At 36.6% G+C, this 144,179-nt stretch overlaps 1 pseudogene across 1 annotated transcript; it reads right to left on the bottom strand.

Annotated features, from left to right (window-relative positions):
- Window positions 1–18,460: 18,460 nt before the first annotated feature.
- On the bottom strand, window positions 18,461–19,534 carry LOC308430454 (ETS translocation variant 5-like; annotated as a pseudogene). The gene has a single exon. The product of its transcript is annotated as an ETS translocation variant 5-like (transcript).
- Between the last annotated feature and the right edge of the window lie 124,645 nt (window positions 19,535–144,179).

Below are 144,179 nucleotides of genomic sequence, written 5' to 3'. Positions count from 1 at the left end.
AATCTTTACATTTGTGGTAAAACTTGCAGGAAATAAATTATTCATTAAAATGAAAATATTATGTTAAAATAAAGCATAAAATAGTAAAAAATCCTATACATATTAATGTATGTATGGAGATATAGATGAAGAAAAATAGAGAAAAACAGTTATTTCATCATTTCTATAGAAAAAAGTATATTTTCAATTAACAATGTGAGATATTTTTTCAGTTTCTATGCAAACCAGAAGATGAACACATAAAAACAGAACTAGGAAGATGAACACCTATTAAAGTAGAAATGCACTATTCTCCTTCAAAAGAACTATGGTGTATGACAATAAAAATTATAAATAGCAGGGTGGGAAACGGCTTGATGGTTCAGATTACATACTGCTCTCATACTGGGCCTGAGTACACTTTCCAGAACCCATGTTGAGTGGCTCCCAACTGTTTGAAATTATAACTCTAAAAGATTCTGTAGCCACAGAGGGCACCTAAACTCAGATGCACAAACTTCCCAGAAGACACAGTACACACAGATGCAATTACCAAAGTAGATCATTAAATTGATTGTACATTTAAATAGAGAATATGATAGAAAAATAGATGAGATTAAATATATTCAACACAAGTTGCAAACTCATAACAAATAATCTTAAGGGTAGTTGACTTTGGCCATGTAATTTTCTCAAATAGATAAAAATATAGCCAACTGAAAATAGCAGAATATGACTTATCATTTGAATAATAATGTAAATTGAGTATAAAACATACCAACAGATAAATAATAAATACATGAATAAATGACTAGCAGTCCAAGCTAATCATAATCAAAATGATACTAAATTTCACTCATAAAAGGAAAATATCAAGGCTATACATTTTTAATATCTCAGAATTTGAAGGGTATAAAACAGTGGGTGAGAACTAGGTATCATTAGAGCCCTACTGAGCAACACTCCTTAATGTAATTAGGCATGTGTTCTTGCTGGTTAAGTTGCATTTGGTGTAATTGTATTCTATGGAGTCACTTCATATTGCATGTAAAGGTGCTCACAAATGGGTGTATTTTAATAGTAATGTTTTAATAAAATATACAGACACGAAAAGAGTCCAATTATCATTAAGTAAGTAGATTAATTTGTCCAATATCTTGTTAAAGGTTACTGCACTGCTTTTGTGTTGTTGAAAAACAGAACCTACAAATTTTGCCCAACACGAAAATGAAAAGCAAATACATGTATGGAAAATTTTTATCCTGAAATAAAATGATATTTTTAAGGTAAAGATATTATCAGAATATGAATTGTGTGTTCCAATTTGTATACCATTGTTACATTTAAGTTTGCAATGTATGAAAATATAATCCAGTCACAAAGTTAACAAATGATATGTTGACAACATTCTACAGATTCATGAATTACTGGACACTTACAATAAATCTGAATAAAATATCACTATGGTTTCATTACATTTCCATTAAAATAAAATTGAAAAGTAAACCAACAAACTAATTAATTAACTGATTACTGTACGACAGGAATATGAATGGCCAAGGAGTCCTGGTTCAACTCTCTTATTCCGTGGCTTTCAGTATGCTTCTGACTGAAGAACTGAGCAGATTGACAATCTTCTGCCCTTCATTTCAAAATGATACAGTTGCACTACATTTTCACATGGAGGGAGCAAGAGATTTTGTATCCATCAAGGATAAGCTAGCATCTGGGAAACAAACATTTTCTGTACTAGGGTAGTGAGAGCATTTTTCTCATTTTCAGGCAGACAGAGGACTACAATGTCCAAGTTTCTGTTATTTCTGATAGGCTGTTCCCAGAAATGACTAGGCAGGATCTGAGATTGTCTAATCTTACTGCAGAGAACTAAGTTCAGGAAAGTACTAAAAGTAGTAATCACTTTAAATATCAGTTATGTTTATTTCCTCTGTAAAAGGAAGCTATTTTGACAGGCTTATCTATTTTTAAGAGTTCTTTTTAGTAGTTGGTGTATCTTTGAGGAAAACAAACATCTGTGCATTTAAAGAAAGAATTGTCTTCCTGTCTGCAGTGTAAAGGTTAGACATGCAGCACTGGTGAGGAGAAGAAATCACAGGGTAAAGAGCCACTGACATATCATGTCTGGAAGGGGAACCTAATACTAATTCACCTCATAGAAAAATTCTTGTTGTGAGGGTGTCATATGAAGCTCAAGGTTTAACAAAAGATTTGCTTTATTTTGTTTTTCTTATTGATTATAGCGCATGTGCTCATGGGAATATATTCAGAGCCAGAAGGCAATATTAGATATCTTCCTCAAACCATATGATTGAGATAGGGACTCACTGGTATCTAGAGTTAACCATGTCAGCCAGAATGGCTTGTCAGGTAGTTCCTCGTATCCATCTTTTTACCTACTTCTTGTCCTGAGATTACAGATGTGTATAGACATGCATGTCTTTTACATTCCTGTTAGAGGTCTTCATGCATGTATAGTTTCATAGTTTGTCACACACCCCACTTCCCACTGGCAGGAATAGGCGTGCAACAACAGGATTCTTCTGCAAACAACCTTTATTGTACAACACTCTGAGCAGGTGACCCACGTGGAAGAAAAATACACTGCTTATATATGCCCAGGAGACTCATGTCGCTACCTGATTGGTGCACTCTCCAGTAGCTCATTAGTATGCCCCAAGAGCAGCTTGTGACATGGGCACTATGTCTCTTGGGCTGGGCAACAGCTGTTTGCTGAGTCATCTGCGGGAAGCCAGCACCATGTTTGGGTGCAGCACAAAGGGCTCTCAACAATAGTTAGCATCAGGTGTCAACTGGACACCAGCATTTGAATATGTAAGGAACAGGGAGTCTAAGTAGAGGCATAGACTTCATTAGCATGGCCCAGGAGAGTGTCTCTACAGCATTTTTAGTTTTTAAAATTTTTATGGGACATTTTTTATTAACATTTCAAATGTTATCCCCTTCCTAGGTTTTCCCTCTGGAATCCTGCTATCCCATCCCCCTGCTCCCGCCTTTATGAGGGTGTTCCTCCACTCTCCTGCTCATTCCCTCTTACCTCCCCAATCTGGCATTCTCCTGCACTGGGGCATCAAGTTTTCTCAGGACCAAGGGCCTCTACTCTTATTTCTCAATAAGGCCATCCTTTTTTACATATGCGGCTGGAGATATGAGTCCCTCCATAAGTCAGCTCCCTCTTTTGTTGGTGGTTTACTCCCTGGGAGCTCTGTGGGACCTGGTTGGTTGATATTGTTCTTCCTATGGGTTGCAAACACCTTCAGCTCTTTCAGTCCATTGGGGACCCTGCTCTCAGTCCAATAGTTGGCTGAAAGCATCTGCCTCTGTATTTTTCAGGATCTGGCAGAGTCTCTCAGGAGAAAACTATATCAGGCTACTGTCAGCTTGCACTTCTTGGCATCTGCAATATTGTCTGAGTTTAGTGACTGTATATGGGATGGATCCCCAGGTGGGTAAGTCTCTGGATGTCCTGTCCTTCAGTCTCTGCTCCTCATTCTGTCCCCATATTTCTTCCTGTGTGTATTTTGTTTCCCCTTCTAAGAAGGACTAAAGCACTCATACTTATAGACTTCCATCTTTTTAAGCTTCAGGTGGTCTGTAAATTGTATTTTAAGGGTATTCTGAGCTTTTAGGCTAATATCTACTAATCAGTGAGAACATACCATAAGTGTTCTTTTGTGACTGGGTTACTACACTCAGGATGATAGCTTCTAGTTTCATACATCTGCCTAAGAATTCCATGGTGCTATAGCTGGGTTCTCAGGTAGTACTATGTCCAGTTTTCTGAGAAACTGCCAGACTGATGTCCAAAGTGGATTTACCATCTTGCAATCCCACCAACAACAGAGGAGTATTTCTCTTTCTCCACATCCATAACAGCATCTGTTGCCACCTGAGTTTTTGATCTTAGCCATCATGACTGGTGTGAAGTGGAATCTCAGGGTTGCTGTGAATTGGGACTAGTGTGGTAGGTTTCAACCCACTGCACACATACCATCACATGCCTAGGAAGCATTAAACTGTAGATAAACAAGCCAGCCAAACAACCTGGGAATTAGTGTTGAATTCCTGGCCTAACTTTCTTCCTTGATGGGCTGTATGTTGTAAGATAAAACACACTGACAGTTCAATTTGTTTCAGCACATCAACCAAACACAAACTAGGCCATGAGCTTCTTCCTCAGATTATTCCCAAGAGTTAAAGAAAAAATATCCTAAAAAATATTTTCAGTTTTTTCTTGAAAATAGATATTATACATCTCAAAAATATTCACATATTCAATTTAAGTTTATATAACTAAAACTCATCATTATTATTGCATAAAACAAGATTTTGCCCTTAAAAATCAAAGTATAAAAGATATATTGGCTAAGTCAGGAAGATGTACTGTATTCCAGCAGCAAAGACTACCTAAAAGTTTGTAACCAACTGAAATAGAGTCACTAATCAACTGCTGTATTCCTAATCATTCATTGTTCTTGTCATTTCTCTGCAGAAGTGATCATGACATCTGGTTTTATATGGTTAATGAGTGTAAAATGATATTGAATTTCTCTTTCCCTAGGGCTTTATATCCTTTCTCTATTCCTGTTGTAGAAATAAATGCATAAAATCAGAAACTATTTGCGATTCATACACTAATACGAAGTAGTCACAGTACAGCTTTTTAACTGTTGCCTCTAATGGTGTGTTTCTTGAGCCTGAAATAATAGTGATGAATTTACTCCAATTGTGTCTACCTAAAAGATACTGAAATAAATTCTACAACTAGAAACCAGTAAAATATCCATCTCTGTCCATTTTTTGCACTGCTATAATGCTATAGGTTATAATATTACTACGTTTTCACAAAATAATTTCTCATTTCTGATCTTACAATAAGAATAGAAACTTTTAAAAATCGAACTCTTCTTTCCCTGTTTGGAATGTATCAAAAAATTAACTGACCACCACCTTTAATACTTCTACTTCTACTACTACTACTACTACTACTACTACTACTACTACTACTACTACTAATACAACTACTACTACTAATATTACCACTACTACCAACAACAACAACAACAACAACACTATTTATTAATGTACTCACAATGAAGTAACCTCTTATTGGGCCGTGACACCACATATGCTTCAAAGGATCTTCCACCGTTGCAAGACTTAGGACCACACAATTGATTTTGTCTCTTATAGTAATTGTTTCAGTTTAGCATGTTCACGGCCATATGGACTTAGGTATCACACTGCTCAAATTTAAAATTAGATGTCCATGTCATATTCTGTTGTTCTTACAATCATTCCATCCCTTCAAAATATGATATTTACACTTGAATACAGTGAGCCAATTCTTATTTTATTGTCCTTTACTCATGCCTGGCATTTTACCAACCCTCTGACTTGTTAAGTGATACATCTGTTACCTTTTATGCCAACAAATTCAGTGGATACTGGGACACTCAACATTATTCTTGAACCAAAAGGAGGTCCTGATATTATACATCAGGTTTTCACCTTCAATTTTCATTTCTGTGTCATTCATTATTTTCAACATCAGCATTTTGAGATTCTTGTATAGTAGCTTCTTGTCCATATCCTCTGATTGCCTGGATGATGCCAATGGTTTGCAAAATCATTTTGTGTGACTCTTTTCCTCTTATTTGTTCCATACTTCCTATTTAGTTGGGTCAAAAGAGAACACTGATTTCTAATATTCTGATACCTGTACATCCATGTCACCATTAAACACAAAATGAAATTCTTCCATTTTAAGCACATTGTATTCTTAATTTTACTTCAATTAAGTGTCTCATTATCTCCATTGTAATGACTAATTTATGTTCTCTCTACCACAGATCACATCCTTTCTATCCAGATATAAATTCTTGCTATTTGATCGCAAAGTACACCTCAGAAGCCTCTCACCCATTGGTTTTTGGTATGTGGCAATAGTGCACCAAAGCTATGTCTGAGGTGACTGTTTTTGAGGCTGCTCTACCACCTCCATTGTTGTTTACCCAGGATCCCCATTATTTTTTTCTCTCAAGGTAATGGATTCTTGTGTTTATTACATGAACAATGACTCTACACAAATCTGTAGATAAGTTTCCCAACATTTCCTTTTCCTTAATTGGAAACCCTTTTCTAACAAGATGTCAAAGTGCTATTTTGGACCATAAAATCTCAAATGGCAAGACAACTTCACATCTAAGAATTTGCAACATATTCCTTTTCCCCTCATGAATACCCCAGCCTTCAATGTTTTCCCAGAAGATATATATTACTGCATAAATGTAACCACAAAGTCAGTGAGCTTAAATTGTCATTATCTTAAAATATCAGAATCTAGGCTATACTCACCTGATCAGATTTTTTTTTCCACATTAAAGGTGATAGGTATACTAGAAAGCAAATAATTAGTGTGTGGATGTGGTTCAGTCCAGAGGCCACATCTGTAGTTGGGGAAAGAGTTACCTCAGTTGGATCATGGTCCCTTTCTTCTAATGATTAGGATTTACCTCTAGAGAAATACCAGCATCAGTACAGAAGAGTTCAGCAAGATTAGACATGGAGAGCAATCTTTGAAAGTACTAGCACACTGGAAATTTCACTTCCACTAAGACCAACAGAATGTTCCTAGATTCAGGGTGTGAAAACATAAACTTTACTTCTTGGTAGGAAAAAATGTTAATGGGTTTGTGGACAGTTTTATTCAGGCACAATATCTAGGGGATTTCTTTTCTGGGTTACATTTTTTTTTTGAGAAGTATTATCTGTTCTACATTCCTAGAAGGCAATGCTAACTTCGTATGCCTGTGAATGTTGGTCTACTTATTGTTATTTGGTTTTAAAATATAATTTCTTTTGCTTGCCTTTTTTACATTATATATTTGAAATATAGTTACTAGAAAACAGCAGATAGGATGAATGAGTCTCTTTGTTTTACTAACCTAGTGCAGAACATGAATAATAATCTATCAGGCAGACCTTCTGTAGACATAGTTTGAATATGTAAATTTTGCAGGAATTAATGCAAATGAATATTTTATTAAAATGGTTTATATAATAATAGAGGATTTAGTGTATCTTTTAGAAAAAGACATATAAGAAGTAGGAATTTAGTCATCACAAGTCTGGTACAAGTCACATTGGGCATGGTGGAGCAAGTCACAAAAGGGAACAGGGTGTATTAATGGAAGGCAGATTGCACAGAGCAGGTCTGTAACTTCACACACACTGGCCTCTTCACAGAGGAGATGTTAGCTTGGCTCTGAGAGCTATATTTTGAGCAAGACAGAGAACAACATGAGACTATGACAGGGCCATCTGAAGCACTTGAGGGAACTTGGAATACTTGGTTTCTCAAATCCTGGGGGACAGATATAATTGATGTCTTCAAGTACTGAGCAGCTGTCACACTTACGATTATATCCTCTATTTTCCTAAAGAAGTCTGATTAATGACATATCAAAGACAAATTTCACAATTAAAATGACACTTAGATTACTCTAAGGAGGAAAAAGATTTAGAATCTTTCTGCTGGCATTTCCTAAGGTCCAGAATATTTCTCCTTCATCTTATGTCAGTGTGTATATTTGGAGATTTTTTTTTTTGTAATTTTTGATGCAGCAACTATGTTTACTTTTGGTAAAAATAAGGGAATCAATTAAATGCCCCTTTTTGTGTCATAGTAATCACTTATTCACTATGTTTAGCTGTACTAGACAATCCTAGATACTCTCAGTGCTCACATATACAGTAATGAGAAGAACCATGGTACACCCATTTGCATTGGCTTCTTGTTTCAGAAAGCACCCTGGAACTGAGAACATAACTCAGCAAATTCATTAACAATAAATGATGGAGCATTGTTGTTTTTACAGAGGATTCAGATTCAAATCCCAGCATCAACCTGATGGTTCCTAACCATAAGAAACCCTACAGGTATGTACAATGATCCATGTACAGGCTTGAAGGCAGAAGTTTCATACACATAAAATACAATTCAAAAATCTTTAAAAAATATGAAATCAGTGCAATACGTTACATAGTTTGCCACTCTGATCTAAAAACATTAAAAAATATGTTTAGGGAGATATTTGACACATGGCTGGTTAATATTTTCAACTTGAAAGTATTTAGAGTCACCTAGAAGAAAAGGCTGGGACGATGAAAGTCTGTAAGGGGTTTGATATGTTTATCTGAAGAGGTGGCAGTGCTTACCCCAACTGTTGCTGACACCATTGTGTGTGCAGGGGGATGAACTGAATAATAAAAGGACAATAGGCTGAGGAACAACATTCCTTTCTCTCTGCTTCATGACTTCAGATATATGACCATTAGCCTTGTTCTGGCCTCACGGCTTCTACATTGTTTGACTTGTATTTAGGTTTCAACTTTTTAAAAACCCACTTTTATTAAGTGTTCACAAATGCTTTGACTCCCTCCCCTCTTGCCCATTGTCCAAAGATAGGGAAGATAATAAACAAGACAAGGGGATGTGGACCTGTTTAGAAGTAGTTCCTAGGGTTGATTCCAGTCTTCTTTTGTCAGGATACCTTAAGTTTCTTTTGTAATGTATCTTGCATGATTAAATAATCCAAAGCTGCAGTTGTTTAATTAATTATTTGCAAAATGACATACATTTTCAAAATGCTTACATTCAAGTTTAAAATAGGCTTGCTTTTAGCTTTTAAAATATGTTCTGTCAGCATTATAGTTCATGTAATATTTCCTTATACTGAAAGAAACTTAAGAGTTTGCTAATTTGGTCACAGGGAAACTAAGCCTATGAAGTTTAGGAATCAGTTGTAATAATATATGATGAATACATGATCTTTTTCTTTTTCAGTTTTTTTTTAATAGGAACTGAGACTTTCACATTTTGGCCTTTCTTTCTTTCTTTCTTTCTTTCTTTCTTTCTTTCTTTCTTTCTTTCTTTTTTTTTTGAGCTTCATAAGCTCTTTGAGTTGTTTTTTTGGGTGTTCAGAGCTTTCTGAGGCCAGTATCCAATTATCAGTGACTGTATATCATGTGTGTTCTTTTGTGACTGGGTTACCTCACTCAGGATGATATTCTCTAGTTCCATCCATTTGTCTAGAAATTTTGAAAAGTCATTGTTTCTGATAGCTGAGTAGTACTCCATTGTGTAAATGTACCATAATTTCTGTATCCATTCCTCTACTGAAGGATATTTGGGTTCTTTCCAGGTTCTGTCTATTATAAATAAGGCTGCTATGAACATGGTGGAACATATGTCCTTATTATATGTTGAAGCATCTTTGGGGTATATGCCCAGAAGTAGAATAACCAGGTCTTCAGGTAGTACTATGTCCAGTTTTCTGAGAAACCATCAGAGTGATTTCCAGAGTGGTTGTACCAGTTTACAACTCCACCAGCAGTGCAGGAGTGTTCCTCTTTCTCTGCATCCTAGCCAGCATCTGCTGTTATCTGATTTTTTGTTCTTAACCATTTTAACTGGAGTAAGATGGAATATCAGGGTTGTTTTGATTTGCATTTCTCTGATGACAAGGGATGTTGAATATTTATTTTTCATGCTTCTCATAACAAATTTTGTGAGCTGTAATATTTTATAAAATAAATAAATTTTTAAAAAAGTTAAAAAATGAAAGTAGGTCAGAAAGCCAAGCTGGGCAGGAAGCTGGAGGTAGGAGCTGATCAGAGAGTATGGGACCCTGCTGCTTACTGACAATGTGTGACTGTTAGAAATCTGTGAGGACCATAGTCATGGGGCCTCCTGTCCTCTGCCTTTAGTCCCCTGATGTTCTTCTGCTTCAGGACCTTTGAGCATTAGTCCTGACCTGGGTCACTGGGACCTCAGACAGTTACTGTTTTAAACAGAGGCATTCACACTATGCAGAGTGGTTAGGGACTAAAGAGAGATAAAAGCATCATTGCAAGGATGATATGGGACATCTCATTATGCTCTCATGTAGGGTCCTGAGGTAAGACAGAGCATCAAGGTTAAGTTGTGCTCCTTTGTGTAAGAGAAAGAGAAAATAAATGACTATAAAAATTATGGCCAAAAATGATGGTTGATAATGAGGCCACATTATGTATTAGCTCTTCTTATTGTTATATGACTACTGCTAGGGAGCGTTTGGATGATATTGTAGTGGGTATTTTCCTAAAGCCCATGATTTCTGTAAAAGCAGTGTTACTCTCAAGAGCAGAAGTAGCTAGGTTGAAATTTATAATGTAAAATGTTTTAAGTACTAAATTCAATCATAAACAAGTGATTATACAAACAAATTAAACAAACTTTAATTATTAAAATAGCAATCAGTTGTACATGAGAAATGATCTTTGCTTCAATGTGAACCTCTTATGTTTAACATTATTTTTTTTAAAAAATTTGTCACACTGTAAGGTTATTTGTGAATATTTTAAAATGTATCCTTTGAATAATTTTTAGTCTTACACTATTAAATTGTAGCAAATGTGATGACTGTATTTGTCCTATGAAATGTGGTGTACCACAGCTTTTGACATGCAAACATAGTTAAGACATTATGTCCCAGCTCACATGACAAAGTTGAGCACATATTCACACTTAGGCATCTTTTAATAGCACTACAGTTTGCTCCTTTTAGAATTTGGTTAAGAATCATAACAACTCCTTGGAATGACTGAATACCTATAGGTAATAAAAATAATAAATGTATTTGAAAAGCACATAATAAAATATTCTGCAGAAAGTAGACATTAATAGAAAGTGGAATTCAAAATGGTTTAACACTTTGTGGTTTTTATTTACCTTTCCAACAAAAAGCTACTGACAATATAGTAATTAAAGCAGCGTTATCTCCTATGATGTAATCATGTTGTGCATTCTTTGTGAGTTCTTTGTTTTAACGTTTGACAAAGTCTACATGCTTAAAAGTCATTTTAAATAACCAAACATAGGGAAAACAACCATAGTGTCTAAGATTCCTCCAGTTTGTGAGTGTCGATTGGCTACAAACATAACTACGTTTTGCTCTTCTGTTTCATAGTGCAAAGTCCCAAAGGTTGCATTTATTTTATTCATTATTTAGTTCCTTTTTATGTATGACACAGCATCAACTTCTGCTTGCTTGGGTAAAGAAATAACTTTTCCTTAATTTAACTCTCCCAATGTTCTGTATGAGATAAATAATCTTTATTGTTTTTATTAACTATGTTGTTTATTGCTTTATTGCCCTCTTGGTTGGTTAGAACAGATCCTTTGTTCAGTGTGAGTTTAGTCTATTTGTGTTGTCTATTGTTTATTTATCCTTAGGAGACACAAGGGGTCTGGGAGGTCCATTGCACCATCTCCTTTCTCTGCTGCAAACTATTATAGGCTTAGTAATTTATGTCTTGACATTCACCAGAGATGGTACCCATGCTATTTGATTGAAGGAGGCAAATTGGCTAGATTGGACCCGGAGTCTTACTCCTCTTTGTTTACATACCCACTGCTATTACACCAAATGACATTTACCACTTACACATTATTTATTTTATAAAATGAGCACTGAAAGTCACATTTGTACATTATATGTTATGTATCAATATATTTACTAGAAAAATTTTAGGAAACTTCCTAGGAGAAATTGTTACGTAAAGGAACTTAGACCCTAGTTTCAAAGTAATTCTTGGAAACAACAGGACTAGACACAAAGTGAATATGTGCCTTATAACCACATATATTCTGTTTCTAATCTTTTAATATCCTATTTTTTTGAAAAGGGGACATTTACCTCATCATGTTCAGAAGCTACTATTCCTATCACAATAATTAAATAACATTATTGACATCAGGTGCTCTATATGTATGTGACTTTGAAGTTAATGATGACTTTTAAATGGTATTAATAATTTGGCCATTTTTCTCTTGGTAAACATTTCTTTATGACAATTCTTCATGAGATATGGATTAGCAATCTACTTAGCTTCAGAGGGTCTGCAAACATAAGAAAACTTTAATGAATGAGGGTCTTCTGTGTGCTAGAGTTCAGTTGATGTTCATGTCAGTACATTTTGCTGAGGTCTAGTATAAAATGTTGTTTTGTCTTCTCAATCACATGTATAAAGATTAGAATAAAGGGAGTAGCCTTCTTCACAACTGAGTGCTTGGCAGAGCTTCTAGAATGGTCATAACCGCCTTTGCAATGTTAATAATACAAGTGCTCCCATCACAGTAAGGTACCATGTTACACTTTGCCCATCTGGGTCAGGACCTATTTCTTTGAGAACCATTTTAGACACCAGAGCCACTGGAGGGTTAAAGAGTGTGGATGACAGCAGTTAACCAACAAAAAGCACCTGTCAGATGTCCAGCTGGCTCACACATAACTGAACATAAGGCTGACTGGCTCTCTGCCCAGAGATTCTAACGTATCATGAAGGGTGCCATATTGACAATTATGGATATGCAAAATTGTTCACACATATAAGGTGAAGAGCTGACTTATTTTGAGCACATGTCTTTATGCGATTTATTGGATGGCATATGGGGTCATGTTGAAGCCGAGTCCCTGGGGGCAAGATTGCTGTAGCAACCAACTGGTTCTAAATCATAGCTGCTGTTCAAATACATTGAAAAATATACTTCTAGGTTTCCATCATTGTTTAACCTGTTATTCTGAAAGGTTAGGAGAAATGTAAATTATCATTTTTATAATAAATAATAAAAATGTAGACCAGAGCTAGGAGAAAAAAAATTATATAATAAAACAAGCATGCATGTTTGACAGTGATACACTATAAAATAATATAATAGTTACTGAGATTGTCTTCTGGTAAATTCTACAAGACTATTCCTAACAAAGTACTTAACTCTTCTAGATTTAACATTGAAGATAAAATGTGCAATGTTCATTTTAATTCTTTTATTTAAAATCAGGATTTTATTATGTGTATCTGTGATAGACACTTGTCTTATTAATATAAATACCACATAATATATTTAAATATTTTTACTTTACTATACTTTCTGAAATTCCGTATTCTCCCCACATTATTCCTTGATTCAGAAACTTTCCTTACTTAGATCACTTTCTCAGATTATATTTTTGATGTCTGTAAATTATTTCTAAAATAAATAGCATATATTTCTAGGTATACTTTTTATATAGTTAAAGAACGTTGTTTATTCTAGATCTAGACAAACACATGCATTCAGTCATTGTCCAAATAAGTCATTTGTTAATGTATGGTTGAAATTATGCACAGAATTTGCTTATTTAAATTTGTAAAAATAAAAAACTAAACAAACCAACAACAAATGATTGCCAAACTTTTATGTATAGGAAATTCCATGCTGTGTACACATTCTTTTTATTTTTGTTTTATTTTTTACACTCCAGATTTTCTTCTCCTCCCAGTCCATCCTCAGACTGTTTTCCATCCCATACCTCCTCCCTGCCCACCTGTCTCCAGGAGGATGTCCCCATGCCTCCACCCACTAACCCAACAGTCCTCTAAACTCCCTGGGGCCTCCAGACTACTGAGGGTTAGGTGCATCTTCTCTGACTGAACCTCAACCCAGAAGACCTGTATTGTATATGTGTTGGGGGTCTAATATCAGCTGGTGTATGCTGCCTGATTGGTGCTCCAGTGTCTGAGAGATCTTGGGGGTCCAGTTTAATTGAGAATGCTGGTTCTCTTACAGGTTCTCCCTCAGCTTCTCCTCAGCTTCTTCTAGCTTTTGCCTACTTCAACCAAGGGGGTCAGCAGTTTCTGTCTATTGGTTGGGTGCGAATATCTGCATCTGACTCTTTCAGCTGTGTGTTAAGTCTTTCAGAGGGAAGTCACGTGAGGTCAGCGCTCCATAGCCTCAGTAATAATGTCAGGCCTTGGGCCCTTCCCTTGAGCTGGATTCCACTTTGGGTCTGTCCTTTCCTCCAGCTTATCTCCATTTCCATTTCTACAGTTCTTACAAGACAGGAACAATTATGGGTCAGAGTTTTGACTGTGGGATGGCAACCCCATCTCTCACTTGATGCTTGGTCTTTCTGCTGAAGTTGGGCTCTAAAAAATTCTTCTCCCTGATGTAGGGCACTTCATCTAAGATCTCTCCCCACAGGTCTCTGGTACATTCTGGAGGGTCCCCCCACACTCCTAACTCTCCAGGTTGCCTGTTTCCTTTCTTTCTGCTGGCCCTCAGGGCTTCAGTCCTTTTCCCTCATCCAATACGAGATCTTGTTCCACTCTTCCCCTTTACCAATCCTCTTTCCCAGGCTAGATTCCCCCCTCCCTCCCGCTTGTGACTGATATTTTTCCCTCCCAAGTGGGACTGAGGCATCCTCACTTGGACACTTCAGCTTGTTCATCTTTCCGACTTCTGTGTATCTTGGGTCTTCCGTGCCTTTTTTTAAAAAATAATATCCACTTATTAAGGAGCACATATCATGAATATAATTTTGGATCTAAGTTACCTCACTCAGGTTGATACTTTCTAGTTCCATTCATTTGCCTGCAAAACTCGGGATGCCCTCTTTCCTCATAGCTGAGTAGCATTCCATTGTGTAATTGAACCACATTTTTCTGTATCCATTCCTTTATCTTGAGATATCTGGTGTGTTTCCAGCTTCTGGCTATCAAAAACAAGGCTGCTATGAACACAATGGAACATGTGATCCTGTGGCATGGTGGGGCGTCTTTTGGGTATACTTCCAAGAGTGGTATTGCAGGGTCGTTAGGTAGATGTATTTCCAATTTTCTGAGGAACCTCCAGACTGATATGCAGAGTGGTTGTACCAGTTTGCAATCCCACCAGCAATGGAAGATTCTTTATTCTCCACTTCCTTGCCATCATGGGATGTCACCTGAAGTTTTGATCTTAGCTACTCTAATTGGTGTTAGGTGGAAACTCAGGGTCCTTTTAATTTACATTTCTCTGATCACTAAGGACTTTAAACATTACTTTAGGTGCCTTCCAGGCATTCGAGGTTCCTCTGTTGAGAATTCTCCATTTAGCTCTATACCTCATTTTTGATTGGGTGGTTTGGATTTTGGTTGGTTAGATTCTTGAGTTTCTTATATATATTTTGATATTAGCCCTCCACTGGATGTGGGGTTAGTGAAGATTCTTTTTGTCCCAATCTGTAGGTTGCCGATTTGTCTTATTGAATATGTTCTTTGTCTTACAGAAGCTTTACAGTTTCATGAAGTTCCATTTATCAATTCTTGATTGTAGAGCCTGAGCCATGTGAACACTTTCAGAAAACTTGTGATGATATAAGAGATTTATTTGTCCTGTGAATTAACATGTATAGAATCATTAACTTTCTATTCTTCATTTGCCTCTGCAAACACACTTATCTAAAACTCCTTTTATTCTTGTTGCCCCGTACAAGACTTAAGTCCAAGTGCATAAAGGACCTCCACATAAAACCAGATACACTCAAACTAATTAAAGAGAAAGGTTGGAAGAACCTTGAACATATCGGCACCAGGGAAATTTTTCTGAACAGAACTCCAATAGTTTATGCTCTGAGACCAAGAATTAACAAAGGAGACCTCATAAAATTGAAAAGCTTTTGTAAGGCAAAGAAAACTACCATTAGGACAAAACTGTAACCACCAAAAATGGGAAAAGATCTTTGCCAATCCTACATCTGATAAAGGGCTGATATCTAATATATACAAAGACTCAAGAAGTTAGATTCTATAGAACCAAATAATGCTTTTAAAAATGAATACAGAGCTAAATAAAGAATTCTCAACTGAGAAATACAGAATGGCTGAGAAACACCTAATGAAATGTTCAAGATCCTTAGTCATTAGGGAAATGCAAATCAAAACAACCCTAAGATTCCATCTCACACCAATCAGAATGGCTAAGATCAAAAACTTAGGTGACAGCAGATGCTGGCGAGGATGTGGAGAAAGAGGAACACACTTTCATTGTTGGTAGGATTGCAAGTTAATGCAACAGCTCTGGAAATCAGTCTGATGGTTCCTCCAAAAATTGGACATACTAGTCCCTGAGGACCTAGCTATACCACTCCTGGGCATACACCCAAAATATTTTCCAACATATAACAAGGGTACATGTTCCACTATATTTATTGCAACTTTATTTATAATAGCCAGAAGCTGGAAAGAACCCAGATGTCCTTCAACAGAGGAATGGATACAGAAAATGTGGTATATTTACACAATGGAGTACTACTCAGCTATTGAAAACAATGACTTCATGGAATTCTTCAACAAATAGATTGAATTAGAAAATATCATCCTGAGTGAGATAACCCAATCACAAAAAAAAAAAAATCCATGATATGAACTCACTGACAAATGTATATTAGCCTAAAATATCAGAATATGTAGGCTATAATTTACATACTACATGAATCTCAAGAAGAATAATTATCAAGGTATGAATGCTTCAGTCCTTCTTAGAAAGAGGAACAAAATTATTCTCAGCAAAAATATGAAGACAAAGTTTGGAGCACAGACTGAAGGAAAGACTAACCAGAGACTGCCCCACTGGGGGTGCAGCCCATATACAGCCACCAAACCCAGACAATATTGCTGATGTCAGGAAGTACATGCTGATAGGAGACTGACATAGCTGTCTCCTGAGAGGCTCTGCCAGAGTGTTACAAATACAGAAGCATATGCTCGCAGCCTAGAACTGAGAATGAGGTTCTTAATGGAGAAGTTAGAAAAAGGATAGAAGAAATTGAAGGGTTTTATAACCTGATAAGAAAAACAATAGCACCTAACCAGAGCTCCCAGGGACTAAACTGCTATCCAAAGAGTCCATGGGAAAGACCCATGGATCCAGCTGCACATGTAGGAGAGGATGGCCTTGTTAGGCATCAATGGGAGTAGAAGCCCTTGTCCTGCTAAGGCTTGATGCCTCAGTGTAGGAAACTGTCAGGGCCCAGGAGGTGGGATGGGATGGTGGGTGGATAGGCGAACACCCTCATAGAACCAGGGAGAGGGGGATGGGATAGGGGATAAGGAGGGTCATCCAGGAAAGGTGGTAACATTTGAAATGTAAATAAAATATATCTAGTAAAATCAGTAAGAAAAATAAAATACAATTCATTTTTTTCTAGGCTGGACATATGGCTTACATTCAGGTGCTTTAATTTAATATTTGCAGGTTAATTTATTACTTATTATATACATTCAACATTTTTCTTTTATCTATCTTTTTTCTGTGTCCCTCTAGTATTATTTTGTTTACATTTTAGTACTTGAAAACATTTATAAACTCTTAGATTACTTTATAGATTATAGTTCTTTAAATGCTGTCTTATCTTGAGCACAGATTTTCTTAATTCATTCAGAATTTATTAAAAATGCATTGCTTACCTTTAGTAAAATAACCTGCTAATGAGTTCACCCAAGCAAATTGGCTTTGAATTCCCAATCTTATCAGGCTCACCAACTCACAATAATTTACTCCTCCTTCTAAAGCCTATCTAATTAGTTATGATACCTGGGGGGAGACAGGATTCCTCAGTAGTGCATCTGTCTTCATGGTATACAGTGGTCACCAGTGACCTGTCCTGTGAGAAACCAAAATACCATTTCCCTGACAAAAGAGCTTTTATTTGTTTGCTTTTATTTTGTGTGTTTACTTTGTCTGTTTTACCTCTTTCTTTATGTTTTGGAATGTTGAACATGTTTCTTTTGTATTCATTGACCACTTCTTGGAAAGAGGATAACACCTGAACTGTAAATACAGAGAATATCCAATAAAAGATACTTAAGAAGAAGATCATACTGAATCTTCTAAAGATAAAATATGTAAACTTTCTTTCCTCTTGTTTTTATTCTTTATTATTATTATTGAACATGTCTGCCTTAGTTCTGAAATGCTACTGCCATAGTTTTATCCATAATACAATTAAATCATTGTCTAAATATTCTACTAAGCTATCGTGAGTGCAGCATGCATTGCATTACCCTCTCTACCTTGCAGCCAAATAGCACCTGTTACTTCTAGCATGCACACATTTACACAACTTGCATGAGTATAGATTTATTTTGTGTATGTGAGGTCCGATACATATTATTTCTTTCTTTTTGTAAAGGAAAGCAAACTCCTTTATGGTACACAGTACAGAATATAACACAGTTCAGCAGGATGCACACAGCCCTGGGCAGGGAGAGTCGTTCAAATCAACTGGCAGGCTACAGCCTTTCTGCACTGTAGCCGTCCACACTCTGGAAAAGAGGCAAATGCATGAATGAAGCCCCTCACCTTGGTGGGGGCAGCTCTCCGGGAGGTACAATGAGTCCAGTGGGAATGCATCATGGCGCTACTGTCCGGCGTCCCTTGTTGGCATGTGCAGTCACAACACGGAGGGGCAGCAGAGGCTAGGGAAGACTCTTCTCAAACCCCCGAAAACAGCATCAATTTATTAAAGAACACTAAAACCCCAAACCTGTATAAGTAAAGAGAGAAAAATCAAAAGAACCCTAAACATCTATACAGCGTTTACAACAAATAAATCTCTGGCCAGATAGGGTACAATACAAATCTATGTATAGACTCTGTGTAGATTATAAAGTTATAAATATGATTATGAAAAAGTCCTTTCATTAGAGAACAATGCTCATTAAGGCCCAAGCTTCGGGTTTGACACCTCTGTGTGCTGACTAGCTTTCCAGAGGAACACCTCTCCCGAGCCAAGGTATTTGTGTTGACGGTGTCCTCCTCACTGAGGGGCATTCTGACTCTGCCTTCAGGAGCGGGCGCTGATTGTCCGGGAAGGCCATGGAGAAAAGTGTATCCGGGTCACAGGCAAATTTGTAGCCATACCGGTCCCCAACGGCTCAGCTTGTCATAGTTCATGGCAGGCCGGTTCTTCTGAATACCTCAACGCCGAGCAACCTCTTCTGGTTCTATGAGCTTAAACTTTATGCCTCGGCCAGTCCAGGAAATTAGTGGGCATGAGCTGGGTCATCTAGAAGGGTGACGAGGAACTGCCACAGCTGCAGAGAGCCCCGCCTCGGGTAAGGGAGCACCCCTCGATACATGGTGGGCTCCTGCTTGACTTTGCCCTCCACTCTCTCTGGTACCACGCACGTGTCATCAAAATATAATCTGGGGTCCTTTTCATATGTGAATCCTTCATGGTGGCTGGAGAAATACCAGCCTCCCATATAGGGTGACTTCAGTTAGGCACTTCTGAGTCAGCACAGTAATCTCGGGGCTCCTGCTTGATTCCCATGGGTGACTGGAACCCATGTGCTGGGGGACCAGGCATCCCAGGGATTCTATGTTCATAGAGCGGGTCGTGGTATTCCTGCTTGAATCCCTGAAGGGGTGGAGGAACTGCAGGGACAATGGGGGCTCTGACATCTGCCGGTGGTAGCTGGGGTGATTGTCTCCAGGAACTCCTGACTGAGGAGGAAAGGGGCAGCAGGGCTCGGTCAGCTGTCGTTGAAATCTCTGTTCTGATGGGTCTGGTTTTTGGGCATCATGTTGGCATTGCAGGGGCTGATGTGGTGGCCGGAAGACCGCAAATGTTTATTGCTGTGATCCAGGTTCAGGAAGCGAGTGAGCCATATTATTTCTTGATCTACTACTTAAGAACATTAATGTTTTATTTGCGAGTCTATATTGTGCCTTTCTTAAATAAACACACACACACATACAATCACACATACATACACGTACATGCACAAAGAGTTCACAATTTCTTTTCAACTCAAATATATAATCACATTTCTTTTTAAATTTATTATTATTATTATTATTATTATTATTATTATTATTTAATATTTTTTATAATCTAGCCATCCCTCTCTGGATCTGTTCTACCACTGTTCCTTATCCCATTCCTCCACAATTTCTTTTCAACTAAAATATATAATCACATTTCTTTTAAAATTTATTATTATTATTATTATTATTATTATTATTAAATTTTTTTTAATAATATAGTCATCCGTCTCTGGATCTGTTCTACCACTGTTCCTTATCCCATTCCTCCTCCCAACCGTTCCTCTCTAAGAGAATACCCCCACCCCTCTACCCTACCAGACCTCTCTACTCCCTGGGGCCTGAAATGTCTCAGTGGTTAGACGCAACTTCTCGCACCGAGACCAGACTTCATTTTCTATATTTATTGATTTATTTTTGTAAATATATACATGAATGTATGATGACAAATATGACATGGTCCATTTTAAATGTCAGAGGAGAATTTTCAAAATCAGTTTTCTTTTACTGCTATGTAGATTCTAGTGTCAGTCAGACCCTGTTCACTTGGTGGATAGCACTTCCAACTGATTGAACTTTAGTCAGAGTCCCTCTCTCTCTCTCTCTCTCTCTCTCTCTCTCTCTCTCTCTCTCTCTCTCTCCCTCCCTCCCTCCCTCCCTCCCTCCCTCTCTCTTCCCCTCCCATTCTGTCCAAAGAAGCATGGCCTTGCTATGTTCTTGAACTTTGTCTCATTGTGATCTTTCTGCTCTTTCCCTTTAGTGCCATGATATAAGCATGATAGAAGCACACTCAGTTCACATCATTTCTTTTGTCAGTTTTTACCAACGGGCTGGAAAAGCTCTAGAACTGAGAAAGTAGAATCCTTGAGAATTTCATAAAATTTAAGGGGAAAGAAAACCCTCTTAAATTCTCCATGATTTAGACATTAGATAAAATGTAGGATTTTGATCCTCACACTATTAGCCACTTCTTACTATAAACGATCCTCCATAAATATTTACTGATTAAATAATTAAATATTTGGCATTCTCCCATTCATTTATTTATTTAATCATATTTGTTCCCATTTCTTGTCTCAGACTGCACAATTCTTTACTAAAATGTATTCATCATGTCATCCAAATAAAACAAAGAGATTAATAAATCCTGTCAATATTTTTTGTTAAATAATAAAAATAGTCAACATATATGATTAATGAGCAGACAGAAAATCATAAGACCAGCTCATAATGATGATTCATTTAGATGGTAGAGGAACAAAAACACATTTCTGAAGAATGCGGGATAATAAAAGAGAAAGTTAATAAATAGCATTTCTTTAAACTTTCTATTTGAGTCCTGGTAGAAAATGTGACAGGTGGGTGACAAGTGTGCTCAACTTTAACCTACAAAGCAGATGTTTGAAGGTTTATTATTTTACAAATGAGAAACTACAAAGGGGTTCTGAATAGCAAATATCAGAATTAAGACCTCTCATCTTAGCCAGTGTGACTCCTTGAGAAGAAGCAACAGAAAATGGATACTCAGCAGCTATGTGTCTACTGTCAGAAAGAGCAGAAACGACACATACATGCACATGTGCATGCATGCATATACACAGACACACACATGCACACACACATGTGGTCTCTCTCTCTCACATGCACACACACACACACACACACACACACACACACACACACACACTATCTACCATTAGTTAAGCACTTCTGTATTTACCAATTAAACAAATTATTTTCCCTAACATGGGAAAAGTGAGAAAAGATACAGAAAGATTTTGGGACTTTATGAAATTAAGATACTGTCATTCATATAATCATACATTATATGTAGAAGAATCTGGTCCTAACAAATAGTATACATTTAATTAATATTTGTGATAAATGTAAAAAAGAATTGTAAACTGTTCATTTTGGATTTGAAAACAATGACCACTGAAAAACTTGGTACTGAAAGAAGAATTTTTTCACAAATTTTCATAAACTAATCAGGAACACATCCATAAATGAGAGAATTTTAGAGGAAAAGAACTATGCTGATATCCCTAAACTTTCTTGCACATTACTGTCAAATCATCATAGTTGTGGAAAGACAGGGAAACTGCCTTCACTGCTGCTACCAAGCAATTTCAGACAATTTGACTGATTTTCAAGAAAGTCAGTTCTGAAAACAGAAGCAATTGAAAGCTATCTGACCTGAATTGATTCCACAAAATTTTATTTCCATCTGAATGTGTGTCTGTGACTCATTCGGTGTCAATGTTGTATCTACACTAATGCACCATTATGCACCCCGGACACTTCACGGGGTAACAATCCTTCTTTCTGAAGCCAGGACTTCATGATTACATCAGACACTGCCTGGCAAAATCTACTTAGTATGTTGGCAAAGTTATTCATCATAACATTCTGATGAATCTGGAATAATTGCTAAAATATTTACCCTCCTCTTTAAAATTGGGTGGAACAAAGAGACTATGTATGCAGAAGGTGTACCAGAGGGACAGAAGATAACAAATTATGGAGCCAGCACAGCCTAATGTGGCTTTACTGGAGTAGAAACCATGGTAATAAATCACCTGCCAATGTTGATAATAAAATACTGTATTGGCCTCCATCAGCCACAAGAGAAAGGTTAAGTGTTATTTCTCACAATAACCATGTGGTCTTCATAGATGACACCTCCAATATCAAACGCCATCACTATTTTCTGTAGAAAACATTTGATCTTTACTCCTAATGGAATACTTTTATAAAGAACTACTTTGTATGTAGCTAATATCCTTGAAATAACTTCATATACTTTTATGCTTATTTTACCCTTAAACCGTTTTACTGCTTTCTGTGAAATTATTTTTATACAATGAGACACTTTAGGAAAGTAAAATTCTTGTCATCTTTAAATGCCCCTTAAATCATTAGATTACTTAAAAACAAGTTACACTGGGTCACATAATAATTTTAATATTATGCCCAGTGACATAATTTATTGATTAAATAAAATATTTATTTGCAAATACCGAAGGCTCATCTTTTGAGCCATGAATACAAACAAACTAAGTGTGTGCTCTCCCAGCTGTGGCTATAGTTGGAGTCAGATTATTTAGGTTCTCCCTTAACCTGTCTGCGTGCTCCCTCACACTATCCACTCTCTTACTTCTAACGTTAAGAATTTAATTTAAAAATTATAATATAATATAATCATTCCAAATATTTACACTCACTTTCCAGTTACCCTTCCACACATCCCCTCATCCCACAAGCTCCTTCTCCTCCCTGCCCTCTGTCTTTATGAGGATGCTTCCCCCACCAACCCACCCTCTACTACCCACCCCTCCTGTATCCCCTATTCTGGGGCATCAAATCTCCACAGGCATAAGGGCTTCCGCTCCCATTGTATTAGACAAGGAGATTCTCAGCTACCTAGATATCTGGAACCATGGATTTCCCCCTTGTACACTTGTTGAAGTATACAGTCCCTGTTTAGTCCGTGGGATCACTAGGTGATCCTGCCTGCCGATGTTCTTCCTGTGGGGTTGCAATCCTCCTCAGCTCCTCCAGTCCTCCTGCCAGCTCCCCCACGAGGGTCTCTGAGCTCAGTCCTTGGATGGCTCCCAGCAATCACATCTGCATTGGTCAGTTGCTGGCTGAACCTCCCAAAGAGCCGCCACACCAGGTTCCTATCATCAAGCACTTCATGATCACTTAGCAAAGGCAACAGCTTCCGGTTAGATGTCTGCAGACAGGATAAATTCCCAGTGGGATAGTCCCTAGATGGTCCTTCCTCCAGTCTCTGCTCCATTTTTTGTTTCTGTTCTTTCTTCAGACAGGAACATTTCTGTGTTAAAAACTTGGAAGATTGGTTATAGTCAGGTATTAATGTTGCAACGATGTTGGCCATATGAAATCTTTCTGTTGACTGGAAGAGAATTCTCATTATATAGCACACTCGCTGTAAAACATGAAGATGTAAAATCACAGTCCTAAAACCCACCGAGAAGAAATTTAACATCGGTATTACAGGATCCCTGATGTTGCTGGGAGGAAAAAGATTAAAGATACCTTGGGGCTTGCTGCTCAGGCTCTTGGGCCAAATCAGGGAGCCTCAGCTGCAACAAGAGATACTTGCTCAGAATGTAAAGGAGGACATCCAATGTTGGGATCCTCACACACATTCATAGAGCGGGGGAGCAGAGAAGGGAGACAAAGAAAAGATTCTTTTATCTAATATTATTATAAATGTTTTCTCTAGTTTATCATTTGTTTCAAAATTTGTAATTCATCACCACCAGCAAACTTCGAAGCCATGATGGTTTTCTTAGGCAATGTGCGATAAAGTGTCTTCCTCAGTATTGAAGAGATCTGTGGGCTGGGTTCCAGGAGCGCTATGATGTGTGACACACAGCACAAACTCCATCGACACCAGTTGTCATTTCCTAGGTAGCGACCCACAGTTTTATATGACAAGTTTGCTGTCCAGCAATCCCACTCAATCTCATGCTTTCTGAACCCAGGACTACAAGTTTCTAAAAGAATTCTAACTTGAGAATGCAGCCACCCCTCCCCCCCCCCTTTAAAGTACAGAAAAAAGAATTACCCAAGAGCAAAGGCAGCTTGCTCTATTCCCATGGCTTTAACTCCACAATTCTAGTCTAGAGTAAGATGTGTCCTCAGGGCTCTTTGTGGCAACAGCCTTTGCTTTTGTTTTCTTTTTTCCTCTAGGCTAAAATGCACAGAGATAAAAGTTCATGTCAGTCTCTTATGCATCCTATGCCCTCTCCTAGAACTGAGTGCTTTTAAAGAATACATGAATAAATAAAGGACCATTTGGTTATTTTCTCCAAAATGGATGAATCTATATAAAGATAACTCAATATTCTATCTACACCATATAAATTCACAAACAATGGATACATTAGAGATCTTGGCATTTCCAATGTCCCCCATCACCAACCGGCCTTATGTTTTTAAGGTGAATGTATATCTTTATACTATCACTCATGGAAGGAGAATACCTTGTAACCCAGAACACATTTTTAGAACCTTGGTAAAGAGATAATTTTGTTGCTATAACCCTGAGAACAAATATATGGATAGATTAAATATTAAGTTTTTATATTTATATTTTGTTACATTTCAGGTGTCTTACAGTTAGAAGTTATTATTAGTTAAAACTCAAAAATATTTATATCCCCTAAAATACTGGTTTTTACATGTTTCTATAGAAAGTATATAATCATGCTCATGTATTTAATTGAGCATGTAAAGTAGTGTATGCATTTTGGTCTAAAATTGTAAATGCTGATCATTTGCGTTTAGATCCAAATCACAAAAAATAAAGTATTTTCAAGATTTTCTTAAGGGTATTCAGATCCTGATGCTCTAAGAAACTTTTTAAAAATTAAGATGTTTCTCATATGTAAAAGACAATATTTCCCCTTGAAAGATTCTTAAACTAGTATTTATTCAAATACATCACGCTAACTCATAACGTAAGCATATTTAATAGGCTGCGATACTGTGGTACATGTGTGCAGTTTGCAATGATCTCATCAACACAATAATGACACAAAATTTTTACTAATTAGAGATGTTTGCATTGACTATAATTAAAATACTCTCTTTTAGTTTAAAATATAGGTTCAATATTTATCAGTAGCCAAGACACTATACTGTAGAAGAGAGTTAGTTGCAGAGCCAGGAATCACTTAATAAAATGATCCCTGGCTCTCCCATTTCCTTCCTCCAGGACATTGTATCCATTCTTTCTCTTCCATTTACATCTCTCTCTCTCTCTCTCTCTCTCTCTCTCTGTTTCTATCTCTATCTCTATCTGTATCTCTATCTCTATATCTATATCTATGTCTATCTATATTTATATATGGCACTCAGAAATTCAGGATAACAGACAAAAAACAAAGTTTCAAACTTTGACTTTCTAATTTAGAAACAATGTTTTTCTTTAAAAATAAGTATCCTAGATTTCAAATCTGTCTATTATCAGAATATTGTTAACCCAGACAAACATTAGTTAAAACCATATGTCACTATAGTTTCTAATTAGTACTTGCAATTTTTCTTACATAAATTTTCTGTAAAATTTTATTATGCCATCTACATTACAGCAATGCCCTATATTACCAAAGATTTGGATTCTACATTATGAGTGTTTTCTTTCATAAAATTATGACATTATTCTATATTCTGTCCATTTCTCAAAATTCCTGGTGTACTGTACTGTGGCATTTTAGGACCTACAAGCAAATGACAGTCATACAGAATGAGAATTTTGGACTGAGACTAAAATAGATGAACAAACAGAGAAAACATTATCAGAAATTTAAAAATTTTCATGAGATGTCTATAGATACAAACTTCCAGATTGAAAGTCATCCACTACATATGCAACTGCCTGAAAAATCACTGACTACAATTTAACTTTTATCCACATGCAATTATATTAAGCATTATCAACATGTGTCAAAAGTTATTATGAAAAGTAACTGCTGAGGTTAAAGCAGTGTTTAACTAAACTAGCAAAAAAAGGTGGTATCAATAAACTAATAGTAAACAGTAGAAAAGAACATTAAGGCAAAAATTCTTATTCTGCAGAAATATTAATTTAAGCTCATTTACAATTTGGTGATAAAGCCATATGGGAAAAATAAAGACATTTTCACATGTCTAAGAGTTTCTCTCCCAACTATTTTATCTTTATAGTAATAATAGAAAGCAATGTGTTTATTACATGGGTTAACAATGTTAAATACATATTTAATTTATTACTGTTCATTCATTTTGCTTTTTATTTTGAATCTGGAGATCAAACTTAGATATGTGCATGTATAAGACAAAGTTTATATGACCTACCTACAAACCAAACCATATTACCCAATAGTTTTAATGCTCTCACTACAAAGAAATATTTTAAGTGGTAGAACATCAGTGCCTTTGTTTGAACTGATCATAATATTGTATACAAATGCACTAAGTCACATGTCCTTTTATCTGAGTGAACAACGATGAAAAGTAAGGGTTCCCTTGAGATAAGTACAGAATTCTGGGATTTCTTGTTTGTTTATAAAAGAGTAACTACCTGATCATAAATTCACTAATTTCCTATCTCAGTTTCCTGAGGGTTGGATCTCCCTATACTATGCTTGACAGTACAAACTGACAGTAAATTACTATATATATATATATATATATATATATATATAATTACTATATATATGTAATTACTATATATATCAACATATCAAAAATCTGGGTTTTTATTTTTTTTTTGTTTTGCTCTGATGACATTTCTTATGACAACAGAATTGTAATCCAAGTAGATAAAGTACTTCACTAGTTTATACATTCTAGGCAACAACCAACTATAGGAAAAGAGAGTTATTTAATAGATGTTTATACAGTGATGGCACTCATATGAAGGAAGCACATTCCTATGTTTCTTACAGTAGTGTTCCATTTACAAAGTCATTCACATGGATTTTTTCTGCAAAACAGGTACAATTATGAAATGTATTATAAATAAATATTGAAATATTCTATTAATTTTAGATTGTCATTATAACTGAATTAATTGGCATAACATTTGCCTATTATCTGTTCAATGAGATATTTATCTTTTGGTCTGCAATTATGTAATAAACATGTATATATAATCATATGCAATTAAGATTTAATAAAAGATTCAAAATGTTTTTGGCATGGTTTTCTATAGAGAATCAAATTGCACAAAGTTCAGAAGAGCAAAATTAGAATTTAATCAGGTAAAAAAGGAATGCTTTGTAGATTTTGAAATTCTGTAAAATTTATTTTCTTTTCTGTATCTCTGGGAACAACTGTTTCATGCTTCAGAAAGAAATGTAGAGGATGCCTTAGTCCTTCTTAAAAGGGAGAACTAAACAATCACAGGAGGAAGCACAAGGTCAAATAGAAGAACAGGGATCAAGGAAAAGATCATTCAGAAGCCACATCACATGGGGATCCACCACATATGCAGTCACCAAATCTAAGCACTATAGCTGATACCAAAAAGTACTTACTGGCAGGAACCAGATAGTGATGCCTCCTCAGGGACTATGTCAGAGTCATATAGATGCAGCTGTGCATGCTTACAGCAAACAATGGGACAGAACACAAGGACCCCAATGAAGGTGCCAAAGAAAGGACTGAAGGAGCTGAAACGTGTTGCAACCTCATGGGAAGAACAAGATTATCAACCAACCAATCCTTTCAAAACTCTCATGGACTAAAACACGAACCTTTGAGCACACACTGAGAGACCTACTGATCCAGGTGCATATGTAGCTGAAGATACCAATGTCTGGCATCAATGTGAGAAGAGGCTTTTGGTCCAGGGAGGGCATGTTTTCCCAATGTAGAATAATGCCAAGGCAATGGGATGGAGAGGGTGATTAAGAGGGAGTCCATCTTTGTGTAGGTAAATAGTGGGGGAGGGTGATGGGAACAGGGTAGGGGAAGGGCATAACAGCTCAAGTGTAAATACAGAGTATCTAATAAAAATGAGAGAAAAGAAAGAAAACAAACAAACAAAATATACAAAAGCCAGCAGGTGATAATTTCCCAGCTAACTTAGCAGAGAAACTGAAACTTTTCTTCAAAGAATGTTGAAATCACAGCTGTGTTCCTGTACTTTTAGCTGTAAAAAGCCGTTGGCGCCAATAGATGGCGCCAGCTTCCCACCCATTGTTCAGCCTACAAAAACCTTTCCCCTCATGTTGCTTGGCAACCACATAAGTCACAGCCCACTCTCGGGGCACGTGATTGAGCTACAGGAGGATGCACCAATCAGGTAGCAACACAAGTCTCTTAGGCATATATAGCAGTGCATTTCTCCCCCACGTGGAGAAGGAGATAGTGAAGGGATGGCAGAGAGATACCATGTGGAGAGAGACCCAATAGGAGAGATTGCGGGAGATCCCACGTGGAGAGAGACTCGGTAAAAGAGATTGCAGGAGATCCCACATGGAGAGAGACTGGGCAGAGAGATCGCACGTGGAAGACTGCACATGAGAGGTTGCCTATACAGCAGACCCCGGTAGGGAGTCCCCGGCTCAGAGAGAAGTTTCCTGCTCAAGAAGTCCCCTGCTCAGAGTGCTGTACAATAAAGGTTGTCCGCAGAAGAATCTGTTTGCTTGTTGCACGTTGTTACTATCGGCGGGAAGCATGCCCGCGCGACAAGTGGTGCCGAAAATCCCGGGAGTGCCAAGGGGAACCTTCAGGCCGCTGAACTAGATTCAGAACTGCGGAAGAATTAAAAGGTAAGTTCTGAGAGACATGTCACTCTTTAGCTTTTACGGGGTGCCAAAAGAACATGCCAAAAACTTAGGCATGTCTCTTCTTGGATTTTCTCTGACAGTAGAAGGAGTATTGCTTGTGTTTGTGGTAACTGTTATAACATTACTGTTGTGAAAGTTATCTAGACGGAAAGTTAGCAGGCAGCACCTAGAGAGTGGGTCAGAAACAGAACGTGATAAAGAAAGAGACAAGGGAGGTAGTGTCTGAGAGACATGTTCAAAACAAGTCAGAAACGGAGAAATGGCAAAAAAATTTTAAAAAGGCAGTCCGAGAGACATGTTCAAAACAAGTCAGAATCGGAGAGGTGGCGGCAGAAGAACGCCCAGGAAAAGAGAGGACTGCGCCAGAGTCCAATTCTTTGTATCCGCTAAAGGAACAAATGGCGGAAAAAACGCCAGGAAAAGAGAGGATCTCGTCCGGTGAAACAGAGTACAAGTTTCCCGGAGAGAATGCTTTGTATCCGCTAAAGGAACAAAAGGCATTAGAGCTGGCAGAAGAAAAATTAGAGGATGAATTATTTGAATCTGTGGAGGAAAATTTAGAGGAGGAGGCAGCAGAATGTGAGGTGGAGCGGTTTCAGCCCGGACAGAGGACTCCTGTAACACAACCGGAAGCTCTTAAAGCAGCTGCCGTCTCTGCTCTTCTGCTTTACCCAGAGAGGAAGTGCGAGTTCTTTTGTACTCCGGAGACATGCCATACCACCAGGCAAATGTTTCCCTTGTTTGAGGATGATCACTGCCTCGAGCATAAGCAAGTTAAAGAGTTTGCAGAGTCAGTCCAAACTTATAGAGTCACTGCTAATTTTACAAAAAACCTGGATAGGCTAATGCCACCTGGATTGCAGGTTGCTGGCCTATTTCCTAACCAAAGGGTAATTTGTTTATTCCAGCCCAACCTAAGTGGTCACCTTTCTGTACAGGAAGAGATTCAGCCCTGTATCCTTGGATTGGCTGTCAATCTCGGGGTGTACATTGGGCAGTTAAGGGCCCTAAAATATATGGGGCAACCAGCTCCCCAGTAGTCTGGGGGCAAAAAAACCCCCGCGGAGAGCCACTCCATGTTCCGCGGGATTGGACCACCATGCCACCACCAGAATTGTCCTGACCCCACAAATGGGAGTTCAGCCTATCCCTTGTGACTTTCATGGGCCATTACCAGCTAATACAATAGGGCTGCTTTTGGGACGGTCATCAGCCACCCTTAAAGGTTTGGTAGTACACCCTGGGGTGATTGATCAAAATTATAAAGGCCAACTAAAGATCTTGTGCTCCTCCCCTAGGGGTTTGTTTCCCATCTCAATTGCTCATCTTCCCCAATTGTCCTGCCCAATTTGCATCAAACTGGGGAGAAGGGAGAACAAAGGGAGAAGAGGGAACAAGGCTTCAGTTCTTCAGGAACTGACTTAGCATATCTATTAGTAGATTTAAATACTCAGCCAACCTTAATTTGGAGATTAAAAGAAAACTTTTTAAAGGACTTTTGGACTCTGGGGCAAACAAAAGCATCATATCTACTAGGTGGTGGCGTGCTAAGTGGCCAGTTAATCAATCTTCCCATTCTTTACAAGGCCTTGGCTATGAAGCCAGTCCCGCTATTAGCTCTAAGTCATTGAAATGGAAAGCCCCTGAGGGACAACAAGGAACTTTTACACTGTATGTCCTTCCAATACCGTTTAATCTATGGGGAAGAGACATTCTAACAAAACTAGGCCTTAAACTTATGAATAATTATTCCCTGCCTGCACAAGAGATGATGACTAATAAGGGGTATATCCCCGGAAGGGGCATTGGCAAATATCATCAAGGTCCTACAGACCCCATACAGCCCACCATAAAATCTGATCGAAGTGGTTTGGGTTTTTCTTAGGGGCCGTTGAGGAGACTATGCCCATACAATGGCTTTCAGAGGAGGCAGTGTGGGTTCCTCAATGGCCTCTTTCCTCTGAAAAATTAGAGGCGGCCCATCAATTGGTAAGAGAGTAATTACAGTTAGGACATTTGGAGCCTTCTAGCTCTTCTTGGAATACTCCAATTTTTGTTATAAAAAAGAAATCAGGCAAATGGAGACTCTTACATGACCTCAGAGCTATTAATGCACAAATGCAACTGTTTGGGTCTGTTCAACGTAGTCTCCCACTTCTATCAGCTTTACCCAAGCTGTGGGAGATAATTATTATAGACATTAAAGACTGTTTTTTCTCTATACCGTTACATCCCAGAGATAAAGAGAGGTTTGCCTTTACTCTGCCTGCCATAAACCATGTAGAACCTGATAATAGATACCAGTGGAAAGTTCTCCCACAAGGAATGGCAAACAGTCCTATTATGTGCTAGCTGTATGTACAGCAAGCTTTAACCCCTATTAGAAGGCAATACTCGTCATTATCTATTTTTCACTTTATGGATGATGTTATATTATGTGGCCCTAATGTTCAAGACTTAGAAATAGCCTTTGATGATTTAGTTAAGTCCTTACAACACTTTGGGTTAACGATAGCTTCAGAAAAGGTTCAGCGATCACAAGTGGGAACGTTTTAGGAGCTGTCATTCACCCAGAATTTGTTGTACCTCAAAAAATAGAAATCAGGAGAGATCATTTACAGACATTAAATGATTTCCAAAAGCTCCTAGGAGACATTAATTGGCTAAGGCCTTTCCTAAAGATTTCTACTGCTGAACTAAAACCTTTGTTTGATATTCTTGAAGGAGATCCAGAGTTAACATCCCACGGTCTCTGACCCCAGAGGCTGTGGCAGCCTTACAAGAGGTAGAAAAAGCCTTGACTAAAGCTCAGCTAGTCAGAATACAACCTGGTGAACCTTTTGAGCTATGTCTCTTACAGACTGAGAAGCTGCCTACTGCAGTATTATGGCAGAAAGGTCCTTTGCTGTGGATTCATCCACAGGCTTCCCCAGCCAAAACTATTGAATGGTATCCCTCAGCTGTAGCCAAACTTGCCTTGCGAGGATTAAAGGCTGCTGTTACTCATTTTGGTACCTATCCATAAAAAATAGTTATTCCATATACTGCAGAACAGTTACAGACTTTGGCTGCTGTTAATGATGATTGGGCCATACTTGTATGTGCCTTTTCTGGGACATTTGACAACCATTACCCTAAAAACCCAATTTTGACCTTTGCATGCTGTCAGCCTCTTGTGTTTCCCCGTGTGACAAGCGCAGTTCCTCTTACAAAAGGTGACATAGTATATACTGACGGCTCTAAAACAGCACTAGGTGCATATGTGCATGAGGGCAAAGTAGTAACCAAACAGTTTGCCCAAAATTCCCCTCAGCTGGTTGAATGTCAAATTGTTCTAGAAGTTTTACGTGCTTTCCCTGGTCCTGTTAATATAGTTTCAGACTCCTCTTATGTAGTTAATGCAGTTAATTCCCTAGAGGTATGTGGTCTAATCAAATCTGGGAGCCCAGTTGCTTCCATATTTATGCAAATTCAGCAAGAGCTGTTATCCAGACGTTCACCTTGCTACATCACGCACATTAATGCCCACTCAGGCCTACCTGGCCCGATGTCACAAGGTAATAATTTAGCAGATCTTGCCACCCGAGCTACTGCATTTGCAGTCCTGACCCCTGTGGAGGCCGCCACCCGGTTCCATTCTCTGTTTCATGTGACAGCTGAAACCTTATGCAGGCATTTCTCCATCACCAGGAAAGACGCCAGAGACATAGTTCTCCGCTGTGGAAGCTGCAGCGTCTTTGTCACCACTCCACATATAGGGGTAAACCCATGAGGCATTCAGCCTCTCCAAATATGGCAAATGGATGTCACCCATGTTCCCTCCTTCGGGAAATTAAAATATGTACATGTGTCCATTGACACTTGCTCAGGAATTATTTTTGCTTCTCCTTTATCAGGAGAAAAGGCTTCTCATGTTATTACTCATTGTCTTGAAGCGTAGAGTGCATGGGGCATTCCTAAAGTGTTAAAAACGGACAATGCTCCTGCATATACCTCAGCAAAATTCAAGCAATTTTGCCATCACATGGAAGTTTCACTCCTGACAGGATTGCCTTATAATCCTCAGGGTCAAGGCATCATTGAACGTGCCCATCGAACCCTAAAGGTTTATTTAAACAAACAAAAAAGGGGAATTGAGGAAATGCCCCCTATGCCTAAAATGGCCATTTCTACTATAGTTCTTACCTTAAATTTTTTAAATTTGGACGCTCATGGCCATTCAGCTGCTGAGCGCCATGGACAATGGCCTGTGCCACCTAAAGAGCTAGTGAAATGGAAAGATGTCCTCACTGGTAATTGGAAAGACCTGGATCCTATTTTAATACGATCCAGGGGAGCTATTTGTGTTTTTCCACAGAGAGAAGAAAGTCCAATTTGGATCCCAGAACGTCTGACACGTTGAGTGCTACCAGAACAAGAAGCTGTTCCACCCGCTTCTGATGAGCCTGTCCTGCATGACGATTCAAGTAGAACTGAGTTGGAAGATTCTGTCGGTGTTCCCAAAACCGATGCCCATGTGCCTTAATGCAAAACTATTTTCTTGTTTGTTTGTCACCATTGTAACCTTTAATGTACTCTACTTGCCCTTAGGCACAGAGATAGCAGGGTTATGAGGATTCAAACTCTTGCCTTATCAATAATTTTGGCATCCTTTTGTGCAGAGAGACTGTGTTTCTGCTCTAGATGGTGTGCAAACTCCATACTCAACAATAACGTGACAAAGTGGTCATAGCACAAGCTCTTGCTGCACTCGAAATGGGCACCTCTCCCTCTGTTTGGCTTAGTATGCTTTAAGAAAAATGTTGGGTCTGTGTATGGATAGCCCCTGCACCCTGAGCTTTTCGAGGCATTGCACCAGGATCGGGTGTCCTACACTAAGGCAGCCTTTGCACCCTGCAGGGCTTGTTCCCATTGCACACAGGAAGGTGCCTTACCCTAAAATTATTACTGATCATGGTCTTGAACCCTAAAGGTCCAACAAGAGCCTGATGGTTGATCGGCCATGTTTTATGTTTTTTTTTATTTAAGAGAAAAGGGAGAAATGTAGGAAGCCGTTGGCGCCAATAGATGGCGCCAGCTTCCCGCCCATTGTTCAGCCTACAAAAACCTTTCCCCTCGTGTTGCTTGGCAACCACATAAGTCACAGCCCACTCTCAGGGCACATGATTGAGCTACAGGAGGATGCACCAATCAGGTAGCAACACAAGTCTCTTAGGCATATATAGCAGTGCATTTCTCCCCCACATGGAGAGGGAGATAGTGGAGAGATGGCAGAGAGATACCACATGGAGAGAGACAAGATAGGAGAGATTGCGGGAGATCCCACGTGCAGAGAGACTCGGTAAAAGAGATTGCAGGAGATCCCACGTGGAGAGAGACTGGGCAGAGAGATCGCACGTGGGAGACTGCACGTGAGAGGTTGCCTATACAGCAGACCCCGGTAGGGAGTCCCTGGCTCAGAGAGAAGTTTCCTGCTCAAGAAGTCCCCTGCTCAGAGTGCTGTACAATAAAGGTTGTCCGCAGAAGAATCTGTTTGTTTGTTGCATGCCTGTTCCTATCGGCGGGAAGCATGGGCACGTGACATTTAGCTGCATTTCTCATTATTGTAAAGACACAGAATTACTGAATATAAGAATATAGTTATCAATGTTTTAGTTCATGAAAATAAAACTACACACACACACTCACACAAACACACACACACACACACACACACAGAACTAAATGATATTTGTTATATACTGGAAAACACTGTCTTAAGTGGTAAAGTCAGATACGTCAACAAATACTATGTGGTTTAAATCAGTCTTGGTGATGTGAAGTGTAGAAAGCCTGTTACCAGATGTTAGGCTGTTGGAGCTATGGATAGTGTATTGAGTTTATAAAATACCAGATATATAGGAGGGATTAAGGGAGAAACTCTGATAATATGCTCTAGATTTCTAACTGCTAAAATATGCCTAAAATAATTTTTCTCTCTCTCTCAAAAAAAAGACTAGCAAGATGATGAATAAATTAAAAATTTAAAGTAATCTTGCCACAGTAAGTATTATATGAAAACATCATACTGCACCCATAAAATATATACTTGTATTAATTATGACACAAATTTAGGTAGGAGAGAAAATTAAGTTAAAGCAAATCACGGTAACATTTTTTCTTTTTTAATTAACTAGCTAACTAACTAACTCACTAACTAGCTAATACACATCACAACCCCTTCCCCATCTATCAGTTCCCACTTCACATAATGCATTCTACCATTGTCCCTCCACTTCTCTGAGAGAATGGGGGAATCTGACAGAGCCTTCTGTGGATAACCCCACCCTGCACATCAAGTCTATCCGGAGTTAAGCACAACCTTCCCCCAACCGCCAAAGTGGTCTTGTTGGTGGAACATATTTCACAGTCAGGCTACAGCTTTATGGTCAGTCCCTACTCCAATTGTTGGGGGATCAAAATGGAAACTGTTTTTGCATTTTTGTTAACTATGTCTTTGGGGTGTCTCTGTCCAGCAACTGTCTGTTCTTTGTTTGGTGGCTCAGTCTCTCTCTCTCTCTCTCTCTCTCTCTCTCTCTCTCTCTCTCTCTTCCTTCCTCTCTCCTTTCCTCTCCCCTCCCTCCATCTTTTCCTCTGCCCCGCTTTTCCCTCTCTTGGATATTTTATGTATTTACATTTCAAATGTTATTCTCTTTCCCAGTTTCCCATCTGAAACCCCAGTATCCCATTCCCCTTCTTCCTGCTTCTATGAGGATGCTCCCCAGTAACCCACTCTTACCTCACCTCCCTAGCATTCCCCTACAATGGAGCATACAGCCTTCACAGGACCAAGGCCCTCTACTCTTGTTTATTCCCTGTAAGACCATCTTCTGCTACATATGTGGTTGGAGCCATGAGTTCCTCCATGTGTACGTTTTGGTTGGTGGTTTAGTTCCTGGGAGCTCTGGGGCATCTGGTTGATTGATATTGTTCTTCCTATGGGGTTGCAAACCCCTTCAGCTCCTTCAGTCCTTTCTCTAACTCCTTCATGGGGGTTCCTGTGATCAGTCCCATGGTTTGCAGTGAGCATCCACCTCTGTATTGGTCAGGCTCAGGCAGAGCCTCTCAAGAGACAGTTATAACAGGCTCCTGTCAGCAAATACTTCTTGGCAGCCAAGAAGTAGTGTCTGGACTTGGTGTCTATCTATGGAACAGATCAACAGGTGAGACCTTTTCTTCAATCTGTGCTTCACACTTTGTTCCCAAATTTCGTTTAGACAAGAGCCATTGTGAGTTAAAATTTTGAAGATGAGTAGGTGGCCTCATCCTCCAACCAGGGACCTTGCCTAACCTCTGAATATGATCTCTACAGGTTACCCCCTTCAGCTTACCCCATGTTGGGCCTTTCAGAAAATCTCTTTCCTGTTGGGTCCTTGGAACCTCTTGTTTTCCTGGTATCTGGGACTTGCTTGTGGCTACCCTCAGTTCTCCATTCCCCATTGCTACAGACCTTTGTTTAAATCCTGACCCTCTGTATATTATCTCTGTCTCCTCCCTTCAGCTCATTCAATTCTTTCTCTAACTCCTCCATTGGGTACCCCATTCTCTGATTTTCTGTTCAGTGGTTGGCTGTGATGATCCAACTCTGTATTTGTTATGAACTGGCAGAACCTTGCTTAGAAGAAAGACTGAATGGCCCACATTTTGGTATTTTTTTTCTTTTTGATCTTTATATGGTCTCTGAATTGTGTCTTGGGTATTTTGAGCAGTTGGGTTAATATTTCCATATCAGTGAGTACATACTATATGTGTTCTTTTTTGACTGAGTCATCTCACTCATGATAATATTTTCTAGAATTTCATGTTTTTAATAGCTGTGTAGGACTCTATTGTATAAATTTGCCACATTTTCTGTATCTATTCCTCTGTTGAAAAACATCTGACTTCTTTCCAGCTTCTTGATATTATAAATAAGGCTGCTATGAACCTAGTTGATTCTGGTTCCTTACATATGTTGAACAATTTTGGGGGGTATATGCCCAGGAGTTTTACAGCTGGGTCCTCAGGGAGTACTATGTCCAGTTTATTTAAGTTTTTCTCAGCTATTTGAGATTCCTCTGAAGATTCTCTCTTTAGATCTACAACTAACCCATCATCAGACATAGAGTTAGTGACGATCGTTTCCAAATCTGTAGGCTGTCATTTTTTTCAACTGACTGTATCCTTTGCCTTACAAAAGATTTTCAGTTTCATTAGGTCTCATTTATCAATAGTTAATCCTAGAGCTTTAACTATTAGTGTTCTGTTCAGGAAATTATCTCATATTCCAATGTGTTGAAGGATATTATTCTCTTTCTCTTCTATTGTATTTAATGTATCTGGTTTTATGTTGAAGTTCTTGACCAATTCAGTTTTGTGCAAAATGATAAATATGCATTTGCATTCATCTACATGCAGTCATACAGTGAGACCAGCACCATTTATTGAAGATGCTTTCTTTTTCCCCCATTGTATGATTTTGGCTTCATTGTCAAAAGTCAACTGTGTATACCTGTGTGGATTTATTTCTGGGTTTTCGATTCTATTCTATTCATATCCATTTCTGCACCTATACCAGCAGCATGTAGTTTTTACAACTATTTTTCCTGCAGTATAGTATAGATTGAAAAAGATAATTCCTCTGGAGTTTCTTTTATTGATTATTATTGGTTTGGATATCCTGTTTTTGTTTTGTTTATTTGTTTATTTTGTTTTGTTTTTGTTTTTCTATGTGTGATGAGGATGACTCTGTCAAGTTCTGTAAACCATTGTGTTGAGATTTGGACAGGGATTTTCATTGAATCTGTAGATTGCTTTTGGGAAGATAGCCATTTTACTATGTTAATGCTACTGATATATGAGCCTGGGAGATATTTTCATTTAATGACATCTTCTACAATTTTCTTTCTTCTTGTCAAACAGATCTTCCACTTATTTGGTTAAAGTTAAACCAATACGCTAAGACCAGGACTGGCAGCCTGCCCACAGAGAACTGAGTGCCCAGGGAGGACAAATGATGGGTGAGTCAAATGTCCCTACCTACAGTATATCTAGAGATAGGCCTCCCTTCCCCAGTACTCACAAGGCTCAGATGGAGGTGCTGCCTGAGAGCGCACACTTCCAGCCCAAGGCCAGACCCAACTCAGTTTCATCAGGACTGGTGGCCTGCCCACAATTTGCTAGGTACATGGAAGAGTCACAGAAGGGCTCTTACTCCTGAGCACTGGGGCTAATTCACATTTCTGCCTCACTGCTTATTCAGAGAGAGACCCCCCAGAATTCTCAGGGTGTAGGGGATTACGCTGCCTGAAAACAGACATTTCCAGCAAGGGAAGAACCAGCCCAGTTGTTTCAGGACTGGGCACTGACTTTAGAACTCACAAACTACACAGAGAGCCAAACACCCAAGAAAAATCTCCCTCTGGAGAGACACAGGAGAGACAAGCTCCAGAAAGAGAGAATAGGATCACCTAGCATAACCAATTACAAGATGAAAAGAGGCAAGCACAAAAATCTAAGAAACAGAAACAAAGACAATCTGGCATCATCAGAATATAGTTCTCCAGAAATAGTGGATATCCCAACTCACCAGAAAAACAAGAGGAGTAGGTGGCAGGAAATAAACTCAGAGTTAAAATTAACCAAATAGAAACAAAAATAACTATACAATGACTCAACAGATCAAGAGCTGTTTCTTTGAGAAAATCAACAAGATTGAATAACCCTTAGCTGGAATAATGAGAAGGCACAGAGAGTATATCCAAATTAACAAAATAAGAAATGAAAGGGGAGACATAACATCAAAAACTGAGGAAATTCATGAAATCATCAGATACTACTACAAAAGCTTATACACAACAACTGAAAAATCTAGAGGAAATAGCATGTTTTCCAGACAGATACCAGGTACCAAAATTAAATCAGGATCAGATAGACCATCTAACTCCTAAAGAAATAGAAGCAGTCATCAAAAGCCTCCAACCTCCCCCTAAAAAAATCAGACCTTCATAGAAGATCTGATACCAATACTCTCTAAACTATTCCACAAAATAGAAACAAAGAGAATACTACCCAACTCATTCTTCGAAGCCAAAAATCACACACATTCCTAAAAAGTAACAAAGACCCTAAAAAGAAAGTGAATTTTAAACCATTTCCCCTCATGAATATCGATGCAAAAATACTCAATAAAATTCTTGCATACTGAATTCAAGATCACATCAAAACAATCATTCAACATGATCAAGTAGGCTTCACTCCAGAGATGTAAGGATGGTTCAATATATGGAAATTTATCAATGTTGTCCACTACATAAAAAATAAAATAAAACTCAAAAAAAAAATATCACATGATTATCTCTCTAGATGCTGAGAAAATATTTGACAAAATTCAACACCCATTCATATTAAAATTCTTGGAGAGGTCAAGAATTCAAGGCTCATACTTAAACATAGTAAAAGCAATAAACAGCAAACCAGTAGCCAACATCAAACTAAATGTTGAGAAGCTTGAGGCAATCCCACTAAAATCAGATACTAGACAGGGCTGCTCACTCTCTCTTTACCTATGTAATATAGTACTGGAATTACTAGCCAAAGCCATCAAATAGCAAAAAGATGCCAAAGGATACAAATTGAAAAGGAAGAAGTCAAAATGTCACTATTTGAAGGTGATATGATACTATACTTAAGAGACAACCAAATTTTCATCAATTATCTTTACAGCTGATAAACAACTTCAACAAAGGGAATGGATATAAAATTAACTCAAACAAATCAGTAGCCTTCCTCTATTTGAAGGACAAACAGGCTGAGAAAGAAATTAAAGAAACAACACCCTTCACATTAGTTGCAAAGAATAGAAAATAACTTGGTTTGACACCAACTAAGGAAGTGAAGGATCTGCAGGCCAAGATTTCAAAACTCTGAAGAAGGAAACTGAAGAAGACCTCAGAACATAGAAAGATATCCTATGATCATTGATTGGAAGGAACAACATAGTAAAAATGGCCATCTTCCCTAAGACAATCTATATATTCAATGCATTCCCCACCAAAATTGAAAGTCAATTCTTCAGAGAGTTATAAAGAGAAATTAGCAAATTAATTTGAAATAATAAAAAACCCAGGAGAGCAAAAACCATTCTCAACAATATAAAAACTTCTGGGGGAAATCACCATCTCTGATCTTAAGCTGTATTACAGATTAATTATGATGTAAGCTGTCTGGTGTTGGTGCAGAGACAGGCAGGTAGATTAATGGAATAAAATCGAAGACCCAGAAATGAACCCACACACATACATGGTCACTTGATCTTTGACAAAAAGGTAAAGACATTCAATGGAAAAAGGACAGCCTCTTGAACAAGTGGTGCTGGTTCAACTGGCAGTCAGCATGCAGAAGAATGCAAATAGATCCTTTCTAATCTCCTTGTACAGAGCTCAAGTCCAAGTGAATCAAAGACCTTCACATAAAACCAGGTACACTGAAACTAATAGAATAGAAAGTGGGGTAGATCTTAGAACACATCGGCACAGAGGAAAATTTCCTGTACAAACACTAGTGGCTTATGCTCTAAAATCAAAAACTGACAAATGGGACCTAATGAAATTGCAAGGCTTCTGTAAGGCAAAGGACACTGTCAAAAGGACAAAACAGCAATCAACAGATTGAGAAAAGATCTTTACCAATCCTACATCAGATAGAGGGCTAGTATCCAATATATACAAAGAATTCAAAATGTCAGAATCTAGAGAAACAAATAATCCTATTAAAAGGTGGGATACAGAGCTGAACAAAGAATTCTCCACTAAGGAACATCAAATGACTGACAAACACATAAAGAAATGATCAACATCCGTAGTTATCAGGAAAATGCAAATCAAAACAACCCTGAGATTCCATCTCACACCAGTCAGAATGGTTAAGTTCAAAATCTCAGGTGACCTCACATTCTGGTGTGAATATAGAAAAAGAGGAACACTCCTCTACTGCTGGTTGGACTGTAAACTGGTATAACCACTCTGGAAATCAGTTTGGTGGTTCCTCAGAAAATTGGAAATAGTACTCCCTGAGGACCCAGCTATATGACTCCTGGGCATATACCCCAGAAAGCTCCAACATCTAACAAGGATACATGCACAATTTATAATAGCCTTATTTATAATAGCCAGAAGCTGGAAAGAACCCACATGTCCTTTAACAGAGGAATGGATACAGAAATTGTGGTACATATACAACTCGGCTATCAAAAACAATGACTTCATCAAATTCCTAGGCAAATGGATGGAATAAAACTACCATCTTGAGTGAATTAACCCAGTTACAAAAAAAAAAAAAAAAAAAAAAAAAACACTCATAGTACAAACATATAAGTAGATATTAGCCCACAAGCTTGGAATACCCAAGGAACCATTCACAGAATTTATGAAGCTCAAATAGAAGAAAAGCCAGAAAGTGGGTGCTTCAGTCTTTTTTAGAAGGAAGAACAAAACGTTCATGGAATGAAATAAAGGGACAAATACAGGAGCAGGGATTGGAGAAGAGATACTCCAGAGGCTGCTTCACCTGGAGATACACCCCATATGTGCCCAATAAACCAAAGCACAATTGTTGCTCCTAAGTAGTGCTTACTGGCAAGAACATGATATGGATGCCTCCTCAGAAACTCTGCTAGAGCTATACCGATGCAGAGGAGGATGCTTGCATCTAATTGTCAGACTGAGCAGAAGGACCCCAATGAAGAAGCTAGAGAAAGGACTGAAGGAGATGAAAGAGTCTGCAACCCCATGGGAAGAACCAAATTATCAACCATCCCAATCTACCACATATTTCAGGGACTAAAACACCAACTAATGAGTTCACATGGAAACACCCCTGGCCAGAGGTATATATTCAGCAGAGGATAGTATTTTCTGACATCAATGGGAAGAGAGGTTTTTGGTCCAGTAAAGGCTTGTTTTCCCAGTATAGGGGAACTTCAAGGTGTTGATGTGGCAGAGGTCGGTTAGGAGAGGGAGCACCTTCATGGAGGCAATGGGAAGGGGAGGGGAATGGAATTGTGGAAAAGGGATAACATGAGAAATGTAAATGAAAAAAATCCAATTTCCAAAAATGGGGGTAAAAAAGAGAAGGAAGGCCAAAGGGGGGAAAATCGTTACACCAAGATATTTTATATTATTTGCGGTTATTGTGAGGAGTGTTGTTTCATTGATTTCTTTCTCAGCCCATTTACTGTTTGTATAAAGGAGGTCTATTGATTTCTTTCCGTTAGTTTTATATCCAGCAACTCTGATAAAGTTCCTTATCAGCTATAGCAGTTCTATGGTAGAACTTTTGGGTTTGCTTATGCAAGTTATCATATCATCCACTAGTGAGACCTGAGCATTTTCCTTCCCAACTTGCTCTCCTTCATCACTGTTGTCTTATTGCTCTAGCTAGAACTTCAAGTGCTATATTGAATAGACGGGAAGAGAGTGGACAGCCTTGTCTTTCCTCTGATCTTAATGGGTTGTCCAATGTTTAATTTGAAGTTGGCTATTGGTTTGCCATATATTGCTTTTATTATGTTTAGGTGTGTGTGTAGGCATATGTTATTTGTGAATTATAACACAAATTTTAAAACAGCAAAAACAATAATTTGAAGCAAAGCAGCAAAGCACAGTAACATCAAGAAATCGATATTTTTAAAAGTCAAAGCAATTTCAGTCCTCCCTGTGCCCCTGTGTCCTGGTTACTATGCAGTTTACGTTTCAAGTAAATCTCTGGCTTTGATGCCCTCCTCTCTGCAATGTGACACAAATGAAAATTCTAGGAAAAAGATCTTTGTCCTTTTAAATCGTGTTTGTAGTCGTCTTAGGACAGATTGCTTATGTTGATTCCTGAAAATAATTTATTGTCTCCAAAATTGCACTCCGGCCCTTAATTCACATAAGTGAGTAGCCCAAGTGAAACTTACTATTGATTTCCTTTGGTATTATTTCTACATATCACATATTTCTTCATTAAAACAGTACTATTCCTTATAAAACATCTGGGAAAGAAAGCTCAGCATTGTAATATAATTTCATTTGTCTCTAGTTATGACTGAATTTTACTTAACTTGAATGTATAAATGATATATATTATATACAAAAGAAATACTTTCCCCCTCATTTGTACTTTCTAGAATTGAAAACACATTTTAAAAGTTCCAAGTCACTGAAATTAAAAAAAATAATTTTAACAATTATATACATTTAATTTCTTTAGAATAATAAGACTGTACTGTTCCTGTAACACATTTTCTTTTTTTGTATATATGTGTTTTAATACATGTGTGTGTGTGTACAAATTTAGGTGTTTCTTTATGGACAACAATATAGATAATATTCATTTTTCCTCCCTCCATTATTATAAGAAGTTTAATTCTGTGTCTCATTTTGACAGGATCTCAAGGTGTTTTATGTGTTTCTGTAAGCATATATTCCTGACCTCAAAGTCCTAAGGAAGCCTCAGTGCTTCTTGGATTTGGCCCACAGAATAGTTAGTATTCCTCCATACAATTGTGATTATGACCATGTGGCTCTCCTGCTTGCTCCCTCACTCTACAAAGACAGACTCATGTTTTATTCCTATGGCAGGGAGAAATATCATAGGCCTATGACTTCGCTTAGTATCATATGGAGTCTCTACGTATAACACCGAAAATACTTTATGAAGCCATACCGAGAAAGCTATATCACAGCGAGTTCCCGAAGGTGCTTCTGGAGGATACACTGAGGAATAGTTACCATGTGGAACTTACATAATGTCTATTCAATGGCATGGAACAGGTCCATGGAACAGGTTTCAATATCAAGTCAGTGGCTCCAAAGAATAATAAGATTAGAAGTCACATTCTGATGGGAAAAGGAATAAAGGAGAAAAAAAAAAAGGACAAGAGGAGACAAAATGGTGGGGGAATTAAGACAGTAGCTTACCTGAAATGACCTTTTCTCAATATTAATAAACATAATTATCCAAAAGTATGTGTTCACACATTTTTCTAACATGGAAAATGAGCTTGTATTTTCTCAGTTAGGCCCTTTTGGGACTCATTCTGTTTTCTATTTTTAAACAGAGTTATTGTTTTCTTTTCATCTCTGAAGTATTGACATTATAAAGCTCTTAAAAACTTCAAATGATTTATTTAAATCCCCAAGTAGGCACTTTATTTTAAACAGCCATTTGTTTGTGCTTGTAGGTGTGTGTGTGTGTGTGTGTGTGTGTGTGTGTGTGTGTGTGTGTGAGCGCACGTGCACGTGTGTAGGAATCCAAGATGGGTATGAAACGCATTTCATGGAGAAATGATACAATCCCCTCCACAGTATTTATGAAGGAATACTAAAATTAAAAAAAAATATATTTCTAAAGTCTTGACTGTGACATATGCAAATTACCTCTACTATAATTATTAATAAGTATAGTGTGTCATCAGAATGCTTTCTTACTTCACTGGAACTAACAATCAGAGTAGAAGAAACCAAGAGGAAGTTCTAAGCCAAGGAGACCTGATGATCTTAATCTAATGTCAAGAAAATACAACAAAAGAGAAAATGAATCCCCCAAATTTTTCTTTGACCTACATAGATAGGCTCATTCATATGTTTCACATTCAGAAGCACACTACTACTAATAAATATACTAAATTAAATTATTTACCATATTTAGGAAGTTTCCAAAATACAGTCATTCCCAACAAATGGTTTTAGTAATTGAAACTTTACACATTAAATTCATTAGAAACCCTATTTCCTAATATAATTGTATTTTCAAACTAATACCTACATCGTCATTGTATTGGTGTTTAGTTTTGATGAATGAATATATCATGATTGTGTGTGAGTGTATGTTACCGCCTAAAACATTTTTAAGTTAGAGAGAAAGTAAGAAATTGCGGTGCTTTTTCTTCAAATGATCAAACTTACGTTCATTTGCGTGAAGTTATTTCATGGTTTCCATCATTGTTTACCCACCTCATGAATTCAGAATGTGTTCTTATTTTAAAACGTCTTTATCTGCTTGCTTGCATGTAGATGCTTAGGACTGCTTACTACTTACTGTTCGTGGTGCTATCGAGGCAGGTATAGGATGTAACAGGATCAATAATAGATAATTTCAGCTTTTAAGATTGGAAACATAAGTAGGTACACTTTAAAAGATTTTTATGAGCCAAAATAATAACTAATATTTATGTATTGTTTAACTTTTCCTTTCGTATTCAACTGTTTTTTAATGTATTTGCATTTTAGTGTTAGATATTTATGAGATATAATAAATTAGAGAAATCTTTCAATTATATAATTTCCTTTAATTATTTGTCACTAACAAAACTTACATATGTATTTGCAATGCTATAATTTTTGGCTTAATGGATTGCATGAACTTTTAGAATCTGATAATCTCATAGATGTTGGAAAGGAAAACACTCTTCTATAGTTCCTCATTTAGTTCAGAGTATTTTGTACATTTAAGGGGACATTATACATTAGATAGCTACATTACCAACTAAATGCTGTGTTCTATTGACACCTCTGTCTCTCTGTCTCTCTCTGTGCCTGTGTGTCTCTGTCTCTCGCTGTCGCTCTGTCTTTGTCGCTCTCTCTAAATATATGTAAATATTTCAATAGAAGCTGTATTCTTCCTAAGTATATAAAGAGAGACCTGGATTGTCAAGGTCGTTCAGCAGTAACATGTTTGGCATACAAGCCTGGCGACACGAGTTACTGTTGGTTCTGGTATTCCAGAAACTCATAAAAGTAGGAGAAAATAATTCCTTTATAGTTGTCCTTTCGCCTGTAGTGGGGCACTGAGACATAGGTTAGGCATGTGCCCCTCCCCACACATCACATACTACTTACATATGTACACATACATATCACATACACACCATACACACTCATATCACATCCATTTGCTGAGAGACAGAGTAGGCTCAGGAAGGAAATTGCTTCTGGATGTTTGTCTCTTTGCGGTCAGGTAGTGAGTTCTGATTGCAGTGACTCCGTTCTGTTTCCGTGGGCTCAGGTAAGAGGGATCTTCCAAGACTTTTCTGGGGGCTCAGCTGTGTGCAGGCAGGTCCTGAGTCTTGATAGCAGTTGCGTGGTCCTCTCGCGGGCCAGGCCAGAAAGGACCCAATCCCAGAGTGCACCACTATAGCTGTCTGCCTGGAGCTCCAGGCTATCCCTCCCTGGACAGCCTGAAGGGTGGGTGTGTGGCAAGCTCCCTGTGGGCTCAGGCAGAAGAACACTGACAAGGATGTTCCAGGGTCTCAGCCATCTGCGGGCGGGTCCCAAGTCTTGATGGCAGTCAACCGGCTCTCTTGCGTGGGCGCAGGTGGGAGAGCGCTAGCAAGGCTCATCTGTGGGCTAAGCTGTGTGCAGGCAGGTCCTGAGTCTTGATGGTGGTCACTTTGCCCTCTCCTTTTTTCTTTTCCCCTTTTTAAAGGAAACAAAATCACTTGATCTTTCTAATTTTTCTAAGCTTTCTTTCATACATAAAAGAGTTTTCAGTATTACACCTGCAATGTGTCTGGATATTATCTAAGAAGTTCAGACATTGTATATGGGGTCATAATTGCTTGCTTGTTTATAACTACAGGTCACAGACACATAAAGCCTAATCTGGGCTTTAATATGCCACACCTCTCTACAAAATGATACTTATAATTCCATTTTATCCTGGGTCCTGCTACCGATTGTTGAACATAGATGTTAAAGACCCACAATTGCTTAGTTGAAAAGACAAGTTTTGAATGAGCTAGAACACACAGAATGTCTTCAAGTTCTCTTTTCATGAAGTATAGAACATAAGTTGGCCATATTTGATTTTTCATTTCATAGATACTAAAGAGTGAATTATTATATCACTTAGAGTGAGTCCACAGCAGGGGATAGGAAAGCTGATAGTAATTCTCCTTAAGTGGAGCACATAGACATATAAACATAGAATGGATTTTGTCTAGAATTTAAATCCCATCTTATACCATCTTCCTCAGTCTCTTCTTCCTGTGATCTATCTACTCTCTCACCGTTAGAGGTCCGAAATGGTTAACAGTAATGGCATTCTATTATTCTGGATCTTACATTACACAAAGGAAAACAAAAGATTGTATGTCCGTATATGCTCAGCTGCATTATTTAAACAGGCTTGGGTCATAGAAACTGCAGCATCAGAGGAAACAGCAGGCATATTAAGTCACTGTGTTTAACTCTGTCTAGGTCCAGTGTTTCTCATGTGACCCAATGTTTTAATCTCATGGAAAGGGAGTAAGAAAAACTTTGTTTATTTTGCCTTATTCCTGCTTTAGTCTGAATTTTGTGATCCCTTGAGAAAATGACACATGCTGGCAAGGCAGAAACGATAAGATATGCATATGAGAAGGAGCAGAAAAATTTGTGAGAATTATTTTCCTTTTCGGTGTCAAGACTTGCAGCATATTTTCTTAGGGAAATGACAGTCCCAGTGGCATATGTGAGGCAGACATGCCTTGCACACTGCTGTACAGGAAGGCATGGCAGGAGGCTCTGATCAGAGTGTTCCTGAAGCTGTGCTCCCTGTGTGTTTGCTGACAGGGATTCAGAGACTCTTGCTTGCCAGATGGGAAGACAAATGTCTTCCCAATAGATAGTGTCTTTGTAGGCATGCTTATGCCATGAGTGTTAGTGGGTTGTTTAAAGAAATTAAAAAGGAGTAGCCCCTACACACAAGAAATCAAGTAGGTATTTAAAACAGGAACTCTCAATGCTGAATCTATAGGGAGGAAATTAGAGGCTTGGCATGCAATAAGTCCCCTTTTTGGATTATCCCTATCTAATATTTTAATGCAAAACCAGGTAGCTGCAAATTCAGGGACATTTGTAACTATCAGCATGGGATGGGAAGTGGTGAATGGAATGTGACCTGTTACTGCATATTCTAATCCTACCCACCTCAGCCACTTGCAGTGAGTGCCTCTGGGAATCATCTAGGATGTTCTTCAACAATTCACTCCTATATATAATGAGCTACTTTACTCTCTGGGCTAGCACAATAAAATGCAGCATGTTATATAATCAGAAATATGTACTCGGGATGGAATATGGCTATTTAATGGATATAACTGACCATTATCTTATTGCATTTAAAATGCCCAAAGCACATGAAACTTTGCAAAATTAATGTTTCAATTTTATATTTTATTTTCTCCTTAACTTAATGAAGTCAAGTAGTCCTTCATTATTTATTAATAGAAAGATGTCTACCTTTGTGCTATTGATACATTAATTGTACTTAGGTATCGATTCTGACAATGCCTGTGCTGCCTGATATTAATATTTAATGCTGGTAGGGCAACCACAGATTAATATTCAATTTTGTCAGTTTCAAAAGTTGTGTAATTATTTTAAAGTAGCTGAATATCTACCTTCTTTACGTATATATACAATTTCTCATGGTAATTTGTTATGTCTTATTCTTTCTAAAGAGGACAGTGCTGTGGTCCACAAGAAAGAAAAGACAAATATTATCCAAAAAGATCTACCAAAGCACAGAGAAACAGTCAGGATTGTACTTTCTACATCTCTACTTATTCTCCACAAGGAATACTGTCTATTTTTGTTGTTGTTGTTTTGTTTTTTCTCAGCCAACTGGCTTTTTATAGTCTAGCTTGGTTCCTTTAATGAGGCACAATATAAGACATTTCAGAATACAAAGTTATTTTTTTAATAATTGAAGTAAAATATTTTTACAAATAGAGGTGGCCTGTAGCAGAGCTTTAAATATGGATATGTTATGAAAAGCCTCTGTTTATAATGCAAAACCAAAATAGGAATTTAGAAGCTTGATGACACAGGACAGGATGTAGATCTATGTCAACTGACAGAACGCATGTGGGCGAATATGCATGGGAGATAACTATGTCTAAGCAGGTGTCAAAATTTACAAATTCAAATTTGAAGAGCTATCGATTCTCTCATGCTCTTGATGAAAATGCAGTGCAACCTCAGTCCATGTCTAACTTGTAAGACTGGCAAATGCACTACACCATTATAATGGTGTTTACCTTTCTCTAGCCTGAAGCACAAATGGGAAACATGATGAACCAGACAACCCATATGGTGTTTAAGGGTGACTTTTATAAACTACCAAAGGCAATGCTTCAAATTAGTCATTCTAAGAAAGCAATGCTATGCTATTAGAAAACACCACTCAAACTCGAGTTACTGGAAAATAGTGCACTTGCTACTTAGAGGTGGTAGACAATATTTTACCACATAAGTGATTATATTATAACCATAAGTAAGTTAGCTACTTCAATACAGAGCCTTTCACAAACACCAATAATGTTATTTAATTTATAAATACTGTGGGAGTTTCATAATAAGCAAAATTATATTTTTTGAATAAACACAGTAATCTATTTGTTCTCTATTTGGGTTATTAATATATGTGAAACATTAATATTTAGTAAGTTAACTTGTGCACATAAAATACTTTATAATTTTCATTTAGTTTTGCATTCTTATAATGATTATGCAGTGTATGTTAGCTGTATATAGCTTCCATTTAATTTGGAAAAATATAATAAATAGATTAATATTAGTGTAAAGTCAAAATATTATTCTTGTCATTAATAATAGCATACTTAATGCCACAAACATCTTATGTTGTATTAATTCTATTACCTTGATTTGAAGACAGAAATATGGTGCCTTAGTCAACTTTGACCTCAACTTCTTCTTTCCTCAGCATTTCAAATTCTGGAACAACATGTGTGTACCACTATATACAAGTGGTATTATTTATAAATATAAGTCTAAAAATTATTCTAGAATATCTTTTGTTAATAGGTCTCTAAAAGAAAATATATTGTGTAGACTCAATTTATCACCCCTTTATCTTCTTTCTCTGGTGTGCCTTTTGGTATTAGACATCCTTGCTACCATTTGATATAAGAAATAGTCACTAACAAAAGGGAGCATTTATGTTTAAAATTTCCTATATATAAAACATTACTGATATATGAAGTCATAGAGAAAAAAACAATTGTTAAAAATTGAACAATTGGTTAACTATCTAGAATTTCTTATATGCTCAAGATATATAGACAAACTTATTAAATCTTGAGAGAATCATGTCATGAAAATACACAAAATATCAAAATAATAAAAACTTAAGGCTTACTGGCCTGTTATAAAATAGTTTAAGACACTATGTCAGAATAAAAGGTTGGGGAAAAAAACTTAACAGCAAACGGCCCAAAGAAACAAGCTGGAGTTGCCATTCTAATATTGAATAAAGTAGATTTTCAACCAAAAGTTATCAAAAAAGAAAAAAAAAATAAGGAAGGAAACTTTTTACTAATCACAGGGGAAATTTGTCAGGAGGAATTCTCAAACCTTAACATATATGCTCCAAATTAAAGAGCACCCATATTCATAAAAGAAGCCCTGCTAAAGCTCAAAAATACATTGTACCCCACAGAATAGTAGTGGGAGACCTCAAAAACCCACTCTCACCAATGGACAGACCATGGAAACAGAAAATAAACAAGGACACAGTAAAACTAGCAGAGGTTATGAACCAAATGGAATTAATAAATGTCTATGGAATATATCACCCTTAAACAAAAGAATACATCTTCTTAGCACCTCACTGCTCCTTTTCAAAAATTGTCCACATAATTGGTCAAAAACAAGCCTCAATAGATATAAGAAGATTGAAATACTCCCATGAATCCGTTCAGATCACTATGGTCTAAGGCTAGTCTTTAATAGCAACAAAGAAAACAAAAAGCCCATTTACACATGGAAACTAAAAAAATGTTCTATTAAACGATAGCATGGTCAAAGAAGAAATAAAGAAAGAAATTAAGAATTTTCTAGAATTCAATGAAAATTAAAACACAACATACCCAAACCTGTGGGATGCAATGAAAGCAGTACTGAAAGGAAAACTCATAACTCTGAGTGCTTCCAAAAAGAAAGTGGAGAGAGCATACACTAGAAACTTGACAGCACAGTTGAAAGCTCTAGAACAAAAGGAAGCAGATACACCCAAAAAGGAGTAGATGGCAAAAAATAATTAAACTTAGATCAGAAATAGACCAAATTAAAACAAAATGAACAATTCAAAGAATCAACAATACCAAGAACTGGTTCTTTGAGAAAATTAACAAAATTGATAAAGCCTTAGCCAGACTAACTAGAGGGCAAAGAGAGAGTATCCAAATTAACAAAATCAAAAATGAAAGTGGAGACATAATAACTTAAACTGAGGAAATTCAAGAAATCATCAGATCCTACTATAAAAGTTTATATTCAACAAAGCTGGAAAATCTGGAGGAAATGGATGAATTCCTAGACAGATACCAGACCAGGTAAACCAGCTAAATAATCCCACAGCACCTAAAGAAATAGAAGCAGTCATTAAAAGCCTCCCAACATAAAAAAGCCCAGGTCCAGATGGGTTCAGTGCAGAATTTTATCAGACATTTATTGAGGACCTAATACCAATACTCTCCAAACTATTCCACTAAATATAATCAGATGGAATACTAGATAACTCATTTTTTTGAGGCTACAACAACCCTTGTTCCTAAAACACAAAGACCCTACAAGGAAAGAAAACTTCAGACCAATCTCACTTATGAACATTGATGCAAAAATACTCAACAAAATCCTTGCAAACTGAATCCAAGAACACATCAAAATGATCATTCACCATTATCAAGTAGGCTTCATCCCTGGGAAGCAGGGATGGTTTAATTAACGGAAATCCATCAATGTAACCCAACATATAAACAAACTGAAAGAAAAAAACTCATGGTCATCTCACTAGATGCATTTGACAAAATTCACACTCCTTCATGTTAAAAGTCTTGGAAAGAACAGGAACCCAAGTCCCATACCTAAACTTAATAAAAGCAATAAACAGCAAACCAACAGCCAACATCAAACTTAAAGGTAAGAAACTTGATGTAATCCCAATAAAATCAGGGACTCGACAAGGTTGCCAGCTTTCCCTCTACCTATTCAGTATACTACTGGAAGTCTTGGCTGGAGGAATTAGACAGCAAAAGGAAATCAAAGGGATACAAATTGGAAAGAAAGAAGTAAAAACATCACTCTTTGCATTTGACATGATAGTGTACACAAGTGACCCCAAAAATTCCACCAGAGAACTCCCCAGCTGATAAACAAGTTCAGCAAAGTGACTGGATATAAACTTAACTCAAACAAATCAGTAGCCTTCCTATACTCAAAGGACAAACACATGGAGAAAGAAATTAGGGAAAAGATATCCTTCACAATATTCACAAAAATATGATATACATTGGTGTGACTCTAACTAAGGAACTGAGGGAGTTGTATGAAAAGAACTTCAAACCTCTAAAAATGCAATACAGGAAGATCTCATAAAATGGAAAGATCTCCCATGCTCATGGATTGGAAGGATCAACATTGTAAAAATGGCCATCCTACCAAAAGCAATCTACAGATTCAATGTAATGCTTATCAAAATATCAACCCAGTTATTCACAGAATTGGAAAGAGCAATGTGCAATTTGATCTGGTATAAAAAAAGACCTAGAATAGCGAAATCCATTCTCAACAACAAGAAAACATCTGTGGGAATCACTATCCCTGATCTCAAGTTATATTACAAGGCAATTGTGCTAAAAACTACATGGTACTGGTACAGTGATAGCCATGTGGATCAATGTAATAGTATAAAAGATCTAGAAATGAGCCTTCATGTATATGATCACCTGATTATTGACAAAGGAGATATAAACATTCAATGGAAAAAGGAGAGCCTCTTCAACAAATGGTGTTGGTCTAACTGGTATTCAGCATGCAGAAGAATGAAAATAGACCCTTTCTTATGTCTTTGTACAAAGCTCAAGAGCAAGTGGATCAATGATCTCCACATTAAACCAGGTACACTGAAACTATTAGATGAGAAATTAGGGAAAACCTTAGAACACATTGGCACAGGAGAAAATTTCCTGAATAGAACACCAATGGCTCGAGCTTTAAGGTCAAAGATTGACAAATGGGATTTAATGAGATTGCAAAGTTTCTGTAAGGCTAAGGACACTGTCAATAAAACAAAACGGCAACCAACAGAGTAGGAAAAGATCTTTTCCAACCCCACATCAGTTAGAGGCCTAATATCCAAGGTATAGAAAGAACTCAAAAAGCTATTCACCAAAGAAACAAACAACCCTGTTAAAAAATGGGGTACAGAGCTAAACAAATGTTCTCAAATGAGTAATATCGAATGGCTGAGAAACATCTAAGGAAGTGCTCGACATCATTAGCAGTCAGGAACATACAAATCAAAACAACATTGAGATTCTACCTCACACCAGTCAGATTGGTCAAGATCAAAAATTCAGATGACAGCAAATGCTGGAGAAGATGTGGAGAAATAGGAACACTTCTCCACTGTTGGTGGGGTTCTAAACTGGTATAACCACTGTGAATATCTGTCTAGTGATTCCTCTGAAAATTGGACATAATACTAATTGAAGACCCAGTTGTTCCACTTCTGGGCATATACCCCAGAGAAGCTTCAACATACAACAAAGATACATGCACTACAATGTTCATAGAAGGTCTATTTATAATAGCCAGAAGCTGGAAAGTATCCAGATGTCCTTCAGTAGATGAGTGGATAAAAAAAATTGTGGTACATTTATACAATGGAGTACTACTCAGCTATCAAAAACAATGACTTAAGGAAATTCTAAAGAAAATGGATGCATCTAGAGAATATCATCCTGAGTGAGGTAACCTAGTCACAAAAACAGACATAATATACAGTCACTGATAATTGGATTCTATCCCCAGAAACCTCCGAACACCCAGAAACAACTCACAGACCATATGAAGCTCAAGAAAAGAAAAAAAAAAATAGCAAAGAATACACCATTATGTTTAATCCTTACACACCAAGAAAACTTTGACTAATTACAGGTTACATCCTGTTTTACATGTACTTTATGCTCATTGTAACTAGTAATATCATAATGCACACTATCAAACCTTTAAAAAAAATACAAGTACTGACAAAAACGTATTTGTATACTTTCATGCAAAAATGCTTAAAATTTGTACATTTATCTTTGTTTTTTAAAACAAAGTTCAAAAAAATAAGAAATCAATACTGATATTACAGACTCTGGCTTTTTTGAAATCTCATTCTTTTAAAAACAAAGTAGCAGTGTCCTTTGTAGAAAACATTGCAGAGGTGGCCAATTTCTCTTGAATAATCTGATTTTTGATATACAGCACAAGAATCCTTTTATACATTTGAGCCAAATTATAAGTTAGACATAATTTAAAATGTATTGTGTTTGTATATGTGAAGCAAAAATAAAATGGTATTTTTTCAAATTTTACTTCTGTGATAGTCTTTTAAGAAATATGCATATATATGTATTTATATATGTATATATATAGTCATGCTTTAATTTTTGTATGTTTAATTTTATTCAAATATATAAGATTGCTATTAATGCCCACTATGTAAAGTACCACTGAAAACTGAAAGTCGAATCTGGTTCGAAGTAAATTCTTCTAAACAGATTACATTATACAATATTATGTCCATATATTATGACATATTAAGAATATATTGTTTAAGTTAATACATATTTTAAGTAAGCTTGGCATTTGCTTGGGCATTTCAAACTGTCTGTATTCGTAACCAAAATCTTTCCTCATGTGTGGAGGGCCGAAGGCTGCGCCCTTACCAGATGGTGCTGGTTTCAGGTGTCATGAATCAGCTAAAGTGTGGTAAATAACCACTGGGCACATGTGCAAAGAGTGGTGCGAGCCAAGTCACCGCCCATCCCGGGGCGTCACGATCAGACCACTGGCGGGCAGCCAATCGCACAGCGACACGCCACCCTAGGGAATATAAATTGGAGTGCTTTCTCCTGTTCGAGGTCTTCCTCTTCAAGATGCAATAAAGGTTTTGCTGCAGACGGATCCTGGTGTCCCAGTGCGTTCTTGCTGGTGAGATGGTAGCGAGGGACACTCATGCAAATGTTAGAATAAATTACATCTAATTAATTCTGATCATGGTATAAATTTCAATAAGTAAAAGACAAAAAGTGGAAATCTATGGTATGTTATTAATATACAGTTTTAGTACTGAAGACATGACTTAGTTTTTTTTTTCCAGTATATTTTATTTACATCTCAAATGTTATCCAATTTTCTGGTTTCTCCTTGTGACACCCCCATCCCATGCACCCTCCCCCATGCTTCTATGACAATGCTCCCCCAACCACCCACCCACTACTCCGACCTCCTTGCTCTGACATTCCCCTACACAGTGGCATTGAACCTTGGCATTACTAAGGTCTACGTTTCCCACTGATGCCCAACAAGTTCATCCTCTGCTATATATGCAGCTGGAGCCTTGGGAAAAATCCATGAGTATTCTTTGGATAGTGGTTTAGAAAGTGGAAGCTCTAGTTGGTTGATATTGTTGTTCTTATGGGCTTGTCAAACGCTTCAGCTCCTTCAGTCCTTCAACCAACTCTTCCATTGGGGACCCTGTTCACAGTTATTGGTAGTTGGCTGTGAGCATTCCCTTCAGCTATAGTAGGAGCCTGTAAGCATGCACTTCTTGGAATCTGCAATAACGTCTGGGTTTGGTGACTGTATATCGGATGGATTCTGGGATGCAACAGTCTCTGGATGACCTTTGCTTCAGTTTCTGCTCCACACTTCCTCTCTGTGTTTCCTCCTATCTTTATTTTTCCCCCTTATAAAAAGGACAAAAGTATCCTCTTTGGTCTTCCAAATTCTTCAGCTTCATGTAGTCAGTAGATTGTACCTTGGGTATTCTTAGGGCTACTATCTACTTAACAGTGAATACATACCATGTATATTCCTTTGTGGTTGAGTAACTTCAGACAGGATGATACTTTCTCTTTCCATCCATTTGTCAAATAGTTTCATGAAGTCATTGTTTTTAATAGAGGATTAGAACTCCATTGTATATTTGCATCATACTTTGTGTATCTGTATCCATTCCTCTGTTGAAGGACTTCTGGGTTCTTTCCAGCTCTGGCTATTATAAATAAGGCTGCTATGAGTATAGTAGAAAATGTGTCCTTGTTAGATGTTGGAGCATTGTTTTGTTATATACCCAGGAGTTGTCTACCGGAGGCCTCAGGTAGTACTTACTATGTCCAATTATCTGAAGAACTGACAGACAGATCAAGAGTGATTGTACCAGTCTGCAATCCCACCAACAATGGAGGAGTGTTCCACTTTTTCGATATCTTCAAGAGCATCTGCTGTCATCTTAATTCTTGATCTTAGCCATTCTGACTGGTGTGAAGTGGTAACTCAGGGTTGTTTGATTTGCATTTCCCTCATGACTAAGGTTGTTGAACATTCTTAAGGTGCTTCATGGCCATTAGATATTCCTCAGTTAATAATTATTTGTTTAGCTCTGTGCCCCATTTTAAACTATAGTTATTTGGTTCTCTGGAGTCTTTGTATACATCGGATAATTGCCGTCCAAGACATATAATATTGGCACAGATCTTTTCCAATTGTTTTGGTTGCCATTTTGTCCTAATGACAGCATCTTTTCTATTTATTTACAGGTTATGGGGCTCTTTAGACAGTTTAGTTGATCCTGATTTAACTTTGAAACCTAGGATCTGTCTAGAAAATAATCCATTTCTTTCAGATTTTTCATTTTGTTGACTTTTTATTTGCTTTTTATTGTAGAGTCTGATTATTTTTTGAATTTTCTCACTTTCTGTTGTTATGTCTTCCTTTTCATTTCTGATTTTGTGAGTTTAGATACTGTCTCTGTGCAATCTGGTTAGTCTGTGTAAGGATCTATTTATCTTGCTGAATTTTCTCAAAGAACCAGCTCCCCATGTTGTTGATTCTTTGTATAGTAATCTTTGTTTACACTTGCTTGATTTTAGTAACTGAATTTGATTACTTCCTGCAGTCTACTCCTTTTGCATGTATTTGTTTCTTTTTGTTCTCGAACTTTTACGTGTGCTGTCAAGCTCCTACTATATGCTTTCTCCAGATTCTTTTTGGAGGCACTCAGATCAATGTGTATTCCTCTTAGCACTGCTTTCATTGTGTTCCCTAAGTTTGGGTATGTTTTGCCTTCACTTTCATTAAATTTTATACAGTCTTTTATTTCTTTATTTTTTTCTAGTCCAAGTTTTCGTTGAGTAGAGTGTTGTTCAACTTTCTAGTCTATATGAACTTTTTGTCATTTTTGTTGTTTTTAAAGACCAGCCTTTGTTCATGGTTATTTGATAGAATGAATAGGATTTCTTCAATCTTCTTGTATCTGTTGAGGCCTATTTTGTGACCGATTATATGGTCAGTTTTGGAGAAGGTACCATGAGGCACTAAGAATAAGGATTTTTTTTTTTGTTTTAGTATGAAATGTTCTATAGATATCTGTTAAACCCACTTGTTTCATAATTTCTGTTATTTTCACTGCTTGGTCTATAATTCCATGCTCTGTCTATTGATGAAAGTGGGCCATTGAAGTATCCCACTAGCATTATGTAAGGTGTAATGTGTGACTTGAGCTTTAGTAAGGTTTCTTTAATGAATGTAGTTACCTTTGCACTTGGAAAATAGATATTCAGAATTGAGAGTTCATCTTGGTAGATTTTTCCTTTGATGAGTATGAAGTGTCCTTCCTCATCACGTTTTGAAAATTTTTCTTAAAAATTGATTATATTTGATATTAGAATGGCTACTTCACCTTGTTTCTTGGGACTATTTTTGCTTTGCTTGAAATTTTTTTTCAGTCTTTTATTGGAGTGTCTTTCACTCAGGTGTATTGACTGGAAGTAGCAAAATGCCAGGCTATCTTTATTCATCCAGTATGATATTATTTTTTTATTTGGTAATTGAGTCCATTAATGTTGATAAATATTAAGGAATAGGAATAGTGATTGTTGTTTCCTGTTTGTTTGTTTTTTTTGTTAGAGGTGGACTTATATTTGTGTGGCTATCTTGCTGTGGATTAGTTGAAATAATATTACTTTATTATGTTTTTCCATTGTGTAGTTTTCCTTCTTGAGTTGTAGTTTTCCATCTATTATTCATTGTAGGGCTGGATTTATGAAAAATATATTATGTAAATTTTGTTCTGTCATGTAATATCTTGGTTTCTCCATATGTATGAATAGAGAGTTTTGCTGGGTATAGTAGCCTGGGCTGGCATTTGTGTTCTCTTAGAGTCTGCATGACATCTGCCCAGGATCTTCTGGCTTTCATAGTGTCTTTTGAAAAGTCTTGTGTGATTCTGATAGGTCTGCCTTTATATAATACTTGATTTTTCCCTTACTGCTTTTAACATTCTTCCTTTGTTTTGTGTATTTGGTATTTTGGCTATTATGATATGGGAGGGATTACTTTTCTGTTCCAGTCTATTTGGAGCTTTGAAGTCTTCTTATATACTACTGGTTATCACTTTCTTTGGGTTAGGGAAGTTTTTTCTATAATTTTGTTGAAGATATTTACTCAAATTTTCAATTGGGAATTTTTGCTCTCTTCTTTACCATTATCCTTAGTTTTGATATTCTCTTTGTGTCCTGGATTTTCTGGATATTTTAAGTTAAGAGCATTTTTTTACTTTTTACATTTTCTTTGACAATTGAGCCAATGATTTTTTTTATGGTATCTTCTGATTCTGAGATTCTCTCTTCTATCTTGTTTATTCTGTTGGTGATGCCTGCATCTCTGACTCCTGATCTCTTTCCTAGATATTCTGTTTTGTGGGTCGGCTCCATTTGTGATTTCTTTCTTTATTGTTTTTATTTATGTTTTTGGATTCTGAATGGTTTTATTCAATTTCTTCACCGTGTGTGTGTGTATGTGTGTGTGTGTGTGTGTGTGTCTATGTTTCTTTACTTCTTTGAGGGATTTAATGTTTCCTTTTTAAGGTCGTGTACTTTTTCCCCTGTATTCTGTATTTTTAAGGGAGTTATTTATGTCCTAGTTACAGTCCTCTAACATCATCATGAGATGCGATTTTAGATCAGAATCTTGTTTTTTCAGTGTATGAGGGTATTTAGAGCTTGCTGTGGTAGGAGTACTGGGTACTGATGATGCCAAGTCACCTTAGTTTCTATTGCTTAGGTTCTTGCACTTGCCTTTTTGCAAAAAAAAAAAAAAAAAAAAAAAAAAAAACTGAGGCAACAGAGCACTAGTCTATGCTGACATTATGATAATATGACTAGATTGATACTATGGTCAGACTTCTTTAGAAGTCTACAGCAAAAGACACTGAAACCTAAAATTTTTAATAGAATTCTACTGACGCCTTTGCACACCTTCATCAGACCTGATGATTTTGGACCATATAGGCAAGCTCACCTTCACTTAAATTTTTTCCCTGCTCAGTGATTTCTCTGGGACGGTCTAAGCTACCCTAAACAACCTGCTATCCCCTCAAACCCCAACCTATCAGCCCACATTCACCAGACCAGAAGAATCTAAATGATATGTGTTAGCTTCACATTTTTTTCTATCTTCCCTTCCAACTGAGTTCTCCCAGGTACAACAAACTTCTCTAAACATCCTGCTGTACCCTCAGTACATTTATTCTTCTTCAACCTGTCTGCATACCATCATAAGTCTTAAGGATATTGACCCATAAATTCCTGAGTATTCTGAACTATACAGATTTTCTGATCCACAATTGCACAACATTAGGATAGCAATGAGAGGACAGTCTCACTAGGACCATTGAAGTTGACCCCTATCCTAATACCTACTACAACAGGAACATAGAAGTACAAAGACTATTCATGTAGCTAAAAGATATCAAATGAAAACAATCAACAAAACCAGGGCAATATGACACCTCCAATGCAGTTACCCCACTAGAGCAAGAACATCATAAAACAACTAAAACACACGTGCATGTGTGCAGGCGTGTGCCTGTGCTCGCGTGCACACACACATACACACACACACACAGAGAGAGAGACAGAGAGAGAGAGAGAGAGAGAGAGAGAGAGAGAGAGAGAGAGAGAACTTAAATACAATTTTATAAAGATGACAGAGGTCTTTAAAGAGCACATGAATATATCCATTAAAGTAATAGTGGAAAGATAGCTGGCTAATCAGAGAGAGAGAGAGACAGAGACAGACAGGCAGAGAGAGAGAGAGAGAGAGAGAGAGAGAGAGAGAAAGACAGAGAGACAGAGAGGCAGAGAGACAGAGAAACAGAGAGAGAGCTGAGATACAACCATCAGAACTCAGTGCCTGACCACAGATGGCTGAGCACGCAGAAGAGCCTCAGAAGCTCTCTCCTACCTAAGCCCACAGGAAAGCCCCCCCCCCAATCCAGCCCCACTGAGTATTCAGGTAGAGGCCACCAGGAACTCTTAGGGCTCAGGAAGCACGGTGCTCTCTGGGAACTGGTCTGTTCAGCACAGAGAAAGAGAACCAGGTCAACACCATCAGGAATCAGGGCGTGCCCACATAATGCTGAGCACCTAAAAGAGCCTCACAAACACTCTCGCACCAGAGCCCATAGAGACAGAACTCACTGACTGTCTGCAAAGATCTGAACACCCAGCACCAATCTCCTTCATGAGCACATGGGCCCTCAGGCCCAGAGAAGAGAAAAGCTCCAGTCAGAGACAAGAGAATCACCTAATATCGCAGATAATAAGATGGCAATAAGCAAGCACAAGAACGTAAGGAATGGAAACCAAGAAAACCTGGCAACATCAGAACCGAGTTCTGCCACCAAAGCAAGTAGTGGATTTCCCAACATACCAGAAAAAAAGATATGGACTAAAAAATCATATTTCATAATGGTGATGGAGGTCCTCAAGAAGCACATGACTAGCCCCCTTAAAAATCACAGGAGAACACATGTAAAGAAGTAGAAACCCTTAAAGAGGAAAAACGAAAATCACTTAAAGAGCTACAGGAAAACACAAATAAAACAGGTAAAGAAATTGAAAATCGAAATAGAAACAATAAAGAAATCACAAAAGGAGACAACAATGGAGATAGAAAACCTAGGAAATAAACAAAGAATCCTCTATGAAAGCATCTTCAATCGACTACAAGAGATGGAAAAGAGTAAATCATGGACAGAATAACAACAGTAAAAAAATGCAAACATCCAAAAGCTCCTAACCCAAAACATCCAGGAAATCCAGCACACAACGAGAAGACACAGCCTAAGGATGATAGATGTAGACGAGAACAGAGACTCTCTACTAATAGGCTCAGTAAATCCTTTCAAAAAATTATAGAAGAAAACTTCCCTGTCCTTTAAAACAAGATGAGCACAAACATACAAGAAGCCTACAAAACTCAAATTAGAGTGGACCAGAAAAGAAACTCCTCCTGACACATAACAGTCAAAACACCAAAAGTTCAAAACAAAGAAAGAAAACTAAAAGCAGTAAGGGAAAAAGGACAAGTAACATATAAAGGCAGACTGCTCAGATTTACACCCGATTTCTCAACAGAGACTATGAAAGCTAGAAGATCCTGGACTGACATCATACAGATCATAAAAGAACACAAATGCCAGCCCAGGTTATTATATTCAGTAAAACAATTAGTTACTACAGACGGGATTTCCAAGATATTCTGGGAAAAGACTAAATTTACACAATACATGTCTATAATTGCAGCCCTACAAAGATTAATAAATGTAAAATATAAAAAAGAGGGAAACTATACCCTAGGAAAAGCAGGAAAATATTTTTCTTGCAAAAAAAAAAAAAAAAAGAAGAAGAAAACCACACAAACATAATTCTGCCTGTATCAACAAAAATAACAGAAAACAGCAATCACTATTCCTTAATATCTTATCCTCAATGGAATCCACTCCCCCAATAAAAAGACAGAATATCAGACTAGATACATAAACAGAATCCAACATTTTGTTGCATATAGCAAACTCATCTCAGAAACAAGGACAGACACTATCTCAGAGTAAAATGCTGAGAAAAAACTTTCCAAGGAAATTGTTGCTGAACCTAAGCTGGAGTAGCCATCCCATTATCAAATAAGTTATATTTTCAACCAGAAATTTTCAAAAAAGATAAGGAAGGTCACTTTTTACTCATCCAAAGTAAAACCTATCAAGATGAACTCTCAATCCAGAACATCTATGCTCCAAATACAAGGGCATACACCTTCCTAAAAGAAGCTTTACTAAAGGTCAAAGCATATATTACACCACAATAATAGTGGGAGACTTCAATAGTTGAGGATGCTTGCAGCTAATCATGGGAGTGAGCATGCAGATGCCAATGAGGTAGCTAGAGAAGGAACAGAAAAAAACAGACAGTGTCTGCAATCTCCTGGGAAGAACAACATTATCATACAATGAAACCCTCCAGAACTCTTGGGACTAAAACATTAACAAATGAGAACACATAGAGAGATCCATGGCTCCAGCTGCATTTGTCGCAGAGGGTACCATTGCCTAGCATGAATGGAAGAAGAGTCATTTGGTCCAGTGAAGGCATGTTCTCCCAGTATAAGGCAACACCAGGTAACTGAGGTTGTGACTGTGGTTAGAAGGAACATCTTTATAGAAAGAAGTAGAAGTAGAGGGAGGACTATAATGGGGGTAAAGGGAATAACATTTGAAATGTAAATATAGAGAATATCCAAAAAAATAAATATAGAAAAAGTAAAATAAAAAAGAGAAAATGAAAAAGAAAGAATGAAAATAGATCCATACTTATCACTCAGCATCAAACTCAAGTCCAATTATTTTAAGGACCTCAACATTAAAGAATATACACTAATTTTTATAGAAGAAGAAATGAGAAGTTCCATTTAAAACATTTGTACAGGAGAAATGTTCCTGAACACCAATGGCTTAGGATCTAAGACCAACACTTGATTAATTTGTCTGCATAAAACTGCAAACTTTCCTCAAGGCAAAGTACACTGTCAATAGGACAAATAGCCTACAAATATGGGAAATATCTATACATCTGACAGAGGGCTAATATCCAAAAAGAAATACCCCAAGTAACCCAACTTAAAAACGGGATATAGGAAAAAAAAAGAAATATTTGTTAACAGAGAACTCTCCAGTGGCCGAGAAACACTGAAAGAAATGTACAAAGTCCTTAGACACCAGGGAAAATCAAATCAAAACAATTTACATTCATCAGCAAGGATAAGAAAAAAACTCAAAAAATAAAATATGCAGATGAGAATTTGGAACAAGGGAAATACTTCTTGAATGTTCAGAGTGTAAACTTGTAAAACCCCTTTGCAAATCAACTAACTTGTGCATTTTCTCAGAAACCTGGGGATAGTTCTATCCCAAGACCGAGCTATACCACTCCTGGTCTTGGAAACAAAAGTTTCTACAACATTCCAGAATGATGCTTGCTTAACAACTTTCAGAACAGCTTTATTTGTAATAGCCTGAAACTAAAACGAAAAATCTATATGTCCCTCAACAAGAGGAGGACGGGACATGACATTGGGGAGAAAGAAGATAACACTTGAAATGTAAATACAAACAATATTTAATAATTTTTCTAAAGTATGGTTAAAACAAACAAACAAAATATGGTACATCAACACAAAGAACAATATTAACTATTAAATACAACGATATCATGAAGTATGCAGACAGATGGTTCAAACTTGAGAATATGATCTCAAGTGAGGTAACAAAGTTCCAAAAGGACATGCATGGTGTGGACTTACTTATAAGTAGATAGATTAACTATACCATGTTATACTTCACAAACCCAAGGATGATAAAGAAAAAGAAAAGCCCAAGCTTTGATCTTTTTTAGAAGAGGGAGTAAGATCGTCAGAAGAAGCAGATGGAGGGAGGGAACAGATCCGGAGGGTGATGGGGTTGAGAATGTGGGGTTTAGGGACAGGGAATGGAAAGTCAGAAGACATTGCCAAATGGCCATAACATGAATAGGTATTTGCATCTGGTGGGATGAGAAGAAGGCAGGATTCTACAGGACAGGACAGATACCTGGGTCAAGGAAGGCACCAAAGAATCAAAGAGCATGACATTAGCTGTGACTCACTACATTCGGGATATGCAGTGTGAAGAGGCTGCCTCCTGTAGCCAGACTGGTACCTCAGTGTAACTATCGACACCAACCCACCTGCAAAACTTTCATCCCCAAATTTATCCTATCTACAAGAAATGCAGGCATGTGAGATGGAGCAGAAACTAAACGAATGGACAATCAATAACCAACCCATCATGAGACCATAGGCTCTAAACCCTAACACTATTAATGATACTGTTTTTTTTTTTTTTTGTTTTTTTTTTTTGTTTTTGTTTTTGCTTCCAGACAGGAGCCGGTTGTCCTGTAAGACATTCTGTTAAGCATCTGAATCAGACAGATATAGACACCTACAGCCAAAGAGTGTATGGAGTTGGGTATTCTTATGGAAGAATAGGAAGAAGGATTGCAGGCCCAAAATAGGATAAGAACTCCATAGGAAGATCAACAGAATCAACTAACCTGGACCCTTGGGGCTCTCAGAGCCCTATCCCACTGGACTATGAAACAAAGAACATAAACTCGCAGGACGTATGCCTTCCTGCACACAGAATTATATGGGTAGCTTGGTCTTCATGTGAGTCCCAAACAACTGGAATAGGGGTATATTAAAGCTGTTACCAGTATGTTGGATGTGGTCTAGCTGGGCAGATTTTCTGGCTTCAATGAGAGATGAAGTTCCCAGCCTCACACAGTCTTGGAGTGCCAGGATCTCTGTAGGGGGAACAAGGGGTGGAGAAAAGAGAGAAAGACAAAAGAAAGAGTCAAGGAATAAATAGTTCAATAAGAACAATCCATACATGGCAAAATTATTTGTTTCCAGAGAGAAACATTAATAACATTCGCACCTATCCACTATACCTGTGTGGTATACAAAAACACATTCCATGAACAATTCTGTGATTAAAGAAACTGAGGCTACAGGAGTTGCACCTTGTTTTCTTGGGGCTTTCCCACAAGCATTGAGAATTCTCACACAACTCCATTATTGAACTGTTTTCAGACAAATGTGCATGAATATTTCTGTTTCCAGAGTTTGCATGACTTAACAAAGAGTAAATATCTTCACTTTACTTCCTGATTCTGAAAGCATTGCAAAGTGAATTACATTCAAATGTATAATTCGTGATAGAGAAATAAAGTTTAAAGAATAAACATTTTCTTGATCTTTTAGTGTTTGTAGTAAGGGAGTTAGAAAAATGTTATTTAAATACAGAGAAAATATCTGTATACTCAGAATAACTATTAACAGACTAGAATCCCAAAATCCACCATGAACACAAATTTTTAAATAAATTGAACAGACTTGAATTTAAAATTTAAACTCTAGTTTTCAGCAAATTATTATTTTGTATATATGTTTGATAAATGTTTTCAATAGCTTAATGATCATTCAGAAAGAAAAAAATCACTTACGAAACATGATTATTTACTTTTAATTTTGAATATTATGAAACTGTGTTGGTATTGTTTTTAACACATCTTTACGTTACTGTTTTGAAGGATGCTATGACAACCATTGTCTGCTGTCTCCCCTAACTTTTCAATTCTAATGGGTTTTAAATTCTTCCTATGTAAAAGCTAGTGTCTGTCTACATACACGTTGAAAGCTTCATCATATGTTTTGGGCAGAGTGATATTCACTTAATATATGTGTCAGTACTGAACTGTATGAGCAGGGTAAAGGAACCACAGAGTAGCTGCTAATCTGTCTATTGATCCATCGTCCATCTAACTCAATATTCTATCAACTACATAATATAAGTTTCACACACACATGTATGTGGTTATGAAAATGTTATTCCTTACAAGATTTACAGTTTAACAATTATTACAAAAAAATTTTTGAAAGTCACTATGTATAAGGAGAGGCAATGCATGTATCACTGTGTCACATGGCATGAACCTCAGACCTGTGACATCACAATAGACCTGTTTCCTGACCACCACTGAGGCCTCAGACTTCAGTGGTTTGACTGACAACTGCAGTCACCAGTTATGTAGTCTCTGGATGATCTTTTCTCCAATTCCCTACTCCTCTATTTGTTCTATTATTTTCTCCCATGAGTGTTTTTTCTCCCTTCTAAGAAGGACTGAGGCATTCACACTTTGCCCTTGTTCTGATAGAGCTTCATAAATTCTGACAATTGTTTCATGGGTATCCCCAGCATTTTGAGCTAGTATCCTGCTTATCACTGAGTATGCGTTGTGAATTACCATGAGAATGCATTGTGACTGTTACCTCACTCAGAATGAAAGCTTCAAATTTTATTCTATTTGACTAGAAATTTCATAAAGTCGTTGTTTTTAATAGCTTAATAGTACTCCATTGTGTAAATGTACCACAAATTCTGTATCCATTCCTCTTTTGAAGGACATCTTGGTTTTTTTCCAGTTTCTGGTTATTGTAAATAAGGCTGCTATAAATATGGTGGGGCATGTCTTCTTATTATATGTTGGGTATATGCCCAGGATTGGTATAGCTGGGTCCTCAGTATTATGTTCAATTTTATGAAGAAGCCACAGTCTAATTTCCAGCGTGACTGTACCAGCTTACAACTCTACCAACAGTGGAGGAGTGTTCCTCTTTCGGCACATCTTTGTCAGCATATGCTGTCACCTGAGCTTTTGATCTTAGCCACTCTGATTCGTTTGATGTGGATTATTAGGATTGTTTTGATATGCAATTTTCTGATGACTAAGTATGTTGAGCATTTCTTTAGGTACTTCTCAGCCACAAAGAATTTCTCAGTTGAGAATTCTTTGTTTGGCTCTCTACCCCATTTCTTTTAGGATTATTTGATTCTCTAGAGTTTAACTCTTTGAGTTCTTTGTATATATTGGATACTAGCCCTCTGTCAGATGTATTATTGGTAATAATCTTTTCCCAATATCCTGGTTGTCTTTTTGTCCTTTTGACAGTGGTCCCATTTCATGAGGTCCCATTTCTTGATTCTTAGAGCATAAGCCATTGTTGCTCTGTTCAGGAAGTTTTCTCATGTGTCTATGTGTTTCTCATGATCGATAAATGGTATCAGAAAGTGTTTTGTCTAATTGTTCAAGATCATAGTGGTTCCTTGAAAAGGCAATCATTGTAAGCATATTTACAACAAATATTCTCTGCAAATAATACTATTATGTGAGGAGAGATATGCATTAAGCCTACAGGATAATATTATCTATAATCCTTAAACATATCTGTCCTGTTCATGAGTGAAGAATAATTTATGTGCAACCCATTTATTTTTACCAACATGGATCTTGGTGGAAACTTTAAAGTGCACAAGTATTCTTACTTCCAAGAAACAATGTTGATATCCTTATAGGAGTCACAGGCACTAGGGAATGAAAATGACACTTTTTCTGGACAAGTCCAACCTCACAAATATTTTCTAAAGCAGGAGTTTTGGGTTTTTTTGTTTGTTTTTCTGATTTGACTGATCTAGTTTATTGTAACACTTTTGGCAGCTCTGCTTAACATCAGAATCATGAGAACAGAAGGCTTTGGCTTGAGTTGTTTAGATTAATCACATCTTCAGAAGACAATATACACCAGCAGCTCAGTCCTCAGTTTTCACAAAATAAGACAGTTTAAGGAAGGGTCAATTACGTTAAAAAATTTCTGAATGAAACAGTCATATAGGGAAATAAACGTAATAGCAAGGTGTTCACATGTATAAAAAGCAGTCTAAACTTTTTAAGTATGATTATTTTTTACATACTATTGTTCCCATTAGCACACCATTTATGTTTAGAGTTACAATTATCTTTTAATATCACATTTTGGGTTTGAATTTCACACATATATATATATTATGTATTAACTCTTAGCATTATGAATGTTCCTATAATATTCCTTTGATCTTCTCTTTCAAATTTATTTACTGTTTTTTAATATCATGAACCATTTAAAATTTAGTATGAACACTTCTGCTCTTACAACTCATCCAATGAATATTTGTTCTGTTAGGTGGAGGCCTTTACCAGGAGTAGCCTTATTTTGTCTATATGGAAACACTTGAGAAGGAAGGAATGGGAGAGAATCATTGAACCTTGCTGGGCCAAGGCCCCATGGAACTCACGAGTGGCATTAAAAAAAAGACATCTATCTTTATTTAATCATGTGTTGGTTGTCTCTAATAATTGGTGAGTATGCACAATATGCATTCCTTACTATGAGAGCCGCCACTTTAATTAGGTCTTTGTGTATATAATTAAAATATGTTCTTAATTATTCCTTTCAAAGATTATGCTTGCTTCATTACTTCATTATCATAACTTCTTTTACCTCTGCCATGGTTGCGGTTTGGTGGACCCTCCCTTATACATTTCTCAATTTGTTTTGACAAAAGTTTTAAACACACAGAGGCCCGCACTGCCCCAGAAACAACTCACAGACTTTATGAAGTACAAGAAATAAAGAAAACAAAACAAAACAATAAAAAATAGTCATGCTCAATCCTTACCCACCAAGAACACATTGACAAATTCCGGGTTGTACCCTGTATTACATGTACTGTCTGCTCATTGTAAAAAAAAAAAAAAATCTTTACACACTGAGAAAACTTTGACTATTTCCAGGTTGCATCTTGTTTTACATGTACTTTATGCTCATTGTTACTGGTGGGATCTTTATCACACTATCAAACCTTAAAAAAAAAAGTACTGACAAAAACGTATGGTATAATTTTATGCAAAAAATGCCTAAAATCTGTACATTTATCTTTGTTTTATAAAATAAAGTTGTTAAAAAAAAGAATATGAACTGGATTTAGAACTCACCCAATCTAAGTAAAAGACATAATAAAAAAATAAATAAAAATAAAAGAATTATTAAGGTGCTATCCTACTATTGAATCTGGGAAGAGTAACAACAAACTTGAAAAGGAGGCAGATGTGCAAGCACATGCCAGGAATACTAGCATTGTTAACACTGACATGAGTATTGATATTTTGTGGGATATGTAGTCTATACAGTGAGACATGTTCTCAAAATAAAATATTCAAAATATGAATAGCAGGATTCCTCCTGCTTTTTGTTTCCAGATAATCTCTAGAAGCAATAGGGGGAATCCCTAATTATGATCATTACACACAAGGTACAACACATGTAAGACTTTTCAACTCACGTTTTCAAAATTGGTATGAAGAGACAAGAAGCAGCTACTTTCCCACTAATAGTAGCTCCTACTAAGGGGAATCTGCAGGTGCTGAGTAGTTAGTTTCAGGTTTGTTACTTTTCCCATAATAGAGAAAAAAGCTGTGATTAAATGAAGTCATATTCATGGTTGCATTAATTTTTATAACTACGAAGGTGCTTTCTGGGACCACATCACATACAATCTCCCCTGGCCATTTTCATAGCCTTCATATTATTCTAGGAGGTCTGAAGTTGGTACTGACAAATAAATAATGTTAGGTATGATCTAATAAGTTTGTAAATGGTTTAGAGGACTGATGTCAATACTATAGTTTATTCCATTTAGGAAATATTTTTTCTGATCACCCTTAAATATTCCCAAAGTTCTACTTCAAAAATTGTGAGAAGATGAAATGTTTAGAAGAGAATTCTATACATTATAGATACAACCAATGAGATAAATTTGGCTTTCAACCCTGATCAGTAAGTAACTCTAAGCTCCCAGTATTGAAAATGGTACTGTCTGAAAGATGGAGGCTCAAAATAAATATCTGGTTCCTGCCAGTAAACACTCCGAGGCATCAGAAATAGTGCTTGGGTTTGGTGGTTGCATATGCAGTAATTCTTCAGGTAAGGCACTCTCTGTAGATCTTTTCTTCAATCCCTGTTCCTCTATTCTTTACTCAGAAAAAATAAAAAGTTTAAGATCAAATGTAGCATCCCACTGAATTACCTGTGGGCCGTGGATGATGTGGACATGATCAGGACAAACACAGTCTCTACTTGAAAGACGCTTTTTCTGTTGTGGCCCACTGGGAACTTTATGGCCACCTTTCAGTAAGTGCTACAGTTTGACCTGTATCAACAAGACAGTAGCTATAGAAATTGTAGGGCAACTTAACACTTTGTAGTTTACAGGACAAACCAATTAACCTGAATGTTTGCAATATGAGAATCTATTTTAGTCTGATTGCACACAGGTTGCCAACTCAAACTTTCCCCTTTTCATGATGACCCTGGTTTGTCCATACTTTCCACAACATACATTTCAGGTTAGTATGTTCCTTAGTTTTTGCTCTGTGATGTTCATCAGGACTCCACAGGAATCTTGGTGAAGACAGGAGGTACATTGCCTTCTCAGGAGGATGTGGACAAAACAAGGACTTATAACATCCTCACATTCTTTTCCCATAATGTCTGATAATATCTAAGTTTTGAAAGTTCACAAATTGATGTCTTTCCAATAATGTTGCATATTACAATTAAATTTGACCAATACCTATGATACTCCCCAGATAATTTCCATAAAAATTAGTACTTAATTGGGTAGATAAAATAGTTACTCATAGAATGCTCAACTATCTTAATGTCTGTGTAGCAGAAGCTAACTGGTGCCTCATGTCAATTGGTATGGGCAAAGGCCAAGGGATAAGGTTCCATCTGATTCAGGGGTGACAGGCAAACACACACACAAACATGCACAAACACACACACACACACACACACACACACACACACACACACACACACACACACATTAGCTGCCAAATGATAAGGTTCCATTTGATCCACAGGTTATAGACACAGGGCACACACACACACACACAGAGACACACACACACAAAATTAGCTTCTTTTGTTGTGCTGTAGCTAGATGGCCAGGATCTTCTAAGCCTTCCTCAGCTTTCTTGCCCTTCTTTTTACTCCCATCTCAACACCTCTGGATCTGCCCTCAATTTTGTTTGCTCAGTCACCTTATTCCTAGATCATCAACCTAAATCTACCCTCAGCTTTATTGTGTTTCTAATCTCCCACCTGCTACCCCAGGCCAGTTAGGGAAGCAGCCAATGGCCAATCTGCCTTAGATATCACATGGCTGCCGACTTTCACTTGGCAGCATGGTGAAATTTTTTTTCTCCTCTCCTGCATCTGTCAGCCTTCTTGTGTTAAAACTCTAAGTCCTGCCTATTCAACCTAGGTTATTGGACATTAATATTTTCATTGATCAATCAAGAAGCAATTGAAGAAGAGGGCATTGAATGTTCATATTTATATTTGTGATCAAATCAAAACACCCCCTACATATCTATATCTCCAAGAACCTATGAGGATCCTGATATGTCCCTATTTATTTTAGTGATATTAGATGTGATGTATATCTATATATAATGAGTAGGGTGAAGGCACAGGCATAATTGACCCTTCTGATAACAATGCTTGTATGCAGAGTATACTGTGAGGGAATAGTTAATGTTAGAAACATGAATGTGCCAGTCTTTGGACAAGAATCATTTCACAGTTCCATGGGAACTCACATAGAATATCAGTATGAATATTTAGCTTGATTAATGGATGCTAGAACAGTGTCAAAGGGGAGAAGAATATTCTGTTAATGAAAGATGTTTGCATGGATAATTATTTTCAGATAAGAGCAAACAATGTACATATTAGATTACAGAGGGAAAAACAATACCTGACATAGGGTTGAGAGCATGTAGAAGAGGAATCATGCATTGGTTATGGTTTGCTCTTTGCATAAAAAAGAGATTGATCAACAAGATGATGATTACTATGACATCGTGAGTGTGTGAAATAATAAGTGACGTCTAATTCATTCAAAATATAATTTAGAGAATGTCAGCATTGTGAATTTATCTTTAATTCATCTTAGAGTATTACATTTTACAGTAGAATTGTGGTGGCCTTATTATTAATTTGTACCAGGAGAAGTAATGTGATGACTCACAGAGATGAAGCATTAGTTTAGAACTTCCTGTTTTCTATACCAACTCTGCAATTCACACTAGAAAATAAACACTGTTTTTTCCCTAAAATTTGTTATCCCAGGCTTAAATGTGTTCACACAAAAGTCATATATCTTATCTGTGGTTTAGTGATCTCACACTAGGAGGACACTGTCTTAACCATTCTTTTACATATAATCTTAAGGTAGGGGTGATTGTTGGCCCAGTCATGGTCACACAGCTCTTGGAACATTGTCCAGTTTTGACATTCCCAACCAGCTTCCACACTATGTTCAAATTCCTGTCATACAAGTGTGCCAGTGAAACATGTCATGCAGAAGGGCACTCATGTGGAGAAAATTATATATACGTGCACCCTTATGATGGCATATGTTTATAATAATTTTATGAGAAATAATCTTAAAAGTTTAAAAACTGTCAGGACTCTAATTTTGTTTTTCACTTCACATCACAATTCCTAAGAACAGAAAGAGAAATGGTGCTATTTTATCAAAAGTTATTTTTCTTTTGGTTATACTTTAATTCTGTACTGTTATGGGAATTGCAGTTTGGGCTTCATTTCCATTTTAATAATACACTTAGTAGACTTTCTCCAAATATGCTGTTGGTTAGATGGTCACTGCATAATGCTTTCGATTCTCTTCTCTATGAAATATTTCATTTTTATTTTGATGAAATTCTGCATTCATTGCCTCTTCTTTATATTGCAGTAAACAGTACTCTTCATTCTTAATATAAATTCCACTCCATAGGTGTTACTCTATCATGTATTTTCAACCCAACTGCTACCTCCTACTTTGAGGTCAAGCAGACTATTTGTATTTGCCACAAAACCTTCTTTAGAGCCACAGAACTTATGGACTGTGTCCATATATTTAAGGAATCTACTATAATGTCCTATGGTCTGTATTCTATCTAACCCAACAATGAGCAGCTGTGTTTGGGAAGTAAAAAAATCTAAGCGGTGTTGAGTGCATGAAGCTAGGATCTTTTCCCTGCCCTTCTGTATAAAATGGAATCGTGAAAAAGTATATATTAACAAATATTCTGGAAAGTAAGTGAGATCAGAAAAAGAAGAGTGAGTCTTCCTTCTTCCAATGTAAGCCTATAGCAGGTGTGGTTCAAATTAAATGTGTGTAGTTGTCTACCTAGATCAGGACCTTTTTTTTTTTTTTTTTTTTTTTTTTTTTGTCCCAGGATGACCTTATACTCAGAGATCTACCTACCTCAGTCTCTAGGAATTAATGGTGGATGTATTGTACCTTGCCTGGGCCTAAGGTTTTCATGACCCCTGTGTCTCAAGATTTCCTAGTCAAGGTCCAAGTCAGAATCCTTTGTCTCCAGAGTCAGAATCTGGATCACTGGTTTTGCCTCTATTTCTGGACAGAAGTTCATTCTAGACATAGTCCAGTTGATATCAAACATGCAAAGAAAATGTTCTGATGACTAGCTGTGTTTCCTCAGTCAATGTGCTATTACCCGACCATGTCTTTATCCTTAAATATTTTAAATATTCTCTAATCCAATAATGCATATTGCTAACTAATTACCTTGTATTTAACACTAAGTTGGCATTTATAAACTGTTAACTCTTATTAACTTAAAATAAGCTACTAGCAAATTAATTTTACTATATTGTATGTTTTTATTACATTTTAACAGCTGTATTAATGAAGCCAAGAAGAGTATCAAGAATAATTTTTCACTGCAGATATTCACTGAGGACATCCCAAGCTGTGACAGTGTATGTGAATACAATACAAAACTGATATTTCAAGTTCATGACTAGCAGAGAGACAGGCAGATTGTAGAGTGATGGAGAATGGAAACATAAGAGGGTGGGGACAGAGATGGGAAGCATTTACCTACATGTAAAAGCTTTATGATTATAACATGCAATCATGTCTTTTTGCGTGTGATATATAAAAAGCAATATGAAACAAGACTGATCTACATGCTAAAGCAACCAAAAGGAAGAAATATTTTTTTTTCTTAAATGATTAAAAATTAAGTCAGGTAGTTGCAATAGCATCCATTTCCAGGCCGAGTATTATTATTAGAATTAAACTACTTTCCACCTGGGATCTTATTGATTATATATAAACTTATATGTCTTTCAACTATTATTTATTTCAGAATATTTGTGTATAATCAAAATAATTTGTTTTTTTGCTTTTCTTTATTTTTATTTATTAATTTTTTTAAACTCAAGATTTAATTCTCCTCCTGGTCCACCTGCTTACTGTTCCACATCCCATACTTCCTCCCTGCCTCCTCTTCTCCACAAGGATATTCTGACCCCAACAATCCTCTAAACTCCCAAGGGTCTCCAGTATTATGAGGTCCAGGTGCATCATCTCTGACTGAACCCAGAGTTCTGCTCTGTATGTATTGGGGACTCATATCAGCTGGTGTATGCTGCCTGGCTGGTGTTCTACTGTCTGAGAGACCTCAGGGGTGCAGGTTAATTGACATTGCTTGTCCTATTACAGCAACACCCTTCTCCTCAGCTTTTTCCAGCTTTCTCCTAACTCAACACAGGGGTCAGCAGCTTCTGTTGATTGGTTGGAGTCAATTATCTGTGTCTGAGTTTTTCATCTGCTTGAATTTGTTATATGTGATAATCACAAACAAATCTTAAGCAAAGTGAAAGTTTATCAAGAATTACTTTGCTCTTTACATCTACATGTGTTGTAACCTTTTATTTTTTTATATCTGTCCTTTGCTGTTTCAGTGTGTCTTTGTGCATCTACACACCTGCTTTGGAAGGCCAGATACATAATCATGACTCCTTATCCTTGCATTTATTTGAATATTTTAGGCATAGAAATATCTTTTATATTACTTCTATTTAGAAATTATTTTTATTAACTTACCATTGGTGTGTGTGTGTGAGTGTGTATGTGTGTGTGGTTTTATCATATCTCTCACATACTACATAGAAAGTTTATTATTGATAAACACACATAATTATTATATAATCCTTACATTATTGTTCCATTTCCACTATTGGGTTTAGTGCAGATCAGAAATTTAGCTCTTTGGTAGCGTGCAGCACATTGAAGACCATTCCTACTGTAATACTGATTAGAATGTAACTCAGAGGATCACCATCTCCTTGACTTATAAATGCTAATGTGTTAAAAATGTACCTATAGTAACCATTCTATCATGTCACTTTGGCAATTGCTCTCAACTTGCCAAGATATGTATAATGATCACCACAAAATTTGAGCTGCATACTTTCTAGGTTATACAAAACAGTAATTAAATAGGAAACTGTAGTATAAAAGTAATTTTAACCTTTTACATACACTAGGCAAACTTCTCCTGTCCTCCTAGGTCTCAGAAGCAGATTATAAATGTGAGAGGCAGTAGAGAACCAATAATATGTTGCTTGTTCTTGGGAGTATTAAACAATGGGGTATTTTTAAAAATTCATTTGGATTCCTACTTCTGTCACCTATACAGATTTCAGTACTGTAGACCTGCATATCATATAACTGTACACAGCATGATAAAGACAGTTCTCACTCATCTTTTGTTTGTTGGGTCTTTTGATTTTGTTTTTAATTTAAGGTGATATTTGTAATGATTTTTCTATAACTGTGCAAATTCTGGGCATGAAAATAAGGCTGCAAAATAATAGAAGTCTACATGGGGAGGAAGCAAAGGGATGTGCCCTATTTAAACATGCCCCCTACCTGCCTGTATGCTACTATTATGAAAGGAAAATGAGAACACTGAGCCTCCCACCCAAGGCTACTCAGTTGTCTTTTATCATACTCAACCTGATACAATTATGTTTGAATACCAAATACTCACTTAGGTAATTTGTGACAAATACGTTACACTAACAGTCTTCCAGAGTTATCTCAAGGGATGAAAAGAAGATGTTTATCCTCTATCAGAGTTGACATTACAGACTGTTATTTAAAAGTAATGAGTAGATAATAATTAACTTTGTAATCTTGAGCATCAAAGTTATAAACAATACTCCCAGGTACTTTTTCTAGCCTTTGTGTGTAACACCCACAATCTTTGAAACTGTGAATGTCATAACTGAGAAGTTGCTACCAAAGCTAAGAATGACTGTAGGTTATTTTCAACTTACTTTGAGTTAAAATTGAACTTTGCTTTTGAAATTCACATATGTACAAATGTGTATGCATATAAATAATACAGATGAAACCTGTATGTGGTACACTTACAAATAATATTTTATAATCTGCTTTTGGAACTAAAGGCATCTAAGATGTAATAATAGTATTAAAAAGGATTATTTCTTGAAATTTTTTAACTGTTTCATAGAAATGGAACTCATGAAATGCTCAGGCCATCTGCCATCGAGAACAGCAGACATCCAGGGACACAGGCATGGAACACGGGAGAGACGGGAACCAATCACAGACAACAAGACCATGTATAATCACAGACAACAATATGGAAAGTGGAAAGCAAAAGACCTTACCCAATGGAAACCAAGACAACCTGGCAACACCAGAACCCAACTCTCCCATCACAGCAAACAGAGGTTTGGAGAGCAGGTGTAGTGGCAGTCCCAAGATAATTCTTGGGACTCCGGCCTGGTCTTGTGACTAGCACCTGACTTCCTCCTGCCCCCACCCCTAGATTAGCCACCACCACCAGGCAAGCTGCACAGGTGCACCCATGACTCAAGATCAGGACAATGGGACTGAGCTTGGGGGCAGGAAATAGGAAATAGAGTAACTGAAAGGGAAACAAAGCAGAGACACAGGAAGAGAAACTAGAGATTCAGAAAGAGACAGACAGGGGGCAGAAAGATTTTAATGAGCATGCTGTAAGGTTCCTGAATAAACCACTTTGAGAAGAACGCTGTGTTGTTGCTCCCTTTCTGTGAGTCAGAGACTGCAGAGACACAGAGAAATGCCAAACACTCCAGAAAAGAAGACTCAGACTCAAAATCATACCTCGATATGATGATAGAGATCCATGAACAAGAATGAAAGGAAAAGCATAAAGAAATAGAAGATTTTAAAGAGGAAACAAGAAAAACACTCAAAGAAATCAAAGAACTAGAGAACAACAAAAGCAACAAGATGAAAGTATTGAAGAAGGAATTTAAAATGAAAATGGAAACAATAAAGAAAACACTAAAAGAGACATCCCTGGAGGTAGAAAAACCTAAAAAAGAAATCAGTAGTCCTACATGAGTACATCTCCAACAGACTACCAGAGATGGAAGAGAGAATCTAAGGGGCTGAAGACAACATGGAAAACATAGACAAAACAGTCAAAGAAGATGCAAAAGCCGAAAAGCTCCTAACCCAAAATATCCAGGAGATCCAGGACACATTGAGAAGACCAAACCTAAGGATAATAGGAATAGAAGAGGGCAAAGAATATCAACTAAGAGGCACAGTAAATATCTTCAACAAAATCATACAAAAAAACTTCCCTAACATTAAGAATGAGATGAACATGAGCAAAAAAGAAGCCAACAGAACTCCAAATAGAATGGGCCAGAAAAGAAATTCCTCCCGACACATAATAGTCAAAATGCCAAGAGCCCAAAGCAAAAAAAGGATACTAAAAGCAGTAAGGGAAAACGGTTATGTAACATATAAAGGCAGACCAATCAGAATCACAACCGACTTCTTAACAGAGACTATGAAAGCTAGAAGATCCTGGATAGACAACATGCAGACCCTAAGAGAAGTCAAGAGTCAACTATAGCTGCTATATGCAGCAAAACTCTCAAACATCATAGATGGAGTGACCAAGATATTCCAGGACAAAATTAAATCTGTCCACAGACCCAGCACTACAATGAATTATAGGTGGAAAACCCAATACAAGGAGGGAAACTACATCCTAGTAAAAAACAAGAAAATACCTAAGCAAGAGAACAAAAAGAAGAAAGACACATAGGTACAATTATACCTCTAAAAGCAAAAATTGTAGGAAACAGCAACCACTACTACTTAATATCTGTTAACATAAATGGACTCAGTTCCCCAATAAAAAGACATAGGCTATCAGACTGGAGACATAAACAGAATCCAGCATTTTGCTGTATACAGGAAACTCATCTCAGAGAAAAAGACAGACACTATCTCAGTGTAAAAGGTTGGGAAAAATCTTTCCAAACAAACGGGCACAAGAAACAAGCTAGAGTGGCCATTCTAATATCAAATAAAGTAGATTTTCAACCAAAAGTTATCAAAAAAGATAAGGAAGGACATTTTTTACTCATTACAGGGGAAGTTTGTCAGGAGGAACTCTCAATCCTTAACATATATGCTCAAAACACAAGAGCACCCATATTCATAAAAGAAATCCTACTAAACCTCAAAAAATGCATTACATCCCACACAATAATAGTGGGAGACCTCAACACCTTACTCTCATCAATGGACAGATCATGGAAACAGAAACTTAACAAGGACACAGTAAAAGTAGCAGATGTTATGAGCCAATTGGAATTAATAGACATCTATACAACATATCATCCTAAAATAAACGAATGCACCTTCTTCTCAGCTCCTCACAGCACCTTCTCCAAAATTGACCATATAATTTGTCCCAAAACAAGCTGTAATAGATATAAGTAGATGGAAATACTCCCAGGAATCCTATCAGATCACTATGGTCTAAAACTGGTCTTTAATAACAACAAAAACAACAAAAATCTTATATATACATGGATACTAAATAATGTTCTATGAGATGATAACAAGGTAAAAGAAGAAATAAAGAAATTAAGGATTTTCTAGAATTTAATGAAAATGGAAACACAACATACCCAAATGTACGTGATGCAATGAAAGCAGCACTGAGAGGAAAACTCATATCTCTGAGTACTTCCACAAAGAAACTGGACTTGAGAGCACAGTTGAAAGCTTTAGAACAAAAGGAAGTAGATACATGCAAGAGGAGTAGACAGCAAGAAATAATCAAACTCAGAGCAGAAATTGACTAAATAGAAACAAAATGAACCATTCAAAGAATCAAGAAAACCAAGAGAAAATTACCAAGATTGATAAACACTTAGGCAGACTAACTAGAGGGCAAAGAAAGAGTATCCAAATTAATTACATCAGAAAGGGAAGTAGAGACATAACAACTGATACTGAGGAAATTCAAGAAATCATCAGATCCTACTACAAAAGCCTATACTCAACAAAGATGGAAAATGTGGAGGAAATCAATGAATTCCTACAAAGATACCATATACTAAATTTAAACCAGGACCAGTTAAACCATCTAAATAATCTCATAACACCTAAAGAAATAGAAGCACTCAATAAAAGCCTCCCAAACAAGAAAACCCAGGGCCAGTTGGGTTCAGTGCAGAATTTTATCAGACATTTATTGAAGACCTAATACCAATGCTCTCCAAACTTTTCCAAAAAATAGAGTCAGATGGAACACTACCTAATTCATTTTTGAGGCTACAAAAACCCTCATTCCTAAGCCACCCAAAGACCCTACAAGGAAAGAACTTCAGACTAATCTCACTTATGAACATTGATACAAAAATACTCAACACAATCCTTGCCAACCGAATCCAAGAACACATCAAAATGATAATTCAACATGATCAAGTAGGCTTCATCCCTGGGATGCTGGGATGGTATAATATATGTAAATCCATCAATGTAATCCACCATATCAACAAACTCAAAGAAAAAACCACATCGTCATGTTACTAGATGCTGAGAAAGCATTTTGCAAAAATCAACACTCCTTCATGTTAAAAGTCTTGGAAAGAATGGGAATCCAATGCCATTACCTAAACATAATAAAATCAATATACAGCAAACCAATAATCAACATCAAACTTAATGGTGAGAAAGTTGAAGCAATCCCACTTAAATAAGGGACTTGACAAGGCTGCCAATTCCTGTCCTACCTATTCAATATAGTACTGGAAATCCTGGCCAGAGCAATTAGTCAGAAAGAAGAAATCAAAGGGATACAAATGAGAAAGGAAGAAGTAAAAACATCACTATTTGCATGTGACATGATAGTGTATGTAAGTAACGCCACAAATTCCACCAGAGAACTCCTACAGCTGATAAACAAGTCCAGCAAAGTGGCCAGATATAAAATTAACTCAAAAAAAATCAGTAGCCTTCCTATATTCAAAGGACAAACATGTGGAGAAAGAAATTAGAAAAACGTTACCCTTCACAATAGTCACAAAAACTATGAAATACCTTGGTGTGACTCTAACTAAGCAAGTGAAGGACCTGTATGACAAGAACTTCAAATATCTAAAGAAGGCAATAGAGGAAGATCTCAGAAAATCGAAAGATCTCCCATTGTCATGGATTGGAAGGATCAACATTGTAAAAATGGCCATCTTACCAAAAACAATGTATAGATTCAATGCAATCACCATCAAAATTCAAACTCAATTATTCCTAGAGTCGGAAAGGCCAATGTACAATTTAATCTGGAATAACAAAAGACCAACAATAGCGAAATCCATTCTCAACAACAAGAAAACATCTGCATGAATCACCATTCCTGATCTCAAGGCAAATATGTTAAAAACTGCATGGTACTGGTACAGAGATAGGCACTCGGATCAATGGAATAGAATAGAAGATCCAGAAATGAGCCCTCACATATATGGTCACTTGATTTTTGAGAAAGGAGCTGTATATATTTAATGGAAAAAGGACAGCCTCTTCAACAAATGGTGTTGGTCCAACTGGCACTCAGCATGCAGAAGAATGAAAATAGACCCTTTCTTATCTCCATATACAAATATCGAGTGCAAGTGGATCAAAGATCTCCACATTAAACTAGATACACTGAAACTATTAAAAGAGAAAGTAGGAATAACCTTAGAACACATAGGCACAGGAGAAAATTTCCAGAACAGAACAACAATGGTTCCTGCTCTATGGTCAAATATTGACAAATGAAACTTAATGAGATTGCAAAATTTTTGTAAGGCTAGGTACACTGTCAAGAAAACAAAATGGCAGCCAACGGAGTGGGAGAAGATCTTTACCAACCCCACATCTGATAGAGGCCTAATATCCAAGGTATACAAAAAACTCAACTAGTTAGACACCAGAGAATCAAAAAACCCTCTTAAAAAATGGGGTACAGATTTTACAAATATTGCTCAATTCAGTTATATTGAATTGCTAAGAAGCATTTAAAGAAGTGCTGGACATCTTTAGCCATCAGGAAAATGCAAAGAAAAATAACCCTGAGATTCCACCTCACACCAGTCAGAATGGCTAAGGTCAAAAATATATCTGACAGCAGATGCTTGTGAGGATGAGCAGAAAGGGGAACACTTCTCCACTGTTGATGGGGTTGTAAACTGGTACTACCACTCTTAAAGTTAGTCTGGAGGTTCCTCAGAATATTGGTCGTAGTACTACCTGAAGACTGAGTAATTCCACTTCCGGGCATATACCCCAGAGATGCTTCAACATACAACAAAGACACATGTACCACAAAGTTCATTGCAGCCCTATTTATAATATCCAGAAGCTGGATGTCCTTCAATATATGAATGGATACAAAAATTGTGGTATGTTTACACAATGGAGTACTACTCAGCTATCAGAAACAATGACCTTATGCAATTCTTAAGAAAATGAATGCATCTAGAGAATATTATCCTGAGTGAGATAACCCAGTCACAAAGAACAGACATAGTATACAGTCACTGATAATTGGATACTATCCCCAGAAAGCTCTGAACACCCCAGAAACAACTTACTGACTATAATAAGTTCAAGAAAAACAAAGGCCAAAAAAAGAAAGAAAAATCATTATTTTTTTTTTACACACCTTGAAAACTTTGACTATTTCCAGGTTACATGTTGTTTTACATATACTTTATGATCGTTGTAACTAGTAATATTTTAAGGCATACTATTAAACCTTTAAAAAAACAAGTACTGTCAAAAATGTATTCATATAATTTTACAACAATTTTTTAAAAATCTGTTTATTTATATTTGTTTTTAAAATAATATTGTTAAATTAAAAAAAAAGAAAATACATTCAATCTCATCTTTCTTCCTTTCAGTTGTAGTTCAGCATCCAAATGTTCTTTGACTCTGGTTCACAATAAAAGACATGTTTGTCCTTTGGATGTTTGGATGTATAAAAATAGATGCTTGTCTTTATCCCACACCGGAGATGTTATCAATTATTTCAGAAAGGGGAAAATACCATAATCAAATCTTTAGGACAATACCAAAAAAAAAAATTACATCAGATGCTGATGGACAAGATTTAGGCTGGCCAACAAATAAATTTGAATGAAGTATCTGTGGTCAAGATATTGTCTGTATTAAAAGTAAGGAAGGTTTTCTTCATGGACAACACTCAACATCCCTTCAACATAGAGATGCATATGTACTTTCTGCCACTGAGATTACCTAATTGTGACAGCTTCCTTGATCTATAGTCACATGACCTCCTGATAAAATGCATAGAACTAAAATTCTGACAAGCTCAAAGCTTCTTCACAAAGACACAGGTGAACACCTTCTGTTGAAAGTTAACTTCCTCATATATCAGATCGGTCTGGTTTGGCCTTACAAATGTTCATACTGATATCTCCTCTGACCATAACATGTGAATTAATAGAACAAGTAAAAATAGTGGGAAAAGTGTGTTTTACAAAATATGTATCTTAAATCATACTTACCAAAAATATTCCTCATAAATAACAACAGTACAAAGGAGCTAGTCCAACACTGACTAGTAATAGGTTATGTGGTAATTGGATGTTGCCCTCTGTCCAGTAGATATGTGAAACAGTTTTCTTTCTCTACCAAAAATAAACCAACATTTTCACTTTTTCCAGATATTGCCATCCTAACCCCATGGCAAATAATGAAGAATTAGCCTAACCTCCTTCTAAATAGTCCACCACACTCACCTTACCAGTGGGCAGCAGTGACTCTGGAGAAATTATCATTGTTTTATTTTTATTTGTACCATAATCTGAGTTTGCCTCTCAGTAGACTGTGGAGCTATGGCCTCAGACTTGAAGAGACAGGTTAATTCTCTGACAGTAGGCATGCTTAATAACATTAGGCAAAGGGACTGAATGATCCCTCCTTGGCCCTCCAGCTTGTAAACTGTGTCTGGCTCTCATTGCCAGAAACCTGGAACCACATCATGAAGAGGAAAGTAAAGTTCAATAACTGAAGGTGTCCATGTGTATTCATAGAAATTTAAAGGTACAGAAACACATGAGAATCTTCCATTTTACTGATTTGCTATCCTTGGTATTTCATGGACATAAATACTTTCTATCCTTCAAACAAACTTCTGCTTACATTAAGTTTAAATAGTTGTTTACACATCTAAAGGAATGGATGTGAAACTCTGAGATTTCACTGTAAAACATGGTGCTCAAGTAAAAAAGTTGACCACTATTACAAGTGAGTCAAATTATGAAAGCAGAGTGAGGTATTTACTTGCCCTGCCATTTTTTGATGGTTGTTTATTTTCAGAAAGCATAATTTGGTTTCTTTTCTTGTTTTTTATAGTTACCATTATATTTTTCTCTTTTACAGTTTATTATTATCCATTTAGTTATTCATTATTACCTATATATATATATATATATATATATATATATATATATATATATATAAAATTTTTTAAAACCTTAAGGCTGGCCCCTACCTCTTCACTGTTCACAGAGTCTCATCCCTTTTCCTCTGAGCCTGTTAGGGCCCTCTGGTTATCCTAGCATCCTGGCTTATCAACTCTCTTCAGGTTTAGTGCATCTTCTTCTACTGAGGCCAGTTGGTGAAGGGTTTCCCCAGATAGTCTACAGCTCTATGGATAGGCCTTGCACCACACTCTGAGACCAACACAGAGACTGAGCTCCACATTTGCTACATATGTGCTGTAGGTCATGGTGTACTTTCTGTACACTTTTTGATTGGTAGTCATTCCTTGATGACTCCCAATGGTCCAGGTTAGCTGACTCTGTTGGTTGTCGTCTAAAGTCCTTATCTCCTTCAGAGCCCTGAATCCTATCTCCAGCTCTTCCATAAGAGTCTCTGAGTTCCATCCAATGCTTGGCTCTCTTTATCTGTTTTCGTCAGCTGCAGGGAGAAGCCTCTCAGCAGTTATGACAGCTTCCTCTCTGGATGTCCCCCACAACAGCTGGCTTTCTTTGAGGCAGACAGAGCTTTAGGCTGTGGCTTGCAGATCTCTGTTGAAGGTAGTATTGTGAACTTGAAGTCAGGAAAGGAAATTTGAAAAGACAGTAGCTTAATTTTATTGATACTACAGACAGAACTCTACTTGTTTGATTCAATTCTAAGGTAACAACACATAAGCTCCTGCTGTAGATTCTACTTTTGACCCAAATTTGGGTAGGTGACAGGTTGGAAATTTCTTAAGGAAATAGGGTCTCACCCAGAAGTTCTCACCCTTTCTAATCTTGTGACATTAATATAATTCATCATGCTGTGTTAATCTCTAACCGTGATATTGTTTTGCTGTTATTTATAACTGAGATTTTACTACTATTATGAATTATATTGTGTAACATATAAAATATCTGATATGCATGATATGTGGCATATGACCCTCAAAAGGATTCTGACACTCAAGTTGAGAATCACTGGTCTAAGCTGCAAATTTTAATGAAATATGTTTCTGAAATACATTCTACAATGTACATTGACCATTACTTTTCTTGGTTTTTGTCTATTAAAAAAGTATCTATTTAGATATATAAACGGAAGCCTCCTCTCTTCAGATTTATATGATGATTGGCTTAGTGTTCTTGATGAATCATGTCTAGCTGGAAAATTTCAACCATACAAAGGTAATGATACATTAAGTACTTGGGGAACTGCCCAAAGATAGAACCAATGCATGTTGAAGGTACATGGGCTTGTATTTCCAGGGTTATAAACTGGAATGATGTCCTATGACAAGAGGTATCCTTTGTTTAGATATGAATAGACACATTATAAACAGGAAAATTTCTCAAGTAAGAGTGAGTGCTGTGCCATGTCTGTAATTCCCCCACCTGATTGTTCTACATTATAACTGTCATGGTTTAGACAACAGCTTATGCTACACAGTTGTGTGTGTGTCAGCCTAGAGTACTGGTTTGAGTTCCATGTGCAAAAATGCTAGTTTCCTTTTGAAAGATAATCTTGCCAAGTGCTTAGCATTTGTTATAAGCATTAAGTTGCACAGGATCCGCAATCACACATATGTGAAGAATAGTGAAGAAGCTAAGACATACCTGATCTAACAGGTAACACCATTCAAAACAGATACATTGTTAACTCAAGAAATTCTTAGTGTAGAATTCAGAAAATATACTGAAAACCTAATCTTATTTGAAGTGGGATGAATCTGTCATTTGAGAATGTTTGTGTAACAATGACATTTTATATTTTATTTAACAGGGGACAATGAAACAACTTCAATATTTGTTTCCACAAGAGAAACTTCTTCTTGACTAAAGAAGTTTCCAGCCATCCTATTTCAATATTTCCATAATCTCCCACATAATCATAAGAAAAAATTACTACAAGAAAAAACAATGATAGTATATTTAACCATATTATTTGTTATAAATTATTTCATTATCTCTATTTTGTGTTGTGTAGTACATATTATTATCTATTATAATAAATGATATTAAATTGTTTTTGCTCTGCCTCTAATGTCCTTGATTCATAATGTTCTGTACTTTTATAATATGGCATATTTAATATTCTTCTCTATCTCTGTCACTTAGGGCCCTCTATTCATCTAAAAGATCCACTAGAATCACTTTACTAATTTTTACTTTCCAACTATAATCAAAGTGACATTCTGAGTACAGCTCAATAAATGAATGTTGTTATTTACCTGAAAAAATTCTTTCATATTCTCACCATTCAATAGTTTCCATGGCTAAGAAACCACTATTAAGAAGTACAATATAATCTGACTCACTCCTGTGCATTGTAACATCAATTTTTTAAAAAAAACTTATATTCTAATTTCCATAAAAAGGTACTCTAGAAAATTATTTGCATTTGGAATAATGTAAATAGAGGTCTCATGGTCTCAAATGGCACTTATGATGTCAGGTTGGAGGTCGTTACGATGTTCAAGTAGCTAAGAAGTAGAGGACGATGAATGTTCATATTCAGTGAGCTTCTTCTACTTACACATTTCATGATCTATGCCTAAGGAATAGCACAGCCCTATTACAGTGTTAGTTTAACCACATCAGTTATGTAAGCATAGACAGAAACTAATGACATTAAATATTCCCTCAGATTTTACCCAGAATCCTTTGACATAGATAGTTCTATATGAAATTCCATTAACAATCAATATTAATCATCACACATGATGAAATCAGAGGTGGATGAACATATGAGCATTCAGATATGAACCTGGTCCTAAGCAAAGCTTGGGCACTGGTTCTCCTTTAATTCCCAAAACCCCCACAGGAAGCCTGACACCCAGGTCCTCTAATGTTCCCAGGATCCCTCATGAGGAGTCCACAAGATCTTCCCCAACATTCAGAAGAACTAGGCTGCTCAGGATTCAGGGATACAGAATCCCTGGTCCAGCCAGTGGCATGCATTCCTTCCAATCAGAAATTTTTCCCGGGAAAAGATCTTGGACACTTGTTCCAATCTATTCCCACAACACCCAGAGGAAGCCCGACTTCCCCATGCTCTAACACACCAAAAATTACAGGACTAACATAAAGACAGGGTCACAGAGGAAGCTCATCTTTCAGGAGAACAGACACACCCAAGAGCACTGGGACTCTGACACACTAAAGATCACAGCTGAGGACTCAACATCATTCCCAAAATGCAGCTCAACTAAGATCACCACAGGAGCCAGGAAAACACTAACCCATGCACAGACAGAAGCATTGCTTTTTTAGAGCTCATACCTGTACCCAGAACAATCAAAGGGCTCTGACTCTCTACCCATTCCTGCAAAACATAGAGAAAGCTTGAATCCCAGGAGCTCTGAAATAACAGTATCTCAGGAGTTTGGTCCCACAAGGTTTTCAGGATCCCAGAAGCAGCTTGACTCCCAGGAATTCTGACACACCCAGGATTTCAGGATCACAGAATCACAGAATCACAGAAACAGCTGGATTCTGAGGAATTTTGATACAACCAGAATCACAAGAGTGACAGCAGAGACAGTTAGGGCAGCACTAGAGATCACCAGGTGGTGAATCTGGTAAGCACAGGAATATAAGGAACAAAATCAAGATTCAGATTTAAAATCAGACCTCTTAATGATTATAAAGCACTTTAAGAAGTACATGAATAACTCCCATAAAAATTACAGAAGAACTAAAACAAGCAGGTGAGGGAACTGAACAAAACAATTCAGAATTTAAAAGTGAAAATAGAAGAAAAATAGAGCAATTGCAAAGGGGAATGACCTGAAAATAGAAAACCTATGAGAGAGATCAGGAGTCACAGATTCAAGAATCACTAACAGAATACATGAGATAAAAGAGATAATCTCGGGTGCAGAAAATAAAATAGAACACACTGAAACACAATCAAAGAACATCCAAATGCAAAAAATTCCTAACCCCCGCCCCCCGAATCCAGGACCAATAAAAATAAACCTAAGAATCATAGGCAAAGATTTCCAGTTTAAAGGGCCACTAAATATGGAGAACAAAACCAGACACTAAATCATAATAAAAGGCTGCAAAAAGAATTTCTAAGCAAATGATCCCAAGAGACAAGCTGGAGGAGCCATTCTAATATTGAATAAAATCAACTTTCAAAGAAAAGTTATCAAAAAATTAGGACACTTCAAAGGAAAATCTATAAGATGAACTCTCAATTCTAAACACCTATGTTTCAAATGCAAGGGCACCTACATTCATAAAATAGATTATGCTGAAGCTCAAAGCACACATTGCACCATTAAGAATAACAGTGAGAGACTTCAACTTTACATTTTCATCAATCTTGAAAAAAGAAACAAACAGAAACAAAGAGAAGCTAACAGAGATATGAAACAAATGGACTTAACAGATATCTATAGAAAATTCCATCCTAAAACAAAAGAATATACCTTCATCTCAGCACCTTATGGAAAATTCTCTAAAACTGATTATATGATCAGGCTCAAAACAGGCCTCAGATTGAATAATCCCATGCATCCTAACAGATCACCATGGACTAAGGCTGGTTATATGTTGATGTCAAAGCCATACATGACTGGACAGTAGGAGACAAAAGTTTTTGGTAAGATGGAAGAGAAGAAGAATATGGGTAATTCAAGATGGAAGCATCAGGCGAGGATGTTTCAGATCAAGGTGAACCAGATTAGTGTTTACCTTGTCTATGTGGGCAGTTCATATCTTTATTAATTGGCAATGAGTTTGTTGTTTGGATGTATTATGGATTGAGAATTTAACAGGTAGATCTATTAAGTTATTGATTGTTGAATGACTATTTTACCACATTGTAGTGGACCATGTGTGACCAGGTTCCCGGCTCCAGACTAGAGCAATTCCCACTGCGTTATACTCTGGGACCAGTAGCAACAATGAATTTTGATATTCATTGCAACAAGTGGTGAACCCAATGTGTTAGGCAAGATTTCTTGAATGTTTAGGAGTATTATATATATTATAATATATATATATATATATATTAAATTCACCTAACAGTTTTAATTTCAAAGTAAGAGGGAGCCAGAGCCATGTTGAATTACATGATGTCTCAAGCTTCAGAACCTTAAACAAAAGAAACACAGAGGCAGCCTCTGCTTTCTGTTGGTACCCTGCAGGGAAAAGGCAGGCTTCCCTGAACACAGAGAGTGAGACATTAGAAGATGCTTGATTCTTTGACAGAATTTTTTGGAAAATGTATTAAAAATCTGGTACATATGTTTTGAAGATGGTATAAAGATTTAATGCTCAAGTCACGTTTTTATAGTTACAAGAAGAGAGTACAGTATTCACCTGAATCCCATGAGGATTTTCACCCATTGTTCTAAACTATGTTAGGGAAAGTTAGTCAGTGATTCCAAGTAAAGATTAGTGATATTTGCCAGTTAATAAGGTTATTAAAAATAGAAGTCTGAGTATCAGGTGCAGTGCATACACATATTTATTATAGAAGTTCTTAATCAGTGAAGGTCTGAAGTTACAGATTGATAACTGGACAGAATGATGATGTATTTTGGGCTAAATCTTAGTGTTACAAGATGCTGGAGTATTGATACAGAAGTTGATAGGCATTTTTTTTTGTTTTGTTTTGTTTTTATAAATTACCCTGCTAAGGCTATGTGGTTCATCAGATGATGGCTACTAAGTGTTTGTGGTTATTTTCATATGACCACAACAGGATGCTCATGTTCTCTATCATGGGGTATATTAGAATTTGAGTTGATTTCCTGACTTGAGAAATTACTAGAGGCTTAATAAAAGAATTATACAATCTTATAGTTTATTCATTTGTTTTATATTTTTAAATTTAAAAATGGGTGTGATGTTGAGTTTTGTACTTATATTATGTCTCTGGGTGAGAATATAAGAAAAAAAAGATATTCTGGATGCCCACAAAAGAATATGGTATTTTGGGAGAAAGGCTTTGTCTTTGTGTTTTTAAAAAGTTAATTTAAGTTTTGGATGCCTTCCTGAATTCTATGGATCAGATTTGATAGAGGGAGAATGCCTGAAAAACCAAATTCAAGAGAATCAAACAGAAAGATGTCTTGATACTAAATGCTTCTTTTGAGACTTATATATTGAAGTATGTGAAGTTTTGGGGAAGCTCATTTTCATAATGCTAAACTGGCCTGTTCTCAGGAACTTGATCCAGATCCAGCCAGGACAGACATCAGAGACAACAGCAATCAACAGTGTGGCCTTCCTTCTTGAGACCTGGCCAGCTCACTAATCCCATACCCCTTCTGGATATCTCAGTGCCTATATGCAGCTTGAAAAAGCCTATAAAGAATCATCACCCAAATTTCCTCACTTTTGGGGAGGGAGGTCAAAGGTGGTTATCCTAAGGTTGTTTACATAAAGAGTTGAAGGCTAATTTAATTTTATACCCTCCTCAAGCTAATTAACTTTGCAAAAACATAGTCATTTCAATGATTTTCAAGTAATAATAGTAGTACATAGCTTAGAGTTGAGAGAAAACTTTCCTTTTTAAAAAGAAAGGGTGATATATAGGTTGACATCAAGGTGATACCTGATTGGACAGTAGAGAGTCAGGCTGGGACAAAAATTTTTGGTGATGGAGAAGAGGAGAAAGCTGAAGATTCAAGATGAAGGCAGGAGAGGACTATGGTTCAGATCAAGGTGAATTACATTGGTTTAATCTTGTTTAGGTGGGTGGTTTATATCTTTATGAATTGGCAGTGAATTTATTGTTTGAGTGTACTGTGGATTGAGAATTTAAAATATAAATTTGTTTGACAAGTTACTTACTGTTGAGTCATGATTTTAGCAGGCTGTAGAGGACCATGTGGGACTGGGGGCCTGGCTCCACAGTGGAGCAGCTCCTGCAGAATGAGACTATGTTTTTACCATACTGAAATACCTGGTCTTCAATATCAACCAAAATGACAGATAATTTGGTAAAGAAAGAAATAGTGTGAGAAATTACTGATTCTTTAGAATTTAATGAGAATGAGGGCACAACAAAATAAAACTTATGGGATGCAATGAAATCAGTGCTAAGACAAAAACTCATAGTTCTAAGTGCTTCCAAACTGACAGCATATCTGAAAGCTCCAGAACAAAAAGAGGGAAATATACTCAAAAGGAGAAGAACACAGGAAATAATAAAACTAAGGGCTATATCAACCAAATAGAAACAACAACAACAATAGAACTGTACAAAAAAAAATAAAACTAACTAGGTACTTGTTTTCTTTTCTTTTTGATAAAATCAACAAGAAAGATAAAAACTTAGCCAGAATAAACACAGTACACAGAGATGGTATACAAATTAACAAAATCAGTAGTAAACAAATAAGAAGATAAAAAAATTAAAAAATTTATAAAACCCTCCCAAAAATTATAGTCAACAAAACTGGAAAATCTTGATGAAATGAACAGTTTTCTGGACAGATACTTGGTACCAAAGTTAAATAATGATTACAAAAAAGATACAAACTGTGCATTCATTCCTAAACAAATAGAAATAGTCATTAGAATTTACTCCCCCACAAAAAGCCTAGGATCAGATGTGTATAGTATAGAATTCTATTAGAACTTCAGAGAAGAATACATACCAGAACTCTCAAAACTATTCCATAAAATAAAAACTGTAGAAACACTACCCGATTTGTTTCATGAAGCCACAGTTCTGGTCATACCTAAACCACACGAAGAACCAAATAAGAACTTCATAACAATTTCATTTACAAATATGTATACAAAAATACTCAATAAAATTCTCACAGAGTGAATCCAATAATACAACAAAACAATCATCTTCAACAATCAAATAGGCTTTATACTAGGGATGCAAAGATGGTCCCATATAGAGAAATCCATCAAAAGAATCCATTTTATAAACAAACTCAAAGTAAAGGAACCCACCTCTTATTAGATGCCGAGAAAGCATTTGAAAATATTATACATCCATTCATGCTAAAGTTCTTAAAAAGATAAAAAAAAAATTCAATGCCCATACCTGAACAGTAAAAGCAATATACAACAAACCAGTAGCCAACAAAAAACTAAATGGACCAAAACTTGAAACAATCCCTCTAAAATCAGGGATTAGACAATGCTGCACCTGCTCTTTCTACCTCTTCAATCTAGAAATCTAAGTCCTAGACAGAGATATTAGATAAGAAAAGTATGTAAAAGAGATGCAAATTGGAAAGGAAGTAGTCAAATTATCACTATTGGAAGATGACAGAATAGCAAACTTAAATGACCCCAAAAGTTCAACCAGAGAAGTTCTTCAGCTTATAAACAACTTGAGCAAAGTAGATGGATAGAAAATTAACTCAAAGAAATCAGCAGCCTTCTTCTACTCAAAAGATAAACAGGTTGATAGAGAAATGAGAAAAATGACACCTTTCATGATAGTCATAAATAATATAAAATTCCTTGGTGTGACTCTTACCAAACAAACAAACAAACAAAAAAAAAAGATCTATATGACACAAAGTTCAAGTCCCTTAAGAAAGAACTTAAGAAAGATTCTCCATGCTTATGGATTGGCAGAATTAATATCTAAATTAAAAATGGCCATCTTGCCAAAAGTGATCTACAGATTCAATGCCATCCCCATCAAAATTCCAACTTAATTGTTCATGGAGTTAGAAAGAGAAATTTGCAAATTTTTTTGGAATAAGAAGAAACCTAGGCTACCAAAAACTATTCTCAACTATGAAAGAATTTCAGGGGGAATCATCTTTTGTGACCTTCAGCTGTATTCCAGATTAATAATGATAAAATCTACATGGCAGGCAGATTAATGGGAAAAGATCTTTACAAATACTTTACCTGATAGAAGGCTAATATATGATATATCCATAGAAATAAAATATGCAGCCTTTATGGAAACAAATTACCCTATGAAAAAATGGCGCACAGATCTAAACAGATAACTTTTAATGGAGTAATGCTGAATGGCTGAAACACACTTAAAGAAATGTTCAACATCCATAGTCATCAGGGAAATGCAAATCAAAACAACACCAATATTTTCCCACACACCAGCCAGAATGGCTAAGAGCAGAAACTCAGGTGATGTCACATGCTGGCGAGGATATGCAGAAACACTAACTCTCCTCCATTGTTGGTGAAATTGAAGGGTGGTAAAATTACTCTGGAAATCAGTCTGGCGGTTCTTCAGAAAAACTGGACATAGTACTACCTGAAGAATCAGCTATACCACTCCAGGGCATATACCACAAAGATGCTCCAACATAAAACAAGAGCACATGATATGCTATGTTTATAGCAGCCTTATTTATAATAGCCAGATGCTGAAAAGAACCCAGATATCCTTCAAGGAGGAATGGATTTCAAAAATGTGGTGCATTTATATAATGAATTACTAATCTTTAAAAACATGACTTTATGAAATTTCTAGGCAAATGGATGGAACTAGAAAGTATCATCCTGAGTGAGGTAACACAGGCTCGAAAGAATACATACAGTATGCACTCATTGATAAATGGATATTAGCTCAAAATCTTAGAATACCCAAGATACAATTCACAGAACATATAACTCTCTGACAGAAGGGAGATCATAATGGGAATGATTCAGTCCTTCTTATGAGGGGGAACAAAATACCAAGGGATAAAAAATGGAGACTAAATGTGAAGCCGACATTGAAGAAAAGGCCATTTCAGGACTTCCCAACCTGGGGACCCATCCCATGTAAAATACCAATCCCAGACACTATTAGAGATAACAAGAAGTGCTTGCTGACAGGAGCCTGATATAGGTGTCTTCTGAGAGGCTCTGACAGAGCCTTTCTGATATAAATGGGGATCCTTGCAGCTAACCATTTGACTGAGCAAGAAGACTCCAATGCAAAAGTAAGATAGAGAACTGAATGATCTGAAGGTGTTTGCATTCTATAGGAAGAACAATATCAACCAGACATATTCCCCAGAGTTCTTTATGGCTAAACTACCAACCAAAGAGCACACATAACAGGTTCCATTGTTCTGGCCACATATGTGGCAGTGGATGTCCTTTTCAGACATCATTGGAAGGACAGCCCTTGGTTCTTGGAAGGCTAAATGCCCCAGTGTAGGGAAATGCCAGGGAAGGGATGTAGGAGTGGGTGTTTGTTGGGGCAACACACTCAAATAATTATAGTGTAGGAGGATGGTTTATGTGGTTTCAGGAGAGGAAAGAAGGCAAGGGGATAACACTTGAAATGTAAATAATTGAAATATCAAAGAAAGAAAAGAAAAAAGAACAGTGTCATCCAACACAAGAGGGTTATACTGAAAGGAATGAATGGAGAAGTTAATAGGAGTTATTATCATCCTGGTGGACAGTCAAAATACCATAAATACAACCTAAGTAAGAGGTGACATTTTAGAGTTCATTTATTTTCATTGTATAGATATGTGTATTGTTTATATGCACAACAGTCTATCATTTTCTGGAAATACTCAAGGAGGCCAGGAAAAGATGTTAAATCCTTTGGAACTGAGGTTACAGACAATTGGGAGAAAAGATACTTGATACTGGACTGTAAATAGCTCTGTTATCTACAAGAGCAACAATTTCTGTTAAATGTTGAGCCATCATTCCACACTTTGCGTCTCTCTCTCTCTCTCTCTCTCTCTCTCTCTCTCTCTCTCTCTCCGTTCCTCCCTCCATCCATCCCTCCCTCTCTTCTTCTCTCCCTCCCTTCCTTTCTCCCTCTGTCTCTCTCTGTCTTTCATTGTCTCTGTCTCTCTGTCTCTTTATCTCTTCCCCCTGTCCGCCCCCATCTCAATTTTCTAATTTGCATTTTAAATGTTATCTCCTTTCCCAGTTTTCCCTCTGGAATCCTCCTATTTTGTCTCCCCTCACCCTGCATCTATGAGGCTGTTCCTCAACCTCCCACTCCCTGCCACCTCCCTTTGCTGATATTCCCCTACACTGGAGCATTGAGCTTCCAAAGTCAATGGGCTCCTCCTCTCCTTGATGCTGGGTGAGACCATCCTCTGCAACATATTCGGGTGGAGTCATGGGTACCTTCATGTGTACTCTTTTGGTGGTGGTTTAGTCTCTAAGAGCTCTGGGATGGCATTGTTGGTTGATATTGTTGTTCTTCCCATGGGGCACCCTGAACTGAGTCCAATATTTGGTTGAGAGCAACAGACTCTATTTCTTGGCCTCAGGCAGAGCCTCTCAGGAGACAGCTATATCAGGCTCCCGTCAGCATGCACTTCTTGGCATCTGCAATAATGTCTGGGTTTGGTGATAGAACATGTAATGGATCCCAGCCTGGGGCAGTTTCTGGATGACCTTGCCTTTAGTCTCTGCTCCAGATTTTGTTTCTATATTTTCTCACGTGAGTATTTTGTTCCCCCGTCAAAGAAGGACTGAAGCATCCATGCTTTGGTCTTCCCACATCTTGACCTTCGTGTGGTCTATAGATTGAATCTTGGGTAATCTGAGATTTTGTGCTAATATCCACCATCAGTGAGTGCATTCTCTATGTGTTCTCTTGTTGCTGTGTTACCGCACTCAGGATGATTGTTTCTAGTTCCATTCATTTGCCTAAGAAGTTCATAAAGTCATTACTTTTAATAGATGAGTAGTACTCCATTGTGTAAATGTACCAAATTTTCTGTATCCATTCGTCTGTTGAAGGTCATCTGGGTTTTTTTCCAGCTTCCAGTTAATTCAAATAAGGCTGTTATGAAAATATTGGAGCATGTGTTTTTGTTAAATGTTGGAGCATCTTACTCTTTATCATTTGTTTCTCTGTAGTGTACAAATACAAATGTTGCAAAATCAACTATATGGTAAGTAAATTTAATTTTGAGATTTATGCAAATATACTGTAGTAACTGTGCTGTGGGCAACATTGAAGTGGAGACTATATTTAATCTTAAATACATGTTAAAAAAAAAAAACACAGGAAATTAGTTTTTTAAAGGTAGCTAAAATAACTAACATGTCCTCAAGCAGGTTTTCCTAGACTGGTTTAAAAGGTTCTTTGGAAAGTACTTAAGGGTAATATTACAAGTGCATAGCACATTATTACATGCAATGGTTCAGTGAAACTGTTACTAATGCTTCTGCTCACTTTATTTGTTTTACCATTGCATTGAAATATCAGATATTGAAATTAATATATACAGTTATGATAATTTAACATGAGTGAGCAAATTAAAATAGCAGGAATCATTCAATCCATACACTTATCATATTGGTTTGGATGATAATCAGCATGGAAGAATAGAAATATCCATAAAGATTTCTGTTTATTATCTAATTGTAATTAGAAAAACATTTTGTTTATTAAGGTGTAATGAGAAGCCAAAGGATATGGTGCTGCAGTGAGTTTTAGGGCAGGTTGGACTTTACACTGAATTTTGGAATATCCACTCCATATAAGAAAAAAAGAAAGAAAGGGGCAAAAGAGAAAAGGAAAGGAAAAGAAGCTTTGTTTTAAAATTAGTGCTGAAAACTGATAGTTAAAAAACATTATCCACACAAAGTAGCATAGTAATAGGTCTAGTAAGACAGTCTGCTTCATCAGGGTCAAATAACATATAATATGATATATATATATATATATATATATATATATATATATATATATATATATACATATATATATATATATATAATATCATATATATGCTAGAAAAAAAACTAGATTTGTATAAATACAACACAAACCTGAATCATTATACATTAATTAGCAATTATAAGCTAAAGAAAATAAGACATGGTAGAAAGCATTAAAAGTGAAAGAAAGGGAGGAAGAAAAAAAACTTGAAGGAACCTGGTAATCTAGAAGGTAGAGTATTATAAGTTTAGTTATGTACAGATTTTTCAAACCATGTACAATGATTGTCATTCAGAGATGCTGATCTATGGCTTTACATACATGCTGAAATTTACATGGAATCCCCAAGTCAACATGAATGTTATACTCCCTCCCAAGCATGCAGAAAATCAGAAGAAACTACATGTGCTCAACTTGTATATTTGTAGCTGAGGACAGAAAGCTGATGCGGGACATTTTTATTTAAGGCATCAAAATGTAAAACTCTTTTTATTTACTTATTCATTTATTCATTTATTCATTCATTCATTCATTCATTTATTTATTTATTTGTTTATTTGTTTATTTATTTATTTATATGAGTACACTGTAGTTGTCTCCAGACACACCAGAAGAGAAATTGGATCCCATTACAGATGGTTATGAGCCACCATGTGGTTGCTGGGAATTGAACTCAGGACCTCTGGGAGAGCAGTCAGTGCTCTTAACCCCTGAGCCATCTCTCCAGCCCCAAGGCATCAAAATGTAAAAAAAAAAAAAAAAAAAAAAAAAAAAAATTCCTTGTGCACTATAGGTTTCAGGTTTTTACACATTTTATTCCTGAGCTTTTGTTGAAAACGTTGCCACATGGTTCTGCTGTATTCATTAGAGAAACGCTGCTCCATGGAGAGAGGTGCCATTGCCTAATTCACAAAGTACTGTTGTTTGAAAACAGCTCATCCATTGACCCATATTACTACCATTAAGTGTTCAGGTTTTTATTCCTGGACACACTGTCCATTAATGTGAGACTGTATGTTGCACATTAATTGTATTTATTGGAGAGTTTATATATTTACATTTCAAATGTTATCCCCTTTCCTGGCTCAACCCTCTCCCACATGCCACCTCCTTCTTCTATGGGGATGTTCCCCCTCCCACACCACCTTTCTCACATGAACACACTGACATTCCCCTATACTGGAGAAACAAGCCTTCATAGAAAAAGAGCTTCTCCTATAATTGATGACAGATAATGCTATCCTCTCCTACACATACAGCTGGGGCCATGAGTCCCTTCATGTGTACTCTTTCATAGATGGTTTAGTCCCTGGGAGCTCTAGGGGATCTGTTGGTTGATATTTCTTTCTTTCTATGACATTACAAACTCCTTCAACTCCTTCAGTCCTTGCACTTTTTAGCATAAGCAATAGTGACTGGGTTTGATGGCTGCATATGTAATGGATCTCCAGGAGAGGCAGTCTCTGTAATATTCTTTCTTTCAGTCTCTGTTCCGTTGTTGGTTTTTTTTTTTTTTTTTTTTTTTTTTTTTTTTTTTTTTTTTTTTCTGTCCCTGTATTTCCTCACTTGAGTTTTTGTCTCCCCTGACTAAGAAAGACTGAAGCCTCCACAGTTTGGTCTTCCTTCTTGAGCTTCACGTGGTCTATTATAAGTATCTTATGTATTTCCAGCTTTTGTGCTAATATCTGCTTATCAGTGTGTGCATCCAGTGTGTTCTTTTGCTATCTCAGGATGATAGCTGATAGTTCCATTCATTTGTCTAAGACTTTCATGAAGTCATTGTTTTTAATAGATGAGAAGTAATCAATTGTGTAAATGTACCACACTTTCTGTATCCATTATTCCATGAAGGACATTGGGGTTCCATGTCCAATTTTCTGAGGAACTGCCAGGCTGATTTCCATAGTGGTTGTACCAACTTGCAATCCCACTAACAATGGAGGAGTGTTTTCCTTTCTTAGCATTCTTGTCAGCATCTGCTCTCAGATAATTTTTTTTTTGCTTAGTTCTGACTGGTATAAGGTGAAATCTCAGTTTTTATTATTTTTTTATTTAAATTTCCTTGATGACTTAAGAAGTTGAACATTTCTTTAGGTGCTTCTAGACCATTTAATATTCCTCAGTTGAGATTTATTTGTTTTTTCTTTGTACCAAATTTCTTATAGAGTTCTTTCATTCTCTGTAGTCTAACTTCTAGAGTTCTTGTATATACTAAATACTAGCCCTCTATCAAATGTAGGGTTGGTAAAGGTCTTTTTCAATCTGTTGGTTGTTGTTTTTGTCCTATGGACAGTGTACTTTGTCTGACAAAGCTTTGCAATTTTATGAGGTCTCATTTGTAGATTGTTGATCTTAGAGGATAAGCCATTGGTGTTCTGTTTAGGAAATTTCTTTCTGGGTCTATGTGTTCAAGACCCTACTTTCTCTTCGATTAGTTTGAGTGTATCTGGTGTTATGTGAAAGACCTTGATTTACTTGCACTTGAGATTTGTACAAGGAAATAAGAATGGATCCATTTTCATTCTTCTACATGATGACTGGAAGTTGCACAAGCACCATTGGTTGAAATTGCTGTCTTTTTTCATTCTGTTGTTTTAACTGTGTTGTCAAAGATCAGGTACCATAGTTGTGTTGGTTTGTTTCTGAGTCTTCAATTCTGTTTCATTCATCTACCTGCTGGTCTCTGTATAAATACAATGCAATATTTATGTCTACTGCTTAGCAACAAAGCAGGAGGCCAGCGATGGTGATACCCCTCAAAATTTTTTTATGGTTGAGAATAAATTTTATTATCCTTGTTTTTTTTAATTTTAATCCTCAGAGAAAATTCAAAAACCAAAAAGCTCCCAAAATGTTCAGGAGATTCAGGACATGATGAAAAGCCCAAACCTAAAGATAATAGGTGTAGAAGAGGGTGAAAAATATCAACTAAAAGGCACAGCATCATAGGAGAAGAAAACTTTCCTACCCTTAAAAACTATATGACCATGAACATACAGGAAGCCTACAGAACTTTAAATAAATTAGACCAGAAAAAAACTCTTCCTGACACATAATAGTCAAAACACTGAATATTTGAAACAAAGAAAGAATCCTAAAAGTTGTAAGAGAAAAAAGATATGTAACATATAAAGGCAGACCAATCAATATTACACCACACTTCTCAACAGAGATTATGAAAGCTAGAAGATCTTTGAAAAACATCTTACAGACCATAAGAGAATGCAAATGCCAGCCCAGGTTACTATATCCAGCACAACTCTTAATCATTATAGATGGAGAAAACAAGATATTTCAGGACAAAACTAAGTTCACACAATATATGACCACAAATCTTGCCCTACAAAGGATGATAGAGGAAAGAATCCAACACAAGGAAGGAAACTACACCCTAGGACAAGCAAATGACTAATCACACAAAAAATCCAAAAGAAGAAAAGCACACAAATATGAGTTTACCTCTAACAACAAAAATAACAAGAAACAAAAATCAACATTCCATAATTTCTCTTTACATCAATGGACTCAAATCCCCAATAAAGAGGCAAAAACTGTCAGACTGGATATGTAAACAGGATCCAGCATTTTGCTACACACAGGAAACTCATCTCAGTGACAAAGACAGACACTACCTCAGAGTAAAAAGGCTGGGGAAAATATTCAAAACAAATGGGTGCAAGAAACAAGCTGGAGTAGCTATTCTAATACCAAATAAAACAAATTTTCAAGCAAAAGTTTTTTTAAAAGATAAGGAAGTACACTTATTCATCACAGGAAAATGTGACCAGAAATCAGTAAAATAGAGACAAAAAGAACCATACAAATAAACAATAAAACAAAGAGATGTTTTTGTTTGTTTGTTTGTTTGTTTGTTTGTTTTAAAGAAAATTAACAAGACTAACTAGAGGGCAAAGAGAAAGTATCCAAATGAACAAAATCAGAAATGAAAGGGGATATGTAACAACAGAAACTGAGGAAATTCAAGAAATCATCAGATCCTACTACCAAAGACTATACTCAACAAAACTGGAAAATCTGGAGTAAATGGATAAATTTCTAGACAGGTACCAGATACCAAGGTTAAATCAGGAACAGATAAACCATCTAAACAGTCCCATAACAACTAAAGAAATAGAAGCATTTATCAAAAGCCTTCCAACCAATAAAGCCCAAGACCATATCGGTTTAGTGGAGAAAACTATCAGACTTTCATAGAAGATCTAATACCTATACTCTTCAAACTATTCCACAAAATAGAAACAGAAGGAACACTACTCAACTCATTCTTAAAAGCCACAATTATGCTCATACCTAAGCAGCATAAAGACACTACAAAGAAAGTGAAGTTCAGAACAATTTCTCTCATGAACATCAATGCAAGAATATTCAATAAAATTCTTGCAAATCAAATCCAAGAACACATCAAAACAATCATCTACCATGACCAATTAGGCTTTATCCCATGGATGTAGGGATGAATCAACACATGTATATCCATCAATGTAATCCACCATAAAAACAAACTCAGACATAGGCCTGGTGAGACTGCTCTGTGAGAGGCAGGGCAAAGAAAGGTCTAGGCCAAGCTCCAGAAAGCACCCACCCAGATTGGTTTAGGGGAGCAGGAACCCTACTATAGGGACTCAGTTTCCAACCTGAAAGAAAGTTTCTAACACTAACCCTGAAGGCCCGTGCATGCAGAATAGGCACTCAGGCCATGTGCCACCAGGAAAGGCAGAGATCCTTGGACAAAGACCACATACACGGGAGATATGGGAACCAATCACTGACAACAAGACCAGGTATAATCACAGACAACAAGATGGAATGAGGAAAGCAAAAAAAAAACTTACCTAATGGAAACGAAGACAACCTGGCAACACCAGGAGCCAGCTCCCCCATCACAGCAAACAGATGAATGCCAAACACTCCAGACAAAGAAGACTCAGACCCAAAATCATACCTCAAGATGATGATAGAGATCCTTAAACAAGAGTAGGAAGAAAAGCATAAAGTAATGGAAGCTTTAAAAGAGGAAAGAAGAAAAACACTCAAAGAAATCAAAGAACTGGAGGAAAACAGAACCAAAGAGAAGAAGGAATTGAAGAAGAAATTTAAAATGGAAATAGAAACAATAAAGAAAACCCTAAAAGAGACAACCCTGGAGGTAGAAAACCTAAAAAAGAAATCAGAAGTCACAGATGCAAGCATCTCAAACAGACTACAGGAGATGGAAGAGAGAAGGGGCCAAAGACAATATTGTAAACATAGACAAAACAGTCAGAGACGATGCAAAAGCAAAAAAGCTCCTAACTGAAAATGTCCAGGAGATCAAGGACACAATTAGAAGATCAAACCTAAGCATAATAGGAATAGAAGAGGGCAAAGAAGATCAACTAAGAGGGACAGTAAATATCTTCAACAAAATCTTAGACGCAAACTTCCCTTTTTGTAAAAATGAGATGATCATGAGCATAAAATAAGCCTACAGAACTCCAAATAGAGTGGACCAGAAAAGATATTCCTCCTGACACATAATAGTCAAAATGCCAAGTACCCAAAGCAAAGAAAGACTACTAAAAGCAGTAAAGGAAAAAGATCATGTAACATATCAAGGCCGATGAACCAGAATCATACCCAATTTCTCAACAGAGACTATGAAAGCTAAAAGATTCTGGACAGACATGATGCAGAACCTAAGAGAACACAAGTGTCAGCCCAAGCTTCTATATCCAGCAAAACTCTCAATCACCATAGATGGAGAGACCAAAATATTCAAAGACAAAACAAAATTTACACAATATCTGACCACAAATCCAGCACTATTATCAATTATAGGTGGAAAACCCAATACAAAGAAGGAAACGACATCATAGTAAAAATAAGAAAATACCCAAGCAAGAAAACCAAAGAAGAAAGACACAGGCACAATTCTACCTCCAAATGCAAAAATAGCAGGTAACCACAACCACTATTCCTTAATATCTGTTAACATAAATGGACTTAATTCCCCCAATAAAAAGACATAGGAGGGAAAATACAGCCTAGTAAAAACAAGAAAACTCCTAAACAAGAAAACTAAAAGAAGAAAAAAACACAGACACAACTCAACCCAAAAAAGCAAAAATGGTAGGAAACAGAAACAATTATTCCTTGATATCTATTAACATAAATGGTCTCAACTCCCCAATAAAGAGACATAGACTATCAGACTGGATACATAAACAAAATCCAGCCTTTTGCTGCATACAGGAAACTCATCTCAGAGACAGAGACAGACACTATCTCAGAGTAAAAGGGTGGGAAAAAAACTTCCAAGCAAACAGCTCCAAGAAGCAAGCTGGAGTGGCTATTCTAATATCGAATAAAGTAAATTTCCAACCAAAAGTTATCAAAAAAGATAAGGAAGGACACTTTTTACTCATTACCTTGGAAATCTGTCAGGAGGAACTCTCAATCCATAACTTATATGCTCCAAATAAAAAATCACCCACATTCATAAAAGAAACCCTATTAAAGCTCAAAAAATACATTTCACCCCACACAATAATAGTGGGAGACTTTAATACCCCACTCTCACCAATGGACAGATCAAGGAAACAGAAACTGAACAAGGACACTGCAAAACTAGCAGAGACTTTGAACCAACTAGAATTAATAGATATATACAGAACATACTATCCCAAAATAAAAGAATACACCTTCTTCTCACCACCCCATGGCACCTTCTCGAAAATTGACCACATAATTTGACACAGAACGAGCCTCCATCGATATAAGAAGATTGAAATACTCCCATGCATCCTCTCAGATCACCATGGGCTACGGCTGGTCTTTAACAACAACAAAGACAACAAAAAGCCCACATACACATGGAAACTAAACAATGCTCTGTTAAAGGATAGCAGGGTCAAAGAAGAAATAAAGAAAGAAATTAAGGATTTTCTAGAATTCAACGAAAACGAAAACCCAACATACCCAAACCTATGGGATGCAATGAAAGCAGTATTGAGAGGAAAACTCATAGCCCTAAGTGCTTCCAAAAAGAAACTGGAGAGAGCTCACATCAGCAACCTCACAGCACAGCTAAAACCCTAGAACAAAAGGAAGCAGATATACCCAAAAAGAGTAGACGGCAAGAAATAATCACAATTAGGGCAGAAATAGACCAAATAGAAACAAAAAGAACCATTGAAAAAATCAACAAAACCAAGAGTTGGTTCTTTGAGAAAATCAACAAGATTGATAAACCCCTAGCCAGACTAACTAGAGGGCAAAGAGAGAGTATACAAATTAACAAAATCAGAAAGGAAAGTGGGGACATAACAACTGAAACTAAGGAAATTCAAGAAATCATCAGATCCTACTACAAAAACTTATACTCCACAAAATTGGAAAATCTGGAGGAAATGGATGAATTCCTAGACAGATATAAGGTCCCAAAGTTAAACCAAGACCAAGTAAACCATCTAAATAACCCTATAACACCAAAAGAAATAGAAGAAATCATCAAAAGCCTCACAACCAAAAAAAGCCCAGGTCCAGACAGGTTCAGTGCAGAATTTTATCAGACTTTTATTGAGGATATAACACCAACACTCGCAAAAATATTCCAAAAGATAGAAACAGATGGAATATTACCCAACTCATTTTTTGAGGCTACAATAACCCTAGTACCTAAACCACAAAAAGACCCTACAAGAAAAGAGAACTACAGACCAATCTCAGTTATGAACATTGATGCAAAAATACTCAACAAAATCCTTGCAAACCGAATCTAAGAACACATCAAAACGATCATTCATCATGACCAAGTAGGCTTCATCCCTGGGATGCAGGGATGGTTTAACATAAAAAAATCCATCAACGTAATCCACCACATAAACAAACTCAAAGACCAAAATCACATGGTCATCTCACTAGACGCTGAGAAAGCATTTGACAAAATCCAACACCCCTTCATGTTAAAAGTCTTGGAAAGAACAGGAATCCATGGCCCATACTTAAACATAATAAAAGCTATATAGAGCAAACCAACAGCCAACATCAAACTTAATGGCGAGAAACTTGAAGCAATCCCTCTAAAATCAGGGACTCGACAAGACTGCCCACTCTCTTCCTACCTATTCAACATAGCACTGGAAGTCCTGGCTGGAGCAATTAGACAGCAAAAGGAGATCAAGGGGATACAAATCAAAAAGAGAGAGATAAAAACATCACTCTTTGCCGATGACATGATAGTGTACTTGAGTGACCCCAAAAATTCCACCAGAGAACTCCTACAGCTGATAAACAAGTTCAGCAAAGTGGCTGGATACAAAAATTAACTCAAACAAATCAGTAGCCTTCCTGTACTTAAAGGACAAACATGTGGAGAAAGAAATTAGGGAAAATGTACCCATCACAATTGTTACAAAAACTATGAAAAACCTTGGTGTGACCCTAACTAAGCAAGTGAAGTACCTGTATGACAAGAACTTCAAACCTCTAAAGAAAGAAATTGAGGAGGATCTCAGAAAATGGAAAGATCTCCCATGCTCATGGATTGGAAAAATCAACATCTTAAAAATGGCCATCATACAAAAGCAATCTACAGATTCAATGCAATCCCCATCAAAATTCCAACCCAGTTCTTCATGGAATTGGAAAGATCAATGTGCAATTTCATATGGAATAACAAAAGACCTAGAATAGTGAAATCCATCCTCAACAACAAAAAAACATTTGTGGGAATCACTATCCCTGACCTCAAGCTATATTACAAGGCAATTGTGCTGAAAACTGCAGGGTACTGGAACAGAAATAGGCATGTGGATCAATGGAATAGAATAGAAGATCCAGAAATGAGCCCTCATGTATATGGTCACCTGATTTTTGACAAAAGAGCAGTAACATTCAATGGAAAAAGGACAGCCTATTCAACAAATGGTGCTGGTCACACAGGCACTCAGCATGCAAAAGAATGAAAATAGACCCGTTCTTATCTCCTTGTACAAAGCTCAAGTGTAAGTGGATCAAAGATCTCCACATTAAACCAGATACACTGAAACTATTAGATGAGGAAGTAGGGAAAACCTTAGAACACATAGGTACAGGAGAAAATTTCCTGAACAAAACACCAATGGCTCAAGCTCTAAGATCAAAGATTAGCAAATGGGATTTAATGAGATTGCAAAGTTTCTATAAGGCTAAAGACATTGTCAAGAAAACAAAACGGCAACCAACAGAATGGGAAAAGATCTTTACCAACACCACATCAGATAGAGGCCTAATATCCAAGGTATACAAGGAACTCAAAAAGCTAGACACCAGAGAATCAAATAACCCTATTAAAAAATGGGGTACAGAGCTAAACAAAACGTTTTCAGTTGAGGAACACCGAATGGGCAAGAAACACCTGAGGAAGTGCTCGACATCCTTAGCCATCAGGGAAATGCAGATCAAAACAACCCTGAGATACCACCTCACACCAGTCTTATTGGCCAAGATCCAAAACTCAGATGACAGCAGATGCTGGCGAGGCTGCGGAGAAAGAGGAACACTTCTCCACTGTTGGTGGGGTTGCAAGCTAATACAACCACTCTGGAAGTCTGTCTGGCGATACCTCAGAAAATTGGATATAGTACTACCTGAAGACCCAGCTATTCCACTTTTTGGCATATACCCCAGAGACACTTCAATACACAACAAAGATATATGCACCACAATGTTCAAAGCGGCTCTATTTATAATAGCCAGAAGCTGGAAGGAACCCAGATGTCCTTCAGAAGATGAATGGATACAAAAATTGTGGTACATATACACAATGGAATACTACTCAGCCACCAGAAACAATGACTTAACCAAATTCTTAAGAAAATGGCTGCATCTAGAGAATATCATCCTGAGTGAGATAACCCAGTCACAAAAGAACAGACATAATATGCAGTCACTGATAGTGGGATGCTAACCCCAGAGGCTTGTACTCCCCCAGAAACAATTCACAGACTGTATGAAGTCCATGAAATAAAGAAAACAAAAAAATATACATATATTTACAAAACAAGAAGACTTTGACTATTTCCATGTTCCGTTTTGTTTTGCATGTACTTTATGCTTAATGTAACTATTAGGTTTTCAATGCATACTGTCAAGCCCTTGAAAAAAATCAAGTTCTGACGAAAAAAATATATTCACATGGTTTTATGTAAAAATTATTTCAATGTCTGAAAAAACATTACTGACAAAAATGTATAATTTTAAGCAAAAAATTTTTAAAATCTGTACATTTATCTTTGTTTTGTAAAATAAAGTCGTTAAAAATAAAAAAAAAGGATCTGTATGACAATAACTTCAAGACTCTGAAGAAAAATATTAAAGAAGATCTCAGAAGATGGAAAACTCCCATGCTCATTGATTGGCAAGATCAAAATTGTAAAAATGGCCATCTTGCCAAAAATAATCTACAGATTCAAAGCAGTCTCAATCAAAATACCAACTCAATTCCTCATAGAGTTGGAAAAGTTATTTGCAAATTCATGTGGAAAAAAAAAACTAGAATAACAAAATCTATTCTTAAGAATAAAAACAGTTCTTAGGGGGGTGGGAGTCACCATTCCTGATCTCAAGCTATATTACAAAGCAATTGTGATAAACACTGCATGGTACTGGTACAGAAATAGGCAAGTAGATCAATGGAACAGAATTGAGAACCCAGAAATGAACCCATACACCTATGGTCACTTGATCTATGACAAAAGACCCTAAAACATTCAGTGGAAAAAGGACAGACTCTCCAACAAATTGTCTTTGCTGGCAGTCAGCATTCAGAATAATGCAAATCAATCCTTTCCTATCCCCTTGTACAAAGCTCAAGTCCAAGCGGATCAAAGATATCCACATAAAACCAGGTACACGGAAACTACTAGAAGAGAAAGTGGGGAAGACTGTAGAACACATAGGCACAGGGGAAAAAATTCCTAAACAGAACTCCAATGGCTTATGCTCTAAGATCAAGAATCGACAAATGGGACCTCATGAAATTGCAAAGCTTTTGTAAGGCTATGGACCATGTTAAGAAGACAAGACAGCATCCTACAGTTTGGGAAAGGATCTTTATCAATTCTACATCTGATAGACGGCTAATATCCAATATATAAAAAGAACTCTGAAAGCTAGACTGTGGAGAATTAAATAATTCTATTAAAAATGTGGTACAATGTTAAACAAAGAATTCTCAGCTGAGAAGCTCTTAAAGAAATGCTCAAAGTCCCTAATAATCAGGGAAATATAAATGAAAACAACCCTGATATCTGCCTCACAGGGGTTGGAATGACTAAGATTAAAAACAAAACAAAACAAAACCAAAAAACTCTGATAACAGCAAATGAGCAAATGCTGGTAAGATGTGAAGAAAAAGGAACACTCCTCTACTCTTGGTGTTTTTGTAAGCTGATACAAATACTCTGGAAATCAGTCTGGCTGTTCCTCAGAAAATTGAACATAGTATTACCTGAAAAAACAGCTATTCCACTTCTGGGTGTATACCCCAAATGTGCTCTAACACATAACAAGGACACATGCTCCACCATGTTTATCTCAGCCTTATTTATCACAGAAGATGAAAAGGACCCAGATGTCCATCAAGGAGGAATGAGTACAGAAAGTGTGGTACACAATGGAGTACTACTCAGCTATTACAAACAATGACATCATGAAATTCGTAGGCAAATGGATACAGTTAGAGACTATCATCTTGAGTGAGGTAACCCAGTCACATAAAAACACACAAGGTATGCACTTACTGGTAAGCAGATTCTAGCCTCAGAAAGCTCTCAATACCTAAGGAACAATTCACAGGCATTATGAAGCTCAAAATGAAGGAAGGCCAAAATGGGGATGCCTCAGTCATTCTTAGTAAAGAGAACAAAACTCTCATGGGAGGAAATGCAAGGTCGAATAGAAGAGCAGGGATTGAAGAAAAGATCACTCAGAAGCTGTCTTATCTGGGGATCTACCACACATGCAGTCACGAAATACAAGCACTATAGCTGATCCCAAAAAGTACTGCAGGGACCAGATAGAGATGCCCCTTCAGGGACTATGCTACAGTCATATAGATACAGCTGATCATGCTTGCAGCAAACCAGGGTCTGAACTCGGGGATCTCAATGAGTTTACTAAAGAAAGGAACTAAGGAACTGAAAGGGTTTTCAACTTCATGGGAAGATAACAACATTATCAACCAACCAAACTCTCCAAAACTCCCATGGAGTAAAACACCAACATTTGCACGCACTTTGAGAGACCTATTGATCCAGTTGCACATGCATCTGAAGATAGCAGTGTCTGCCATCAATGTGAGAAGAGGCTTTTGTTCCAGAAAGGGAACATTTTCCCAATGTAGGGGAATGCCAAGGCTATGGGGTAGAGAAGGTGATCAGAAGGGAGTGCACCTTTGTGAAGGCAAATGGAGGGTGTAGAAGAGGGTCCCTGGGTGGTGTTAAGGGATAAAATCTCAAATGTCAATACAAAATATCTAAGGAAAAAAATAAAAACAACCTTAATAAAACCAATACATGTTGTATTCATGTATCATAATCTAATAGAAGGTCTCACTTAAGAAAAAGGTAAGTGATACAAAGGAATCTATTTGTCCTTATTTAGCAGAATATATAAACTGTTTAAACACTGTATAAAGATAATAAGCAAACACTTAGAGTTTTAGAGAAGGTGTTGTGAGTCAAAATTTAGAAAGATATAAATCACAGTGGTAGAATATGGTTTATCTTCACCCTACTTAGTTTGAATCCTGAAAATATGGCAACTTGTAACCAATCATTGAAGAGAATAATTGTGGCTTTAAGAGAAACCCATTATTTCCTCTTTGGATCTCTCTTTCACTGGTTACCCTGTGTGATGGTTTATATCTACTGCCCACTTGACTGAGTTAGAATCAGACAAAGATAAGCCTCTGCAGATGTATGAGGGATAAGCTCAATTGTTGTTGGAAGAACTGTAGCAAAAACTTAGCACTTAGTCAATGTCAGCTCCATTACAGTGGTTGAGGTCCTGAATTTATTAAAACTAGAAAACAAGCTGACGATGCTTTTTATATAACCTGTCCATGTTGCGATGGAGACCACAATAGGTCCTCCCTAAAGTAAGTTGCCCTTGCCAGTTATTTTTGACACTGGTGAAATAAGTAGCCAATACGGTTTCCAAGAGAGTTGTTATAAAGCTATCCTAGCAAACACACCTTCAATTTCTTCTGTGTGTCTACTTTTCCTTTCCCCTTCTCTGCCATCCTGTCAAGACCCCGTGGTATTTTGTAATTCCTTGTTCGCAAGCTGTATGGAACTCTAAGACAGTCATAACATTGCATGAACCAACAGTCGATTGTTCAAAGTTAACATAAAGGAATATAACAAGCTGAAGAAAGAAACTCTAATTATACTAAAATGTTTTGCTTATATTTAGTATGTAAGGTGGTGGTAAAAGATTCTCTAGAATGTACAAAAGCATGACTTTGTTCTAGACAACCGGATACATGAACTTTGAGATGTAAAAGACAACTATTTATTAAATGAGATATTTTTTCTAAGTTTCATGACCGGGAAAACTTATTTTATATTCATTTATTCTTAAGTTTCATTGGCATAATATTATAAATGTATATTCATTGTTGAATTATCACAATAGGAGAAAATACCTACTGTGAAGCAGTAGAAACTTAGTTTAAAACATTTTAATAAACACAGTAAAATTGATATTGGCAAGAAATTTAACGAGTATTCTTAATGGTTGTTTAAGTGAAGATTATAATTCAGATACTGGAATATGTATCATGTATCTGTTTTATAAAATTAGTTCAGCTGAATTGTACAAAAATTATACACACATAAATTTACACATTTGATTTTAATTTTACATATCTTTCTCCTCTTTGATTGGCTTTTTGGTGGCCTTAAATAAGATGTCCGTGTGTTCCCAGCAGAACCAGTTTCCTGACTTTTACATGGTTTTGGTAAGGGGTTAAATGATTAAACACAGACACAAGTGTCCCATGCAGTCTTTTGTGCGTACTTGCAACAACAAGCCATGATTATTTTCACTGAGCATTGTTTGTTAAAGCAAAATTATTTGAAGCTTATTATCCATGAGAGAGCTAATGGGGCTCTATGTGGGGTATTTTATTCATTAAAAAATAACATGGGAGGGCCCAGCCCAATGTGGGCAATGCTACCCCTGGGCAGGTACCCAAAATCAACCACAGTAAAAATTTCCACACAGAATTCCATGGATTTTTATTTACAAAAGTTGTCATTGCATTTTGAAAACCAGCATCACAAAATAAGTGCATTAAAGAGTCCCACAAGCTTAGTAAAATATTGGTATGGAGTCTGTTTGTTGTACCAAGTTCTGAGTTAGATGTGCCATTATCAAATCAATAAAATTGAAACAGTACCTAAGCTAGAGCAGAAACATACACAGATGGGTGAATAAAATTTTGTCAACAAGTAAACAATCAGTAAGCATTTGGAAACATGATCTAAGAAGTTGTGCTTTTTCACTGTTTCCATGAAATGCTGTTTCATCTATAGATAATGTAAACACACACACATTGTGGTGTGTGTGTGTATGTGTGTGTGTGTGTATGTGTGTGTGTGTGTGTGTGTGTGTGTGTGTATACCATGAAGTACTATTTCATCTATAGATAATGTAAAGATATATATCTCTGTATGTGTTATATTTTGTCATCACCCAGGGGATACTTTTGTAAGCTGATGTATGTCACTTGGATAACACTATGTAACAGAGCTTTCATTTACTAATACATAATACTAAATATTTTCCTTAAATATATTTATGAGAAAGTATAGACTAGATCAGGTCTGAAATGAAATTGATATGGTATCTGGAGGCACAGTTGCAAAGCAAATGAAGGTTTTAACCTTTGTGAAATCATAGACTTATTAAGTCTGACTTGATAATTACACTCAGAATTTCTTGTCTCTCTTTTGCCCTAACTATACTATATAAGTTCAATATTTTAAATATTTAAATGTCCTTTTATAGGTCATTAGAAGAAATTAAAGAGGAGTAGGTAAAAATAAATGTTATTAACTTGACCTACAATTCAGAAGCACCAAGAGACTGAAATATTAGGCACCAGTGTTAGGACTTACAGACATAAACGAGGGTCAGTGTTCTTTCTCTTTCTTTCTACCCTACATACATAAAAATACAAATGTACAATCTTTCTCTCTCTTTTTCTCCCTCTCTCTCAGTTAAACACTGATTCACACACCTTACAACACATACACCACACACCACAGCACATACACACAATAACAGACTTTGTACACGACTTAAGTTTTGTTCTTAGTATTCATATTGAGAAGCCACAGAAATTTACATCACAATCTCTAGGGAATCTGACACCTTCTTCACAATAAAATAGGCACACATGTATACATGATGAACACACATGAAAGAACAAATATATACGTGTATACATACATACAGATACATGCACACATACATAAAACATATAAATAATCAAATAAATACATAATACATATATGCAAATACATTAAGGAACACATAGATAAATAAATAGTAAGTAAAAATGTAAGAAATATTTAGATATTTTTACTTTTTTTTGAAGTCTTAATTCTTTTTTTCTTACAACTTTATTTAAAAAAAAGAGATACATGTACAGATTTATAAAAGCATTTTGTCATAAAACTATATAAGCATATTTTTGTCAGTACTTGATTTTAAAGGTTTGATAGTATGCATTAAAATCTTACTGGTTTCCATAAACATAAAGTACATGTAAAACAAAACGCAATATGGAAATAGTCAATGTTTTCTTGGTGTGTGAAGATTAAACATAATGATTTTTAAATTCCAAGAATTACCACAAGGCTACATTCTTAGCTCTTGAGTTATTAATGACTTAAGGTCTAGACGTGCCCCAGAAATGGGATTTAATGAGATTGCAACTTTTACGTAAGGATATTTTTATTTCTAAGCAAATGTTAGATGAAACACAGAATCTTTTCACTTAGCTTGAAAACAGACATAACAACATGGAAAATGTACCTTGGATATGGTTCTGGAGACGCCACATGTTTGGTAAAGACAATGTTTGCTCAAGAGAAATTAGCAGCAGCATTCTAAGGACTCTGAAGTTGGGCATCCTAACTGAAGAACCACTCTTAATCTTTGACGTTCAAACCAAATATGTATAAACAAGTTACTTTAGATCTTAACACTAAGTTTGGGAAATTTCCACATTTGCCAGTGCCTTTTGTTTCAATGAAATATCCATCCATGAAGTCATCTTTTCTTTCCTCCTTTTTGTTTAATTGAATATTCTCTGTATTTACATTTCAGGTGTTATCCCAAAGCCCATTTAAAAGCATTCAACCTACAATATCCAATAATTTGATTATTCAGTGATTTTATTGGAGAATTTATTAAATACTGTGAAAATAAGCACGTTTATGAGAACATTAGTTCAAAAGTTAGTATCTCTTATTTATATAGGATGAGTACAAAAGAAAAGGCAGCCTACTAACACTTAGTAGTTTTCAATACAACCAATTCTAGTCCAACCTGTTTATTCTACACCTCCAATGTTCAATTATTACATATCTGCCTAGATGAAGAAAGCCACCACAATTATTTTATTTCATTTCTTTACACTGAAAGCATATGCACATTTTCAAAACCATTTGCAGCATCTTTTCTTTGACATTATTATGGTTTTGGTATGAGGGGCTTTGCTAAAGTCTGATGTGAGAAAGGTTAGAGTTTTGGTTGTTGATACTGTAAACTGGGTATTTGTCTCTAGACACTTTGGATATTTGTGGAGGCTACAAAATAAACAAAATTTCTCTCTTGTGCTTCTGCTCTGGTATTTCTGACTTGCCTTGGGTCTAAAGGTAATGGAGACAGATTAGCATATTCAAGAATATATAGACCATTCTGTTTCCTAAAGCAGTTTTCTTCTAGTATTTTGCCATAAAGGGAAAGTGGCTAACACAGGTAAGGATGCATCAAACTATCTGTGTTACTGACCTTACTTTCTTACCTCCATACCTACCTATCTGCCATAAATAACCATTCAGAATAACCTTTCACCTAATGTGAATCCATTGTTATCACACATCTTGAAACCTCAGTGACCTGACAACAGAGCTTAACTCTTCCCTTATTCTTTAATGATAAGGACATTTTAATTTAAAAGTGAACACAAATGAGTAACCTCATGTTGGTTTTGTATGTTTACTTAATTTATGTAAATTTATTATATGGAACCTAGGTATCTTTGATAAAGATAATTCCCACGTTTTGTCATTAAAATAAATATTTTTGTGCATTTTGATTCATCATGGCTTTTTAAATGAGTTGTGCTTTAACTTAATAATTCAAAATTTAATTGTACTTTTCCAGGAAACATTATTTTATCTAACTTTATAGTAAAAAACAAAATGAATGTTTAAGTGAGTCTTCTACCTTTTGAGTTGAGGTAATTTACATTATAGTTTCTAAGATAAGAACCATTTCATTAAGTGAAAGTGATTTTGAAGCATTGTGTCATAAAATAGAAACAAAGAACTCTAAGGTAGAGTTTGATTTGATAGGTTTATGTCTTGAAACACTCTTTCTTATGCTTAACCTTCCTCATGTGTACTATTATAGAACAGAGTTTGGTATTTGACACAAATGTGATTATTTAACATTTTTGCATATTAAAAACTTTAACTCCCTCTAAAGATACCAATGAGATATGAGAAAAACATATAGGTGACTTCCGAAAACTACCAGGAGACAGTAAATTGTTCATTTTCTGCAGAAAAGAGAAATGTGTAATTCCTTTGGAGATTTGTAGAAGTACTCCAAATAAACTGTATTGATTTCTGATTTAATACAACAAGAAGTGCATTTCAAAAATAATATGCAAATGAGAGTTTCATGTATTTGTGTAATTTATTTGCAACTTATATCTGCACCTACAATGTTTTATATGTAGCAAATATTTTGGTTTTCTAAAAGTGCACATTATTTCTAACATTTGATGAAAAGATTTTATATAATTTGGTTAAAATCTTTCAAACCTGCTATTAATTAGCAGCCAGAGATAAGCAATTGTGGTAATACCTTTGTGTTTGTGTGTTTTAAATGTCTTTGTATTCATGCTGCCAATTGCTGGAAAGATGTAAATATGAATCAAATCAGAAAGGAAAAGAGGATATAAAACACTTAGTGAATCACTGAGAAGAGGAGCAATATAATAAAGGAATTAAAGAAAATGTAAAATACAGGGTTTTTTCATATAAGAAATATTTTAACATAGGCATGAGTGTAGTCAATAAATAGTCTAATGAAGAGGTTCATGATGGGAACAGAAAATAGAATAATTATATATGTACATAATAGAAATTAGAGTTATTGTATTTGTTTACTTATTTCAAAATAGTTATGACAACTGCTAGCTGTCTGCGGAAGAGTAGAGAAACCCAGTAACTGAACAATCAGGATTCTACATGCCATAACAATCAAAATTTGGGACTGAAAGTCAGAATGTTTTCCTAGCAACCACTGTTGTGGAGTCCACACAATCACTAGAAGACAAAAGAAGCTGTAGTCTGGTGTCAGTATCTGAAAGGCAGTGTCAGAGAAAGTCACACTGGCTAAGAGACAGCAAGAAAAGGTAGGCAGGCTGACCTGTTTCTTAGATAATTTTATATCTGGGTCTCTAGCCAAAAAGTTCTACCCTCTTTAAAAATGGGTCTTCCCTTTATAATTAATTCTCTTTGGAAACTTGTTCAGAGACACATCCAAAAGTGTATTTCTTAAGTGAGTCTTAATCTTATGAAGTTTACTAAGAAGTATAACCTCTACACATTGTGTTGGTAGGTAGGTAGTCAACTAGGTAGATAATTCTATCTTGCTGAATTGTTAAAGGATAAAATTTATCTCTTAAAACACAATAACTAGTTCTTCGGATGTCAACTATATTTGGAGAAACAAGACTTATTCTGAAGTTATTAATACAAAAGTAAATATTTAGGTCAGGCTCTAAATCAATCTCACAGATATTTGTAAATTCCCATATGATATTTATTTCAATGACTGTGCACCTTGAATTTTGAGGCAGATTCTCTCATCAAGCTCACATTCAATTATAATAGACTGTTAGTGAACCTCAAGAAACTACCTGGCTCTGTTTCCCAGCAGTGGAGTAACTGGTCCTTTGAATGTGCCAATCTTTTACCATGGTGCAGCATGTTAGATCTCAGGCAACTATTCAATGAGATATCAGGTCATCCCCTGGTGGCTTTAAAATTAAAAATCTGTGTAAATTTCTATATCAATATACCATGAACCCAACAAAGAAATACAACATCAGGAATCTTATCCACAATTTCCAGAAACCCCTATGTTCAACATGAAATAGTCCATCTTTCATTTGCTCCCTCAGAGATAAGGAGAAAAAACATTTCTATTGTTGGGATAAAGTCCCTCTAGGGCAGGAATGATGGAGAAAGTTGGTGTAAGGCAAAGGTACAATGGGAGCCATGACTAATTCACAGAAAATTTGTAATGGCAGCAGCAGCTGGAGAAAGCATCAATAATATTACATGACATGATTCCAAAGCTCCACACCATTGCAAATAAATACATGTGCTCAAAGTACTTCTCCAGCAATGGCTTGTTACATTTTCTTCTCAGCACTGGTGCAAATTTAGAAAGAAAGAGGAAAGGAAGAATTTCAACTATATAAGAATCTAGAAATGATTGCATAGAATATTAAAAGAAGAGGTAGTGAGGGATATTTCAATTACAACATTCTGCTTTGCCTGAACTAATCAGGCTCATACATGCCAGTGGAGAGTTCTATTTTCTATATAACACAAGAAACTGTTTTTGTCCATAAACTGCTGTGGTTCATCTATGACCAAAACATTTTACCACAAGTACTTGTTTCCATTTTGTTTAGTTCATCAAAGCTATTTTATGTTTATTTATGCAGGTATTTGAATGTGGACACAAGTGCATCTGTGCCAAGAGAAGAGAGAAGAAGGCATTGAGTCACCTGGAATTGGAGGTCCATGATATTCTCTGTCACCTGGTGTTGGTGCTGGGAACTCACTCTTATCCTTTGAAAGAGCAGCGGGTGCTCATAATTGTTATCCCATCTCTCCAGTCTCTAATACAAACTTTTGATTATGGAATTTTTGAAATATGTGACCTGGTACAATTTCTGCGTCAGTGATATTTGAGCGAATATTGAAAGAGACTGGATACTTAAAAATTAATTAAGTCCTGTAAGTATGGATACAATGACTAAAAAGTAACCAGTTACCTGCTGATATGTATGCACATTGTAGACCATGTCAGCTACAAGTGTTTCAGAAAAATGAAGTGCCAATGTCTCTGCTTGGGATGCACAAAAAGAGGCAGTTATAAGTAAACAGTCAGAAGCAAAGCTGTGAAGAAACAGAAGGAAATGAAAAGTGGAGAGAAGAGGATTACAGTGAAGAGTAATTACATGCTTTTAACATGATTGCAATAAATATACTCATAAGTTAAATATCATTTTAAGCATTTTCTTCTAAAACTTATTTTACATGTTTATTTGGAAAATATCCATCACAATAGTAGGGTAAAATCACATCTTTCTCTTTTTTATGAAGATTGATTTGAATGCAGTTATATTGATTTTCTGCTACTGCCTCCTTTAATATAATATAGTGGCATATGGGAGCAGTTTCTTCAGAGAACCATGTCACACAAAGCCTGACTTATATACTACTTGGTCCTTTCAAGAAAAATGTTGTGAGCCTCTGGGCTGATTTTGTCGGTAACATTTTTATATTTTTATGAGTTATGCTTACATTCTTTCTACACATTTTCAATACACATAGAGGCTTACATAACAGAGAATTTGCTCTCTTGGCTTTGAACTTGCATGTGAAGATGTTTTCTCTGGGCCTCCTGCAGTCACAGCCTATTGTCTTGCCTTCAGCAGTACGGATTCTTCCTACATACCTTGTGTTCAGAAATGAGCTTTCTTCTGTGGGTTGCTTTTCAGTATAGTATTTTACCACAGAGGAAAAATAGAAATGAACACTGTTACTTTGTATTTCTAGCTCAGAATTATTGATGTTCTAATTCTGGTGTTACATCTGTACAGGCATCGAGCCATTTACCAGGTGTGGCAATGAACCCTACGTAAAAGTGATATTCCCACTTCTAGAAAAGATTAAGTTATACACAGAAAGTTTCACAGTGGAGAACGGGTGAGAATGGCTTCAGACTAGCCAGGGGGCAGAAAGATAGCAGAAAGTGCACACCTGCCCGGCTTGATCCAGGGACCCAGGAACCTGGCATTGGGCCCTCTTTTCCCAGCTGGCAGCTTTTGGGGTACACGGCAGGCGCTCGGACCATCTGCCACCAGGAACAAAGGAGATCCAGGGACATAGGCCAGTTACATGGAAAAGACAAGAACCAATCACTGACAACAAGATGGCAAGAGGAAAGCTAAAGAACAAACCCCAGGGAAACCAAGACAAACTGGCAACACTAGGACCCAGCTCGTCCATCACAACAAACAGTGGAATGCCAAACACTCCAAACAAAGAAGACTCAGAACCGAAATTCTACCTAAAGATGAAGATAGAGATCCTGAAACAAGAACAGGAGGAAAAGCATAAAGAATTAGAAGCTTTTAAAGAAGAAACAAGCAAAACACTCAAAGAACTCAAAGAACTAGAAGAAAACAGAACCAAAGAGATGAAGGAATGGAAGAAGTTATTTAAAACGGAAATGGACACAATGAAGAAAACACTAAAAGAGACAACTCTAGAGGTAGAAATCCTAAAAAAGAAATCTGGAGTCACAGATGCAAGCATTTCCAACAGACTACAAGAGATGGAAAAGAGAATCTCAGGGGTCCAAAGACAACATTGAAAACAAAGACAAAACAGTAAAAGAAGATGGAAAAACCACAAAGTTCCTAATCCAAAATGTGCAGGAGATCCAGGACACAATAAAAAGACCAAACCTAAGGATAATAGGAATAGAAGAGGGCGAAGAATATCAACTAAGAGGTACAGTAAATATATCTTCAACAAAATCCTAGAAGAAAACTTCCCTAACCTTAAGATTGAGATGACCATGAGCATTAAAGAAGCACACAGAACTCCAAATAGGTTGGACTGGAAAAAAAATTTTTCCTGACACATAATAGTCAAAACACCAAGTGCCAAAGCAAAAAAGGAATACTAAAAGCAGTAAGGGAAAACGGTCATGTAACATATAAAGGCAGACCAATTAGAATCACTTTTGATTTCTCAACAGAGACTATGAAAGCTAGAAAATCCTGGATAGACATCATGCAGACCCTAAGAGAGCACAAGTGCCAGCCCAAGCTGCTATACTGAGAAAAATTATCAATCACCATAGATGGCGAAATGAAGATATTCCAAGACAAACTAAATCTACAAAATATATGAACACAAACCCTGCACTACATTGAATCATAGGTGGAAAACACAATACAATGAGGGGAACCACATCATAGTAAATACAAGAAAACTTCTAAGCAAGAAAACCAAAAGAAAAAATACACACGGGCAAAATTCAACCTACCAAAGCAATAATAGCAGGAAACAGCAGCCATTATTCTTTGATATCTATTAACATAAATGGACTCAACACCCCAATAAAAAGATATAGGCTATCAAAGTAGATACATAAACAAAACTCAGCTATTTGCTGCATATAGGAAACTCATCTCAGAGATAAAGACAGACACTATTTCAGAGTAAAAGGTTGGGAGAAAACTTCCAAGCAAATGGCCCGAGGAAGCAAGCTGGAGTGGCCAGTCTAATAACAAATAAAGTAGATATTTAACAAAAAGTTATCAAAAAAGATAAGGAAGGATACTTTTTACTCATTAGAGGAGAAATCAGTCAGGAGGAACTCTCAATCCTTAACATATATGCTCCAAATACAAAAGCACCCATATTCATAAAAGAAACTCTACTAAAGCTCAAAAAATATATTTTGCCCCACACAATAATAGTGGGAGACTTTAATACTCCACTCCCACCAATGGACAGATCATAGAAACAGAAACTGAACAAGGACACCGTAAAACTAGCAGAGGCTATGAACCAACTAGAATTAATAGATATCTACAGAACATATCATCATAAAACAAAAAAATACACCTTATTCTTAGCACCTCATGGCACCTTCTCCAAAACTTACACATAATTGGACACAGAACAAGCCTCAATCGATATAAGAAGATTGAAATACTCCCATACATCATTTCAGATCACCATGTACTAAGTCTGGTCTTTAATAACAACAAAGACAACAAAAATCCCATATACACATGGAAACTAAACAATGCTCTATTAAATGATAGCAGGGTCAAAGAAGAAATAAAGAAAGAAATTAAAGATTTTCTAGAATTCAATGAAAATGAAAACATGAAATACTCAAACCTATGGGATGCAATGAAAGCAGTACTGAGAGGAAAACTCATAGCCCTGAGTGCTTCCAAAAAGAAACTAGAGAGAGCATGCATCAGCAACTTGACAGCACAGCTGAAAGCTCTAGAACAAAAGGAAGCAGATACACCCAAGAGGAGTAGACAGCAAGAAATAATCAAACTTAGGGCAGAAATAGACCAAATAGAAACAAAAAGAACCATTCAAAGAATCAACAAAATCAAAAGCTGGTTCTTTGAGAAAATTAACAAGATTGATAAACACTTAGCCAGACTAACTATAGGGCAAAGAGAGAGTATCCAAATTAAAAAAAAAAAAAAAAAAAAAAACAGAAAGGAAAGTGGAGAAATAACGACTGAAACTGGGGAAATTCAAGAAATCATCATATCATACTACAAAAGCCTATACTCAACAAAGCTGAAAAATCTGGAGGAAATGGATGAATTCCTAGACAGAAACAAGATCCTAAACTTAAACCAGGACCAGCTAAACCATTTATATAATCCTATAAAACCTATAGAAATAGAAGCAGTCATTAAAAGCCTCCTAACCAAAAAAAAGCCCGGGTCCAGTTGGTTTCAATGCAGAGTTTTATCAGACATTTATTGACAATATAATATCAGTACTCTCCAAATTATTCCACAAGTTAAAATCTGATGGAACACTAATTAACTCATTTTTTGAGGCTACAAACACCCTTGGTCCTAAACCACACAAACACCGTACAAGGAAAGAGAACTTCAGACCAATCTCACTTATGAACATTGATGCAAAATACTCAACAAAATCCTTACAAACCGAATCGAAGAACACATCAAAATGATCATTCATCATGATCAAGTAGGCTTCATCCCTGGGATGCAGGGATCGTTTAATATAAGGAAATCCATCAATGTAATCCACTATATAAACAAACTCAAAGGAAAAAACCACATGGTCATCTCACTAGTTTCTGAGAAAGCAATTAACAAAATTCAACATCCCTTCAAGTTAAAAGTCTTGGAAAGAACAGAAATCCAAGGCCCATAACTAAATATAATAAAAGCAATATAGAGCAAACCAACAGCCAACATCAAACTCAATGGTGGGAAACTAGAAGCAATCCCATTAAAATGAGGGACTTGACAAGGCTGCCCACTCTCTCCCTACCTATTCAACATAATACTGAATGTCCTGGCCAGAGTAGTTAGACAACAAAAGGAAATCAAAGGGATACATATTTTAATGGAAGAAGTAAAAACATCACTATTTGCAGATGACAAGATAGTGTACTTAAGCGACCCCACAAATTCCACCAGAGAACTCCTACAGCTGAAAACGAGTTCAGCAATGTGGCTGGATATAAAATTAACTCAATCAAATCAGTAGCCTTCCTATATTCAAAGGACAAACATGTGAAGACAAAAATTAGGCAAAAGACACCCTTCACAATAGTCAAAAGAACTATGAAATACCTTGGTGTGACTCTAACTAAGCAAGTGAAGGTAATGTATGACAAGAACTTCAAAACTGTAAAGAAGGAAATTGAGAAAGATCTCATAAAATGGAAAGATCTCCCATGCTCATGGATTGGGAGGATCAACATTTGAAAAATGGCCATCTTATCAAAAGCAATTTACAGATTCAATGCAATCCCCATCAAAACTCCAACCCATTTCTTCATTGAGTAGGAAAGAGCAATGTGCAATTTTATCAGGAATAACAAAAGACCTAGAATAGCTTAATCCTTCCTCAACAAAAAGAAAACATCTTCGGGAATCACTATCCCTGACCTCAAGTTATATCACAAGGCAATTGTGCTGAAAACTGCATGGTACTGGTACAGAAATAGGCATGTGGATCAATGGAATAGAATAGAAGATCCAGAAATGAGCCTTCACGTATATGATCACCTGATTTTTGACAAAGGAGTTGTAAACATTCAATGGAAAAAGGACAGCCTATTTAACAAATGGTGTTGGTCCAACTGGCACTCAGCATGCAGAAGAATGAAAATAGGCTATTTCTATCTCCTTGTACAAAGCTCAAGTGTAAGTTGATCAAAGATCTCCACATTATACCAGGTACACTGAAATTATTTGATAAGAAAGTAGGGAAAGCCTTAGACCTTATAGGCACAGGAGAAAATTCCTGAACAGAACACCAATGAATCGAGTTCTAAGGTCAAAGATTGACTAATGGGACTTAATGAGATTGCAAAGTTTCTGTAAGTCTAAAGACTCTGTCAAGAAAACAAAACAGCAGCCAACAGAGTGGGAAAAGATCTTTACCAACTCCATATCAGATAGAGGCCTAATATCCAAGGTATACAAAGAACTCAAAAAGCTATACACCAGAAAATCAAACAACCCTATTAAAAAATTGGGTACAAACTTAAACTGAAAGTTCTCAATCGAGGAATATCAAATGGCTGAGAAACATCTAAGTAAGTGCTCAACATCCTTAGCTATCAGGGAAATGCAAATCAAAACAACCCTGAGATTCCACCTCACACCAGTCAGACTTGCCAAGATCCAAAACTCAGATGACAATAGATGCTGGGGAGGATGTGGAGAAAGAGGAACAATTCTCTATTTTTGGTGGGGTTGTAAACTGATACAACCACTCTGGAAATCTGTCTGGATTTTTCTCAGAAAAATGAACATAGGACTACCTGAAGACCCAGTTATTCCATTTCTGGGCATTCACTCCAGAAATGCTTCAAACTAGAACAAAGATATATGCACCACAATGTTCATTTTCAGCTCTATTTATAATAGCCAGAAGCTGGAAAGAACCCAGATGTCCTTCAGTAGATGAATGGATACAAAATTTGGGTACATTTACACAATGGAGTATTACTCAGCTATCAGAAACAATGACTTAACAAAATTCTTAGGAATATAGATGCATCTAGAGAATATCATCCTGAGTGAGATAACCCAGTCACAAAAGAACAGACATAATATGCAATCACTGATAATGGGATACTAACCCCAGAAAGCTCTGAACACCCCAGAACAACTCACACACTGTGTGAATTTCAAGAAAAAATAGAATATATTTTAATTAAAATAGAACTGTATCACATCCCCTTTTCTCTCTACAACTCCTCCCAGTTTCTTTCTTATCCCCTCAAATTAATAGCCTCTTTTCCTATATTATTGTTACATATATACATATGTGTATGTATATGTACCCACAAATACTTAATTACAACCTTAAAAATAGTTCTGTAAAAAAAAATAATAATAAAATAAAATCTACAATGAAAAAGAGAAAGAAAAAGAAAGTTTCACGGCTAGTTTTCATCTGGTACATTTCATTTTTGACTCCTCAATGTTATGAATGTAGCCCCAACAAAATCAGAACTGAAATGATCTTACTCTCACTGTGTTGTGTGAGAAATTTGATGAGATTTACATATATTTACCCCAAAGATGAGGCCCACAACAGACCCAAGTACTGATACCACCAAAGATCATGTTCAAGAGTTTAGGGGTGACTTACATACAGGGTTACTCACAGGAAATGACTCAAAGAAAGCTGAATCCCCAAATCACATCTCAGCCAGAATAAAAACTCAGAAAATATGGGAACCTGGGGCACACTACAGAGCCTGCAGGCAGCTCAGAAGATTGAAGGTTGCCTTTTCCAAGTGACTCATTTAATCTAAACTTCTTTTAGATAATTCAGATAGTCTTTGATTCTTCTTGGCAGCTTTGCGGGACCCCAGAATCTTTGAAGCTCTAACTCTGAAAGTTTCTTTGTAGTTTGCCTTCTCTAAGAGCAACCCTCATTATTCATCATTTACTCAGGGAGGGAGTGGTAATCTGGACAGCTTTGAGAACATTCTAATGCTGGTTTTAGTTTGTTTATCTGTTTTGTTTTAGCGTGTGTGTCTGTCTGTCTGTCTGTCTATCTGTCTCTCTCTCTCTCTCTCTCTCTCTCTTTCTCTCTCTCTCTCTCTCTCTCTCTCTCTCTCTCTCTCTCTTTCTCTCTCTCTCTCTCTCTCTCTCTCTCTCTCTCGTGTGTGTGTGTGTGTGTGTGTGTGTGTGTGTGTGTATGTGAGTGTGTGTGTGTGTTTGTGTGTGTGTGTGAGTGTGTTTTACTTTCTGCAATATAGAATGGTCCAATCAAAAGGAAAATGTTACAAACACACACTTCAGCAGTGATGATGGAGAAGGTACAGAAAATAAATACAGTAGCTTCCCATGAAATCACTGAGAAGATTGGGTCAGAGGGTGGGCCATCTATAAGGACCCAGAGAGCTAAGACACACAGTAGACTACAGGTGGGATCCCCATGCTTGAGGACAACAAAACTTAAATGGCAATCTGATTACACTGCTAAAAGTTAGAAACAGAGATTTTGCTTGGAACTATTTTTTTTCATTTTAAGTTTCTGAAGCAACAGAGGATTTATACATTCTCAGAGTTCAGATAACACAAAAATCTCTAGGTCAGTAACTTGTAGGAAAATATAAAGCCAACATGGTTTGAAACAAGAAAAGTAATGTATGAGAAACTGAAAATGTCACAGTGAATTTTAAACACAGCCCAGCTTTTCTATTTTTTTTTTTTACTTGATAACAGAACATCTCCCTTTACAATCACTGGGCAGGTCGAGTGTTAGCTAGTTGAGAATGAGCACCTTAGTTTTTATCAGTAAGCAACCAATTAAACATCAAATGGCACAGTCAATTTGTGTAATATGTGTGCTGAGGCCAAAGACACACTGATTGCAGGAGCTCCCTATTCAGTTAGTCTATCCACTCTGTAAAGCAGGTTCTGTGAGAGACCTTAATGGAAGAAATAAGGTGGAAAAAATTGAGGACAAGGTCCTAATACCGACTTCTGACCACCATGGGACCATGTACTTACATCACTTTCAACACAATGGCAAATGTATATATGTTTATATAATATCAATTAAATATTGATATATTAGATAAAAACTACAATGCAGATGTTGAAAAAAAATCATCTAACACAAATGGGGTGAAAAACGACTGAGATTACTATGTCTTTTAGAAAGTATATTTTAGTGTAGAAATATATCATATATTAATATGAATATTACATTATAAAATGTTTGATTTTCTCAAAAGAAAGGTCAATTAATACATGCTTCTCACAAAGGTATGACAAAAACTTATCAAACTGAACAATAATAGTTTAATACAAGACAATAACTGTGGCAGTTGATGTCAGTATCAGTAACTGATGAACCAAGTTGGTGAAAGGTTTCTGAGACATAAGATGATCTGAAACTTCAATCACTTTTTCTAGAAGTGATTTTTAAAATACAGTATCTTACAACCAAAAAGACAAAGATATATGGTAAATCTAAATAACCATTTACCAAAACAAATCATATTTGGTTCATAAAATATATATCTTCATTTTAAAAGTATAGAAACCTGTAAAGTTGAGAAATTCAAATGTTAGAATTAAACTAGAATCCCAAAAGATAAAGTAACACATAAATCCCGAAGTATCTAAAACTTGAACACAAACCTCAATACCACATAATATTCAGAGTCTGCACAGCAGTGATTTGTGATCTTTCAAATGCTACAGCCCTTCTTAATACAGTTTGTTATGATTTGTTGACCTCAAACCATACAATTACTTCACTGCTACTGCATAACTCTAAATCATGATAAGCAGGATATATGATATGCAGCCCCCAAAAAGGTCAAAATCCACAGGTTGAGGACTGCTGCTGTAGAGAAATTATAAATATGTATATGTGGGTCTGTGTTCTGAGGCCTCACTCAGAGATCTCTGGTCTGGCTAGGTATATGAGTTTAGGTGTGGGGAGAGAGCTTGGGTAGGGAAGGAAAATGGTTTCTGCAGCCTCAGCTGCTGGTGCTGCCCCGCCTCCATCTTTGCTGATGCTTACATTTCTCTGTTTCTACTGAGCCAGTAGAAGACTCTGGAGAATGGGGATATAGAGGAGCTTCTGGCTGAAATTTTGGAAGAGCAAATTTCTTCCCAAGCAGTGGTATTATAGCTATTAAGACAGAAGCTCTCAGATGATGTAATAATTGCTGCACACCATTAATTCTTCTAGATAGGCTTCTTTTTTATTCTTCAATTTTTATTAGATACTCTGTATTTACATTTGAGATGTTATCCTTTTATCCTGCCCCTGCTTCCATTCTCCCTCCCCCTCCATTTGCCTTCACAGATGTACAGTTCCTCCTAATCACCCTCCACCCCATTGCCTTGGCATTCCCCTATATTGGGAAAACATGCCCTTCCTGGACCAAAGTCCCCTTTACACATTGATGCCAGACACTGCTATCTTCAACTACATAAGCAACTGGATAAATAGATCTCTCAGTGTGTGCTCAAAGGTTGGTGTTTTGGTTCATGCAAGTTTTGGAGTGTCTGCTTGGTTGATAATGTTGTTCTTCCCATGAGGTTGCAAACCCTTGGATCTCCTTCAGTTCTTTCTTAAGCACCTTCTTTTGGAATCCCCTTGTTTATTCCGATGGTTAGCTGAAAGAAGGCTCAGCTGTAACTATATGACTCTAACATAGTCGCTGAGGAGGCATCTTTATCTGGTTCCTGCCAGTAAGTACTTTTTGGCATCAGCTATAGTGCTTGGATTGGTGACTGCATATGTGGTAGATCCCAGATGAAGCGGCTTCTGAGTGATCTTTTCTTCAGACCCTGATCCTCTACTTGACCTTGTATTTCCTCCCATGAGAGTTTTGTTCCCTTTTCTAAGAAGTACTGAGGCATCCCCAATTTGGTCTTCCTTATTTTGATCTTCATAATGTCTGTGAATTGATTCTTGGGTATTGGATATTCAGAGCTTTCTGGGGCTAGTATCTCCTTATCAGTGATTGCATTACATGTGTGTTTTTATGTGACTAGGTTACCTCACTCAGGATAATAGTCTCTAGTTCCATCCATTTGCCTCTGAATTTCATGAAGTCATTGTTTCTAATAGCTGAGTAGTACTACATCATGTAAATGTACCACACTTTCTGTATGCATTTATCTGTTGATGGACATCTGGGTTTGTTCCAGCTTCTGTCTATTATAAATAAGGCTGCTATAAACATGGTGGAGCATGTGTCTTTGTTATGTGTTTGAGCATCTTTGGTGTAGAGTAACAGGGTTTTCAGGTAGTACTATGTTCAATTCTCTGAGGAACTGGCAGACTGATTTTCAGAGTGTTTGTATCAGCTTACAATTCAACCAAGAGTGAAGGAGTGTTCCACTTTCTCCACATCCTTGCCAGCATCTGCTGTCACCTGAGTTTTTGATCTTTTCCACTCTAATTGGTGTAAAGTGAAATCTTCATTGCTTGATTTGCATTTCTGTAATGATTCGGGATGTTGAACATTTCTTTAGGTGTTGCTCAGCCATTCGATATTCCATAATTGAGAATTCTTTGTTTAGTTCTTTACCCCATTTTTAATAGGATTATTTGGTTGTCAAGAGTCTAGGTTCTTGATTTCTTTGTATTTATTAAATACTAGCCCTCTATCTGATGTAGGATTGGTAAAGATATTTTCCCAATCTCTTGGGTGCTGTTTTGTCTTCTCGAGAGTAATAGCGAAATATATCCTCCACAATTAAAAACTTCTGGGGAAATCATCATCCCTGATCTCAAGCTATATTACAAAGCATTTATGATAAAAACTGCATGGTATTGGTATAGAGATAGGCAGCCAGATCAATAGAACAGAATTGAAGACCCAAAAATGAACCTACACACCTATGGTCACTTGTTCTTTGACAAAGAAATGAAAAAATTCAATGAAAGGACAGCCTCTTCAACAAACCATGTTGGTTCAACTGGCAGTCAGCATGCAGAAGAATGCAAATCGATCTTTTCTTATGTCCTTGTACAAAGCTCAAGTTCAAGTGGATCATAGACCTCCACATAAAACTAAGTATATTGAAACTATTAAAAGAGAAATTGGGGAAGAGCTTAGAATACATAGGCACAGGGGAAAATTTCCTGACCAGCACACCAGTGGCTTATGCTTTAAGACCAAGAATTAACAAATGAGACCTCATGAAATTGCACAGCTTCTATAAGGGTAGATTGGCTTCTTATATGTAGTTTTGGGATGTCTCAAGGTCTAGTAGTGAGTATTTACTATTGGTTTTGTTTGAGAGCTTGTGAATATGTCATCTTTTTATTTGGGTGTTTGGTCCTGTTTCTACTTCTACACCTGTGGTCACATTCTCACCTGTAGAGGAGGGACTTGGGCCATAAAATATGGGACTCAAGTGTCTCTACAGGGGGATATGGGGAGCTGTAGCAATGTGAGAGGGTCCTGATCTCTCAGGAGACTCAGAAACAGCATGTCATCCTTTAGGTTTCCCGGGGTCTTAAATTACCTTGACCTGGAATCATTGTATCTTTTACAACCCACTGCCCCACGTGTGTGTGTGTGTGTGTGTGTGTGTGTGTGTGTGTGTGTTTCTGTGTGTGTTTATATAACTTTTCAAAAATTAGATATAAGTAACTACTAATATTTTAGTACACTAAAATTATTTTCTAAATAAAAGTATAAAATCAACAATTTAATTCTTCAATCTAAGAGCTTGAAAATTTAAAGAATACCAAAAAAAAGGAATTTCAAAGATTACGACAATTCAATTAAATAAGCTAATAAAGGGAACAAAGACTGTTATTTGTAGGCTCAATAAAATTTGCAAGCCTTTAGCCAGGTGAACAATAAAAGACACTCTACACAAATTAGGAATGCCAGAAATGAAAGTGAAACAGTCACTAGAAAGAAGATAAAAGGAAAATATTATGACCACTCTTTGGAATTAAATAGACAAATTTCCTGAAAAACACAGTCCACCAAAACTCATTCAAAGTGGAATAAATAACCTAAATGTGACTCTAGGTACAGAAGAAACAGAATCAATATTTAATTACCTTATAGGAAAAAGAAAAAAAAGAACAAAGAAAACACTAGGTTCTATGTATTTATTGGAGAATTTTACCTCATTGAAGTTAGAACTGTTAAAAGGTCTCATGATCTGCCAGAAAAGTAAAATCAGAGATAACATTTTCTAAGTGACCTACAAGACCACAAAACACCATCATAAACACAACAGAAACTCATTACAAAAAGAACTATAGAACACTATCTCTCATGAAAATAGAAAAAAATCTCTTCATAAACACTCAGTAATAAAACTAAACAATTTCTTTTTTTATTATTTCTTACTGCTTATTTTTAAAAAAGAAGGATACATTTACAGATTTAAAGGCATTTTGGCATAACATCATCTGAATAATTTTTTAGTACTTAATTCTTTTAGAGGTTTGATAGTATGCATAGAAATCCCACTAGTTTACCATAAGCATAAAGTACATGTAGGACAGAATGTAACATGGAAACAGATTTCTTGTTGGGTATATATTAAGCATAATGATCTGTGAATACCAAATTTGCCACAAGGCTATTATCCTAGATCTTGGATTATTAATGATTTGAGGTCCAGGTGTACCACACTCTGAGAGGGTGCTATACATTTTTTTTTCCCTAAGAAGTACTGAGGCTTTCATTTTCTTTCTGGCCGTTGTTTTTCTTGAGCTTCATATGGTCAGTGAGTTGTTTCTGGGGTGTTCAGCGCTTTCTGGGGTTAGTATCCAATTATCAGCGACTGCATATTATGTCTGTTCTTTCGTGACTGGGTTACCTCACTCAGGAAGATATTCTCTAGATGCATCCATTTTCTTAGGAAGTTCATAAAGTCATTGTTTCTGATAGCTGAGTAGCACTCCATTGTGTAGATATACCACAATTTCTGTATCCATTCATCTACTGAAGGACATCTTGGTTCTTTCCAACTTCTGACTATTATAAATAGGGCTGCTATAATCGTTGTGGTGCATGTGTCCTTATCTAAACAATTTCTATCGAATTATATACAAATATTAACTGAGTTTTTTAAGTATATATTGTCAGCAAATTTATGATTTATGCAGCCCATAAACATCGAATTCCTGGAACCACCGGGATCTGAAACAGGAAAAGAAATAAATTCCTAGATATTTGGAAATGTGGGTCCCTTTTGCCATTCTCAGATCTTATTTTTCTAGCATTCTATCCATATTAAACCAAGAATTTATAGCAGCCATATAACAATAATATTAACTCCATAACATACTGATATAACTCTACTAATGAAATTAAGTAGTTGGCTTCTCATGTAGATATCTGTAATGTGTTGGAGATTCCTGATGAGTATTCTATCTGCCCTGTGTAGGTACATGTTTCTGGAATATCTGTTAGATGTAGAAGACAAATATGATTGTTGGAGCAATTTTTTTAGAAGTCTGCTAAAACCCAGTCCTTTTTCTGGATTCCAGAAAACTATTGTTCTCCGATTTAATTACATTTCATCATGTTTAGATTAATTAATATCTTTTTGTATGTGTTTTTTCTTTTTTTCAAAGCATAAAAGGTATCAGTAATTGATTTATTCATGTTACAACCTGATCAAAGCCACTGTTTTTCAAGTAAGACCCTCACAAATCCCTTCCCCCATTATACCCTTCCCTTCTCTTCTGAGAATTGGAAGTCCTCTTTTGTACCAGAACACCTTAGGACATCAATTTGCACCAGGACTAAGCTCATCCTCTCCACTAAGGCTGCATCAGGTGGTCCAGCTAGGGGAAGGGGATCCAATAGCAGACAGCAGAGTCAAAAGCAGCTCTCCAATTATGAGGATACTCGAAGTAAGACCAATTTGCATATCTGCTACAAATATGTAGGGGCCTATGCCCGGTTTCTGTATGTTCTTTGGTTGTTGGTTTCATCTCTGTGAGTTCCCATGGGCCCAGGTTATCTCATGGATAACTTAATTTAAGATCATAGGATGCTCTAAGCCAAAGAAAGTATTAAGATCAAATATGGTGTCTTGAGATGTCTCAAAAAGAATCAATTTTCTAAATCAGAAGGCAGTGGTTGTAAGTGAAGATAGTGGGCAAAAGCTAAATTTTAAAATCACCAATAGGAGTGTAGAAAAATGATGATGTGAAAAGAGGGCAGAAAAGATAAAGGCAGAAACTCTAGGCACTGTGGGCAGACTCCCCCTTGAAGAGATCTTTCTGACCTTTGGAAATTGACCATTTCTGTAATAAATATTGTTTCTTCCAACTTTCTTCTCTGCTGGACTGTTCTAAAGTAGCCTGCAAGAAACAAGAGATTCTTGGAAGACAACTGTTTATAAAATGTACATGATTGAAGCTTGTGTTCTACATTTACAGGCGATAGACAAAGTTTGTCTTAGTCTTCCTGGAGTTTTCAGCTACATCTAGAGCAGGCCAGAGGCTTACTTTTGACATTTATATATTTGTAAAGATTGACATTAATGTACCAGTCAACACGTTTTTTTTTTTTTCATTATTTTTTTTCACTTTAGATAAGGATCACCTCTCCCCTTCCACTCACCCCTCACACAACCCTTCTTTCATATCCCTCCCTTTCTACTTTGAGAAGGTACTCTTCTGGATAACAAACCACCCTGGCACATCTAGCCACTGTAGGATTAGGCACATCCATCCAACCTGAGGCCAGACAAGACAGCTCATTTATGGAAACAGAATTCACAGACAAGCAACAGTGTCAGGGATAGACCTTACTCAAAAGTTTTTGCGTCCTACATGAAGACCAAGCTGCACATTTGCTACATATATGAAGCAGATGAAAGAGAGCCTAGGTTTAGACCACATGCCTATATTTGTTCTTTGGTTGGTGGTTAGGCTCTGGGAGCCCCATAGAATTCCAGGTAAGTAAAGTGTGGGGGTTTTCTGTTTGTTTGTTTGTTTGCTTGTTTGTTTTGGTTTGTGTGCACGTGTGTGTGTGTGTGTGTGTGTGTGTGTGTGTGTGTGTGTGTGTGTGTGTGTGTAGCTCTTACCCCTAGGAACTCCTCAATTCTTCCACAGGCTTTCTGGGATTATAATTTTTGGTTGTAGGTCTCTGCATCAGCATAAGTCAGCTGATGAGTGGATTCTCTCAGACCACAGTTGTGCTAGAATCCTGTCTGTAAGCATGAGAGCGTATCATTAACAGTATAGAAACTGGTTCTTGCACATGTTATGGTTCTCAAGTTGAGGGAGTCATTGGTTGTCCTTTCCCTGCATCTCTGCTCCAACTATGACCCTGTATTTCATGTAGGCAGAACATATTTTTGGTTAAAGGTTTTGTGAGTGGATTGGTGTCCTTTTCCTTCAACTGAGAGTCCTGTTTGGCATGGAGGATAGGCACTTCAGGCTCCGTATTCACCACTGCCAAGAGTCTTAGCTAGAATCACCCTCATAAACTCCCTGGAGCTAACCCAATCACAGGTATCTGGCATATCCTAGAGATGGCTCCTCCGACCTGCCACCAGTTTCAATTCATGCTTACAGTCCTCTCTCCCCTGCTCTCCCTAAACCTCATATACTCTTGTCCCCACCTCTATCACCTCTGCCACCAAGTTTGCTTCCTCCATCCACCTCCAGTGACTATTATATTTCTCCTTCTGAGTTTCCTTCCTTGGGCCCTTCTTGTTATTTAGTTTTTACAGGTCTCTAGAGTTTTGATTGTGTATCCTGTACTTTATGACATACAATGCATGTCCTTTTGTGCTGATTTATCTCACTCAATATATTTTCTACATTCATCTGTTTATCTTCTACTTTCATGATATCCTTGTTTTTAATAACTGAGTAGTATTGCAGCGTGTAAATGAACCACATTTATTTTATCCATTCTCCAGTTGAGGGGTATCTGAATTGTTACTAGTTTCAGGGTATTATGAATAAAGCTGATATGAACATAGTTAACCAAGTGTCCTTATGGTATGATGAAGCATCTCCTGGTGTGCAAGAACTGACATAGCTGGTTCACAACTAAAAACTATCCCTAATTTTCTGAGAAACTGCCAAATTGATTTTCAGAGTGGTTGTACAAGTTTGCACTCATTAGACATTCCTCTGTTGAGAATTATCTATTTAGCTCTGTACTTAATTTTTTAATTGTATATTTGAATTGCTGCTGTCTAACTTGTTCACTTATTTGTATGTTTTGAATATTACCCGTTCCCCATACAGAGGTAGAATTGATGCTTTGTTTCCCTACTCTGTAGGCTTCCCTTTTGTCCTATTGTCTATGTTTGCCTCACAGAAGCTTTTTCATTTCCTGAAATCCCATTATTAATTTTTAATTTTAGTGCCTCGGCTATTGGCGTTCTACTATGGAAGTTATATCCTGTACATATGCATTCAAAACTATTCCTTACTCTCACCCTATTATATTTATTGTAGACTGTTTTGTGTTGAGGTCTTTAACCCCCTTGGACTTGAGATATTTGCAGAATTCTTGCTATGGTTCTATGAGTTCTTTTACATCCTATAGGACCAACACCATTTGTTGAAGATATTTTCTTTATTCTTTAGTATGGTTTTGGCTTCTTTGTCAAAAACTAGGTGTCCATAAGGGTGTGGCTTTATTTCTGGGCCTTTGATTGAATTTCATTGATCAACATGTGTTGAGGTTTTGTCTTGAATTATCTGTTATAATGATCATTGAAGGACCCAAAACCTGAAGTCTGCATGTAGCCCCTGGGAACCACCCCAAGTTAATTCTGAATGGTAAATAAAGATGCAGTCATTAAATAGCTGGGCAGGAGAGACCAAGTTGGTGTTGACTTTTTGTGGGTATGAGGGGGTAGGAAGAGCTTGAAGATGGAGGAGAAAAAAAGAAGGAATAACAAGATGGAGAGGGAAAGCCGCCATGTGCTAAGGGCCCAGATAATACAGCCAAGAGGATTGCCTGGTTAGAGTTGAGAGCATCCCAGATGGAACGTGACAAATGTCAGAGTGATGGCTTGGGGTTATTAAAGGGAAGGTAGATTTTAACAACATGGAGGACAGGCACTTGTCCAGCTATTGTGCTGCATAAGACTTATTTATATAAAGTCTTTATGTGTGTTTTACCCAGGCACATAAATGATAGAAGACAGGTAAAAAATATCATGCTAGGTTCATTGACTAATTTTTACTAAAAACATGTCTCCGTCTACACCAATAAAAGGTAGTTTTTTTTTTTTCTGGTTTTGTTTTGATTTTGAATTTTTGACTATTGCTTTTAGTAGATCTTGAAATCACGGATGATTATACTTCCAGATGTAACTTATTTAAAAGGATTATTTAAGCTATTTTGTTTATTTGTTTTATGTTTTCACTTGAGGTTGAGAATTTTTCTTTTAAGGTCTGTAAAGAATTGCCTTGAAATTTTGATGGACATTGCACTGAATCTGTATATTTCTCTTGATAAGATGGACATTTTCACTTTGCCAGTCCCACCAATACATGAGAATGGGAGATCTTTCCATCTTCCAATGATTTCTTTAATTTCTTTTTTTAGTAACTTGAATTTCTTATCATACAGATCGTTCACTTGCTTGATTAGGACATCAAGATATTTTATATTATTTATGGTTATGGTGAAAGGTTTTATTTTTCTGATTTCTTCCACAGCCCATTTATACTTTGTATACCGAAGGGCTACTAATTTATTTTAGTTAATTTTGTATCAATCCACTTTTCTAAGGGTGTTGACCAGCTGTAATAGGTATCTGGTAAAATTTTTGTGTTCACATATACACTACCATATTATCTCTGACAGTGATTCTTTGACTACTTTTCCAATTTGTATCTCCATGATACCCGTTAATTTTCTTATTGCTCTATATTGAACTTCAAGTACTATATTAAAAAAAAAAAGATACTTAGTGAGTGGACAGCCTTGTCTTATCCCTTATTTTAGTGAAATCACTTTAACTTTCTAACCACTTAATCTGATGCTGGCTACTGGTTTGCAGTATCTTTCCTTTTTAGTGTTTATGTATTTGTTGTGTGTTCCGGATCTCTCCCAGTTTTTTAACTTGAAGTGTTGTTGGATTTTCTAACATCTAAGAAGGTGATCATGCTTTGTTTTTGATGATTCAATTAGTTTATATGATAGGTTATGTTAATAGATTTTAATATATTGATCTATATCTGCATCCCTGAAATGAAGTCTACTTAATCATGATGGTGAATATTTTTATGTGTTACTGGATTCAGTTTGTTAGTATTTTATTGAATATTTTTGCATCAATATTTATGAAAAAAATCAGTATGAAGTTTTCTTTTTTGTTGAGTCTTTGTGTAGTTTAGGGATCAGGGTGACTGTGTCCTTAAAGAATGAGTTTTGTGGTGTTATTTTTCTTTCTATTTTATAGAATAATGTGAGAAGTATTGGTAGTAACTCTTCTATGAAAATCCGGTAGAATTCTACACTAAAACCATCTGGCCTGGGACATTTTTTGCTTAGATTGTTTCTTTGTTTCTGACTGGAAGACTTTTATTCTTTTTTTTTTCTTACAATTTTATTTTTAAAAGAACAGAGATACATGTACATATTTTAAAGGCATTTTGGCATAAACTATATAAATATATTTTTTCAGTACTTGTTTTTTTTTTAAGGTTTGATAGTATGCATAGAAATCTTACTAGTAACCATAAGCATAAAGTAAATGTAGAACAAAACAAAACATGGAAACAGTCAAAGTTTTCTTGGTGTGTATAGATTAAACGTAATGATTTTTGAATAGCAAAAGTCGCCACATGGCTATATTCTTAGCTCTTGAATTATTAATGATTTAAGGTCTAGGTGTACCCCTTTCTGAGAGGGTGCTGTACACTTATTGTTTGTTTGTTTTATCTAAGAAGGGCTGAGGGTTCCACTTTTTGGCTTTTCTTGTTTTGTTGAGTTTCATATGGACTGTGAGTTGTTTCTTGTGTATTAAGATCTTTCTGGGGCTAGTATCCAACTATCAGTGACTGCATATTATGTCTGTTCTTTTGAGACAAGGTTAAGTCACTCAAGATGATATTCTCTAGATACATCCATTTCCCTAAGAATTTCATGAAGGCATTGTTTCTAATGGCTGAGTAGTACTCCATTGTGTAAATATACCACACTTTCTGTATCCATTCATCTACGGAAGAACATCTGGGTTCTTTCCAGCTTCTGGTTATTATAAATAAGGCTGCTATGAATATGGTGGAGCATGTGTCCTTATTGTATGTTGGAGCATTTGGGGGATATATTTCCAGAAGTGGAATTACTGGGTTTTTAGGTAGTACTATGAGGAACTGCCAGCCTGATTTCCAGAGTGGTTGTACCAGCTTACAACCCCACCAGCAGTGGAGGAGTGTTCCTCTTTCTCCACATCCTCACCAGCATCTGCTCTCATCTGAGTTTTTGATCTTCGCTATTCTGACTGGTGTGATGTGGAGTCTTAGGGTTGTTTTGATTTGCATTTCCCTGATGACTACGGATGACTTGCATTTGACTGGGTGACTTTTATTGATTTCTCCCATTTACTTAGGGGTATGGAATTGTTTAAATAATTTTTCTGATCTTGATTTAACTTTGGTACGTGGTATTTGTTCAGAAAATCATCCATTTAATTAAGATATTTGATTTTCCCATTTTGTAGAGTAAGGACTTTTGAAGATCTAACAACTCTGGGAATTATTTGAGTGTCTGTTGTAATGTACCCATTTTCATTTCTGATTTTTTTCATTTAAATGTTTTCTCTCTGCCTTTTATCTCAATTTGCTAAGGGTTTCCCTACTTTGTTGAGTTTCTCAAAGAACCAGCTTTTGGTTTTACTAATTTTTTGAGTTTGTTTGTTTATTTTTAATTTGTTAATTTCAGCCACAAGTTTTATTATTTTCTTCCATTTATTCCTCTATAGTTTGTTAGCTTCTTTCTGTTCAAGAGCTGCCAGGTGTGCTAATAAGTTGTTAGTACATGATGTCCCCCATTTCTTTATGAAGGTACTTAATGCTATGAACTTTCCTTTACATATTGCCTTCATGTGTCCTGTAAGTTCGGTCATGTTCTACCTTAATTTTAATCAAGTTTTAGAAAGTCCTTACTTTTTATTTTATTTCTTCTCTGACACAGTGGTCATTGAGTAGAGAGTTATTTCATTTTCATGAGTTTGTAGGCTTTTGTTGTTTCTGTTTCTGTGAAAGTTGATCTTTAATTCATGGTGGTCTCATAAGTTGAAAGGGGTTATTATCAATTCTTGTATCTGTAGAGGTTTGCTCTGTGATTGACCATAGGACAAATTTGCAGAAGCTTCTATGAGGTACTGAGAAGAATGTATGTTCTTTTGTATTCAGTGCAGTGTTTTATAGATATATGTATGTTCATTTGATTCAGAACCTCAGTAAATTTCAATATTTTTCTGCATAGTTTCTGTTTCAAAGACCTGTCAACTAGTGGAAATGGGGTGTTCAAGTATCCCACTATTAATATGTGTTTTTTTGTGTGTAGTTTAATCTTTAGTACTGTTTTTTTTTTTTTTTACAAATGTCATGTCCTTGCCTTTGGGGCTTAGATGTTCACAATTGAGATGCCCCTTTGGTGGATGTTTCCTTTAATGAGCACATTCTGTTCTTCTCTGTGTCTTTTAATTGCTTTTGTTGGAATCCTATTTTATTAAATATTTAAATGGCTACTTCAGCTTGCTTCTTAGGTCTATTTGATTGTAAAACTTTATTTCATACCTTTATTCTGAAGAAAGGCATGTTTCCTGCATATGGCAAAATGACCTTGTGATATATCCACTGTGATAGATAGCAATGTACCTTGTAGAATGATCTCTGTTAGCCAAGATCACTCAATTGGTGAATTGAATCCATTAATATTGAAAGATATCAATGACTAATGATTATTAATGTATGTTATTTTGATGGTAGTGTTAGTATATGTGTTTGTGTGCATGTGTGTGTGTGTCTGTTTTTGTGTTTCTCTTATCTTGGTTTTGCTGGTATGAAATTACTAATTTTTGTGATTTAATTTGTGTAGTTTCCTAATTGGCTTGGAGCTTTCCTTCTAGTACCCTCTATAGGGCTGTGGTAGTAGAAATATTTTGTTTAAATTTGGTTTTGTGATTGAGTATCTCGTTTTCTAAATTTATGTTGACTGAAAGTTTTGTTGGGAACAGTAGTTTTATCTGGCATATGTGGTCTGTTAGAGTCTGTAATATATATGCTAAGCCTTCTGACTTAAAGTCATTGTTTACATTTTTGGTATAATTCTGATAGGTCTGCCTTTTTATATTATTTGATCTTTCTCCCGTTCATCTTTAAATATTCTTCCTTTGTTCTATACATTTAGTGTCTTGATATTATGTGGTAAGCCAATATTGTTTTCTGTTCCAATCTATTTAGTGTTCTATAAGCTTTTTATACATTTAAAGAAATTGCTTTCTTTAGGTTAATGATTTTTTTTTCTATGATATTGTTAAAGTTTATTTTCTGGCCCTTTCTGCTGAGAATCTTCTATTTCTATAATTATTTTAATTGCTTATTTTATCTTTTACATTTTAAATGTGATCCATCCTTTCTTTTTCCCATCCATAAACCCCTATCCCCTATACCTCCTGGTCCCTGAAGGTGCTACCCCCACCGACCCACCCACCCACTCTTGCCTTAGCACCCTAGCATTTCCTTATACTGGGTCATCTAAGTTTTGTCTTTTCATAGTTAGTGTCTCAAATCCTGTGTTTTATGTCATGATTGTTTCAATTTGTTTGACAAGTATAAGAATTTCTTCTTCTTTGCCTGGGACTCTCTCTTCCTTCTCTTATATTGAGTTGCTGATGCTTTTTTCTTTAGTTCCTGTTCTTTTCCCTAAGTTTCCTATCCACAGAATTGCTGCAATTTATATTTTCTGTATTGCTTATATTTTCGATTTCAGTTCTTGGATAATTTTTAATGTTTTTTGCCTGTCTGTACTTTTCTGTACTTCTTTAAGGGATGTATTGATTTCTTTTATAAAAATCTCTATTATTTTTAAGAGATATATTTAAGGTTACATTCTGGTGCTTTTGGTGTGTTAGGATATCCAAGGGTTGCTGTATCAGGAGAGCTGGGCTCTGGTAGTGTCATATTGCCCAGGCCCTTGTTGGTTACGTTCTTATGTTATTCTTTATCTATCTGCTCTTCTCTGGTGTTGGTTGGATAATCTTGATGCCAGAAAAATCCTCTGGTGTGGTAGGCAGAGCCTAGGAATGAATGTTAAGGAAAAGGAATCTGCTTATCTCTGCAGGCAGAACTCAGTGGCACCCAGATGATTCTTTGGGAATAGATTGAAGCTGGATACTCCTGGGTCCCCAACAAGATCCTTGGCAAGGTGTGGAGAAAGAGCCATGGCCCAGACAATGGGGGTCAGTGGACAAAGTGTACCTTACCCCTGTTATTTGTCTCCCAGGAGGACCCGGTCAGGTGGATTGCTAAAGGATGGGTCTAAGCTGGATCTGCCAGGCTCCTCTTGGAGGCAAGGCAAGCCCCGTGCCATAAAATAAGTTAGAGGACCATGCCAGACACCAATGCTGACTGTGCCCCAGATGATCCTGTCTGGCAAGGGATTGGTGAGTAGCAGGTTCATCGCTCATTGTTGCTGGGGTCCCCACAGCCTCTCTTTGGAAGCAAGAAGTTCCCGAAGAACGGCAAGTTTCTTCAGGATGTCAGCACGATCCCAGAGCTGGACATTCCAACTTGTTTCTTGATTAGAGTTTTCTATTTTGCTGGAAGCCACCCTCTTGTACTCTTAGAGAACTGGGGGTCGGGGAGGAATGATCTCTATAAATGTGCCTTTTCATCAATTTCAGCAATGGTCCATCTGGATAACTCAATTTCTGTGAACTAACGGCACCCTCAAACCCCACATCATGCATTATCTAACAGGATTAGAGCTATCACACGTGACTAGATGAGGTGTCATAAACATTCTTCCTTAACAGACCTCCTAACACATACTCTCAAATCAAATTTAGAAAATGGAAAAGTCAATGACTATTTTTTCTTAGTGCAGAGAATAACAGATCTGAGCAGGGTTATTGTAATGGTTAAAATAAAATATTCTTACTAAAAGGAAAAGGGGAATATATCAATAATATTTGGCATCTACTCAAAATTAGTGAGACTGATGTTACATCATTGAGCTAATTGCCACATTCTGGATTTCAATGAACAAAATTTTAACAAAAGAAGTTTCATGCTAAGAACTGTCTTTTGTCTTTATTGCCTGCAGGAAATGAGCTTTAAAGATATATTTAGTCATCATTCAAATGGCGTGTTTGAAAATAGTTTGAACAGATGGTAGAAAGAAGGAAAAAATTCAACAGTATATATATCCATTCTTAAATTTTACAGTATTTCATTATTTCATATTTGTGTGCCCCTTGCCTAGATACTTAAATATATTTGATAATATGTTTTTGCAAATTAAATGACCCTCAATTATAACTTGATAACAATTAATTAACAACAAAGTAGGTAGCCACCTTTTAAAAGACAGTAATACTATGGGGTTTTCTTTGAAAGCTTTAGATGAGAGTGGATTGCTATAGTTACTTTTTCTTTTTTAAGTATTATCTGAATACTTTTTTCTTTACCTGGAATATTGTGCTAAGTCAGAGTGGTGAACACATAGCAGATATGGGAATAAAAGCCATCTCTAAAATAGAAAAAAAAATGTCAGTACATATGAGATTCCGGGTTTTAGCTCAAATTCCTTCCCTATGTAAGTGTACATGTGTGAGTGTACAGACATGAACACAATCACACACACACACACACACACACACACACACACACACACACACACACACACAAACCTTGTATGTATACACACAAATATATATCAACGCACACACAGATGGTGATTCAGGAATATTGAAATGTGGTCAGGTGTTTGCCGGTCTATTGAGCTATGACAATGCTGCTAACTACTTATATTTCAATTTATAAAAATAAAACTGTAGTTACTGTAGTGATGCAAGTGTTAATGGCCTCAATATGCCCATATGTTTGAATGCTTGGTTCCAAGTTAGTGAATTGTTTCGGACTGTTTAGGGGTGTATCTCTCTGGGTATAATAGGGATGATCTTGGAGGAGGTGTAATCTTGTTGAAGGTAATGTGTTACTTGGAGTAGGCTCTGGGAGATAAAAATGACATGCTAGCCACTTCTCCCTTCTTTTTTTCTTCATGCTTCCTATGGGTGTAGTTCTGAGCCACTTCTCCATCATTATGTCTGCCTGCTTGCCTGCCTCCATGCTCCCACCAGGACGATAATGCTTGATAGCAATAGACTAACCCTCTGAAACTGTAAGCAAACTTCCAGCCAAATGTTTTCTTTTATAAGAGTTGCCTTGGTCATGGTGTCTCTTCACAGCAATAGAACATTTACTAATTCAGTGATACAGGTGATTTTCTGTAGTTTTTATTCCTATGTGCATTTATAAAGACAGAGTTTTTCATTCTATAAAATAAAATTCAAGGTAAATAAAGGATTGTCAACCAACAAGGTCAGAATATACAAATTTGTAAATAATATGATAGTATCTTTAAGAATTAATAACTTAAATAAATCATATTTAATATTAGCTTTTTATGAGGTTAAGAAATAGTATGTTTCTAAAGTATTCCATATGTGTATATATTGATATATTTGCCTATATGGGAGTAGACAACTGAGAAATTCAAATGTGTTTGGAACATATCAAGGGGAAAAAATTGAATCTTTATCTTTACATCATTTGTAATATAGCTTTTCAGATTTGTAACCTTAAAGTATCTTTTTGTGATGATGACAAACACTTGGTACTGGCATCATAGTGTCACATTTTTGCTGTAACACTTTTTAATTTTTTTCTATGCACTCAAGCATCTCCCAAGGTCTCTTGCAGCTTGGAAGACATCAGGAAGAAGCAATGACAGAAGGCCAAGTGAGGGGCCTGGTACCTCCTTGTGATTGTACGATGAAATGCTAATTGTTCCTTTACCAATATCCACCTCTGCTCGGTAGGACTTAGCTACCTGTCAGTGTTTACTTCAGGGTGGATATGGGATGATCCTGTTAGATCTGGAGGTACACTCTGTGCTCGATCACCCCACTATGCTTCTGTGGCTTGTGGACAGCACTCATGCCTTGTCACTGTTTGAGTCTATTGCATTTACAATTCTTTTTATCAATTTATGCACATGAGTGTGTTTGAGTGTAGATTTCTGCATATGAGTGTGATGCTATGGGCGCCCGAAGAAGGGCATAGAATTCCTTGGCACTACAAGAAGCTCACAAAAATGCATCCTTCAGAAGATGAGTGACCATGCTTAATTTCTGAGCTCTCTTTAGCCTTTCCATCTTTCACTTTCCATTAGTGATTCACTAAAAGTAAATATAAATACAGAATTATTCACATAGAATAAAATTATGTTCCAGAATTCTGTATTGCTTTTTTTTTTTTTTTTTTTTTTTGGTATATTTCATATTGTCGAACGTTTGTTGTAAATCTCTCATCTCTAAAGCCCATTAAGTTTAAAAGAAAAGGTGGCCAAGGCCCATAAAAATCACCATCAAATGTCAAACAACTAAACTATAATAACAAATAAGTAAATAAACAAAGGTGTGTGAATTAAATTAATGTGTTCTGCTAATCAAATTAAGCAGCATAATTTGGCCAAGGTTTAGGGTAAAATGCATTTTAAAAAATTCAAAACTCTCATTGTCTTCCCATACTTGTTTAAGTGAGTTATTCATGTTCCTTTCAAAGATCTCCATCATCATCTTGAAGTATGATTTCAGATCTGACTCTTCTTTTTCTGGAGTGTTTGGCAATCCATTGCTTGCTGTGGTGGGAGAGGTGGGTTCTGATGTTGCCAGGTTGTCTTGGAGACTATTGCTTAAGTTGTTTTGTTTTCCTCTTACCATCTTGTCAGTGATTTGTACCTGTCTCTCCCATGGACCTAAGGGCCCGTGGACTTAGTAAGAAAACTGCTCTGAGTGTTCGACTTTTAGTGGGCAAGCAGTGAGTTCTGGTAGCCGTGACTCAGCTCTGTCTTTGTGGACTCAGATGTGGGAGCTCTTGTGAGGCTGTTCTGGTACCTCAGCCCTGTGCCCACAGGTCCTGAGTACTACTGGCAGGGACTGGGTCTTTCTGTAGGCCACAAAGGACCCTTTTCCAGATAGCACAATGCTTTCTGCTCTCTGAGGACTCCCGATGTGCTCTCCCTGGGCCTATGTGGCAGGCTGCCCTCTGGTCCAGGTTTTAGAGGGTCTGTAGAGTTGAACTTCAAGCACTGCCTTTCCTGGGCAAACCCTGGCTGCCTCTGACAAGAGCTTGTGCCTTACTGTGGGGCTGTGAGTCTAGACTTAGAGCCAGGGCTTTCCGGGTGGATCCCGAGTCCCTATTCCAGAGGTCTGGCCCCACCAATGACTGGAGGAATGCATTTTCTGTGTGCTCTGCCTATTCCTTTCTGTGCTTTGGTTACTCACAGTACGGTCTCACCAGGCCTGTGTCCCTGGATATCTCCATTGTTCCAGGTGGCAAAGGGCCCGAGCTTTTGGACTGTGCCCACGGGCTTTCTGGGTGGATTCCAATTCCCTATTCCTGAGGTCCAGCCTCACCAATGACTAGAGGGGCACATTTTCTGCATGTTCCACCTAGCACTCTCTGAACTTTGGTTACTCCCAGTGCAGGATCACCAGACCTGTGTCCCTGGATCTCTGCTGTTCCAGTTCGCAAAGGGCTCGAGGGTTTGGTCCATGCCAGCACTAATATTCTCTTAACTGATGCTTCGTTACGTGATAAGGAAACCAAGGAATAAAGCACAAGTATTTGTGCTTACATTTCTTGCCAAAAACAAAACAAAACAAAACAAAAAAAAAGAACAGAAACAAAAAAACAAAGACAGAACCATTCCCCTCCCCTGCTCTCAAACTATCCACTTCCACATTGCAGCCACTTTCCACCTTCATTGGACTTTTGTCCTACCAGGGTCCCCCAGTGCTTGTCACTCTGCCATTTTCCTGGTTTTTATTGATATCTTATGTTTGACATACAAATCTACATGAGAGCAAACTAGTGGCACTGATATATCTGAGTCTGGGTTACTTACTGAGATTTTTTTTTTCTCCAGTTCCACTCATTTACATGAAAATTTTATATTATTGTTTCCTTCTACAGTTAAATAAAAATTAACTTTATTCATATAGACCATTTAGGTTATCTATTCATAAGTTGAAGGATATCTAGACGGATTTCATCTCTGGCAATAAACATGGATCATTGGGTATCTCTGTATTAGGTAAAAAGAGAAGCATTTAAATATATGCCCAGAAATAATATAATTGGATCATATGGTAGATACTTTTCTAATAGAAAGTCCACATTGCTTTCCATAGTTCACAGAGCAGTTTACCTTCCCAGTGATACAGATTAAAGTTTTCTAACACCCTAACCAGTATTTTCTGTTGTTGTTTTCTCTTTCTTCATATCAACTATCTGACTAAGGAAAATGAAATATCAGAGCAGCTTGCATATCACTGAAATACAAAATATTAA

The sequence above is a fragment of the Micromys minutus genome, assembly GCF_963924665.1.
Source record: "Micromys minutus genome assembly, chromosome: 15".
Classification (NCBI taxonomy): domain Eukaryota; kingdom Metazoa; phylum Chordata; class Mammalia; order Rodentia; family Muridae; genus Micromys; species Micromys minutus.
Note: the sequence above shows the minus strand (reverse complement) of the source record. Positions and strands in the feature narration are given on the sequence as shown.